At 42.1% G+C, this 144,179-nt stretch overlaps 1 protein-coding gene and 2 long non-coding RNA genes across 5 annotated transcripts; all 3 read right to left on the minus strand.

Annotated features, from left to right (window-relative positions):
- Nucleotides 1-6,589: 6,589 nt before the first annotated feature.
- Nucleotides 6,590-27,136, minus strand: NAPG (NSF attachment protein gamma). Of its 3 annotated transcripts, XR_003999094.1 has the most exons (13): nucleotides 26,897-27,136; nucleotides 25,200-25,267; nucleotides 23,057-23,141; nucleotides 22,108-22,125; nucleotides 20,765-20,795; nucleotides 17,462-17,571; nucleotides 17,248-17,314; nucleotides 16,687-16,757; nucleotides 13,738-13,816; nucleotides 12,132-12,211; nucleotides 10,948-11,077; nucleotides 9,463-9,813; nucleotides 6,590-8,485 (listed from the first exon to the last, which is right to left on the minus strand). XR_003999094.1 is itself a non-coding variant. In XM_030552744.1 (12 exons), the coding sequence occupies exons 1-12, from the start codon at nucleotides 26,950-26,952 to the stop codon at nucleotides 9,664-9,666; spliced, it is 945 nt and encodes a 314-aa protein (XP_030408604.1). In that variant the 5' UTR covers nucleotides 26,953-27,136; the 3' UTR covers nucleotides 6,590-9,663. The 3 variants fall into 3 exon arrangements, 2 of the variants coding, with proteins under 2 accessions (XP_030408604.1, XP_030408605.1); XM_030552744.1 differs by having other exon boundaries at nucleotides 6,590-9,813; XM_030552745.1 differs by lacking the exon at nucleotides 26,897-27,136 and adding an exon at nucleotides 26,873-26,885 and having other exon boundaries at nucleotides 6,590-9,813.
- Nucleotides 27,137-29,580: 2,444 nt separating this feature from the next.
- On the minus strand, nucleotides 29,581-38,491 carry LOC115646663. Its single transcript, XR_003999096.1, has 3 exons — nucleotides 38,455-38,491; nucleotides 38,108-38,297; nucleotides 29,581-29,678 (listed from the first exon to the last, which is right to left on the minus strand). It is a non-coding gene; the product is annotated as an uncharacterized LOC115646663 (long non-coding RNA).
- Nucleotides 38,492-38,590: 99 nt separating this feature from the next.
- On the minus strand, nucleotides 38,591-105,251 carry LOC115646662. Its single transcript, XR_003999095.1, has 3 exons — nucleotides 105,002-105,251; nucleotides 53,325-53,409; nucleotides 38,591-38,728 (listed from the first exon to the last, which is right to left on the minus strand). It is a non-coding gene; the product is annotated as an uncharacterized LOC115646662 (long non-coding RNA).
- Between the last annotated feature and the right edge of the window lie 38,928 nt (nucleotides 105,252-144,179).

Consider the following 144,179-nt stretch of genomic DNA (forward strand, 5'->3'; position numbering starts at 1 on the left):
TTTCAACTATTTGTGAACAAATGGAAAAAATACAAAATGTACAGACTGACCCAGGTCTTTTCCAGAGACAATTGTATAGTGCCATAATTAACCCCCACCACGGTTGCTTAGCTGCATGATACTGAATTCAAAGTACCCTTGAAGACTTTTAAAGGCACCTTTGCTTCTGTAGTCAAGTACACTGGGCAGGAAATGTTTTTGTAGCCGACTCTAGTTAAAATTTGCCATGTATTTTTCTTATTTGCTTTATCTCATTCTTAAATCAGACACGGTAGAATCCATATAGTTAGTTAAGAGATCATGCAATATAAATAAAGTCAGAAACAAAAATCAACTGACATGATTAATATATAATCTTTTTTAATTTGAAAATTAAAGTAGTAAAACAGGAATTTTATGCATGTCAGGAGGATGAAAATCAGCACCATTTGCTAGCGGGGAAAAAGGTTAAGAGCAAAATGCTGAATCTTCTAAAAAGGTGAAACTTGCATCTGGTTTGTGTGTGAAGTTTATAGGGATAACCAGCTGCTGAGTGAATAAATCACTGTTGAATGTTTTAATAAAGGTCCAATGAAAGCTGATTTACTAAATAAAACTACAAATAAGAAGGAACCTAAATAGCAGTGTCCACTGCCATTCACACTGAAGTCAGAATGCCTAGTGAGTCCCTTGTTCATAGAAAAAAGCTTCAAAGTCATTTTGACACTAAGAAAAAAGAAATTCAACCCAAATGCCCATTTGTTCCAATCAAAGCAGCACACATGGTTCTTTAAGCTCATCTCTAGATTTGAAGCTCTGATCTTACATTAGTAAGCCACGCTGGAATGAGAACAGGGCACTTTTCTTCATACAGCTTTGAATATTCTCACTTGCAGTGCTTGCTTAGCACATTAAGATTACTATGTATATCTGTTAGATTTTACCTTAAAAATTTGTTTTTGCCTGTTCTGCCTTGTCAGATATTTACAGGAGGACAATACATATTCAGGGATTTAAAAGAGAGTTAGGCTGACTAAATTAGAAATGGTTACTTACCAAAGTAAGTTTTGATCTTTGGATGTGTTGCCTCCACAGAGCCACACTAAAATGGTGTACCCTGTGCAACAAGAACAACATACAGCAACAAGAAACTATTTCATAGCAATTAGCCTACAGAGGAGTGTGTGTATGAATACCAGAGCCTCCCACACAATTGCCCTCAGTTCCTTTTTAACCATGGACACATCCTTTAAACTAGGGGTCTCAAACATGCGGCCCGCGAGGTTACTTTCTGTGGCCCGTGAGGTCCTCGCAGCCTCCCACGTCCTCACCCTCCTCCAGCGTTTACCTAGGGTGCCTCCCTCCCTGCTGCCGCGCAGCTCCAGGAAGTGGACAGAACCTGAGGGAGGAGGGGCGCAGGTGTTTGTTGATGTTGCTTCAGGCACTGCCTCCAGCAGCTCCCATTGGCTGTGGTTCCCTGTTCCTGGCCAATGGGAGATGCTGAGGGCGGTGCCTGAAGCAACAGCAACACACACAACCCATGTCCATGCTCTCCCATGTTCCAGCCGCTCTCCAGAGTGGCGCAGGGGCAGGGCAGGTAGGTAGGGAGCCTGCCCTGCTGCCGGTGCGCGCCAGGCCAGAGCCCGCCCCAGGAACCCCTCCTGAAGTCAACTCCCCTGCCACATCCCTCCTGCATCCCAACCCAGTGCCCTGAGCCCCCTGCCACACTCTGACCCCCTACTGCACCTCACACACCTCCAACCGATGGCCCTGAGTCCCCTGTTGCACCCCTCCTGCACCCCCCTGGGGATGGAGTTGGGGTGGGGATTTCGGGGAAGGGGTTAGAATGGGGGCAGGGAAGGGGTGGGAAGAGGCAGGGCAGGGGCAGAGCTTCATGGAAGGGGTGGAGTGGGAGCGGGGCCAAAGGCAGTCAGGGGGAGGTGTCAGTAATGCAGCCCTGGAGCCAATGTAGTAATACTCAAGTGGCCCTCGTGGTCATTTGAGTTTGAGACGCCTGCTTTAAAACTTCCAAAACAGAAGGAAGCGTATGATTGCATTCCCTCAGTGAAGGCATCTTTAACTATTCAGGTTGGTCCTCCCACGCCATCAACATTCTCAGTTCCATTAGGACTAAGGCACATCCAACTAGCCCTTGCAACAGAAGTCCATCTAGGACACCAGTTTATTCTTTCCACCGCTCCAGGCAGGTGAGCTCTGTTTCTGGGCTGGTCCACACTGGGGGGGGGGGAAAATCGATCTTAGATACGCAACTTCAGCTATGTGAATAACGTAGCTGAAGTCAAATATCTAAGATCGGATTACTCACCCGTCCACACCGCGCGGGATCAATGTTCGCAGCTCTCTGTGTCGATTCCGGAACTCCGTTGGGGTTGATGGAGTTCCGGAATCGATATAAGCGCGCTCGGGATCGATATATCGCGTCTAGATTAAACGCGTTATCGATCCCCGAGCAATCGATTTTTACCCGCCAATACGGCGGGTAGTCTGGACATGGCCTGTCTAGATCAGTAGGCAACCTGTGGCACATGTGCCAAAGGTGGCATGCAAGCTGATTTTAATTTAATTTTAAATTAAGCTTTTTAAATATTTTGAAAAGCTTCTTTATATTCATCAATAGTTTAGTTATATATTATAGACATAGAAAGAGACCTTCTAAAAAAGTGTTAAAATGTGTGACTGGCATGCAAAATCTTAAATTAAAGTGAATAAACGGAGATTCAGCACACCACTTCTGAAAGGTTGCCAACCCCTGATCTAGATACTTACACAGTCTTCATTACCAGAGTTGAGGTTATCAGCAGCAGAGGACTGGTTTGAAAAAAATGAAGTGGAACTATTACCTCTCATCAACAGTAAGAACACAGCCTATCTGCAATGCAAGAAGCCAGCAGAGAGCACCAAAGTGAGACTTCGGCCTGCAAAAACCAAGATACAGTGAGGAAGCAGATGCTGTGCAAATCATTATTGGATCAAGCTCTGTGAAGAGATACAGACAGCCTCAGACACAGGAAACCTCAAAGTCATCTATGACAGCCTGAAGAAAGTTCCAAGTCTCACTGTCAACAAGGTTACCCCTCAAGTCACACAGCAGTGAAATCATTACAGATAAAAGCAAGCAGTTGTCTCGTTGGGTTGAACACTATTCAGAGCTATACGCACAAGAAAGAATCACCACCAGCGAATGTTTGGACCAATTAACTCTACAGATCATGCCAGAGCTAGGTGTGGAGCCCACTGTAGAAGAGATAAGCAAGACCATTGATTTGCTATCAAATAGCAAGGCTCCTGGAAACGAACGCATCCTAGCGGAAATCCTCAAGTGTGGAAAAAGACAGCCTGTTACCATATCTTCATCAGCTGCGACTCAAAATGCTGGAAAGAGGGTGAGGTACCACAAGAGATGCATGAAGCAAAAATCACTTTTTGCAAAAATAAAAAGGTAAAAAAAAAAAAGGGGCAACTGCAACAACTACAGGGGTATCTCGCTACTAAGCATAGCAGGAAAAACTTTCACAAAAAAGTCATCTTAGTGTGCTTACAACAGCTGGTGAATCATGTCTACCCTGAATCAGTGTGGATTCAGAGCTGGAAGATCAACTATACACATTTTCTCTGTGTCCACTCCAAGAAAAGTGCAAAGAGCAAAACCGACCATTGTACATCGCCTTTGTGGACCTAACCAAAGCATTCGACACAGTCAGCAGAGCAGGTCTATTTGCTATACTAGAAAAGATAACAGGGTTGGGGGACATGCTAAGTCTTATACGTTCATTCCACAACAACATGGAAGCAACTGTCCAGGTTGATGGGTCCACTTCAGACAGCTTTGAGATGAAATGTGGAGAGAAGCAAAGATGTGTTCTTGCCCCTACACTCTTTGGAATCTTCTCATTACTCTTGAACTGCATGTTTAAAGATATGAAAGATGGAGTGTATCTACACACAAGAACAGATGGGAAACTCTACAATCTGTCCTGACTTAAGTCAAAAGACCAAAGTCAAAAAGGTGCTAATCAGGGAACTTCTATTTGCTGATGATGCTGCCCTGATAGCCCACAATGAAGATTACTACAAGAACTCATGGACTGCCTTTCAAGTACCTGTCAGGCATTTGCTCTCACCATCAGCATCAAGAAAACAGTTGTATTAGGACAGGGGGTTCCACAAGATCCTTCAATTACCTTAAATGCAAACCAGCTAGAAGTAGTCCAAAAGTTCACCTATTTAGGTTCTACAATGACCACCAACTTCGCACTGGATGAAAAACTAAATATTCACATTGGAAAGGCTGCCACCACTTTTAGAAGACTAACTAAAAGAGCAAGAAACATCAAGACCAAAATGCTAGTGTACCAAGCTTGCGTCCTCAGCACTCTTATGTAGGGTGGGGAAACATGGACAACCTATACGCATCAGGAGAAAAGGTTGAACAGTTTCCACCTACATTGTTTATGCCACATCATCTTGCCATTTGGTGTTGAGTAAGTCACCAACGCAAAGGGCAAATTTACCAACTGTGACAGCCTTGCTCAAGCAAAGATGACTACGCTGGCTGGGCCATCTGAGTGGGTTGGAAGATGGATGCATACCCAAGGACATGTTATACAGGGAGCTAACAACAGGACATCTCAAGCTTCGCTATAAAGACACACGCAAGTGAGATATGAAGGAATTTGGAACTGACCCTGACTAATGGAAAATCTTGGCAAGTGATCATAACAAGCAGCACCATTGTCTCCATCAGGGTATCAAAGTCCATGACAGGAGTTGACTCCAACAGCTTCAAAAGAAAAGGAAGCAAGCAGCACCTAACCAAGATACATACATTTGCAATAACTGCCAAAGATCATGCAAGTCTCAGATTGACCTACTCAGTCACGACTATCTACATCATAGGCTGCAATTCCCACCATCTCTCACAGATGAAAGGATTCCAACATTACCATCATTGAGCAGGTTAGCAGCAGCAGAGACTACATCAGAGCCTATGCTTCCTCACCAACACTCCCAGAGCCATAAGCCCTTGTGATCAATGTTTGTATAATGAAAAACACCAACACAGATTCTGTGGTACCCTTCTCTTCAGGCAGAGAAACAAATTACTCACAATTACCCTACATGGCTTCATAGAAAGTTGACCATTATCCATCCTTGCTAGGATGTGCAGATGGGTCAGAGCCTTATGCAGTGGTATCAAAGGCTGCTGACAGATCTGAAAGAACTAAGGGTGAATTCCTTGCCCCACTGAAGTTGAGCAAATTTCCATGACTTCAGTGGGGATAGAATTTCATTCAGAAGATTTTGTCCACTGCATGATGCACCAGTGCAGTTTTTACCCCATGGCCATGCCTATAACCCAGTGGGTCTCAAACTTTTTTCCTGGCAACCCCTTTCACATTGCAAGCTTTTGAGTGTGAACTCCCTAATAAATTAAACACTTTTTAATAGATTTAACACCATTATAAATACTGGAGGCAAGTGGGGTTTGGGGTGGAGGTTGACAGCTCGCAACCCCACATGTACCTCACGACCTGCTAAGGGGTTCTGACCCCCCATTTGAGAATCCCTGCTATAACCTAAGTGACCAGGATTAAGGATGCCTGAAGACTTCAAAAATGGCTAGAGTTGCTAAGCCACTACCTTTTCAATAATCTTTCAAAATTAAATAAAAGCAGGAGGCTAAAAAACAGGTCTCTAATTAAGACCGTCAGCATCAAAAGTTGGTTTTCTGAGCAGAGGCCTCCACAGCTTCTAAGACAGTGAGCCATCTAGTTGAGACAGTGAGAGAGATACATCTCCCTACTTCAACCTATAAATCACAATGGCCTTGGAATCTATGAGTCAGTGTGGAAAGGATAGCTTAATTTATGGGAGCAGATGGAAACACAAGGATAAAATGTAGAGAGAGAAGGGGACTAAAAACACAGCCTTGAGGGGCTCTTGAGAAAGGGAAGCAAGATATGAAGGACAGCCACCAGAAGGGACAGCAGGCAGAGAGGCAGGAATTAAAATGAAATATCTTCATTATTTAATGCAGGGCTGTACCTGGAAGATAAAAGCAAATTTGTAATTGCTGTCCTGATGTAAAAAGATAGCAAAGGTGGCATCGGCCAGATGAGTCTAAAAAAATTAGCTACACTCAATCACGTGAAGAATAACTTGATTTGGTTTTACTAATACAGAAAAAGATACCTTTTTAAAATGAATTCTCCTCCTAGCTAAAACAGTGTATTTTTTCCTATAGCACTATTTTAAAAACTAACTATAAAAAAAAAATCCTCTTCACATTTTTAGAACACAAATGAAATGTAATTTTTAGGATCACAGAACTGTCTATGTCCATTACAGATCTGGCAAATGAAGTCAACAGAATACTATTTTTAAACTCTATTCGGGGATTCAGCTATTCTAAATTATTTGTGTACAGTATGTAAGGTATTGTAATTTTTCTACCATCTTTCATACAGCATTATGACAGTTGCTGCAGTTGTGTACTATTTAGAAGAAACGGATTCTTGCGATTATCCAACAAAGGAATTCATGCTGAAATTGGAAGTCCAGCTGATCATCACAAGAGGAAATGTTAGCATAAGTTTGTAATTTCAAGTTTTATTTTTATATTGGTGAAACACAGAACCTCTTCCGAAAGAGGCAGCATCTGCAGAGCTGTTACAAATACGCTTCATACTCTAATACACTTCACAGGTTTGGACAAGGTATGGAGAAAGCACAATTTCACATTGTATGAATATTTCACACAGGATCTGGGTATACAAATTCAGTCATATTAAAGGTAATTTATAGATCTGACTTCATATACAGTGAATAATATTTCAGCATATTCATGCAAACTTACTTTTATTTTGAACTAGTTGGCATCATTTTGGTTTTTTGTTTTTTTTTTTAACTTCAAAACAGTATATTTTCACTTTAACTTATTATTTAAGTGATAAAATACAAAAAAGTACCAACTGTTTTGGGAAGCAGAAACAAATATTAAATATATGATATAGACATCTGTTTACAATGACACATTTACTAAAGGCAGTAACATTCCTATTACACTTTCATTACCTAAAATAGGGAGGAACACATGGTAAAAATTAGACTTTATCTAGTTTTCAACCATAGACATCTTTTCATATTTCAGTCTTGAAAGCAACACTGCAATCAAATATTAAAATTTTTTATTCTCTTTGATGCAAACAAGTCTTTCATTTTAATGAGCTTTGCTTGCATAGTACAAACAATTTTTGCCCTTAACATTCCTTAATCAGTACACGAGTTTTAGTCAGAAAATCGCTACCAACATGGGAAGAATTGTCTAGCTAAAACCTCACCATAATACTTTGAAAAATTAGTGGTTAGTGTCTAAAATTGGTTTTGGACAACACAAAAAACAGATGTTACATAAGTGCTTTGCTTCAGAAGAGAACGCATAGACTTGTAGCCTTGTCTTACACAACGTTAGTGTTTTATCACTGGGATAGTTTAAACAAAAACTGCAGTACTGTGTGTCTTACTAACATATAGAAGCACACTAAATTTTCTTCACTTCTGCATGTCACACTCCCTTTCCTCAGATGTCCCAGATTACGTGTAACAGGTAGCCTTAAATTCCCAGTGTAGTCAGTAAAGTTCTCCTCACACAAAAAGTACATCAATGATATCCTACAAGAGCCCCTCTTCTAGAGCATAGTGTATGCCCACGAGCAGTGAAGGAGACAGAAGTTATTGACTTCATTAGAGTAAGCTACTCCAAGATGTACATTTATTAGTGCTGTTCAAAGGACAAGTTGCACATCTTCAAAGCCCTCTCACCAGTCTTGACAGAAAAGCAAAAAAACACTCACACTTGCCAAATTTTATCTTTGATTTTTTATAGAAGTCAAGGTGTGCGAGCAAACTTCCAATATCCATGTCCCTGGTATAAAGTGACAACACACACACACAGGGAAAGTTCAACACTAAAAAGGGTATTTTCAAACAACTTCACATTTCAGATCCAAGCTTCAGTCCATTACTACACAATTTTGACAGAACCAGTTTTTAAAAACATCTATCCTAGCAAAACATAGACTAACTTTGATTGATAGACGCTCCCATTGATGGGAGCATCTATCAACATTGTATGTTATACTAGCTTTGCCTGACCAATGTGGTACATATTCAAAATTTGCACACTTTCACAATGTTCCTAAATCAGATATCAAAACTCAAAAAGCTTTTTCACACTTGTACATTTAACAGAACTGTTCCAAGAATTCTCAAAATTTCTGAAATCATTTGATGGCTTAACATGGTGACAGCCACAGTATTAGCATTTATACCTTGCTTCTGGTCTAACGTTCACTGCAATTTAGGAGTCATGGTGCACTGTGCACATCATGAATCCCTCCCATCAGATTCTGGATGACCTCATCCTATAGTAGGCCTTCATGGGTTCTTCTGTGGAAATTTCTGCAGAACTGAAGTCTACGGTCACCTGTTGGGCATGGAATAGTAAAACTGGTGTAGTCAAATTTAGTTTGATCCTAAAGTGTACATTAGATTTTTGTGATGATTTACACTTAAGTTCTTCAAATAACTTTGATGTGTTATTAATGGGAACTTTGGGCCAAAGCTACAAAATGCAAGACAAACCACCTACTGGCTACATTATGGTTTAAATAATTGTAGAAGAGTACTGCTGATTCCAAATTCAAATCAAACAACTCAAATTTTTGAAGAACAGTGTTGATATTTCCAAAGTGTTACCTTTCACTTAGATTTTTACTGATTTCTTTTTCTGCAGAGGCTTTATATTCGGCAAACAGCACATCTATCTGTAGTCTTTTTTTTTTTTTTTTAAATTGATTATGGTTGGCTCCTTTCTCCTTTGTAATATGTACATTACAAACAGCATCTCACTCTGCATGCAAATGTAACACCAAAGATCTATTGAGAATATTGTTTCTTTAGATGAAAGGCACCTATGGGAAAATAATGGGATTATCTGAAGAAACTTGCAAGGTGGCTTCATATCCGTTGTCTTAGTATTTTCCACACCCTTTTACGCTCCTGGATAATGCTTATAAAAATAAGGCATTTAAAACAAATCCCTCTACACGTTAAAAATGTTTTCAGAATAAATGGAATGGTCCACACCCAAGAAGCTTAAACTTGTGCAAATATCTGATCTGGTAAAGAGTTCGTCTTTATTCAGATATTCAATGTGCTAAAAACTACACCAAGCTGAATAACCTTTAAAACTGCCAAAGTGGACAGAAATCACAAACAAGTTATAGGGAACCAGAAGAACCACTCAAAATATTCTAGAATCCAATGATTTGAAACTAGTTGTTTCAATACATCTTCCCAATCTGATTTAGTTTCTTTTTACCCATGTGCTTTTAGAAAAAAGAGACAATATTACTCATATATTTCAATCAGAGGAAGGCAGTGCACTCAGGATGTTCTTACCGTGTATGGAATGGAATCCAGAAACGCTTCAAGAAGCGGTGGGTTATCATGCTTTTTTGTAATAGCACCCAAAAGCTGTCAAGTCTATATTAGCATTTCAATATCATGATTGCAATGAAGCGCTGGTAATTCTGATACCTGTGAATATGCTCAACATCCATAAACAGCAAGTCTGATATTTAACATTGAACATGTTTACAACTAGCATAGTCCACCAGAATATTCATCATCTTCCTCCTCAGCGTGAGAGCCAACAGCAGCTGGTTCTCCTGCTTTGTCCTGTGCAGTAACTGGTGATTTCTTCTTAGTTCCCCCTCCTGGGACCGCCAAACTAAGAGCAAGCTTGGCATACTGACAACAAACAACAAAATGATGACAGGTTTAGTGTCCACATTGTCATAGGGCCAAATCCTACTTGCCTTTCTCTAGAAAGAATCACACTGAATTAAATGGGACTACACTCTTAAGTAAAGTGAGTAGGAGTTGCCTCAGTCTATTGACTACACTCAAAATGCAACAATTATTTTGTAACATTCTATTCCAAGAGCATAAAAAGGAACCTAACGCATGTACTATTCTCTCTGTGCTAAAGTGCAAACATGTACTATGATTTCTACTCCTTTATAGGATAATCATTGCCATGTTGCACAGTACAGAAGTACTAGAAGTTTAAAATAAGCAAGTCTCGTCAATGCAGTTTTTTTAAATGTGCAGCACTGCATTTTGTAACTATTAACCACCACATAAGTGGTCTTTTACAGATGCTTTTTCAATTAAGATGGCATCATATTTTCAGATTTTAAAAAGTTATATTAGATGAAAATTAATATTGTTAGAAAACTTACACTAGGATGATCAGAAGTTTCTATTACTGCCTTTGTCTTAAGTCTTTTCTACAATTTGCAAATATGCAGGTATTTTTAAAAAAAATAGTAAGTATTTTCTTGAAAGGAAAAAAGACATCTTTCTTTAAAATAGCAAATGGCCATGGTAACTCAGTGTAAAATTACAGGACCACTCGAGAACTGAGCAGTGCTTGCAACTCCTCTTGATATCAATAAAAGCTGAAGGTGCTTAGTATCTCTCAGGGCCAGTCCATGGATTTCTAGCTAAAATGGACTTGCATGAATAGTACCGCATTTCTGAGCTGAAGCAATTGACAGCAGAGTTTTCAGCCCATGTTGGGGACAGAAGGGAACTGAACTCAGATGCTATTCAACAGCATTCCAGCCAATTTTTCAGACAGACTTACGAATGCCATAAGAAGCTGCTCATTCATCTGACCCTTCCAGATAAGAGAGAAGATCAGAGGAATGTGGAAATTTACAAGTGGTGAGCAGTAAAGTGGAAAACACAAGAAGCTGGAGGGTGGGAGAGCAAATCCAGGACAAACATACAATAACTCCAGTTTTTTTCTGCCAAAACAGTTCTCTCTTTCTTACCAGGAAAAAGGTTTTGGAAAATCCATATGAAATGTTAACTTACATCATTGTCCATGTACTTGAAGAGTGGTGAGTTACAGACATTAGAAACTTGATCCTGGTCCTGGTCATCATATCCTTCTAGAAGCTGTTCTAGTGCTGCACAATCTTCACTTCCACTGAATCCTGGTATACTGAAGGAAACAAAGTTCGTTTAAAACATTTAACTTGTCCACTCACAGCACTCAACTCTTTGTCTATGTTTACATATCAACGATTAAGAGCAGAGGGACAGGCAGCTGTGTTTATATAATTTTATGGTATTGCTTAAATAAGTATTAAAACCCAGGCTGAATACAAATGTCTAATGGCATGAAAATGTATTTCTGACTGTATGATCATCTAACCATGTAAATTATTAACAGATCTCATCTATTTTTTTAAAAAAAACATTTAGTTGTCTGCATGGTCCCAAATGACAGAAGTGCCTTAAACCTCATGAGTGTCTGTTTACTAGTCATATTTTTTCTTTTACACTGCATGTATAGAATCATAAGCGTTTGAGATTAGGCAAGGTAAAGATGTAGGTTAAAATGATCCATTTTTAATCATCTTCGGATATTGTGCATTTTGTATTTTAAGACTACAATGTAAAAAGTGGCAAGAAAATAACAAAATAAGATCAGTAAATTCAATTGGTGACAATCAAAAAGTCCTTTATCCATACTGAACAGTTACAAGAGCTAATTCACCTCTGTTCAGTGTATGAAAGAAACAGATACTAAAATGAGGCAGTAATTAAAATGAATAATTAATTATTTTTTTTAAGTGCAACAGCAACAACCCTGTATTGTTTATTCAGCTTTTATTAAAGCTGAGCAGATAATCTGGGAAGAAGGAACAGAAAAGGGAAGAGTAGTGAACTGAACAAAATTCTTCTTAGAGCAATTGGAAAAGCAATAAAATAAACAATGAAAGTATTTATAAGTTTATGCATGTCTTGCTATTAAACCAATAGTATATCAATAACTACAACTGACCATTTGAAAACAACAACACTGTTTTTCAAATGGCAGTCTTTCAAAAAACACTGCATTGTTGTCCATAAACCAAACCAACAGAGTACAGGCTTCAAACTTGTGGAAATATAGAATTGCCACATGGCTCTTTCATAAATATTGATATGAATTAATTTTCAACATAACCAAAATTTAAGTTTGAAAACAATGAGGCAAATATACGCCTTACCTGTAACTTTCCCTAACACATCTTTCTGCAGCAACATAGTCATGTCTATGAAGATGAACTAAGACTTGAGCAATAGTTTTCTAAAATAAAAGAAATGACTGATCATAATAGAAGTAAAGTCTCTTATATTTGGTTACTAACGAGTGAATTCAATACCAAAAGTCCTGTAGATTGCTCAGGATAGGTGTAAAAGAACACTAGAACCAATGAGGCAGCCAATTGGTCTACACTGTTACCTGCTCCACATTCCCAAATGAAAAAAAGTGATGGGCTCTGAAAATATTGATCTACACCAGCTGTGGATCTATCATAAGAACAACATAAGAACAGCCTTACCGGGTCAGACCAAAGGTCCATTTAGCACAGTATCCTGTCTACCAACATTGGCCAATGCCAGGTGCTCCAGAGGGAGTGAACCTAACAAGCAATGATCAAGTGATCTCTGTCCTGCCACCCATCTCCATCCTCTGACAAACAGAGGCTAGGGACACCATTCCTTACCTTCCTGGCTAATAGCCATTTATGGACTTAACTACCATGAATTTATCCAGTTCCCTTTTAAACGCTGTTATAGTCCTAGCCTTCACAACCTCCTCAGGTAAGGAGTTCCACAAGTTGATTTTATATACCTCTATCATATCCCCCTTTAGTCTCCTCTTTTCCAAGCTGAAGAGTCCTAGCCTCTTTAATCTTTCCTCACATGGGACCCTCTTCAAACCCTTAATCATTTTAATTGCCCTTTTCTGAACCTTTTCTAGTGTCAGTATATCTTTTTTAAGATGAGACCACATCTATACGCAGTATTCGAGATTTGGGCATACCATCAATTTATAAAGAGGGCAATAATATATTCTCAGTCTTATTCTCTATCCCCTTTTTAATGATTCCCAACATCCTGTTTGCTTTTTTGACCGCCTCTGCACATTGCGTGGACATCTTCACAGAACTATCTACGATGATGCCAAGATCTTTTTCCTGACTCGTAGCTAAATTAGCCCCATTTTTTTTTTTAAAAGTGGTGTAGAGACAAAGATCAAAGTGGACCAATTCTGTTGTAATCTCATATTATCTGAACATAGAATAATTTTGTCTTTCAGTTCTAAATTTGTAAACCTATCAAGAATTTTGAAACCACAAACCAATGTTTTGCTTATTTTAAGCATCTTGTCATAAAATCCTATCATTTGTCCAAACAGTTAATACATTCATTCAAAATATCTAGCCCTATTTCCTGTCATCAACACTAATTTATAAAAATAAATTAACATGTCTCCCATCCCATGTAGCCCAAAGATTTAACTGTATTTGCAGGTTCACTTATACGGATATTTTATCTTTTAGCATTTTCAATACAATTATCAGAAAGCTCTTACAACCATTCTGATTATCTGTGACAGCTATCTTCAGCATTTTCAAAACTGTTAAGGGGTGGGTGAAAGGAGGGGAAAGCCATCCAGGAGGTGCTCATCCAGTAAGAAGTTTATCCTGGACTGCAAGGCATACAGTGCCATTCAGTTAGAGGTGCTGCAGACCCACAGGCCAATCAATTTCCCTTTGCACATTTCTATTTTATAAAAAGGAAAGAAACATTCACTCAGGTCTTTACCTTATAACATGTTGGATAATTTTCAATTTCTTTATAAATACTTTTTTCCTTCTGAATAGACAACGCAGCCTCATCTAATCTAGAAAAGAGAACACACACAGAAGGAAGTGTAAGAAACCAGTGATTAGAGCCTTCTGATGTGCGTATTTTAATGTTTGTAGGTGGTAAAAAAGGCACCGGAGCTGTAAAGATATTTCAGTAGTCCGCATGAAGTTTATTAAAAAGGAGTTCATATTTGCATCTTCTAAACAATTTTTTTCCCACACTGAAAAAAGCCACCATTTTTGTTTAAATCCACTGGCATTAAGAATCAAGGTAATCTAAACACTAAACCATCATCAAGTCTTAAAGTTTTCATTTGGTCTTCAATCTTGAGGGCATCACTGTAACATTGCAAAGGTTAAAAAAATACACCTTTCAAAAATCCTGTTATTTTTGAGTAACTAGGTAGAATACTAGAGTGAAATCCAGAAATCAGTGCTTCAGTGTGAAAGCAATAAATGTCACATGCCAGAAAAGTTTAGTTTTATGTTAATCAGAGCATCCATAAATTTATGTGCTATACTTTTCTAGCATTTCTGTCCCTGTCATTGCCAGGTCCCAGACCGATGTGAAAACAAAAGTGTAATCTTTCAGGTAAACCCAATACATTCAAGGAAGTCACAATCCAGTCCACATTACTTTTTTAAATAAAAACACCTCATGGTGATGAATTGTGGGTACCCAAAACCACGTAAAAGAAGTGGACAGGACTCATTCCTGTAAAGAGCTGAGCTCTGGTCTAATCTGGCGTTGAACATCCTGGTGGGATCCAGCAAGAATTTAAACACTCTATAGGTGTAAATCCAAATAATGCAAAATAGAAAGGAAATGGATTATTTACTTGCAAATATCTTGGTAATCAGTTATGTTGAGCAAGGATCATTTCAGGCAGTAAAAGTGCACACAGAGCTAATATTTCCAACCAAGCAGTCGTACATGCACAAACTGTTGAAATATAGCAACTATTTTACAAGTCACAACACAACACTACAGCTGTTGAACAGGAAGTGAACACTGTATCCAACTGTATCCAACTAAAACTTCAGAGTAAATTTAGGTAGAAAGTACATCAAGGCTAATGATCCAAAAGTTCACACTGGATATTTGAGGACAGATGTGGTGAGGATCTTCATGAAACATCTCATCCAAAAGGTGACACCTTTAACAGCACAGTATCAGCATCAAGCTCGAGTACTAGTTTGGCACTGGAAGGGACAAATGTCAGCTACTGAAACATCAATTTATCTGAGAAGGTTTGGCACTACCCTGTTTCTTATTTAACAAAAAACCTCCCCACATACCTACAGTATAGATTTTAAACCACACAGACATGCTTATCATAATCTACATATAAAATTAATGAAACTCAAACTTTAGTGGGACTGTCCAAGTTCTCCATTCTTTTTATACCTGAGGAATATACTTGCAATGTGAACACAAATGTTTTTAATAAAAAAAAAAAAAAAAAAAAAAAAAAAGACGACAAGAGGGGGTCTTTTCAGATAAACAGTAGGTGATTTCAGGTTGCAGAAAACAACAATCATCCTGCCTAATATCCTGGAGAGGCATTTTTAAAGTTTTGCATACATTTAAAATTTATCAAAGTACTTGCCAGTGTTTTGTAACATGGATGTAAAAACGATGCGATTTAAGAGAACTTTGGAACTCCACCTTCATGGTCTACTATTTTAAATTTTTAAACATAAAAGAATTGTTCAGACTTGGAAAAGGCATGTAATCAAGAAGCACAGAATTTAAAATTTCATTAGCCACTCAGAGGTTCATATTACATTTGTCAGCTATAAATCACTAACTTCATACTCTAATCAAGCTATTTTGGATGCAATTTACTATAACTGAATGTATTGAGGACTTCACATGGCAGCTAAGTGATTCAACATATTTCACTGAAACTCACAAAACAATCAAAAAATACTGATATTTTAGACTACTCTTCTGACATCCACAGAAGTACAGTAGGACCTCCCTGATCTGCTCACACAAATTATGTCTAAGTCTGCTGTTGTGATTGATAATGAAAACAAAAAATATGCTTCATAACTGATTTCCACTTTAATTATATTCAAGTTACATGATGTTGCAAACCCCAAGTGACATCAGATATAACGTGGCCTCTATAAATCAGTATGACAATCAAGCTAGCCTCAAAAAACATTAATGTACACATCTCACCTGACAGTCCTTCCACCCCTGTAATATAATGGTTTTCCTTGTTTCTTTTTAGATTACCATTGTTGCTCACAATTACAGCACACACTCAAGACTTGACAAAATTTAACCAGGAACACAGACTCAAAGACAGCCTTATAGTGAGCTATACGTTGTTATGTATGTTTATGCTAAATCATGGTAAAATTTGGTACTACTTACTAACCAATAGCATTAGAAAAACAGGTGAACCTGAGGATTGAAAGTCAAATTCTTCACCCTTGATTCAGAATCAGACACCTGTATATGGGTTGCTTTGGTTGGGTAAGTCACTTAATTCCCCTATTTTAGATTCCCTCATGTGTAAATTGGGTAGAATATTAAGTGCTTACTACCCAGTGTTATGGAGAATAATTCACATTGATAAAGAATTGTAGAGATGAAGCACACCAGGTTCTCATTAATTCATAAATCTTCTTCACTGAATTATTAGGAGGAACACTAAAAATTTTATAGCACCAAAAAACCAAAACAAGAAAAATCACAGGTGAGTTTTTCAGCACTCAGGTATAGCCAGCAGAAAAACTGGATCTTAGTCTTGACAGGTATGAACATAATCTTCTGTTTCCAGATAGTGACTTTTGAAGAGGCAATACGTAGATTCAGTGAAACTCAGCAGTAAAGATTACAATTACATTTAGAGGAAAACTTAGGTTTTCAGAAAATAAAGAGTTATACCTGCGTCCTCTGACTAAAAGTCTTGAGGCTTTCCCTAGTAATTCTACAGCCTGTCGTAAACGTTCTTCATTCTAAAGGAGCAGAACAAAACCAAAAGGTTTTACACGTTTGTGGCTTAATTCTACGCAACTTCTCTCTTTTATTTATTTGTTTTTTTAATAAATGAAATATAAACATAAGGCATGAGCTCAGGTCAATGTGGGGTTCTCCCATGGCCTTAATACTTTTACTCAGCAGAGCTCCCTCCCTCTGGACTGCCCAAGAAGTGGGAGGAAGCTGGATAGGAGATTAAAATCAGATCCTATACGGTGGGGGGTGGAGTACTGGTAGGGACTCTGACACTGCACCTTTACATTAAATATCCCAATAGGATCTGCGTGACTTCCTGTGCAACATTATCACAGCAGTGGATGAATAGAGAACAAGATAGAGCTCAAAACTCTACCTCACCTTACAGCTATCTGTGTGCAGAGTTATTTTAGACTGACTGACCTTCAACACTTCCTCCTTCTACTCAATCTTTATTTCCTTTATTGTTCAAATTAAAATGGTAGTACTTACTTCGAACACTGATGCTGTCTGCTGATAGAGCTGTACAGCCTTTTCAGGGTTCATACTTTCTATTAGCCTGAAATAAATACAAGCCAGCATTATTATTCTTCAGCTCAAATAGTAAAGTTTTCTCCTAGTACAGGATTCAAACAAAACAACAGTCTGTAAAAAAACGACATCAATGTTTTGTGATTTGTCCTAGCTACCAATATTGCAGGCTTACTTTCCAGCCCGTTCCAGTGCAATAGCTGCTGTGTCAGGTGTTCCATTCTCCAGGTACATCATACTGGCCTTCTCAATCAGCTGAACTGCTTCAGGAAGTTTTTGCATCTCCTGTAAGAAAAAGTTGGAACAGTGTCAGGAACTATAATAATATATAAAAGACCAAATGAAAATACACCTCTATCTTGTTATAATGCTGTCCTCGGGAGCCGAAAAAAATCTTACTGCATTATAGGCGAAACCGTGTTATATCAATGTGCTCTGACCTGCTGGAGTGAGCAGCCCCACCTCCCCAGAGCACTGCTTTACCACATTATATTTGAATTAATGTTATATCGGGTCGCATTATATATCCGGGTAGAAGTGTATTCTGTATTGCATAGCGTTACATTTGTAGCGTTCAGCTCCCAGCAAAGTAAGCTGCAACATCCACAGTACAAACAAGCATACAGAGGACGCAGGTATAACTCCCAGAAAAAAATCACAAGGCATCAGGCCCAGACAGCACCCCAATGGAGGCTTTTAAAGCTGGTAGAACAATGCTCCAGCACAAACTCTGCCAACTTCTCAACAAAACCTGGACCTGCGAAGAAAGTCCACCTGACATTAAGAACACCAACATTTTTACAATATTCCAGAAAGGGGACAAATCTTTGTGCAGGAATTACAGAGGTACTGCCCTCCTCTCCATCTCCCCGAATCACAGTGTGTCTTCAGGCCATCCAGAGGCACAACTGACATTATCTTCATGGCATAACAGATTCAGGAAAAGTACAGAGAACACCACCAGGAACTGTTCATGGCGTTCATCGATCTAACCAAGGCCTTTGATTCTATCAATCATGAAGCCCTATGGAAGGTGCTGTGTAGGTTTGGCTGTCCACAGAAATTCATTTCCATCATCATGATGGGATGACTGTCACCATTCTGTGCAATGGCTCAGAGACCGAACCACTCATCATTTGCACTGGTGTCAAACAGGGCTGTGTCACTGCTCCAAATACTCTTCTCCATTTACCTTGCCATGATACTGATTCTCATTCATGACCGCCTTCCTGATCAAATCAGGATTGAGTATCATATGGGTGGTGGTCAACTCAATCTCCAGCGTCTCCAAACAAAATCTAAAATCATGAGATTTGGCATCACTGACCTTCACTATGCAGATGACTGCATCTTTCTCGCAAACAGAGACCGACCTGCAAAGTATCCTAAATCTTTTTGCAGATGCCTATCACAGCCTGAGTCTGTCTCTCTCTCTCTCTCGCTCTCTCTCAACATCGGGAAAACCAAGGTACTCTACCAGCCCTTACCTGCACAAACTATTCTTTGTATTCCACAAATCGCCATCAGCGGAGTGCCCCTGGAAAATGTGGACCATTTTCTATACCTAGGCAGCCACCTCTGTGAAACAGCCAGCATTGACACAAACTGAATACAGGATCTGCTGTGCCAGCACATCCTTTGGAAGACTACTCAAACGAATCTTCAGTTATAGGAATCTGCAAACAGGCACCAAGATCTTGGTTTGCAAGGCAGCTGTCATCCCCACCCTTCTCTATGGATGCGAGACCTGGGTACCCTATAGATGACATCTCAAGTGGCTGGAGTGCTACCTCTGGAGGATTCTCAGAATCAGCTAACATCAGCATTTTTTCTGCAGCCAACGTAAGCAGTATAGAAGCACAGGTCATAAAACACCAACTCCGTTGTGCTGGCCACTGTGTACGTATGCCTGACGCTCGCCTTCCGAAGGTAGTACTCTTCTCTCAGTTAAGTCAGGGAAGAAAGGCTCACAGAGGACAGAAAAAGCACTTCAAAGACATACTGAAAGTACACCTTAAAAAGGGAGGCATCAATCCAGCAAACTGGAAGGTCTCGGCGCGGAACAGAACACAGTGGCACCACATTATGCACCAAGCCAGAGCTCGCTTTGAGAAAAGATGCGCTCATGAGACAGAGAAGTGACAAAGGAGGAAAGAAAGGGCAAAAACAGTCCAGCCAAGAACTATGTCTTTTCCAAGGTTACACCTGTCACTTCTGTGGGAAAATCTGCAGGGCATGAATTGGGTTCCTCACTTAAAAACCCAATGAATCCCCTTAGCAAGTATCCTCGCATCAAGGGATAGGCGAAGAAGTTAACAATGCCTTAGTATGTTTACTGCAAGGTAATTCTACCTTATGGCAATTCCCAAATGGCATGAAGTAAAATATTATGTACCATGTAGGCTGTCCCATACCAAAACTAGCAAAAGCTAATGAGTTTGCCTATGTAAAGAAGATTCTTTTATTGATGTATGTTCTTTATTGCATCTGCCTTGGAATGAGTACGGCAGATACTTTGATGGATGGAGTATGAACCTGTCTTGTTACACCATAGCTTCCAAGCACTTCTGGATCCGGTGCTGAAATGTTATTTTGCAGCTTCTTATGGGAATAATCAATTAATCCAAATTTACACCTATGCCTCCTACAGGAAAAACTAACAAACATTTACAAGAACTCTTTCATTTCTGATATTTTTGGCTTGTTGTACACAGTGCAGAAAGTCTGTGGAGCTGGAGCACAGCTATAAAATAGGTACCAACTCCTCCCTCCCCCTCAACCTAGCAGAGCTACCTCTGCAGAAGTCAAGATGCCACAATGAGAGAGAACATGTGACTGGTTGCTCTTTGCGACACCATCAACCCTGCCAACGACTAGGAATTCAGAAGTTAACAATGACCTTGTCATCATTAGTCATTTTTCTATCATAAAAATTTCATGGAAGAATAACTCTAGAGGCAGGCAGAGCCAATACAGAAGTACAGGATCTACACACGGATAGCCCTCTGATTCTGTGGAGCATTGGAAGGAGACAGAGTAGAGTAGTGTAGAATAATCAGGGGACACAGGTGAACTTCCCCTCCCCTCTCATAAGAGCAGAAGGAAGAAATCTCAAATTCAAATCTAATTTCCTGCCCCTTTGATGGTGTCTCCCCAGTAAGTGACAACAGGACACATTTACCTGAACTCAAAAAAAATAAGCTGATACTATGAAGTACATTTCTCTTTTCTTAATATATACATACATACTAAACTCAACCTCCCCACTCCTGATTTTGATTTACCAAGTTTCAACCACCAAAGAATGTTGCATCATTTAAAATTCTTGGAGGGGAAAAATAAATGTCAACACTGGAAGTGCTAGCACCACTTTAATGCTAATGCTTCAAGCTGAAAATTGCATATATAGTTGCAAATACAACTGTCCACGGGAGACTTCTTATTGTTACAGAAGAAGCACAAAGTGACCAGTAAATACCTTTAACATCATGCCTGCTTGTTCATAGGCTCTGCAAAGAGAAAAGAAATTACGTTTATTCACAGTGTTATTTCACTGAGTTGAAGTGACGTCTCATTATGTAGCAAGAGTTACTATTCATCAGCTAATGGTGACTCATAATGACGCATACATTTCAAACATTTTACATGGTTTTTATTTAAAAAGACAGTTTCTCACTTGTGTGCTAGTGATAGATATTGCAACCTTGTGCTGTATCTTTGGGGACCACTTCATTACATTCCTGAATAGTTTACATATGATTGTATTCAACTCCATGGAGGAGCAGCTATGGTAACACTTCAGGAACTAAAACAGTGGATAATGATTAAGGACAGTCACTAACACCGTAAGCAACTCTAAAGACATGCCACCCCCAGTGGTAGTCTGCACAAACTGATTCAAACTGGGTTTTCCAGACACTGAGCAACAAAGAAAGGACTTTGATATAAATAGCTGTGTTTGTATCAAGACCTTCTTTTGATCTAGCAAAGAGACACTTTTATCCAATGGGGCTCCAATCCTGCTGAAGGGTTGGAAGAATGATGGCCTACCAGAGCCTGGAGTGGACCACAAGTTGGGGATAAAGGTGCAGTAATCTTGAGACCGTGACAGTGTTGTCTTCTATGGATAAAGTGCTTTTGACCATATTTGGAGCACTGAAAAAGCATCGTGTTTCCCAGCCCAGACCAAAGATACCTTCCTGCTTCTGTAACATGTACTGTGTGTGGCAAATTTTGTATCAGTGCTTCAAACTAATCACACAATCTTTTCATTATTTGCCATGAGTTGGAGGAATGGGAGGGTAGGAAATGTCTGACTGTGTTTCCACTACACAGACTAGACCACAGTGGCATGAAAAATTTTTAAAACACACACTACTAATAGAATTAAGAACAGCTAATATTATAGGGCACCCTTCTGGTAATTAGAGACACAGAAGAAATGTCAAGTGTGTGAAGAGAAATAAATTATTTATTATCTTAATCATACATGCAGTAAGCAAAACCTCAAAATGAAATAAGCAGATCCTGAGTAATAGCCTATTGATGATCAATCAAGAGATATTGGAACTAATCCTGAGAAGTGCTAAAAAGTCATAATTTCCATTTACTTCAGTGGGATTTGCACAGTCTCAAAAGCTTTTCAGCATGCAGTCACTAATAAGTCTGATCACAAACCAGTGAAAATAATGGAAACTTCGCCATTTATTTAAATGAAAGCAGACTTAGCCCCAAATGTATGCATCTTTTAAATAGTCCCATCTTTAGATACACATAGTATATTGGGAAATGCATCAAATTAACTGAGGAATTTAAACTTACTTGGCAGCATGGAAGAGACTGGAAGTAACAGAGCCAAAGTTAAGGATACAAGTCATAAAAATCTGACAGGTAATTATGTATCAAACATAATTTATTGGAGGATTAAGCAAACCAAACTTTTATCTAAATATAGTTCCAAAAATAAATTTATACAGAGGCAAAACTAATCTGATAAGTATGCATGCTAGTTTTTTTGTTTGTTTGTTTTGTTTTAAATAAACGTAAGGGCAAAATAAAATTCAATATATATCCAACTATGAAAGAGCTGACGAAACTAGATTACATATATTTAATTAAAGAGCTTTGGTTACTACATTGTGTTAGATAGTGTAATGTTAGCTAACCTTTTAGCAACATGTTTAATGTGCACCACCCATTTCTAGGCACCGCATGGCAAAAACCATACAAATTATTAACTAAAAAAAATTAGCACACATATTCCCTAAGGGAGATTTCTTCAACTGAAAAGCTATGTTACAAACTAAAAAGAGGAGATCCCATCTAAGTCATCCCACACCCCAGAAACAAAACCCCCCCTCAAAAACTAAAAATATCAAGGAAATCTAAGGACTAAATCCAGTAACACTAGAATCTGTTAATATGATTGTTAATCTAATAAATAATAAAAACATAATAATAATGTGCTGAATGGTACCTGGGCATCCCAATCATAGACCAGGGCCCCACTGTGCTAGTGACTGGCCAAACAAAATAAGATGGTTCCTGCTTCGTGGGGTTTCTTATTTTTCATTTACCAGATTGTTTTCTTGGGAGCTTGAATTCTTTCTTTAAAATGAATTTTGGAAATTAGCTAAGAAGCCTCTTAATATTTAGTCTGTCTGTCTGTCTCTTACATCTTTCCACACCACCCCCTCCCTTAGTCCAGTTCTGATTGCTAAATAGTTATTCAATTCCTTGAATACTGAACTAACCATCAGTGAAAAGATACGCTCTATTATTTGCATGTGCTTCAGCTTCCCTCAAATAAGCGTCCTTTGCCTGGTCAAACTGTTTGGCATTCTTAAAAGCAACACCTACAAAGAAGAATTAAAAAAAAAAAAAAAGTGTTTATGTTTTGCCATTTTCCTTCTTTCATCTATTGTTCAAGACACACAAGGCCAGATTTTTAAAAAGTATTGAGCCACCTAAAAATGCAGCTGGGCATGTAGTGGGATTTTCAAATGGAAGGTGGCTGCCTAGACCCCTTTGAAAATCCCCCACTAGGCGTCTATCTGCATCTTTTGGCCTCTATATCTTTAAAAATCTGCCCCATAATGAAAGTATTTAATTACATTCTTTATCAATTTATTATACTTTATATCAAGGCTCATAAGAATCATTCTTAAATTATTAGTACTTTCTCCCTCTATACAATGCAGACAACTGGATTTTCACTATAGTCAGCCCCTCTTCTCAGCTGAATACCTGCACTTCAGCATCCTTTCCATTCACTAACCAGAAATGATGCCAAATAAGTTTATTTTAAGGTTCTAAAACATTAGAAGTGCTGCCTCATTGCAGTTTCCCTCCTAAATCAAGATCTCCATCAACAATGAAGTGCACCTGAAATAAATACCAGCCTTCATAATTAGTTCTGGGCACATTACATTATAAAGAAACCTAACTAACTAGCTAATGTGTTCTCATTTAATCAGGATTTTAAAAATCAGAGCAGACTCAGCTCAACTCTACTACTGGGGAGCACATGCACGCACCCACACACATTCTCCCCCCCCCCCCCAGTTGCTATTGATGACTTACGAAAACAAAACCAATAATTTAATATCTAAGTGAGTGACTGGGAATATGATGTGTACTAGGCCAGAAAGGTATGCTGCAGATGCTATTAGTGGAAGAAACAGATTCTGGAAGGAGGATAGCGTGATTAGACAAAAATTAATCTAATAGAATTGGGCTGCTACATTTTATATTAGTGTGACACTTTCTGGAATACATGCAAATAAGGAGCAGAAATCCTCAAGACTTAAGCTGTCAAAAACATTCAGTAGAATTTCTGCTCAGAATCTTACTAAAAAAGAGTCTCAATACTGAGAGATTTAAATTCAACAAAATAAAACTCAAGACAGAACACTGAGATAGCTGTCAAAAATAAATCTGAAGCAGCAAAGTTTATTTGAAGATGGTGTTATAAGACCACTGACAAGAGTTCCCAGGGCGCTCAAGGGAAGGGAGGTAGGAGCAGGGGGAAAGAGCAAGAGGGAAGGTAGGAGGGACAGGGGAGAAGGAGAAATGGTGCAAAAAGAGATTTAATTTTACAAAGTTTAGTGGTATCCAAGACAGCAATCAGGCAAAACCAGGATGGCATTGCAATAGGAAGGCCAAGACAGATCTAAATATCACCTGCATACCAATGGAAAGTTACACCATATAAACACAACTGGATTCTAAGAGCACCATCTGTGTCCAAGGGTTCCAAAAGATTTTTAAGAAATGGAGCAGGGTATGTCAGAGAGCCAACAGCAAAGCATTAACCTTGAGGAATCTGATAGCTTTCTCCCTTCATCCTCATCAACCTAAACTGAGCAGGAAGGGAGAGGATATTTGCATCTGTACAGCATTAAGAATTTCCCTTCCTCACTCAAAGTCCAACTCTTTTGCCACTCCTGGCATGGAGCTCCCACTGAAGACAACAGGGATTCCCATGCAGAGTGGACATGAGCATGCACGCGCGCACACACTCATACGCAGACTATTTACAAACAAAAGAAAAAAAAGTCTAGCTATGCCTCACAATAAAAGTTTTTCAATTTTATTCAAAAGTCTGTTTAACTCTGTGTTCAACCATATTTTGCAAGTAACATAGTTAAAATTGTAATTTGCACTGAGATGCAGTTTACGTGTTATTAGTTCTAATAATTTCAAATAAATATTTAAAATACATAAGCACAATTTGAAATGTATTTCATAGTAAATTAGAAAGATTTGGTTCTTTATTTTATTCCCCGCCCTCATAACTATCTACAGATTTACAGACAATGTTTTCAAATGTCAACATCTAAAATATTATTTAAGATTAAATTACTGGATTATTTAAACCTATAAAATGCATTCCCTTTTATAGTCATACGTACCTGCCTTTCCATATTCAGTAGCTGCACTATCATAGTCTGGTTTCCACTTTAAGAATCCAGTTTTCAGGCTGAAATGCAAATCAAAAGTCCATCAATAATGAATAAATGGTTGAAACAAGAACCTCTTCTTAAAACAACAGAAACAAATCTATATATGTTGAGAGCAGGAAGAAGTGGCAACGTGGGAGGAAGAGGAGGCAGGCCTGCAAGGGGCCACTGCCTCCCATCCCCTTTGAAACTTCACCAGAAGCCATCTTCACCCATCCATGTGAAATACAGAGAAATGGAAGAGAACTGCCAGATACTATGGGTTGGTAAGTAAGGAACAACAATTTGGGCCCCACTGCTCCATCCGGATCAGACCAGGAACAAATGTTTAGACAATTTTGGACATTCTGTAATTTCTCCCTCTCTTTTCAGGATAAGCCTCAAATTATTTCTGCTGAGTGGGGAGTTTGGAAGCAAAGCACTTTTATTTAGCAATAGTGGAAAAAATTGTTTCGGATGGAGGTTTTGGAATTGAAAGTTAACTATCACGTGTTGTACTTCCCATGGCGTATATTGTCTGTCTATAGCAGTGGTTTTCAACCCTTTTTCATTTGCAGACCCCTACAAAGTTTTGAATGGAGGTGAGAAGCTCTTTGGAAATCTTAGACACAGTCTGCAGACCCCCAGAGACCACAAGTTGAAAACCACTGTTTTACAGTGTTTGTCTGTCTCTCTTGGCTACTTAAATCACAACCTCTTTGGAACAATGATTACATCTAATGTATTTATACTGTTCTCAATACAACAGTTTGCTTGGTAGCCTTCTGGTGCCATCATCCTATATATAAATAAACAGCAAAAGTAGCTATATGTAAATGATTTGCTTTCAAAATAAGTTTGTCCTGAGCACTGAAACTGCTTGAACAAACGCCAAGCACAAGTTTCCTACCTCATCTCTTTTCAGTTTTTATTTCTAACGCATTTCTCCTTCATCTTAGTTCTCCCATTCACCTGCCTCAGCTTCCCTTTTCTCTCCATCAGCCTTCCAGTGTCTGTTTCAAACTCTTGGGGAGTGGAAGAGGCTTCCCGTAGGTGTGAGCAGCCATTCTAGCTGAGGGGCCTGTCACTGCCCCCATCTAGAGTTAGGGGAACTCTGAAAGCTCAGGGCCCCGCTATCCACGCAAGATATTTCTGTGACCACACTCTCCACTGTTAATGGGGCTGTTCTCACAGCGCCCCGTGTTACAGGTGGGGAGCTAAGACACAGACAAGCAACTTGCCCACGGTCACACTCGGGCCCTGCTCCTCCACCACAAACTCCATGAACCCCTGGCTAGTGCCCCTCCCCCCAGCTGCCATGCTCCCGGAAGCAGGCGCGGCCTCTCTCCCTCCTCACGTTGGAACCCCACAGTCCCCCTAACCGCCCCTCCCCCCGCGGCTCCCGACCCGCGCACGGCACGCTGGGAGTTGTAGTTCTCCCCGCGAACGCGCAGGGAGGCTGGGGCCGATGACAGCCCGGAGCCACGGGGAAACCGGAGGAAGCGGCTGCTCCGCGAACGCCCGGGGCCTGGAACAGGGCCCGTCCCCCTCCTCGGCCCTCTCCCAGCAGCGAGCGGCGCAGCCACTCTCCAGCCCGGACACAGCCCGGCCCGCGGCCCCCTGGGCAGGGACAGCCCCGGCCGGACCTCGGCCTCCGGCGCCGCGCTCACTATTTCTCCGCCTTGGCGACGTGCTCTAGCGCCTCGTTGATCTTCTGCGCCGCCATCTCGCTGGGCCTGTCTGTACCTGACAGGAACGGCCGCCGCTGCGCTCCGCCTGCGTCAGGAAGGGAAGACCAGCTACGGAAAGCCGTAAGGGCTTATCAGGATACTCAGGGGGCGGGACCTGATGCTGCACGCCAGCGCGCCTGCGCGGGTAGACGACGGAGTCGATCGGGTTCTAAAATAAAGGGGCGGGGCTACTGGTTTTTTGAGGCGGTGGACTCACGGCAGCGGCCCAGGGAGAGGAGAGCGGGAGATTGAGCTGCGCGCGCAGCCGCGGCACACTGGGATTAGGGCGCGCGGCCCACGTGGTGCAGCAGGGGCTTTGCGAGAATGTGTCGAGAGCCTGTCGTCGACCCCAGGGCAGAGTAAGGGGACTCTTAGCCCGGATGCTGCTGGCAGGGCCTGCGGCAGCAGTGTCAGGGACAGGGGCAGTGCTGCGGCTCTCTGGTCTGTCCAGCTGTCCCCTTGGCTCTTATGGCCTCATCCCCCTTTGGCTGCCTTTCCCGCGGCTGTCTTCGCCCAGGCAGGGCCCCCACAGCTGCTGGGTGAGTGGTGCTCCCTTTGTCCAACCCCTCTCAAGGCCCCTTTCTACCAGGGGGCCTCCCAGGGTGCACCTGGCCACACAGCAGGATAACCTCTGACCACTCCAAGGAACAGCTGATGCTGGAAAAGCCAGCTGCAGGGAATCCAAGAGGAGCCTTGACTCGTGCCAGCTCTGCCTAGCCTCTCATATTCCCTTTCAAGGCAGGCAGGGGAGCTCAGCTGCCAGGGTGGTACCTGCCCCTTCCTCAGAAGTCTGGTGTAGCAGGGAAGGACACAAAGCTAATGTCAACCTACGTTGGTCCTTGTTATTTATAAAACATAACTTTTTCCCCTCATTATTGTGTTTAATTTCCACAGGGCTTTTGTCTGGAAAACAAGACCGAAAAAACCAATCAATCCCCAAAACAATGTAATTGGGAGTCAATGGCCATGTCTCTCTCACAAGCAAACTCCCTCGCTATGTCCCTGCTGTACTGGGGTGACATCAGCAAGCCACGTCTTGCCTGACCATGCCCTCCTCAGCTCTAAAAATCTAAAATCAGTTAGCAGATATATAACAAGGCTACCTGCTGTCCAGCCAGGCCCCAGTAAAGTATTTGCTTCTTGACCTTGCTCCACAGATACTCAACCCCCTTCATTCTCTCCCTCTCCCCTCTTTCCCTTAAGTCAGACAGGTGCCAGAGTAAAGGAAATAGAATGGACAGAGCCATGATTAAAAGCCCAGGAAGATGGTTACTCTCCAGACCTGCATCTGGATCATTGCTGTCTCTGGAGCCTAAAGGAAAACAAGAGAGAAAAACTATATAGCAACAAAACAAAGAGTAGATCAGGATTCTAAATATCCCATCACATGATAATGCTCAATTAATACCCAGAAGTATTATAAGAGTCAGAATCCACTGACTATAGTGATGGTTGTTATATTAAAGCTTATAAGCTAGTGGGTCATCCTGCACACAACATCCTCAAAGGTTATGACTTCCTTACAAGCATTAACTGGTAGCATCTAGGAGTATAGTGGGTTCTGGGTGCCAAGATTCCTATAGCAGAGAATGATCCAAGAAATATCTTCTCCCTAACTATGGCAGTCAGGACACAATTTGGTCCTAAAAGAATGACCTATCCTAGTTACTGTGCCTTTCAACAAATGTTTGTGTTTGTAAGGAAGTGAATGGAAATGTGAGATCACAGAGCTGCTGTTTTGTAGGCATAAAATAACCTGAAATATTTGCGAAGTACCCAGCCCCACTTTTAATTTTCCAACACTGTTCTGTTCTCTGGTTATAAAAAGCTGATCAATTCCAAATGAAATTACTTATGTGCACTATCTGGTGATGCATTACTAGAATGACCAGGCTAAAGATTTCCAAGTGTAACCCTTCTGCCCATCCGAGTTAGTAGCAACAAGGGCCAGGTTCAGTATCTAGGGGTTCCGTTTCAATAACGCAATGCAAAACCAGCTTGACCTGGGACAATTACATACCACCCCACCCCACCCCCGGTGCCTCTAAATGGCAACACTTTCCCTCTTGCAAGCATGGAGTCTGAGTGTAGCAAAATCCTTTTAATAAAGGAGGGAAACAACGCAGCATTATGTTGGGGAAACACCACAAACAGGATTCATGACACAAACCATGAGCAAAAGACCCACCCTCAAGTAAGTTTGGCAGTTCCTTTTTCCCTCAGGATCTTAAGTCCAGCAGCTCAAAAGATCACCCCAAAAAGTCTCTTGAGCCCAGCAACCCAAAAGTCTCTGTCCTTGGTCACTGCAGCCCCAGAGTTCAAAAGTTTATCTGCAGAGTTTCCCCCTCCCCCAGCCTGGGTGGAAATGAGGGGAGCGGCATGCAGGGTGTTAAGGGGCACCTTACATGGTCTGACGCTGACTGCCCTGCCTCTCCATGGGGTTCTGCTTCAGCCTTTACCATGAGTTACTCTAGCTGTCCCACAAACTGCTCTGCCGCACTTCACACGCCATCCCATGGGCTGCTCCAGCCATCCTGCAAACTGCTCTGTTCCACTCCACTCGCCATCCTGTGGGCTGCTCCAACTGCTCTGCCAGCCACTTAGCAATATATCTTCAGGCTTCCCCACTAGTTAACACAGCACTCAGTGATCTCAGTTCTATAGTGATTTCAGCTTGTAACAGGGGAGCCCCAGTGGCCCAAAATGAATTCAGCATGGCAGCCTATAATTAGAATCAAAATTAGCTTTGCTATTTAACTATGGAGAGAGAAAGAAGTGCAATTAGTGTTTCAGACCCTCAAGGGAGTACAGACACACCACCATGTACAAGCACCTATCCCTGGCCCCTCTCAATTCACTGGGTTTTGGAATCCATGTCCCTTGTCTAGTGACTGCTACTTAAGTGATGGTGAGTCCCTATGTCATAAAACAGTTCCACTGGCCTTGATCCACATAGTCACAGTAACAACACTTTATTCTCCTGCCCCAATAACAGAGAAACTAGGGATCCCACAGCAGCCAAAGTGACCATTTGAGCAGCTGTGGGCTCATGCTAGGCAGGGTGGGTGTGCCTATGCAAACAAGACCAGCCCCTAAAGTTCTTTTCCACAACTCACCACCAGATGTCAGGGTAGAGCTCATCCTGACTCTGCTTACACAAGGATAGTATTTAATGAAACAGAATATTCCTGGATAACTTTTATTGAAGAGACCCAGAAGTTATAAGATGGAGCTGTTGCTCTTCAGTGGATTTTACATCTGGGAATGTTCATGTCACAATCTCTGATGGTGAGCTGTATGTTATTAACTTGTTTAAAAATGGCCAGGTTCTCTGAAAAAATGCGCATTTTCTTTAATAAGATAGGAAATAAACTATAGTCTCACACATTCCATTTCACTTAATGTAGATACAATTAGACCTTCTGTTAGATCTTGTTAGTTGTAGAACATTATTGCTAATAGACCAGTAAAACTTGTTCCCTGCCTAACTCCTTACAGTGGCGTTTCAGGTTGTGAAACATTCTTTTGTCTTAGAGAGCATACCTCTTTTTAAATGGCCTCTGCCTGGTGCACCGGAACAGAGGGACCAGGGGGCCTATAGCTCCCCAACTTTTTACTGACAATAAGGGCAAGCGATGGGGGGGAAGGGGAGAGAAGAGTGATCAGGGGGTGGGGTCTTGATAGGAAGAGGCAGTGCGGGAGCAAAGCTTTGGGGGTAGGGGTAGTGCAAGAGTGAGCCTCAGGGGAAAGGAGTGGAGCCACAGTTCAGGTGCTGTGGGCCCTCCTTCCCCCTGCTTTTAGGAAGCGTCTGCCGCTCCTGCCTCTGACTCCTTTTCTTCCCTGTGCTTCCATTGTGGAGTTTCTAGGTACCATCACCCATTGCTCCCTGAGCAGAGAATTGTTCAAAGTCATTGGCCCTGCTGGTAGCAAATCAATTCTCCATTGGGGTAGAACCATTTGCTCTTGCTTCCCAGGCATAGTTTCTCCATTAGGTGTCAAGTTCCTGCTACAACAATGCTTAAAGTCACACTAAAAGTTAAATTGGAAATGGAGTTTGAAATATAACATGGCATTCACAAAACCAAAATAGAATTCATAAATTGACACAGACATAATCCTCAAACTGTCAGAGGGTCCTCAAAATGAATAGTCTTTGAAATGGATCCTGGAACAGATGCAGGAAAAAGAAAGTTTTTGCCAAATTAGGAATACAGATTATCTGTTCCTACAGGTTGGCAAACTGGACAATGAATGGTTCTTCCAGATGCCAATGTCTGCTCCATAGCCTTGAGGAAACAAGTCTAAGTTTCCTCTCCAAAGGCCTATATAAACACCACCGAAATCAATCAGAGTATTTATATGCTTTCGATCATGTATCTCATCAACTACAGTCTGGCACTGCCCCATGCAGATTGTCAGAGGAATGAACGTGGATTCTGTTTTTAGCTTTAAATTTGTAAGCATTGGTTCCATTAGTGTTCTTCAGCATAATTGGTTCAACAAGGCTCTGTATAGTTGTTTTCTCCTCTTAGCTATTTGCTTCTGAGCCAAGAAGGTCCTGGATAAAAACCGTCTTCTGACCCCATACTTTTGGATGATGAAAAAAGTGTTTACTATTTCTGCTTTATAGTATCTGTGCCTTTGTCAACAACTTTGTTGTGCTTATTTCACTTGTTAACTGTTCAAATTGCTTAAGTGTACCTCAGCTGCAATCCACTGAAATGGAACATTTAACTCCTGAGCATAATGCATATTCAAAACTCATTTATTTTTAGTCAGGCATGTTAACATAACATCAGAGTTCCACTTTGTGGCTTTTTGTATTCAGTGAGTGACAAACAGGCCTATTTCTCTCTGCACACTGTGCACTTCAGAAACTGCAATGGATTTAAAATGCTTAACATGTCCAGTGACTTAATGCACTTAACATGTCCAGTGACTTAACTGTTGCATACATAAACCATCATTACTGCATAGTTGCAGGATGTGTGCACAACAGCTCAAATTATGCATGTTACAATGGTCACAAACAGTGTGGCAGCTGTCTTTGGAATCTGCTGTATTTCTACAGCTTTCAGGAAAAAAAAACATTTATTTTGGAATGGTTGTCCCTGTGGATATGCTTTTGTAGGCATTGCAAGGCAAGTCTGCAATTCTTGAACTAAATTCAGTATCAATGCAGTGGACAGCAAGGTTGACTCAAGACTGGGCTGCATTGTTCTAAGTCCCAACATCAGAGACAAAGGAAATAGATCTTGCAGATTTCATCAGCATTAAAGCTTGTTGACCCACACTCTCATATGTACTGTCAGATAATAAAGTATGGGAAAGGATTTGATAACATGGTTCCACAATTAATGAAGCTTTCCTCCTCTACAATAGTATATGTCTGCATATCAAATATAAGCATCTAACTGAAGGTAATGACGGTGTTTCAGGACTCATACAAAATACATTTTTTCCAGTCACCTTTCGGCAGGACACTCCTCCATAATCCACTGAAATGATTTTAGTATTTAATATTTTCTTAAATCTCAGAAAACTGTGTTTCCTTCATATGAAAGAATAGCTGCTATAAAGACATTAATATTTTAACTACACTTGAGTTCGGCCCATCTCTAACTTAATATATTGTTAGATTAAAAATCTTTGTTAATAGTCTGGAGGAAAATTTTAAAACATCCAGGCAGATAGGATACATTAGGTTTTCTGTGCCACTTTCCTACCAAGGCATATCCTCTTAGCTCTCAGAAAAGAATTCACAGGGGGTGGTTTTGTAATTAAAGCACTGCTTGGGACACAGGAGATCTGGATTCAATTCCCAGTCTTGTTACAGACTTTCCATATGAGTCTGAATTGCTTTGTGCCTCAGTTCCCGATCTGTACATTTGGGAATAAAATTTCCTTTGTCTGTCTTGCCTATTTAGATTGTAAACTCTTCAGGGCTGAGACTGTCTTTTATATTGTGTTTCTTCAGTGCTCAGCACAACGGGGCTCCAATCTCAGCTGGGGCCTCAAGGCATTGCCACAATACAAAAATAAAATAATAAATAATAATAATAATAGTTGCTCAAATGAGCTAGTTTGCCACTCTCCACTGACAGGGCTGAGGACAACTGAATAGGGGATAACCTCTTCAAGTCCAAACCAGAACCTAGATGCAGAGGTGAAAGTAAGCCGGTACAGTCCGATACGGTGTACCGGCAAGAGCCAGTACGCCGTGCTGGACCGCATCGACTTCCACGGCGGGGATTGAAAGGGCTCTGGGCTGCCTGCAGCTGTGGGCAGCCCAGAGCCCTTTAAATCCCAGCCACGGCTCTGGTGGCTGGGCTGGGGCCAGGATTTAAAGGGCTCAGAGCTCCCCGTGGTTGCAGTCAGCCCAGAGCCCTTTAAATCTTGGCTGCAGCTCCGGCGGCTGGGCTGGGGCGGGGATTTAAAAGGCTCAGAGCTCCCCGCCACTGCAGGCAGCCCAGAGCCCTTTAAATCCAGGCCTCAGCTGGGATTTAAAGGGCTCAGAGCTCCCTGACGCTGCGGGCAGCCCAGAGCCCTTTGAATCCCGGCTGTGGCTCCGGCGGCCGGGCTGGACCCGGAATTTAAAAGGCTCAGAGCTCCCTGCAGCTGCGGGCAGCCCAGAGCCCTTTGAATCCTGGCCATGGCTCCGGCGGCTGGTCTGAGGCCGGGATATAAAGGGCTCAGAGCTGCCTGCGGCTGCGGGCAGCCCTGGGCCCTTTAAATCCCGGCCACAGCTGAGATTTAAAGGTCTCTGAGCTCCCTGCTGCTGCTGGCAGCCCAGAGCCCTTTAAATCCCGGCCGCAGCTCTGGCGGCTGGGCTGGGGCCAGGATTTAAAGGGGTCTGGGCTTCCAGTGGCAGGAGCTCTGGGCCCTTTAAATCCCTGCCCCAGCCCCGCAAAGCTCGGGGTTCCCCCTGGCGGCCAGAGCCCCAGGCCCTTTAATTTGCCGCTGAGCCATGGGGGGCTCCCAGCCACCTCTGCAGCTGAGAGGTCCTGGTTGATTTAAAGGCTCTGGGTCTCCCAGCCACAGCTGGTTCCCCGGGGCCTTTAAATCTTGAGAGGTCACGCCTTTTCTGGATGAGGCCACGCCCCCCTCAGGACTCCGGCAGTACCGGTAAGTCCTGTAAGTTACTTTCACTGCTGCCTAGATGGGGAGTAGTGCTTCTGCCGTGTCACCAAGTGTGGCACAGAACAGTGCTGCTGTTACAAAAGGTTTGTAACTAAAGGATGAAACACCTTGGCATCAGATCAAACAAGGCGAAAAAGAAAAACAGGATTTCTATTGGCAAGCCAATTTCTTACCGAATCAACAGACATAGAGCTAATTTCCATGGTCTTTTGCCGGTTTTCTTATTGGGGAACTATTTTAAATGGAAGATTAAGTGACCTAGCTCAGGAGTGCCTGGTTGGTCCATAAAATTTAATGAGTTTGCACCAGCTGCCAATATGAACGTTTAAAGTGTGTGGATACCAAGTACTTACAGCTTGGCCTCTTAGTTTGTGTCTTGTGGACGTATTCTTGATCACAAAGGACATTTTTGTCTACCAAGATGCTGGAATTTATTAACAACATTCAAGAATTTGAAGGCTGTGATCTCAGGAATTTAGCCTCTCTGACACAATAGTGATAAACTACCAATATATCATACGCAGCTCATTAGACCTGATGACCAGCAGTTAAAACAGAATAGCCTGCTTGAATCCTTCAGAATAATAAGTAGTGTCATCTCTGTGAATACCTTTTGAACTACAGATAAAACTTTCGCAAATATGCTACATTTCCTTTCCTATAGTATCTACTTAACCAATTTTTTTGTTTTGCTTTAGTGGAAGTTTTATATTTTACATGCGCCTCATAAAACTAATATTTATAGTGATTGATATTCAAATAATCCTCCTTTCCTCTCTGTTTGTCTTATTTTGATGAAATAAGTTGCTTGGCTTTACTACTGTACAGTTTAATATATGGGACACATGATTAATGACAAGTCTGCATGGAAAGAAGGGGATGAGGGTGTCTCAGTCATGGAAAATGTTAAATAGTGTGTGAGAGTAATCCGGCAGATCAACTCAGCTGCTTTTGGGACATCCCCACCCCAAATAAGTAGTTACACTTGGTAATCTCTGCACTGCGGCACTTAATTTAAGTACATGTCACAACTGATCACAGTGATCAGAAGAACAGGCACTGTGTTAAACACATTAATGTCATTCCACTTAATTTCATGCTCTGATCTGAAAGCGCTGATAGCAAAATATCAGACCGGATGGACTGAAGTTGCTTTTTCAAAATCATATTCACTTTCTTTGCTGCAGGCATCGGAAAGGATATTGTTGATTTGGGATTAGACCACTCATTTCACCAACTTAAAATGTTGTGTATTATAAGAATAAACAGCCTCTTGATTCCCCTAAATTATTTATTTTAACGTTCAAAGCATTAACAATCATTTCCCCACCCAAAAGTAACAACAATGACAATCACTACACTTACAGGTCTAAATTTCCTAAATACATGGGCATCCTTCCCATTAATGTTAACAGAAGTACATAGGGAGGAGGAAAGACAACACAGAGCATTCTTTTGGGTGAAGTCTACCACAGCAGTGGCAGGGCTCCGGTGGCACTTTAAAGGGCCCATGGCTCCCCGCAGTGGCAGAAACACTGGGCCTTTTAAATCCCCACCCGAGCTCTGCCACCCCAGGGTAGTGGTGGCAGAGCTCCACAGCAGCCGGAGCCCCGAGCCCTTTAATTCACCTCTGAGCCCCAGGGCTCCCAGCCGCCTCTGCAGCTGGTAGTTCTGGGGTGATTTAAAGGCCCTGGGTGCTCCCAGCCACAGCCAGAGCCCCAGGGCCTTTAAATCTTGAAAGACCACGCCTCTTCTGGCTGAGGCCACGCCCCTGCTCAGGACTCTGGAGTACCTATAAGTCCTTTAAGTTACTTTCAGCCATAACGGCACCACCTCAGTGGGCCCAACGTTTAGCAGGCAAACTCTTCTGTATTGTACCTCTTCGTGTTTAAGATGGTTCATTAGGATCTTTAGTGCATGGCTTCATGTTTAGGCTCTATGCCATGTGATAGGAAGTAGTCATTACATTTTGCATGAAAGCAGGCAGCTTTGCTTTGTGTTCCAACTACAAGTATTGTCTTTATTTCCACACTAGAATTTATATGTGTTTCTATTTCATGATTACTTGGGTTAGTGAAGATGTGATGAGACCTGGATTTTTTAGTGACATCATTGTGTTCTAGTGGTTAATGTTCCCAGTGCATCACATCCTCAGAGTTAAACTAGCCACTGATATTGAATAGCCATTCCAGTACTGATTTATGTATATTCTTATGCCACTCTGATTGTCTTGGTGTCTGGGCAATGCCATATCTGAATTGTCACAAAACCCCCATATTGTCAAAGCAGCATGCAGTGTTATAGCCATATAGTTCCCAACGAAGTCAGTGGAGACTTGTGTGGTTGAAATCCCCACTCATAATAAAAACATTTCCTTATATATTAGTCATATGACTTAGAAAGTCATTATGCTGTTTATCATGGGTATGATTTTCAAAAACGCCTACATGATTTAGAAGCACAACTGGCATTCAATGGAACTTGTGTTCCTAAGTCACACAGGCACGTTTGGAATTCCCACTCTAGGGTTTAGGAAAGAAAATATATTGCATGGGAATGTCAGTACAGAAAGCACATAGGACCCAGTTTATAATTGCCCTAGACTACCTTTGTGCCTGCTAAGCACACAGTGTAAGTAATTTCACGAGGAGAAGATTCCTGATTCCAGAGGCTCCTTTAGTTTAGCAGACAAAGGCATAATGGTTCTTACCAGTGGCTAGAAGTTGAAGCTAGACAAATTCAGACTGGAAATAAGTCATACACATTTTTTTACAATGAAGGTAATTAACCACTTGGACAACTAACCTAGGTTATAGTTACAGCTGTGCCCCCACCGCCAGACTAGCGGCCAGCTGTTGGCCCCCAGGATCCCCCTAGAGCAGTCAGCCCAGGCCCCAGGAGCAGCTAAGATTTAGTCAGGGGTATTTATAGTAAAAGTCATAGATAGGTCATGGGCCATGAATCTTTGTTTATTGTCCATGACCTGTCCATGACTTTTATTGAAAATACCCATGACTAAATCTTAGCCTTACTTATAGTGGATTCTCCATCACTTGAGTCTAGATATCTTTCTGAAAGATATGCTAAGCTCATTCAGAAGTTATGGGCTTGATGCCAAAATTACCTGGTGAAAATCTGTGACCTGTGTTACAGAAGAAGAGGAGGTCAGATATAATGGTCACTTCTGGATTTAAAAATCTATGAATCTACATTATGGGTCAATAAAAGGGCTTTCTAATTTCATTAAAGGTGTTGTAATGAACTTGAGCAAACACAAGAGGGCTCAATTTGAATGTATATTTGGAAGAATCCAGGGTAGTACTAAACAAAAACAATATGCTCTGTTAGCATTACATAAGCCTAACTTAAATTGTACTGCAACTGAGAGTTGTGAGATCTTCTTAGCTGCCTGTTTGCTATTAAACTTTCCATACAAAATCACTGCTCTGGCTATTATTGTTTTGTGTTTAAAAAAAGTCAGGGTTAGAAGTTAGAAGCTTTGGAATAAAACATGCAAGATCTGGCTCAACCAGGCCAGTAAAAAAAGCGCACAAAAATGTAAAGTTCCTGTTTTTACCATTCATGTTTGATTCTGCCATCCTTTATTAAATAGTTTTTCCCAGATTTTAGCTGCCACAATTATGGCAGCTGGCTTATGCTCTCTCCTTCTCTATGCATCCAAATTTTTCCCTGTTTTACTAAAGTAGGGAAGAACCCAGGGGAAAGGGATATTTCAAAATGGTTTGGGTTGTACCTTTTCAGGCACAAGTAGGGTTTAATGGATGTGCATTATCCCAGGCTTGCAATCTCAGACTGTAAACTTTACAGAACAGGGGACCATGCCTTCCCTTATTTTTGCATAGTTCCAAGTAAAACAGGGCCTGATCTGATTGGCGCCTTTGGAACTACTACACTGTACATAATAAATAGTAATTGCCATACAAATGTTCCAGCCCAGGCAAAACCTTTACCGTGATGATGATAATGAAAAACAAATCATGTTTTACTCACCCATCAAAGAAATAACCTAACTGGGGGAGCAGAATTTTACAAGTCTTCTTGAGCTTTAGCATATGCGTCTGTGCTTTATTTTCCAGATGCAGAAGATCTGGGAAGTCTTCCATAGCTGTCCACCCTCTTATGACTTTCTGCTGAGTGGAGATCTCATCCTACATTTTCAGCCACAAGAAATGAACGGTGTCTTCATGCAGAAGAGAGAGACAAGGTGAATAAGGAAGACAATCTTTTTGCAACTAGGGGCTGGTCTACACTACGGGGGAAAATCAATCTCAAATACGCAACTTCAGCTACGTGACTAACGTAGCTGAAGTCGAAGTATCTAAGATCGAATTACTCACCATCCTCACGGCACGGGATCGATGTACGCAGCTCCCCATGTCGACTCCGCAACTCCGTTGGGGTTGGTGGAGTTCCGGAATCAATATAAGCGTGTTCGGGGATCGATATATCGTTTCTAGATGAGACGCGATATATCGATCCCGAGCAATCGATTGCTACCCGCCAATACGGCGGGTAGTGAAGACGTAGCCTATGTCTAGAACGCACTGACTTGGAAACAGCTGGGTGCTTCCATGTAATGAAGGTATAGTGTTCAAAAAAAAACAAAACAACCTGCAGTCAGAAGCAAAGAGTTATTTTTAGCATGAATAATTATAGACAGGTTCTTGAACATATATTGGAAAAGAAAATTATCCCAATACAATACAAACATTAAAACCAAACTAAAATCTTCCCTTGATCATTTCCAACAGACAACTCCATCTGTTAAGTATCACCAAGGTTCTAGTATAATTTTGTTTGGCCTTAAATTTAAGACCACCTCTAGCAGGCAACTGTATTATACTGGTGGCTTTAGACAGATGTCACTATAAATGGTTTTCTTCAGAAATATTCTTTTGTCAAGAAATATAAAGCTACCTTTAAATAGCAAGTAATGTTTTCATTTACAGGCCCTTTAGGAGGGAAATCTTATAACAAGGGGATCTCCGGATTGCAGTTTATTATTATTAGTGCAGATTATTATTTCACAGTCTATTATTTCCTTTTGAAAAAATCAGCTGGGTAGAAATTATTAATGATAATTAATGATCTTAGCTCTTTTCTTTTTTTCTTCTTGAACAACTTCTGTTAGTGAAAAAGCAAGGTCAATGTATTACCGAAGGAAGAGCTAATATTTTCATTCAGGTCAATACTGCAAGGTAAAGAGCAAGAAAAGATTAATTTGTTATGCTTTTTACATGCTGTGCTTGGCAAGTGGGTTATCTTTTATTTATAGTAATTGGTGCTGTTGAAAAAATCCCAGCTGCATGCACAAAGGCAGAGAAAGGCAGGCTGCAGGCATTGGTCGAGATGGGCCTACGCCCCAGACTTTGAATCTGAGCTAAGATCAGAATTTCTGCCACGTTTGATGCTGTTTGGATGTGGGCTTTTGGTTCAACTGATTACAGAGGCACGAACAGCAAAGTTTTGATCCAGATTTGGATGTAAACTTTCCCAAATTTCAAAAATGTTTGGATAAAGGATTTTGGTTCATTTAATTCTGACCTTTAGTGGGAGCTCTAAATTCATATCAGTACTGGGGAAAATGTTGACTTGAGACCAGATTTTGCTCCCCGATGTTTATGTATAATTGCCATTGCCCACATTGGGTATTGCAAGGGACCCTCCCTAGGATCCCAATATTTTTTTCGGATGTGTGTCCCAGAAATATAAAAAGAATTACGTCTATGTGTAGTACAACTATAGATTTTCTATAAATCCATGTTACAAATGTAGGGTGTATATAAAACAGCCAGATGTACAATCACTGAATCTATTTTGAGGAACCACAAAGAACTTAACATTTTGTTCCATACAGCATGTCAGCCTCAGCACATCAAAAAGAGACAAATGATGCTAGAACTGAAAACAGCATGGGGAGGATTTCTTTCTGACATTTTACTACTTAATACTTGCTGTGCACCTGCAAAGGGGAAAGATTAAGGGAAGTACAATCTCTGTGACATAACAGAGGTGGGAAATCTGTGTGGCTTAAGGAGCTGGTGAGTGTGGTAGATATGTGTTTGAAAGATTTTTAGCCCACATCTTGGGTCTGAAATTCCTTATCAGTGCTGAGTTTTGCTTAGTTAGGCTAACAGGTAGGGATGGAGTTTGAGGCAGATAGATTGAGTAACTGTTTATCCAGCTATTGGGATGAATGTTGCAGCTGAGCAATGGAAGAAGTGGTAAATAAGGTCCAGCAGCATGAGAAGCTCCAGATGGAAGTAACATTCTTGAGCAGAAGGTAGTACAGTGATGGCCTTGGACAGAATCCTGTGGTAGAAAGAATATCTTAGGGGAGGAGGACAGAATATATGGTTGCATATGGCATTGCACATGAGGCCTTTCTTCCCCATGCTTGGATAGTTCCAGATGCCTCCTGCACAATGGCTGAGAGCTCTCATTTGGTGCAATGCACACACTGACACAGGCAACTTGGAAACCAAATTTCGGTCTGAAAATTTTGTACCTACTATAGTCACCAATGGTCCCTTGTAATACGGAACTGAAAGAAGTTAGCAAAACAATTATTTCTCTATTTTTCCAATTTGTTTACTTTATGAAACTGACAGCACAATCAACTGTTTCCCTGTATAGTCAGTTAGTTTCGCTTTGCTAAAAATATTCCTATAAACTTCAATAGGCCCTCACTGCTTTTTAAAGAGATTAAGAAAAAAACCTAGCAACGCTGAACAAACTATTTAAAGAGAGCTGTATTAGAAAATAGACCTTTTAAAAAATGTGTCCCTTTAAAGCACAATCTCAACCATATTTTCTTAAATTACAAAAAAAAATCCCTTTTAGTTTGAAACCTTGTTTGCTAAGTTCAGGCTAAAGATTTTTAGAATCAGAAGAGTGAAGCCTTCAGAATTGGTTATGTATGAAAGATGATACACCTTAGCTACAGAGTGGCACTGCTACAGTACCTAGTCATTTAACATTGTATTAGCATAGTAGGTATTAGATGATGTTCTATGTGCCATAGTCTTGCTCAGCACTGTAAACAGGCATCATCCTTCCCTGATATGTTTACAAGCTGCAAAATGAGTTCCTTCATATGCAACTGTATTTTATCTGGCTGTGAACAGTTTGAAAAAAAGTCCTGTATACATTCTGTTCTCTGGATGTGAAATTGACCCTTATGCCAACACATGGCCCATGGGCCACTTAAATCCCACTTAAGACTTCAAGGGCTATACACCACTTAAGTCCCATTTAAATCCTCAAGGGCTTAAGTGGATTTAAGTGACATGTAAACCTTGTGCTGGCCTTCTGCACGGGGTTGAATTTCAAACTCTCTGAATAGCATTGAATTGCATGGAGGCTTCATGCAGGAGTTGTGACTTGGTCAGGCTTCCTACATATGCATCTGCACATACACATAGGCATAACATACAAACCATACCCTTCAGCATTTTGGAGAGGCCCAATCACAGCTGGCTCCCAAGTGGTTTTCAGCAAAGCCAAACTGGGCAGTTTGGGGCACTTCTGTCATGCACAGTTGCAACAGCACAGATCTGTGTGTATTGGTTTTCTGGAGCACGCAAAGTATGCCAGAATATGGCCCTATATGTTGTATATGATGGAGAAAGTTCTGTACTGGCTTCTGCTCTGTGCAAACCTATTGAAGTCAATATCGTTGTGTAAGGTATAAATGAATGTGGTATTTGGCCCTAGGTTTTTACCACATTTTTGTACAATACAATTTTAATTTTAAAACAAAGGATAATAAAATAAAAATTCTCTTGAATAGGGCTTAGCATTATTAAAAAAACTGCTCCAAAATACAAGGAAAACAAAATTGATCCTACATGCAGGAAAATCCCAGGGTAATCTTTAATCTCAGATGTTTAAAGTCACTGAATCAGTATTTGTAAAGCACCTAGGATTATTTGGTTGATATGTGCTATGTAAATATTAGTACAGTGGAATCCTGATTACCCAACTACTCATCTATCTCAGTCTCTTTTTCTTTGGAATGCTCCTTGTGTCTTCCCATTCTGCTGAATGTCTGTCTATTAATTCTTGGTTATCCAAACACAGTTGTCTTGGCCTAAGTGATTTAACTAATCAGGTTACTAATCTATTATTAATTGATATTTTGAATAACAAGGTTGCCATATTATCACATAACTGATCTCTATTATGCTCACTGGTCCTCTGCCAGGAATTCGCTTAGTAGCTGACATTTTACATAGCAACAGCAATACTTCTGGCACGCTGTGTTACGTGGGAAGTCTCCAAGCACTGGAAATTGTGTGCATATCTCCTAGCTGGATAGCATACTGTTCCTGCTGAGGAACAATGTGAAGGCTACTTCACTCATCTTCTGCCTTGTGGGTGTAGAGAGGAAAGTAGGTGGGTCTAAGGTGAAGGGGGCATGATGAACACTATGGTCTTCTGGAGAGGAGGATGCTGTGTTGCTGCTGCAAATGTTGGCCTGAGTAACTGACTTTTGTTCCTCCTTGGAGTAAATAACTTGTCAGCTGACCAACCTTCTTTACTTTCAGGCACTTTCTACAGTCTCAGCTTCCCAAGTTTTGCACCTCCCATTACCTTTTCGATGCTACTCTTCATACATAACCCTTCCTGCTCAACCTCTCTTCTACCTCATCAGCTGCAAACCATCCACTCCGCTGCAGATTGACGCTCCTTTAGCAGCATCAGTAACAAAGCCTGCTCTCCCCAGCCAGCCTTACAATACCCCTATTTCTACTCAAATGTCCAATCCCCTATCCCATCTTCAGTTCCCACACAACTACTTTCGCTTCCTTCATGTCAGCATTAGATTCCTAGGCCCAGATCCTCCAAGGTATTTCAGCGCCTAACTCCAATTTCAATGGGTCCTTAACTCCCAGTCTGATTTGTCCACCTTTAGCATCTACCTCTGTCCTCCTCCTCAACCACAAGATATGGATGGACATAGAGCTCTCCTCCTGCTCTATTCACATATTCTGAGTAGGAAGGGGAGCACAAGAAGTTTCCACGTCTCCTGGGCCACACTCAGTTCTGTTCTTTTGGCCTTGACCAGTTCCAGTCTTTCAGCCGACAAAGGGTTTACCATTCTAAATTTGATAGACTAATGCAGAATAAAATGGAAAATGTAGAACATTTTTCACAGAATGACACTAATAGAATCTTGAAGTCTTACAAAAAATGCCATGGAAAGCTTCAGGAAAAGAAAAATTGCCCTGTGGCCATTAAAAGTTTTAATGGCACAAAATGAAAAGTATGTCCACCTGGTAAGTGTAATGGAAAAAAGAGATAATATCAAAGCATGACAGTGTACTTTATATGTGCTTCTCTGACCAGAAACATGTGTCTGGAAGGACAAGGACAAAATTGATTGTTATAAATAATGACTTTGAATTGAGTGCAAGGAAATGAATCCAGCCTTTATTTCATCTCTGACTCCTTAATAAAGTGTTAAGGAGAAGTCAATTAAATTGACCAGTGCAAAAAGGTAAATCTTGAAGAGTCATTAAGGTAATTAAAAATTCCATTAAGAACCAGGTTATGCTATGCTTACTCATACTGAGTAGTGCCTCTGTGAACATTTTCTTTGATTTCCATTGAACTGTTTGTAGAGTAATCATTATGAAAAGACGTGACAGAATTGGGCCCTAGTTGTTTGTCACAAATTCTGTCCCTCTTTTAAGATATGTCTACAGTAAAGCTGGAATGTGTAAATTCTAGCTCAAAGAGACATACCAGTGCTAGCTCTGACTGAGCTAACATGCTAAAAATAGAGTGCAGCCATTGTGGCGCAAGCAGTGGGAGGGGCTAGCCACGCTGAGGACATACCCATCCAAGACACAACCCTGGTTGGACTATTTAGTTCTACGGTACTTTTATGCCTAGTCAAGTCCATCCACATTTAAGAGAATCCTTGTGTGCTTATACACATATATATTCACATACATAATGCAAGATTTGGTTGTTATGGGAAAGAGACTCTCTCTTTTATTCACCATAGAATTCACTCAGTATCTTATCTCAGATCAGCAAGATTGAGCAAAGGATTTAATCCCGTGCTGCTCTGTGACAAGAGTCTTTTAATCTCCCAGTGATTCCAGGTCAGACTGATAATGACCAAAAACCATTGCCACCTGATAGTTATTCAGTGGCCCATCCTGGTGGCTTCAGTACTGTTCACATTGCACAAGTTTTCCTGTCACAAAAATGATCATGTCCAGAGCTGGCATCATTGCTGACAGTCACAGTACAGAGGCCAAGGAATGAATGGGCATGGAGACGAGCTATCCTCTTGTCTCTGGCAATGATGTCTTCTGGTCTGTGTTAATGAGTGGGATGGGATGGAAGAAGCATGCATTGCTTGTCTTGTACCTTCTCTCTCCAGTATCTAGAGTCTTATCTGTTTATGAATTAACGTGACTTCATCACTGTGGTGTCTAAGACCCTCACAGTCATTAATTAATTTGTCCTCAAAATACTCCTGTTAGATAGGGAAGTGTTGTTATCCAAACTTTACTGATGGGAAACAGAGAGATTCCTGTGGCTTGCCCCAAATCAGACTGGAAGTCAGTGGCAAAGTTAGAGATTGAATCAAATTTCCCAAAACTCAGTCTAGTGTCTTAACGACCAACCATCATCCCTCAAATCTGCAACCTGTCACAAGCACTATATGCACAGGGAAAAGATGTGTAATGTGCTACCAAATTTAAACTTTAGTATTGTATTAGAAACTCAGGGCCAGATTCTTAGCTGTACCAAGTTTACACTTAGAACAACAAAGGAGAGCAGGAGCCTTTCTGCTCCTCTATCAGTGGGGAGGGGAGGGGGTGCAGAGCAGCCCTTAGGCTGGCTACAGGAGCCCCACAGGTACTGCTACACTGGTAAGGGATCACTTTCTGCCCCGACATACACCTTATATAGAGGTAGGGAATGTCACGGAGTCCCTGGGCATTGCTCTGGAACTGCTCCCCACAAAGTCAGTGAGGACTTTGGGGAGCCTCCTCTCCCTTGGAGCAGACTGTCTTCAGGGCAAGAAGCTCACACAGCTTCACCTTCCTGGGGCTGACCTTGGAGTACTCAGCATATGCCCCTCCGCGCACTTCCCACAGCAAGTCCACCCAGGCGGGGTCCTAGGGAAGTCACAGGGTCCTGCACCCCCACTTCGCAGTCAGACATGACTCTTAGCAGCCAGTTAAACAGAGGTTTATTAGATGACAGGAACATGGTCTAAAACAGAGCTTGTAGGTACAGAGAACAGGACCCCTCAGCCGGGTCCATTCTGGGGCCCAGCGAGCTAGACAACCCCGTCTGCCCTCACTTCCCATCCCCAGCCAGCTCCAAACTACAACCCCTCCAGCCCCTCCTTTCTGGCCTTTGTCTCTTTCTCGGGCCAGGAGGTCACCTGATCTCTTTGTTCACCGTTAGCTATTCCCTTGCGGGGGGGAAGGCCCCAGCCATTTGTTGCCAGGATACAGAGGGTTGGCCATTTATGCACACTGGAGACTTAAAAAATGCATAGGGGAAACTGAGGCACCCACACAGTATTCAGAGGAAACATTAAGCACAGTCCCACTTCATCACAGGGAATGGGTGGCATAGAGGTGGCTGTCAAGGGAATCCTTTAAGGCAACTTTTTGCCTACTTCTTGTTATTAACACAGCACAAAGCAAACTGAGATAGGTCCAAGAATTTGGCCCCAAATAGTGGGGAGGGATAAGTCAGTGGTTTGAGCATTGGCCTGCTAAACCCAGCATTGTAAATTCAATCCTTGAGGGGGCCATTTAGGGATTTGGGGCAAAAATATGGCTGGGGATTAGACCTGCTTTGAGCAGGGGGTTAAACTAGATGACCTCCTGAGGTTCCTTCCAACCCTGATATTCTATGTAAAATATTATACAGCAGATTATAATTATTATCAGGCTCATTTGAGTTCTATCCTTTATGGTATGATAAGTGACAGAGCTATAAAAATGATGTCAGAATCTGTGAAGTGACTGAGGAAATACATTCCTACAGGCTACAGTATTGACCTCTGTAAAGTGTGTATGATTCATCATATTACCCTCTGGAGCCCGAGAAGCTTACAAAGGATGTAATCCCTAGTAATGTTACACAAGAACAAAGGCTGCATAGGGTAACACCAACATACAGTAATGGGAGTTTAGACTGAAGAGTCCAACAAGTATCTGTATTATAGTGAACCACACAAAATACTGCACTGGGAACATATCCTTTTTTTTTCATTAGTGCTACTTTATAGTATGTTTGTTCAGGAGTTATTTTATCACAGGGCTGATTAAATGTTCCTTATTGTATATAAGAAATGTCATCACCATTGACATATTTACCTTAAGAACGGAGGATAATCCGGATTAATTTTGTTCCTATCGCTCTCAGAGCTAATATCCATTGAAGGGAGAGGAACTTGACAGTCTCAGGGTACGTCTACACTACGGGATAATTCCGATTTTACATAAACCGGTTTTATAAAACAGATTGTGTAAAGTCGAGTGCACGCAGCCACACTAAGCACATTAATTCGGCGGTGTGTGTCCATGGTCCGAGGCTAGCGTCGATTTCTGGAGCGTTGCACTGTGGGTAGCTATTCCGTAGCTATCCCATAGTTCCCACAGTCTCTCCTGCCCCTTAGAATTCTGAGTTGAGAGCCCAGTGGCTGATGGGGCAAAAATCATTGTCGCGGGTGGTTCTGGGTAAATGTCGTCAGTCATTCCTTCCTCTGGGAAAGCAACGGCAGACAATTGTTTCGCACCCTTTTTCCCTGGATTGCCCTGGCAGATGCCATAGCACGGCAACCATGGAACCCGTTCAGCTTTTTTTTTTTACAGTCACCATATGTGTACTGGATGCCACAGACAGAGGTGATACTCCAGCGCTACACAGCAGCATTCATTTGCTTTTGCATGATAGCAGAGATGGTTACCAGTCATTCTGTACCATCTGCAGCCAGTGTAATTTGGTAATGAGATGACAGTTATCTGTCCTTCTGTGCTGTCTGCTGCTATCATGGGTGCCCCTGTCTGAGATCGGCTGGGGGCGCAAAAGCAAAACTGGGAATGACTCCCTGAATCAATCCCTCCTTTATGGTTTCTAAAAATAGAGTCAGTCCTGCCTAGAATATGGGGCAAGTGTACGAGAGAACCAGTGTATCAGAGAGCACAGCCACTCTGTGTCAGATCCCGCAGAAATGATGAGCTACATGCAATTCACGGGAGGTGCCCCTGCAACAACCCCACCCATTGCTTCCCTCCTCCCCCAACCTTCCTGGGCTACCATGGCAGTGTCCCCCCCATTTGTGTCATGAAGTTATAAAGAATGCAGGAATAACAAACAGTGACTTGTTAGTGAGATAAAATGAGGGGGAGGCAGCCTCCCGGTGCTATGACAGTCCAGACAGGACATTAAGCGGTGTGGGGGAGAGGAGCCCAGCATGCCGCTGCTATGATAGTCCAGGCAGTACAGAATCTTTTCTTTACACAGGAAAGGGAGGGGGCTGATGGAGCTCAGCCCCCAGTTGCTATGATGAGGACGGTTACCAGCCGTTCTGTCCCATCTACTGGGAATGACCAGGAATCATTCCTATTTTTACCCAGGTGCCCCTGAGGCCAGCCAGGGGTATTCAGCAGTTATGAAGCACGGGCTGATGGTGATGACGGATAGCAGTCATATTGTACCGTCTGCCACCAGGGAGGGGAGAAGAGCGGATACTGCTCTTCACTGCTGCAGCATCGCGTCTACCACCAGCATTCAGTAGACATAGGGTGACATATAAAAAAGTCAATAAACGATTTCTTTCCCTTTTCTTTCACATGGGGGGGGAGGGAGTAAATTGACGAGCTATACCCTGAACCACGCTGTGTTTGAACCTACAGGCATTGGGAGCTCAGCCAAGAATGCAAATACTTTTCGGAGACTGCTGGGGACTGTGGGATAGCTGGAGTCCTCAGTACCCCCTCCCTCCCTCCATGAGCATCCATTTGAGTCTCTGGCTTCCCGTTATGCTTGTGACGCAGCACTGTGTAGGCTGTAGATTTTTTTTTCAAACGCTTTGGCATTTCGTCTTCTGTAATGGAGCTCTGATAGAACAGATTTGTTTCCCCATACAGCGATCAGATCCAGTATCTCCCGTATGGTCCATGCTGGAGCTCTTTTTGGATTTGGGACTGCATTGCCACCCGTACGGATCAGAGCTCCACGCTGGGCAAACAGGAAATGAAAATCAAAATTTCGCGGGGCTTTTCCTGTTTACCTGGCCACTGCATCTGAGTTGAGACTGCTGTCCAAAGCGGTCACAGTGGTGCACTGTGGGATACCGCCCAGAGGCCAATACCGTCAATTTGCAGCCACACTAACCCTAATCCAATATGGCAATACTGATTTTAGTGCTACTTCTCTCGTCGGGAAGGAGTACAGAAATCGTTTTAAAGAGCCCTTTATATCAATATAAAGGGCCTTGTAGTGTGGACGGGTACAGCGTTAAATTGGTTTAACGCTGCTAAAATCGGTTTAAATGCGTAGTGTAGACCAGGCCTCCCACTGCCAACCCGCTTTCTCATTTCACACCTCTTGCTCTCAAAGATCTGAGGGGAAATATCAATGGCTTCTATACCACAGTGACTGATCTCCTTTGATGTACATTGGTCATGTACAAAATAGTCCAAGAAAACAAAAAGACAATGAGTGTTCTCCCTTTCTCTCCACCTTCCCCCGCCCCAGGTGTCTAAACCTGTTAAAGGCAAAACAACATTGTATTAAATAAAAGCCTCCTTTGCAGAGCTAATCCTTAACAGGTAAGTTTTAACAGGCCTCCTGTATTTTATTAACATTGCAGAGTCATTTTGATGAACATGATATGTATTTAATGAACCTGTCTGTCCTTTGAAAGGGTCATTGTTGGGTATATTTTCTTTGTTGGGTCACTAGAAATTTCTTTCCAGACATTCCTTCCCCAGATAGTCATTTTAAAAAGTGGCATTGTTTAATTTCAGAAAATCAGGACATTTTTCTAACACCACAGTTGTAGGATTGCCTTCAAATATCTCTTGCGTCAAGTGGCCAGAGTGAAAGAATGAAGGGAAATGGAATGAATGGAATTACTGTCTGTATCAGATTAACAACTGACTGAGGAGAAATGGACTAAGTGGCATGAACTGATACAAAATAAATCATTGATGTAGCAGAGTTTTTTATAGGGGCCCATGGGAGATGATTCCCATTGACTTCTTCTTTGACACTTGCAGCCATAACATTTATAATAAGAATAGCATTTACTTCATCAACTGTGCTATATCCCCTTATCTTATATATTTATGTCATCCTGTCTTCTCATACTTAAAGTAAGAAAATCCCTTGCACTGTCAAAAGTTCTGTATTTCTTTAATAAAAAGTTAGTAACTTTAAAGTTTTATTGCATGGTTCAGTGTGTGATTCAAAGACATTTTTTAAGACCCTTGAGCCTTCACCAGTTATTTTATGTGCCTGTTAACAGCTTGCAGTCAGATTACCTTCGTCTGTGTTCTCATCTGATCTTTCCAGAAAGGTTAAGTTGGACCAGGTCACTGCTTGGATAGGGGACCGTACAAGGAAAAACAAGGAAGGTTTTAATGATTTAGTAGATGGCAATCTTCCCTGGGAATCATTGTTCTCTCAGTGTATGTCTACACAGGGATAAAAAACCCGCAGCTGGCCAGGGTCAGCTGACTCAGGCTTGTTGGGCTTGGGCTCTCGGGCTGAAAAATTGTTGTGCAGACATTTGGGCTTGGGCTGGAGCCCGAATGCTGGGAACCTGCAAGGGTGGAGGGTCCCAGAGCTCAAGCTCCAGCCTTAGACCGAACAGCTACATAGCAAATTTTTAGCCCCACGAGCCCAAGTCAGCTGACCTGGGCCAGCCATGGCTGTGCTACAGATCTTTCATCCCTGTGTAGATGTACCCTCAGGGTAGTATTGGTGCAGTGTGCTGCAAGGGGGATATCAATTTTCAGATAAAACATAAATCCAAAGCCTTAACTAGAGCTGAAGAAACCTTTTGGTTAAGTATAATTCCCCCCCCCCATTTTACATATGGGGAAACTGAGGCACAGAGCAGTTGAATAATTTAAACTTTCTGGGGTAGAGACTTTCTTTTGGTTATCTGTACAGTGCTTAACACAATGAGGCTGTGGCCTTTTGGTGCTACTTCAACACAAATTGGGATAATTTACCCCAAGATAATGGTAGAACTAGGAATAGAACTCAGATTACTTGAATTCCAGTCCCATGAAGACTCCAGTGGATTATGCAGCATCTCTTTTGCCTAGCTGAAACTGGTTTGTATTTTCCCTGGGGAAGGGAGAGGTTAGCAAAGCCTGGCTGAAGAGGCTGACCAGCAGCAGTAAGATGCTGATATCTTGCTCATTGGCCAGGCTGCCTGCAGATCGAGTCACTTTAATAATGTTTTTTTTCTTCACATTATTGTCTTTTTCAATACAGCATCATAAACCTTGACTGTTCTCCTTTGGACTGGTTCCTAATGCATGTTCCTTGTTTAGGAAAATCAAGTGCATTTGGAGGTAAAGTTAGCATTTTCCTAATATTTCCCTAGCTTTGTTGTTGTTAGAGCTCTGATGTGGGAAGACCTATTGGCCACAGGCATAAGCCCCCTCTTTACACACAGCTGGCAAATGAAAACAATATCAGAACATCTCCATGACACATAAGGCTTTTATATAGTGATGTTTTATATTTTACTGCAGTTTCCTTTGGAAATGCTTAAAACAACTCCATCTGTTTCCTTTTAGTGGGATTTTGTGTTCTTCAAGTCAAAAGGAGAGGACAAAACTTATTAATTTTGCATAATAATTACACTGTCCTACATAAATATCTGTTGGAGTGATTTTTTTTTTCCATGGGAGATGGTGATACATAGTCTGTGCAACATAAGAAGCGTTACTGTGACAGGGAGCATAGCTGTGACCCAACAAAATAGTCTCAGGATTGGCTGGTGGTTAATCCTGTGCATCGCTGTTGTGCACGACAGAGGCTAATGTTCTAAGTCAATAAGATTCTCCAGGAGCTACCTACATTTTGTTGACCTCTGTGAATTCCAATCTTGATTTACCTTGGCCAAAAAATTGTATTTCATCTGCAAAGTCTTCTTTTTAACAAAAAATTAAGTAGCATACGTGGAGCCTCATCCAACAGTCCCTCCCACCCCTTCCGAAAATTGGATTTTTAACTTGATATGACTCCTTGCTGGGGCCAGACAGGTGTCGTGTCTGCAAGGTATGCATTTTCAACAAATACACTGAGTAACACATCATAGTCTAGATAGGGTTTGCCTCTGGATGCATACAAGATACACAATATGCAAGCCCTGGGGTAAAGCAAACACCATGTTTTCCTTCATCTATACCAGAAGACAGTATAACCTCATTACCCTTCTGGGAAGGCCTGGAGGCTTTGTGCCTGATTCTCATTTATACCAAATCCCCTTTTATACTACTTTGCCAGTGTAAAGAGGCCTAAAAGAAGTTATACATTGTATTTATTTGCACGGTCAGGTCCCTTTATACCAAGAATCAGACCCTTGTTTTGTTGCTGTTTGGGTAGGAGGGGGTTTGCTGTTTTTATTTGCTCCCTCTTGGAATTTTTTGAATGTTTGTTATAATTTGTTTTTGGCCAGGGTGCCTATACATTAAAATGTATTATTATTAACAACAATATAAGGGGAAGCTCTCATATTTAAAGGACACTGTGTTCTATATTTTCCAACCTGTAAATAGCTTCCATCCATTTGTGTTAGCTAAATAGAGTTTGGCTAGTTTGTTATGCAAGAGGATTGCTTCAAAACAGTTGTGCCTGCTCTTTGTGTTGCTAATTACCTGCTCAGGGTGAAGCTACTCTGCTGCCCTCTGCCGCTGAAGTCACTGCACTTACATATGGGGAATGGGTCCTTGGTACCACTCTCCAGAAGCCAGATTATTGCTCTCAATTACACAGATATGAACACTGAACAGAATGTGACACCCCCTCCCCCACAAATCCTCACATAGAAAGAAAATGAAACTGAGTTTTATTCCACAGAAGGAATTACGTAACAACATAAGACTTGCCATACTGGGTCAGACCAAAGGTCCATCTAGCACAGTATCCTGTCTTCTGGCAGTGACCAATGCCAGGTGGTCCACAGGGAATAAAAAGAACAGTTAATCACCAAGCAATTCATCCTTTGTCACCTATTTCCAGCTTCCGGCAAGCAGAGGCTAGGGACACCATCCCTGCCCATCCTGGCTAATAGTCACTGATGGACCTGTGTTCCATGAACTTATCTAGTTCTTTTTTAAACCCTGTTATAGTCTTGGCCTTCACAAAATACTCTGGCAAGGAGTTCCACAGGTTGACTGTGTGTTGTGTGAAGAAATACTTCATTTTGTTTGTTTTAAACCTGCTGCCTATTAATTTCATTTGATGAGCCCTAGGTCTTGTTTTATAAGAGAAAGTAAATAACGCTTCCTTATTTATTTTCTCCATACCAGTCATGATTTTATAGACCTCTAGCATTTTCCCCCTTAGTCAGCTCTTTTCCAAGCTGCTGATTAAAAGATTAAATACATACCACCCATTGTTCTTTAGTCTAGAGTCTTGATTGTGCAGTTCTTTACATGAATGTGCAACAATATTCAGTCCCCTGAAATATTGGAATCAGTAGGAAGGATGGCTCAAACACAATTGTAGAGTGGGACTGTGTGTACAGAGTGCCATATATGTCTTCCTTCTGTAATTGGGACTAACACAGCACCATCACTCGTGAAAAGAAAGCACATTTGTGCTTGAAACATTGCAGCAAGGATGTAAAAAAGACATTGGGTGTGTGAAAGGATTTTCCAGGTAACAATGCCAAGGTGGTTTGCCAGGGAAATGTCACCTTTGACTGAGCAAATTGTCACTGACCTTTTGTGACAAGATCACATGGTTTTGTTTGTTTGTGAACAAGTGTTTGTTTAATAGTTGTCTTATTGTCACCTTATCAGATTCTCCCTTTTTTTGGGCTGTACTACTCCCCAGTATCTCTTCCATCCTGACATAATAATGGACAAGCATCCCCTATTTCTCTCCAAACAGTTTGTGTTGATAAATTCCAGTTCAATGTAAAATTACTAAAAGAAGTGAGAGCTGCAATCTTTTTTGTGTAACTTACGTGAAAACTGAACATAAAAGGGTTGTATGTCATCAATTAAAATAGGCCTCTTGGCATTTGATTTCCTTCTGGCACTAATACAAGTCTGTAAAAGTAAAAAGCTAGATTCAGTTCATTATATGGGGTGGGGAGAAAGACTGGTACATTATATCTGATAACAGAGGGCAACCCCCCCCCAAAAAAAAAAAACTTAAAATGGCACATTTGTTTCTTATTTAGCAGTTAACAAAAATCTTTCATTTTATGTCTTCCATTAAGGGATGTATTTGTTCAGATCTGCACATATGAGGGCACTTCCTTTGTATTTCCTTTTTAGGAGTATCAAACCCTTAAATATTTCTCCTTTCTTTCCTGGCCTTTCTTCTGCCCTCCCCTTCATTCTGCTCATGCTTTTCTGCTAAACACTAGATAGGTTGTAATGTTGCAATAGGCAAATCAGTCAGTGTTGTCCATTTGTTTCTACAAACTGTAACACAACCTGGAAGATTTTACCTCTGAATAACAGCTTCAAAGGGTGATCCTTTTGTTTATAAACCCAGACAAGAATTCTTTACACAGTTTCAGGGTTCAAGTGCAATGGTGAAAATACTGTTCAAGCCCTGTGGTTTGTTTGTTTAGTTTAAAGGCACATTGTCAAGCAGTTTATGCTCCAAAACTGACTTTAGGACTGCTATAATCTGTTTCCTGATTATATCCAAATCTCCCACTGTGGCACAAAGACATTTTTTTAAAACTTCACACAATACTGAAGAGCAATACTTTTGCTCGGATCATGCTGCAGTATATAAACTAATAATTCCTGGAGATTAGGAAGACTTCCCCTCCCCCACCATAGTATTGCATAAATTGGGAAGATGCTTTGTGGTGAGTTTCCCATTTTTCTGGAGCACCTGTTATAGGCCATTGCTAGAGGCAAGATATGAGACTAAGTGGACTGATCCTGGTAGTTGCTATATTCTAGAGAAGAGAGATCATTTTCTTCCCAGAGCTGTGCTGTCATCATTAACACTAATGATATGTAAATAAGGAATATATGAAACAAAGCTAGGTTGGCTCATGTTCCACTATTCCATAGTGGCTATAAGGGAGAAAAGTTATAGGCAATGGCATGTTCAAGAATTACAAACAATTAAGGGTAAAAACTGATCCCTACATGTCCATAGTGTGTTACTCTGTACAGCACTTTGTTACTTGTAAAAGGTATTATATAAATCAACAAATCCTTCTAATAGGCATATCCAGCTATTTGGTACTATGTTAATATTCCCACACGCACAGTTAAAGTTTCATCTTCGTTTTCGTTGCACCAGATTTAGCTATGCTTGCTCAGGTTGGACCCAATCCTTGCCTGTATCCAGCGCAGCTTAGAAGTGGAAATGGCAGCAGCAAAGATTGCTTTAAGCCTCCTTTGTATCTTCCTGCCTTAGAGGTGACCCAATGTTGGTCCAGTACCCAGCATAAATTACAGCAGACAGCTGCCAAAAGTCCTGATCCCAAGGGCAGATGGGATCAGGGATACTTTGGCCATGGACCTGACTCAGGGATAGATGATGGTGTGTGGTTTAGAGCCAATACAATGTGTCTAGGAAAATCTAGCTTACAGGAGGAATACTCCATGGTATGGGGTTGCTTTGTGCTATTGGTGTGGCACAAGCAACTGTAGCAGGGCTAACAATCTGACCGGGGAGTGGAGCCATGCTCCATGAGCAGCCCCATTAGAAAGTAACACTCAACATCAATGGGTATGGACGAAGCTGTTAGGAAGCAAGCAAGCCAGGGAAAAAAATCATCCCTCAAGCATTCCCCACAAAAACAAAACAGAATCAAAATTCTCTTTTTTTAGAATATGATCCCAAAAGTACATTTCCTCAGGCAGGTGTTTGGAAGTTTGTAATTCTAAACGTTGCCTTTCCAAATCATGTAAAAACTTTTATAATATGAAATAGGTACAGATTCTGATCTCAGTTAGGGCTTGATCTTGCTCCCATTCAAGTCAATGGAAAAACTCATTAACTGTAATGGCACAGGGTCAAGCTCCTAAATCAGCATCAATCCATTGAAAATTATGGCGTTACTCTTGATTTACAATGGTGCAACTGAAATAGAAATGTGGACCATAAATACCAGCATATGTCATTAACTAGCCTGATAGTTTCATGCTGGCCTCAACTCTATTCCTTGTATCATAACCTAGGGCTAGTTGTGTACTGACTCTGGATAGTCTGGGGGACTGGGAATGGACTACTGAGCCTTTCACCTCTAGATTATCCCTCATTGGTTCCCCTTCTTCCCATTGCATCAAACATAGATTTCTTATCCTGATTTTGAAAGGAAGACCTCTGCTGAATAGCCCCACCCTGCCTTACCTGCCTAATATCTTATTATAAAGACAATTCCTGCCTTTACTCCATCAATTATGCCAACCTCCGTTGCTTGCAATGATTTTCAGGCCTTTTCCCATACTGTCCCTTATGACTGGGAAGAGCTGACACACAAAATCCATAAAGCTGTCACCTCATCCTCCTTCAAGACCTTGCTCAAAACTCATTTCTTCCCTAATGTACCCATAAGTTTAAACTGTTTTCAGTTTAAACTGATTTTTACCAAAAACGTCCTGGGTTTTACAAAAAGCATTATCCATTTTTTACTCTACTTTTGTATCATTCAAATATATAAAAATAACTTGTTTTGTTAGGAAAATACAATACATAGCATGAGATATATGTATTACAATTATACATTAATCTGTGTGCATCTGAAAAGCTGCCTGTTGAAGTAAGGCTATGTATTGGTCTAGAAGATACACCAATAGACCAACAGGCACTCATACAAGCTCTGAAGTTTGTATGCATCTGAATGTACTGATGAATCTCATGCCCACCATGTACACATTTCAAACTGTGAGCAGATAATGGTTTAAAGATCTGACACACTAAAATGGGAAGAAAATGAAAACCCATATCAGAATACATTTCAGAACACAAAGAAGTACAGTATTTGAAAGTTTTAAAAAACAAAAACAGGAGAAAAGGATGAAGTTGAGTGTATGCGCTGCAAATGGTGTGTCCCAGTTATTGAATGTAAATAGTTACATGCTAATAGTTCTAAGTCTACAACAACAAACTGTTTATTCAAATGAAGGGTTTTATTTGGGGATTAGAGAGATATTGTTTTCTTAAACTCAGAGGTGGCATTGCATTTTGAGTTGTGTTTTAGTTCTGCTGCGAACTACATTGAGGAACAGAATTCAAAGCATTAATCTATTCAGTACTTTTTCCCCCTGTCTTTCCATCCACCAAAATAAACCCCAGTATTTACCCAGAAAAATTATTAATAGTTTTTTGCACTGATTTTCACCTGTTTTTCTTGTTGTGGTCATAAACGATGATAAATTCCCTGGAAAAATTACATAAAATACAACTGAAAACGACTGCAACCTGATTATGGCTAAGCATGTGGAGAGCTATGATTACTATTAGTGGCCAGTGAAGAATTGTGCGCATCCTCTTAAGTGTAATTATTGCCCTCTTTTGCCCATCCCATCCTGCTTGTTTGATTCTATCACCTCTCAGATCTTCTCTCTTAGATTGTGAGCTCTTTACGAGAGGCACTGTTATTTGTTATATGTTTGTGTAGCACTTATTACAATAAGGCTTAACTTAGCAGAAGTGTTTAGGTACTACTGCAATGTAAGTGTTACATTACATCCAAAATGGTATATGAAAAAAGTTAAGGTTGCAAAGTCAAGCAGTCAAAAGGAAGAAATGCCAGAATGAAAGTTGCTCATGAAACCTTAAACCTGAATGGTTAATGTTTGGCAAAGGTATAAGCAATTGAAAACAGGGCTTATAATGGGAAGGCAACCTCAAGAATGAGCTATGGTGCCAGATCCAGCTATAATAATAATATTCAATTATTAATGTTATAATCTAATGGCTATTTGGTGCCCTTCTTAAAAGTAGATGGTGCTCTCAGTTCATTTCCCAAATGTCTGTGCCACAAGTGGCACACTTACTTGTGGGTTCAGCAAAAGTCAAAATCTGAATGAGAAAGGGGAATGAATTACATTCACACCTCATAGCGGTGTCCTGTCTAGGTCCAGTTGAGCCACAGTGGTTTAGTAGTTTGGGGAAATTGCTGCTTACACTGCATGTCTGTGGGCGACAACAATTTTAGTCTCTTGGTGTGTGTCAATCCACCACATTGCATGAGTATTAAAATCACAAAACAAGTCAACTACAGTTATTAGCTCTATTATTTTACAGTGTCAGCACACCTTGCAGAGAAGTGAATGATTGGAAAAAAGGAAACCATCGGTAGGAGGAAACGTAAAAAATTAGATCATCGATAAAGGAAAGAAGAGATGGAATTACTGTAGTGTAGAAAGAATTGAAAAAATAGGGACCAACAATAGCAGTATGCTTAAGAGGTTAGCTTTCTGGAAGAGAATTTATTATCGTGATTTGATTTGAAAAGAAAGTGCTGTTGGCTCTATCTCTTAAGTAATGCAGAATTAGGAACAGAAATATAATTTTCTTAAAATTGCACATTTGGTTATATTTAACACAGATAATTTAAACTATGAATTCTGAAAGGTTCATTCAAGTTAAGGGACCTCTTACTACAATGAAGGCAGCAGGTTCGGGTCTCTATTTTGTAAGAGTTTATTGACTTCCAGTAAAACCTGCAGATAAGTTTTTACATTATATGTATTTTTATGACAGCTGGATATGAAGAAAGAAGGGTGGGAACTCCAGATTATGAAGAAATGAAGAGGAGTCTCCTTGCTGGGGATGTGCCAGAGATAGAAGAGGCAGCACTATATAAGGCAATCAAAGTACTGAAAGTGGGAGGTTATGAACAGATAGGCTGGGTAATGTGTGTGTTTCTGTAGTCTAACCTTCCTCCTTATAAATCTTGTCTTTTGTAGCTTTGATCACTTTGCACAATAGTTCTCTGGTTCCTAAAATCATCTTCTTTGGTGTGATTCCAGAACAAGACTTACTGTACACGCTACAGCCTCTTTCGCCCACTCCCTGGTGATGGCTATCTCTGTTAATAGTCTCTAAGACTATCTGACAAAATGTGGGCCAAACCCTGAAGTCTTTGCTCCATTTTAAGTCAGTTCTTACTCAGACAAATCTCCTCTGGGACCAAATACCAGTCTCAGTGCAGAGTACAGTGAGTTCTAGGCCTGCTGGGCTTCACAACCAAGCAGCTTCTCCATCACCAGTGACTGTAGAACTCCCCCATGCCTACCCACTTCCATGATGTACACTGCAAGACTCCATCCCCTGGCCATCTGTGGCAGTGGGCCTAAAAGGTATGTTGTCCGGGGAGGTGCTGACTCTCCCACGATCCCACTGGAAGGTGTGATCTCCGCAGCTGACTTAGAGCCAGAAGGATACTGAAGCAATTGGGAAACCCTCTTCCCCCAAGACTCTGAAGCCTGCTCACAGTTCTGATATGAGCTGCCAGCCAGTAGCCATGAGCACGTCCGGGTTGAAGACACTTCCTGCCAGGACAATTGTCGGGGAAGGAGGTATTTTTCCTCCACCCCGCACCTCCCAGCAATTCCTCACAATCCAAAATGACTGGTAGGGTCAGACTGAGCCCATCTCTCCAGATCCCTCAGTTTCCCCAACTTGCAGATCCATGGGATTTATTCAGCCAAATGGGCAGGACCTCCAGCCAGTTGAAGGGTCAGGAAGCACAGATGCACAAGTTCCCCAGCCCTACGCTTCATGGATGTGTACGGTTGAGTAGCTGAAGTGTTGATCCATCCCCTAATGCCATCCATCCTCAGGCCCAATCGAGCTGGCACAGAACCGCCATGCACAGGAGTGAGGGGAGGAGGACTTCAGTATTTTGCCTTAGTAGTTCTCTCACACTTTCCTTTCCTTTGCCATTCTTTTTGAAGCTATATTCAATTTTCTGTGGTTGACAGGATATTTGTCCCCATGCATTTGTTTATATTTAGTTGCTAAAATAGATGATTCCACCTGGAGTTAAAAGTGTTTCCAATGTTTTTTGAAGATAAAATCAATAGCCTGCTTTCTTAGAACTATGTTATGACTTTGAGGGGATGAAATATATATATACTTGGAGTTTATATAGCTGGAGAAAGAGCACTTGCTTTCCTATGGTCACATTGAGTTATTTACTCTTACCTGGCAAGCTTCTGCTTACTAAAAGCTATACCAGTGTACAATAAAGTCAAGTTAATATCCTGCTTTAGGCTATTGATAAGTCAAATACCTTGGTAAGATTGAAAAGAAGATTAGACACCTAGGAGAATAAGAATACCATCTGCATTTATGCTGACCAGGATACAAATAAGTTGTGGGGGGGCATCAATCTTCATGCTTCAGGGCATAAACTGATCACTACCTGAGGTCAGGAAAACATTTCCTTTGCCATGTTAAAATATAGCACAACTGGCTGGGTGCATCATGGATTTGGGTTTCTGACTCTGGAGCATCTATGATAGGCCACTGCCAAGTTGCAGAATACGGGTACTTGCTTAGTGGTGGGTTCAGGCAGTATTGCCATTCCACATTTTTATTTTATAGGAGAGCAGTTTTCCTGTCTCCACAACAGACTTCCCATATGACCTTGGGCAAGTCATTTAATTTATCTGGGCCAGATTTTAAAAGGTATTTAGGCACCTAGTGGGATCTTAAAAAGCCCTTGGGTCCCTAGCACCCATTAAAATCAATGGGAATCAGGAGCCTAGGTGCTTTTGAAAATCTGGCCTCCCGTGCCTCAGTTCCCCCTCTGTCAAATGGGGTAATATTCCTTCCTTACTTCACTAGTGATGCGAGGAAAAATACATTAAAGAATACGGGTCTAGATGGAGGGTCAGTTGATTCTAGTGTACAAAATCATGTGTGCCTTGGCTTATGTCTTACTGATGTAACATTGCTTTTGTTCTTGATCAGGTTTTAACACATGCCTAGCTATCTCTAATGGCACCAACCTTGTTAGGTCACATACCCATGAGGTGCTGAGAGCCTTCAGTTCTATTGACTTCATTGGGATGGAGGGTGTTCCGAACCTTGGAAGATCAGGCTCTTAGTGACCCTGCTTGGCTTAATCCTTGTTGTTTTGCTTGAGTAAGGACTTCAGGATTAGACCCAAAGAATTGGTGTGGGGGAGAGAAGTTCTATAAGCACAGAGTCAAAATAAATTTGAAATCAATAAACAGCTGAGTGCTTCTGAGAAGAAAAAATTGAAAGGCTACTCTAGAAAAAAATGCCAAAGAAGGAGAATGCACCAAGCGCATTCAGAGAGGTTGAGGCTCTCAATGTAGCTCTCTTGTATGTGTTACCAGTTCACAGCTCAAAAGAACAGAGAAGAGGACAAAAGGAGCTCATGCAACAGTGAGCTATACTTCAAAGCAAATTAATTACATACAATGAAAAAGAGAATAAAGAAGGAATGGATAAAACTGCTCTCCTATAAAATAAAAATGTGGAATGGCAACACTGCCTGAACCCACCACTAAGCAAGTACTAACCCAGCAATCTGATAGTGTAAACAATGTACAGGGGAAGCAACCCCAAATTGTGTCACAACAAGTCTCCTTATTATCTGCTACAGACCTACAGAAAACCTTACTTAGGGTTCAACTGGGCCTTGTAAGCACAGGCCGTAAAACAGGGTGACCAGATAGCAAGCATTAAAAATCAGGACCGGGGTTCTTATTCTTAGTCTATGCACAATGTGCCTCAGGCAGCATGTGACTAGGATTCATCACCGAATTTGGTCCGCTGGGTGGATCATTAGCTTCCTTGGCCTGGGCCGGGTAATGACGGAGAGTGTGACATGACCACTGATCCATGCCCCCAAGGAGGGTGGGGGGCGTTAATAGTTGCCTATATAAGACAAAGCACCTAATGTCATGATGTCTGGTCACCCTACATAGATAGGTGTACTTGAGGAAGCATCGGGGGCATTCAGTTCCTGTCTCCACAACAGACTTCCCATATGACCTTGGGCAAGTCATTTAATTTATCTGGGCCAGATTTTAAAAGGTATTTAGGCACCTAGTGGGATCTTAAAAAGCCCTTGGGTCCCTAGCACCCATTAAAATCAATGGGAATCAGGAGCCTAGGTGCTTTTGAAAATCTGGCCTCCCGTGCCTCAGTTCCCCCTCTGTCAAATGGGGTAATATTCCTTCCTTACTTCACTAGTGATGCGAGGAAAAATACATTAAAGATTTTGAGACATTCAGATACTACAGTAGTGGGAGATGAGGGGATACAAGTATCTAAAATAGAGTCTGCCACAGCAAGTCTTCACTTATACCCTGCAGGGAAAGACTTGATCTGTTGTGCCTTATCTACTGTTGGACTTATGGTATGTTAACACTTCCAGCTGATATCATTGTATTTTACTCCACCGAGTTTTAGGGTGGGAATTTCAAAGCTGACTAAGGGATTTGGAGGCCATGTTCCCATTATAATTCATGGGAATTGGACATCCAAATCCATTAGTCTAACTGGTGAGCAGTATACATGATGAAGAGTTACAGTGTCAGTTTCAGTGTAACCTGCACCACAGACTCACGAGGCATGGTAACGCATAACCCCATTGCTATCCCAAAACTGCGAGAGTTAAGTCATCTGCACGTGTCCGATTTTAGTTATCCACACTGAGAGCCAGATGTGCACATTCTAACACAGCACACGAGGACCTAGCAATACTAATTATGAATTTCAAGTCATGCTGCACCCTGGCATGTGTACGTTCCTGCACCCTGTGATGAGAATATGCCTTTTAATTCAATAGTACATAGTTCAATTGAAAACTGTGAATGTGAGGCTTTGGGGCACATGGTTAGCAAGCTTAGCAAAGTGTGATCCCATAAAGGTCAGAAAAGATGTGCAAGTACTCAGGCTAATCACATGCATGTACAGATCACTATCAATCAGCCCTCAATCATCCACTGAATTTTATTTTGTGCTGCTCCACTTTATTTTTAGAAACCTCTCCCTGCTTTAGCTAATACACAGAGTGTGCATTCAGTTTGAAATGGCCTTTATACTCTTGCTTATTAGTACAAAGTCAAAAGTAGAGCCTTAGAATAGATTTGTTGCCACTAAATGATAGCATGCTGAAAACTTATCAGAGTGACTTGTCTGGGGAAAATAGAGACTATGCCATTTTGGTTTGAAAAACTGAGTACTCCTGATATCTTTGGACCAGTACTCAGTCACGCCCTTCAGAGTGAAAAAGGGTGTGCAGGAGGAAAAGATATTCCAGAATGACTCCACTCCAGGAAAGCGTAAACTGGAACCCCTAATTCCCACAATAGTATCAACATTTGCAATGGTCTAGAAGTGTTTCTCAATAACTGGTCCATGGACTGGCAGCGCTCCCTGAGATCTCCCTGACACAGTTTAGGAAGGCAGCAAGCCAGTCCCTGGTATCAAAAAGGTTGAGGAAACACTGGCTATCCCCTTTTGGAGTAAAACCCAAGGAAGAAGCTTTGGAGGAGGAAATTTTACGCCCTGTCTATATGTACAGCAGCGCTGCAGTGTGTGTAGTGAAGACGCTCTGTGCCAATGGGAGAGAGCTCTCCCATCAGCATAAGAAACCCACCTCTGCAAACAGCATGTCAACAGGAGAAGCGCTGTGCACATGAATGTTTATGTCGATGTAACTTATGTCACACAGCGAGGGTGGAATATTCACACCCCTGAGTGACATAAGTTTCATCTACATAGGCTGTAGTGTAGCCATAGCCCTAATGATGAAACATCCTCAGACAGTTCCTTCCTTATTGTTCCATTTGTGCTGGGTTTTCCCTTCATGGAATAGACCACAAAGCCTGTCCCCAAACCCCATCTGTGCAGAGGTTCTGGAGAACAACAATTCTGTTTCACAAGAGATGTTCAGAATTTCAAAATTCCTCCAAAAGAGAATGCAAAAAAAAACACCACACACACACACAAAAAACCAACAACCCCGTTTTATAGAATTGAAATATTTTGATAAAGTAGATATAAAATTCTGCTAGATGGGCTGAAGAGGATCCAGGAGCCTGAAAGCACCATCACCCAAGCTCCAAGGCTCCTGGCTTAGCCAGGGCTTTCAGGGCTTCCAGGATCTCAGCTCCCTGTCAGCCTACCAGGTGGGTTGCCAAAGCACTGGGATCCCAGAAACCTGGGCTCCCCAGAAGCTCTCCAGGGAGCTGTCATAGAGCCAGGGAGGGGAGCTGGCAGGAAACCAGGCAGGTTTGCAACAAAAATCTGCCTGGCAGTAGAGTTTTGTTGGAGCCCTGCCTGGGTTCCATCGGACCTTTGTTGAATAGAATTATCTCTGCAAAACAATTAGATTTAGAAGAATCTGCATTCTCTGACAATAAACCTTTCTGTTGGAGAATTTCCAACCAGTTCTACCCTGTACCTTTAGTCCACCTCTGGCCTGCAGCATCGCATCCAGCTTATTAGCAGCATGATTCCCTTGGAGCAATGCTACCAGGGATTTTCACTGGCTACAACATCTTCTGCAGAAGAGATAATGCATCTTGGGATGTATTATCTTTATTGGAAACATCCAGTACCCAACCTACTCTCCCCAATGCAATGTGTATGTTCTCTGGCCTGCCCACCATTCCCCAAACAACCTCCCCAGAGCAGACCCCCAAACCTCACAACACCCTCTTGTGGGATCCAGAAAAGGGGCGGAGGAAAACAGTGCTGTGAAGATGGGTGATCTCTGACCCCCACCCCTTCTATGTGGAATCAGGAAGATCAGAGCATAAAGGTTCTGAAAAATCTATGGAGGATGATTCATGGTGTGTGCGCTTTCACCATGGAGGCATTTGCTGTTTAATTAGATAATTGTGAGTGAAGCCCTGCAGACTTTACCTCGAGGAAAGCTCTCATTGACTTCTGTGGGAGTTTTGCTCAAGAAAGGAGTCCAGGATTATGCAAAAGATTCTATTAAAAGGGAAACTTCCTGAGGGTCTTCTGTCTCCCAAAGATTCAGTAACCCAGCAGGCCATGGCAGCATCCGATGAATAACGTTTTCCTCCTAATTTGTTAACATGTAAAAGCTATTAAACCAAACTTATGGCAATGTAACATTTGTTCCTTTTTGTTTCTGTTTTTTTTTATTTTAAATGATAGCAGTGTCACAACATTGAAACAATGAGGGCCTAGAGTCAAGTGCTGAAGGCTTTTCTCACTTCTTATTCAGGCAATGCTCCCATTGACACCAACAGACTCAGTAAGAACAGAGAAAGGACTTCAGGGGTTAGTCCTAATAGAATAAGGAGTCCAGTGGGACCTTAAAGACTAACAGATTTATTTGGGCATAAGCTTTCCTTGGTAAAAAACCCATTTCTTCAGATGCATGGAGTGAAAATTAAGATACAGGCATAAATATATATTGGCACATGAAGAGAAGGGAGTTACCTTACAAGTGGAGAATCAATGTTGAAGGCCAATTCAGTCAGGGTGGATGTGGTCCACTCCCAATAATTGATGAGGAGATGTCAATACCAAGAGAGAGAAAATGGCTTTTGTAGTGAGCCAGCCACTCCCCGTCCCTGTTCAAGCCCAAATTGATGGTGTTAAGTTGCAAATGAATTGTAGCTCTGCAGTTTCTCTTTGAAGTCTGTTTTTGAAGTTTTTTTGTTGAAGAATGGCTGCTTTTAAATCTGTTACTGAGTGAACAGGGAGATTGAAGTGTTCTCCTATTGGCTTCAATCTCCCTAAACATTGGTATTGACACCTCCTCATCAATTATTGGGAGTGGACCACATCCACCCTGACTAAAATGGCCTTCAACATTGGTTCTCCACTTGTAAGGTAACTCCCTTCTCTTCATGTGCCAATATATATTTATGCCTATATAATATATAATTTTCACTCCAAGCATCTGAAGAAGTGGGTTTTTCATCCACGAAAGTTTATGCCCAAATAAATCTGTTAGTCTTTAAGGTGCCACCAGACTCCTCATTGTTTTTGTGGATACAGACTAACACGGCTATCCCTCTGATCCTAAAAGAATCTAAACCAGGATTGCTTCAAAAAGGTTTGCGATAAATGCATGTGTTATAGCTCAGGGTTACTGATTAAAATCCTACCCAGAGCATTAGAGACCACAAGTTGTTACCATCTGATGGCTATTCAGTTGTCTGTGCAATGAGTTTGGTGAACTCAGTCCAGTTGCCAGTGGACATCTGTCTACATCACAAGTATGATTGGCACCATTGCTGGTATTCTTAGCACAAAGGCCAAGGGATTAATGGAAGTAGGATCTGAGCCTACTCTCATTGGAGTCAATGGCAAAATTCCCATTAAGATCAACTGTGGCTTTGTCACCAGTCCTGAGTAAGGTCCAGCTTGTGTGCTGCCCAGAAGCAGACCAGGAACTCAGAGAATCACAATCTGATTCCACCTTGCTCCTATATTTGGTACAGAGTCCTTCCCCTACCACACTGACTCAGCTGTGCTCACCAATGCATTAGGTGGGGAGCTGAGCCTACTCCCTTACTCCATGGTCAGCCACTCTCAATCCACATATGCTGGAGGCTGTGCTACCTCCTCTACTGCTACACAACATATGGACAGCAAATTCTGGGGAGAAAGTGGGCCTCTTGATCACAGTGGTGCAGAATTGGGCCTATAAACACTATCGTCTCATCCCTAATAGTGATGCATCAAAGTGGCTACAGAGTTTCTCTCAAGGGAAGAGGTGAGGCACTTTGGCATGGGGGTGGCAGGATAACGGGGAAAGCCTGCACTACTGCTGTCCATTCTGTGTTTTGTGGATAAAGAGAATTTCAAGTCCGGATCCTCGAAGGATTTAGGTACCTAACTCCTATTGATCTGGGTATCAGTCCCTTCAGGCAGTCATTCTAGCATTCTTCATGGACATTAAATTAAGGCAAAACAATGAGAGAGAGAGATTTTGCACAATGCTGAGGTCTCATTTTGTAACAATCCTTGGGAAAACATACAAATTTTGGGCCCAGTCCTGTCCTCAGAAGTGCACTTGTGGCTCTCATTGGCTTTGCTGGGAGTCCTGCACATGTATGATGGGTCTGGATTAAGCTCACTGGGCACCTGCTACTTAAAGAATCACAATCATAAAGAAAGCCACTAATATCAATGTCCTCTCTTCTATCTTCATACAACAAGTGGTGTTAATCTGAAGATTTGCATTCATTAGAGGACTAAAATCATGAGGTAACTTGTTTCCAGCAGCACATTGGAATAAAATGTAATGCTAGAGAAAAGTGGTGAAAATGAACTATTGGAACAAAACACACCTCCCATCAAACAATCTTGACTGAAATTCTTCTTATCTTTTAGTATGAAAAAGTATGTCCCAGTTAACAAGCTTTCGGGCTAAATTCTGCCTTTGGTAACATCATGTAAATCTAGAGTACATCCACTGAGTCACTGGAATCCGGAGTCACTTCACTGAGACATTTGAGTCATGATAGGGTAAAACTGGTGTTAGGAAGATCAGGCCTGGTCTACATTGGGGGGTGAGGGAATTGATCTAAGAGACGCAACTTCAGCTACAAGAATAGCATAGCTGAAGTCGACGAATCATAAATCGACTTAGATTGATTTACTTAGTGTCCTCGCAGTGCAGGATCGACGGCCACTGCTCCCCCATCGACTCCGCTTCCGCCTCTTGCCCTGGTGGAGTTCCGGAGTCGACGGGGAGTGTGTTCGGGGATTGATTTATTGCATCTAGATGAGACGTGATACATCGATCCCTGATAGATCGATCACAACCCACTGATCCAATGGGTAGTGTAGACATATCAGAGTCAGACTCACTCACCAGTGTGATACTGGCGTAACTACACTGGCTCACTGAAGTTGTGTCAGATTTCATTGGCATTACTTCAGATTCACTTGTGTAATTGAGGTCAGAATCAGGCGTATTATTATAGTAACTCCTTGGGATGGACAGACATCAGGCATTATTGGTGTGATCTCTTTTCATATTTCATGCAAGGAACGCAAAAATGAATAATTAAAAAAATCCCACACTATTAGCTAGTGTGTCTGAGAGAATCCTGCAGTTGTGCCTTATCTTTTCATAACTGCAAGTCAGCACATTTAAAATTTAATTATTTAGAGAAGGAGGAGGGGAAGGATGCCTTTTGAAGAAAGTCCCACAAGTTTCCAAACACTTCAAGATTTCATCCTGGCAATCAGCCAGATGCCAAACAAAATGCTGGTTTCCAGCAGGGATCTGACAGGTGACCTTTCTAAAGTTTACATGCTAAAGTGAGAGCTGATGTTCTGCTGCTTATTTTTCTGCCTTTTAAGTTATTCCTTTATTGGAACCATACTGAAGATTTCTTTCCATGTAACGAAAGATAAGATCTCCCCCGAATGTTTTGGGATTTTGGATGTGCTTTTCTTTTATCCATATTCATGTGGTGGATCATAATTCACACTTTCAGATGAAGAGATGTTGGGTGGGAGCGAAAGACATATATATATATACACACACATACAGAGAGACTAAAGGTAAGCAATATAAAGCAGCAATAATAACACAGAGCTGGACTGAACACACACACAGGCCAGGAAACAATCCAAGGTTCCCCACAAGGAGTTTTCTCACCATTCTTCTGCTGAGAGGAGAATCCGTCCTTGCAGAGGAAAGCAAAGGTCTGGCCCACAAACCCTGTGGATTCCCCCCCCAGTGTGGCTCCATCGAAATTATATTACCTGGGATTTCCCAACCAGTATCTTTCTCTGGGATCTTCATTTAAGGGGGCAGGGAGCATTCACCATAGAGGGGACTCCCAGAGGAAGCAAATACAGGTTCTGGCTGTATTGAACTACCTTTATCTCTACTGGATACAGGTTTCCCCCCTCACTTCCCTTGCCCCCTTCACGTGTAGATTACCAGACCCACAGACAGCCCTCTGCAAGGTCTAGGAGAAGAGGAGGGCAAAGCTGGAAATTCCTCTGCGGATGCAACTGACCCCCACTTTCCATGCATAGACTCAAAGGGCATGTTCTGCCCATAAGGTACAGAAACAAAAGTTTCCTAGCAGGGCTGGTTAGTCCTCATTTATGCCCAGGTACAAGTCTGCCAACAGTGTCTATAGCTGAAAGACCCTGTGACATATTCCATCTTAAATTTACAAAGATAATTTTTACTGTTTTTCTTTCTTTAATTAAAAGCTTTTCTTGTTTAAGAACCTGATTGTTTTTAATCTGGTGAGACCCCAGGGGACTGGGTCTGGATCCACCAGGGAATTGGTTGGGGAGAAAGGAGGGAAAGGGGGAGAGACTCAAACCCACTACCTATAGCTGAGGACAAAAGAACTTTACTCAGGTTGACAGATTCTGATCTCACTCGACACCAGTATTGTAAACTGGACTAACTTCACTGATGGCGATGTAGTTGCTCAGGAGGCGATATGCGCAGGGTAATGAGATCAGTGTCTGGATCAAGGTAGTCAGGCACATAGGGTCAAGTTCTGAGGCCAGCTTCTCCCAAAGTCAAGAAAAGTTACTGTGTCTTCCTGCAGGAAATTAGAGTCCCTGCTCTGATTTGCAGCCCATTTGACCACAGTAGAGCTAACAGGATGGCAAGGGATGTGGAAGTCAGGGCCAGATTTGCCCTGTTGATTTTCATAGCTCTGCTGGGAGATTTTGGCAATTAGGCACCTCTTGAAAATCTTCCTCATTGTCAACAAGAGGGACATACAATAGTTTAAAATCCTGTCTTTTTATTCCATTCTGCTCTACATCTATTCTGCTCTACATCTATTCTCTATAGGTTCTTATGGCACACTTGAGCCTCTTCCAGCAGTGCATCAAGCCACACAACTAACATTGTCACATGCTGTTTGTCCAATCATCCTCTTCCCAGGATGGGAATGTCTTGTTTGGTAGGGATTTGTTTTGTTTTACAAATATACCTGTAGGTATGTATTTACGTTAGACAAGGCACATTTCTTTGACCTTGCCTTGCACTTGGAGTGGAAGGTGGTGAGGTCTGAAGTCACCCCTCGTTCCGAGGGGAGTTCATTCCACAGTCTTGGACCGGCCTGGTAGAAAGTTGTGTTTCCTGTCCAGATGAGCTTCACCCTTTTTGCAGAGGGTTCTGTTGTTTCAGAGGAGCAAAGTTTTTGGCCACAGTCTACATCCCTAGTTTTCTCTGCTGACATTGGGAGCCAACAGCATATTATAAATTAAGGCTCTTGCTCTGATATGAAGGTAAAATATTCCTTCTAAGAAATCTGGGCTACACATTTTTCTTGTGGATATTGTCCTTACTCTCTTTAGGAAACTCTTGAAGTAGGCTAGAATTATTTAGAGCAGCAGATATAAAGAGAAAGAATCTGACAGCCAGTCAGAAGACTTTGCAAATTAGGGCACTTTTACAGTGCCAGGGTGGTGTAAAGGGACCTTAGCATGAATGAGAATCAGGCCCAGTGTCTTTTCATGTAGTTAAGTCAATGTGGAAAATGAAGTTAGTAAATATGCTGGGACACACATTTACTGTATTGCTATATGTTCTGTATGTAGAGCCACATTTAAGACACAAACCCCAGTCCTCTCCTTAAAAGAGGCTCAAGATTCTCTGCATCTCTTGTGAGGGTCATGGGTGTAGGTATCTTCCTGAAATTGTATCTGTTTACCTGCTTCCCCCCTCCCTGCATCAGCAGCACTAAGTTTTGTGGAAATGTCTTTATCCTCCTATAGTATCCACCCCCATACCCCCATCTTTTGTGATCTGACCCTGCCTTTTTCCCGTAAAGGGTAAGCTGGGGTTGGGAAAAGTGCAGCTGGACATGTGTTTAGCATCGCTAAAAGACCTCCCCAGGACTATAGAGTGCAAGTACACTTTAACTTCCCATTGTCAGACGAAGCATGATCTGCTTCCACTGATGTCAGTGACAAAATCACCACTGACTTCAGTCATGCAGATCAGGCCCATAGTAAAATAAGCAGAGAGTTACACCTCTACTCCTATATAATGCGACCCGATATAACAAGGATTCGGATATAACGCGGTAACGCAGCACTCTAGGGGGGCGGGGCTGCATGCTCTGGCAGATCAAAGCAAGTTCGATATAACGCGGTTTCACCTATAATACCTATAAGATTTTTTGGCTCCCAAGGACAGCGTTATATTGGGGTAGAGGTGTATTTACAATTGTTAGCAGCATTTTCTATTGCTGACAGCAGATGGAGAAATGCTCAAATTCTAATGTGAAAGGAGCCAATGAGGTCTCTCTGAATCTCCTCCTACCCTTCTCCCATAAAAAAAATTTTTAGAAAAGAAATGTAATGAAAACAACTCAACAAAACAGCCAATTTCTTTTGAATTATCTTCTATTCAATATCACTTTGAAATTATCCAGCAAGTAAACCACAACCCTCCACTGGGTCTTTTGCTCTTGCATCACAACAGCAGACATTGTTCAGCTCAGATAAAGAAATTGAAGGCAATGTATGCAGAGAAAAGCAAGCAATAAAACAGTATCAATTGCAAGTGCCAAGCATGTGATTGTGCATGCATAAAGGTAATTACAGGATGAAAACATCAGTCAGAGCTCTGATCTTTGCCAATTGTTGTTTATTTCTGCAGGGCAAAATGATTATTACAAAAGTAACAATAATAATTTTAATATTTGTTTTGCATATCAGCACCAGACCTGAACACCCCACTTGAGATGTTTGAAATCTAAATTCAGAGCCAAATGTTGCATCCTGGGCTTATTTCTAATTCTGAAAAAGTCTGATCCAGAGCCCAAAGAAGGCAATGGGAAGATTCCATATAATTCAGGTCATTCTTCTAGTGCCCCAAATGTTTTGGACTTTTGTAATCTACTACTTCAGTTTCACTGAACACTCTCACAAGCAGACATAGTGAATGTAAGGGATAGGGTCTGAAGGTAGCTGGAGAGCCACATAAGTGCAAATAAACTTAAAAAGGAGGCATGTGTGTATTGTTCTTCAACAGTCATGGCAATATAAGAGAAGACCCACTGTCTCACTAGTTTTTAGGTAAAAACTGTCTGGTCAACATTTATGGCAATGGCTATTAAATATCTTGGTTTTCCACCTTCCAGAGTTAGCAGGGAGTGTGATCTGGTCACTGCCATGTGGATTGGTCCTCTCCAACAGGTCTAAGATAAAAAGGGTGAAGTGCTACTACAGAAGCAGCTGTTCCCTTCCGATGTTGGGAGGGGGGAATCTGTGTGCAGAAGGCTCACAAATCCTTTGGAATATCATAGAATCAGAATTGTACGAGTTCACAGGACCTCAAGAGGACATCTAGTCAGTCTCCTGCACTCACGGTAGGACTAAATATCATCTAGACCATCCCTGACAGGTGTTTTTTCTAATCTGCTCTTAAAAATCTCCAATGATGAACATTCTACAGTCTCCCTAGGAAATTTTTCCAGTGCTTAACCACCCGGACAGTTAGGGAGTTTTTCCTAATGTCCAACCTAAACTGCCCTTGCTGCAATTTAAGCCCATTGCTTCTTGTCCTATCCTCAGAGGTTAAGGAGAATAAAAGACTTTCATGTACTTGAAAACTGTTATGTCCCCTCTCAGTCTTCTCTTCTCCTGACTAAACAAACCCAATTTTTTTCAATCTTCTCTCATAGGTCATGTTTTCTAGACCTTTAATCATTTTTGTTGCTCTTCTCTCGACTTTCACCAATTTGTCCACGTGTTTCCTGAAATATGGCACGCAGAACTGGACACAATACTCCAGCTGAGGCCTAATCAGCACGGAGTAGAATGGAAGAATTACTTCTTGTGTCTTGCTTACAACACTCCTGCTAATACATCCCAGAATGATGTTTGCTTTTTTGCATCAGTATTACTCTGATGACTCATATTTAGCTTGTGATCCACTATGACCCTCAGATCCCTTTCTGCAATACTCTTTTCTAGGCAGTTATTTCCCATTTTGTATGTGTGAACTGATTATTCTTTCTTTGCATTTGTCCATATTGAATTTAATCCTATTTTTTTCAGACCATTTCTCCAGTTTGTCCAGATCATTTTGAATTTTAATCCTATTCTCCCAAGCACTTCAACCCCTCCCAGCTTGGTATCTTCCGCAAACTTTATAAGTGTACTCTGTATGCCATTATCTAAATCATTGATGAAGATATTGAACTGGACCCGGAACGGATCCCTGCAGGACCCCACTCCATGTGCCCTTCCAGCTTGACCATGAATCACTGATAACTACTCTCTGGGAATGATTTTCCAACCAGTTATGCATCCACTTTATAGGAGCTCCATCTAGCTTGCATTTCCCTAGGTTGCTTATGAGAAGGTCATGCTAGACCTTATAAAAACCTTACAAAAACAGAGGTGCTGAAACTAGTGGTGCAGGGGGTGCTGCTGCACTTCCTGGCTTGAAGTGGTTTCCATCATATACAGAGTTTACAGTTTGGTTCAATAACTCTCAGCACCCCCACTATGAAAGTTGTTCTAGCACCTCTATACTAAAGTCAAGATATACTACATGTACCACTTCCCCCTCATCCTTGTTACCTGTCAAAGAAAGCTATTAGGTTGGTTTGAAATGATTTGTTTTTGACAAATCCATGCTGATCTTATCACCTTATTATCTTCTATGTTTGCAAATTGATTGCTTAATTATTTACTCCATTATCTTTCTGGGTCCTCAAGTTAAGCTGACTGGTGTGTAATTTCCTGGGTTGTTCTTATTTCCCTTTTTATTGATGGGCACTGTATTTGCTCTTTTCTAGTCCTCTGGAATCTCTCCTGTATTCCATGACTTTTCAGAGATAATCACTAATGGCTCAGATGCCTCCTCAATCAGCTCCTTGAGTATTCTAGGATGTATTTCATCAGGTCTTGGTGACTTGAATATATAATATGTGTCAATGATATCACTAAGCATATGTACAAAAATACATCAACAAAATACCCAGTTGCACATTGACCTAACTCCAGCTAAAGCATTCAGCCAAGAACCTCATTAAAGAAATTTATCAAATCCTTAGCTCTGCAAGAACTTCAGTCTTCTCTGACCACCACTAAAGGAAAAGCCTGTGCAAATAGACAGGCTGTCATTTATCACACATTCAGTACTTTTTTTCAAATCTATTGCTCTCTATACCTTGTGCCCGTGTTCAGAAAAATAAAACAAGTAGAAACCTGATTGATTTTACTATTTTCAGTAGCTCTGGCTCTCAGGAATCAGACCTCAAAGAAAAAAAATCAGAGTTGGGGATTAGTGTTATTACAGCAGCCTAAAATTCAAAGGGAGAGCAGGTTTAGGGGAATCAGATTAGGACTATGCACTCTGAAGTTTGTATCTGTACAGAAGTTATTTGGAAGATCAGGTCTATGAAATTAAACAGTTTACCCAGCCTATCAAGGGAAGGTTCACAAGCCAATGAAAGCTCAAGCCAGGCTCGCGCTGAATGCCTGGCTTAGGCTCCACTCTGCGTCGATGTGTCAGGCTCAGCCAAGGAAAGCCAAGCCAGTGAGAATACTCTGGCGTTACTTCCTGGCGGTCACAGTGACCTCATATATCAATTATGTATTTTCTTTTTCATACTCTATGTATTTAGTCAGCTTCATTGGCCTCACTTATATCTTTGGCTTGCTTTGCTATGGCTTGGCTGCTCCCTCAAACTGTCTGGCCTGCTCAGGTCTAGTATCACTCAGTTTGAAAAATGGCTTTATTTTCCTAATTGGACAATTATAGATTGGAACCCATTGATGAAGGTTTGTTGTTACCATTTCTTCCTGTGTATAAGCCTTATTTATGTATCGAGCCATTCAGCTGGCTTGCTTCTTTTTTAAAGCTGAACACACAGCAGGAGCTAATGTAGGACTGTGCTTGGGACTGAGCAGGAAGAGGTTGACTAATAGCATCATGACACCTAATTTAATCCCTCCTCAAACCTTCAATTACCAACACAGGACAGCAACAGGGCATATTTTCTTATGGGTTCATGCCAGATTTTACTCCACCCTTTCATTAGGGGTTACTAGTTTCCTCTTCTGTATGGTAGTTGAGCCACTTCTCCTCAAATAGCTCACACTCTGCTGCCTTGCCTCCACCTGAGAACACAAGCAACCGTGTTCATCTGAAATAATGGGCCTGGCTGCCCCAGGGATTAAATAGTGAAAAGGAACATGTACAGTGGATACACCATCCCCTCCATAGCCAACTGATCACACCTCCCCTTCAGAAAGCCCAACTGCTCAACATCATACATCTAGGATTAGCAGTTCCTTCTCAACCTGGGTCTCCCCGACTAGTGCCTCTGCACTATTGTCTTATGAGATGCTTACACTGAGGCAGCCTCCAGACGCCCTGATCAGAATTGGGACCCTGGCATGCCAGGCATTGTACAATCACAGAGGCAGACCACATGCCTGCCCTAACAAGCCTGCAAGGTCCTGTCCCTTATTTCCAACTTTCCCTCTTCCCTTCCCTTCTCCAAATTTCCCCTTTCTCTACACTTTCTCCTTCTTCTCATGTGTCTGTATGTATCCTTTCCCAAGCCAAACTTCCAAATCTGATTCTTTTACTCCACTTCTTTTCACCTCCTCTGTATTTCACTTCCCATCTCCTAACAAGAGTCCTAACCTTTAATCATCCTTGGACAATGTGGAAGAAAGAGAAGGTATCTTTGGAAATTCTCAAACTCTGTAGGTGGTGAGGATGAGATCCTTGGCATATGACTTTATAACCTACTGATAAAAGTAGCTGTTCATGCTCAACATCAAGTCTAGATGAAAAGCTAATGTACATAGGGTGACCAGATGTCAAGATTTTATAGAGACAGTCCTGATATTTGGGACTTTTTTTTATATGGGCTCCTATTACTCCCCCCACAGCCCCCGTCCCGATTTTTCACACTTGCTGTCTGGTCACCCCAAATGTACAGCACTTGTCAGGTAAGGAAACGAATCTGCTTTTGGATCAAATCACATAATACAGTGGAAAATGCTTCAAAGAGTCAAATATTTGCTAAGATTTCTGCTGCCATGTGATCCCAGCCTTAGCCTGAGGAAACTTTCTCCAGCTAAAAAGCAGGAGCTGCAAAGACATGAACTCTTCCACCCTAGAAAATAAATGTTTGTTTCATTGTCAGGACTCTTTCAATGAAAAAAAAACGAGGGGGAGGCAGCCTCCAGCTGCTATGATAGTCCAGGCACGACATTAAATGGTGGCGGGGAGAGGAGCCCAGCATCCCACTGCTATAATAGTCCAGGCAGTACAGAATCTTTTCTTTAGACATGAAAGGGAGGGTGCTGATGGAACTCAGCCCCCAGTTGCTATGATGAGGATGGTTACCAGCTGTTCTGTACAATCTACCGGGAATGACCGGGAGTCATTCCTATTTTTACCCAGGCGCCTCCGGCCGACCTCACCTGAGGCCAGCCAGGAGCACTCAAGGGCTGATAATGACAATGGATATCAGTCATATTGTACCATCTGCCACTGGGGAGGGGAGGGGAGAGGATGCTGCTATTCATTGCCGCAACACAGTGTCTACCAGCAGCATGCAGTAGACATAGGGTGACATATAAAAAAGTCAATAAATGATTTTTTTCCCTTTTCTTTCACGTGGTGAAGGGGGGGGTAAATTGATGACATATACCCTGAAACACCCCGGGCAATGTATTTGACCCTATAGGCACTGGGAGCTCAGCCAAGAATGCAAATGCTTTTCAGAGACTGTGGGGACTGTGGGATAGCTGGAGTCCTCAGTACCCCCTCCCTCCCTCCATGAGCGTCCATTTGATTCTTTGGCTTTCTGTTACGCTTGTCACACAGCACTGTGCTGTGGCCTCTGTCTATCATAGCCTGGAGATTTTTTCAAATGCTTTCTCATTTCGTCTTCTGTAACGGAGCTGTGATAGAACAGATTTGTCTCTCCATACAGCGATCAGATCCAGTATCTCCCATACAGCCCATGCTGGAGCTCTTTTTGGATTTGGAACTGCATCGCCACCCATGCTGATCAGAGTTCCATGCTGGGAAACAGGAAATGAAATTCAGAAGTTCACAGGGCTTTTCCTGTTTACCTAGCCAGTGCATCCAAGTTCGGACTGCTGTCCAGAGCGGTCACAGTGGTGCACTGTGGGATATTGCCTGGAGGCCAATACCTTCAATTTGTGGCCACACTAACCCTAATCTGATATGGTAATACCGATTTCAGTGCTATTCCTCTCGTCGGGGAGGAGTACAGAAACTGGTTTAAAGAGCCCTTTATATCGATATAAAGGGCCTCGTTGTGTGGACAAGTACAGCGTTAAATCAGTTTAACGCTGCTAAAATCGGTTTAAATGTGCAGTGTAGACCAGGCCAGAGAGACCTTTTCCAGACCTGAAGAAGAGCTCTGTGTAGCTTGAAAGCTCGTCTCTCTCGCCAACAGAAGTTGTTCTATTAAAATATATTACCTCACCCACCTTGTTTCCATAACTGAGAGACAAATTTTGCCCAACATATGTGTTTCAACCCCAAATGAGTATATTCTTCTAAACTACCTGCAGCTTACTAGATTAGCACATAAAGGGTTCCCAGATAGGCTTTGAATTTATTACTACTCCCAGATATTTAACTGCAGCTGGTTTTCTGCCAGGGTGAGATGACAGTGCAGCACCCAGGGCCGGCTCCAGGCCCCAGCGCGCCAAGCGCGAGCTTGGGGTGGCATCCAGTGGGGGGTGCTCTGCCGGTTGCCAGGAGGGCGGCAGGCGGCTCCCATGGACCTCCCGCAGGCGTGCCTGCGGAGGGTCCGCTGGTCCCGCGGCTCCGGTGGACCTCCCACAGACAAACCTGCAGGAGGTCCACCGGAGCCGCGGGACCAGCGAGTGGCAGAGTGCCCCCTGCGGCGTGCCGCCGTGCTTGGGGTGGTGAAATGGCTAGAGCCGGCCCTGGCAGCAGCACATTGTGAAAGCTATCTCTTTAATGCCATAGGGCAGGTTTGTTTTGCAATGAAAGCTCAGATGTGGTGGAAGACATATTAAAACACAAAATCTTGGCAAATGCTATGGGCCAGATCGTGAGAGGCCCATGCTTGGTCAGGCAGGAAACCTCTCCTCTTCCCTACAGAACTGGGCAAAGGCCTTCCACAATAGCAGACTCAGTATTCCTGTGGCACTGGGTGTGCAGGGGCTGCTCATTCCTGCTCTCCCCAAGGAACAGTACACCAAGAAGGGGGAGGGAAGAGGGGAGGCCTAAGTCACAGACTCTCCAGGCCTGTCGTAGGTCACTGTGCACCAGTGGCCGATGAACCAGCTTTGGGGAAGGCTACCAACCTGACATTAATCCTGCAACACTGCATTTCAATTAATCAGTGGGAAAATCAGTGCGGTGGCATGGGTGTAGGTTTATTTATTATTTGTATTACTGTAGTGCTTAGAGGCCACTCCAAGCTTGGGGCCCTGTTGTACAAAGCATTGTACAGACATGTAGTAGGAGATAGTCCCCGGCCCAAAGAGCTTAGAGTCTGAATAGTTAAGGGCCAGTGGGAAAACAGAGGTGAAGTGACTCTCCCAGGGTCAAACAGCAAGCCAGTAGCAATGCCAGGAATAGACTCATAGATTCCAAGGACAGAAGGGGCCACTGTGATCAGCTAGCCTGACCTCCTGTATAACACAGGCCCGAGAACGTCCCCCTAAATAATTCCTTGAGCAGTTCTTCTAGAAAAAACATCCAATCTTGATCTGAAAATTGTCCATGATAAAAGATCCTTTGGTGAATTGTTTCAATGGTTAATTACTCTCACGGTAAAAATGTATGCCTTCTTTCCATTCTGAATTTGTGTACCTTCAACCTCCAGCAACTGGACTGTTATACCTTTCTCTGCTAGACTGAAAAGCCAATCATTAAATATTTTTTCCTATGTACTTCTAGACTGTAATCAAGTCATTCCTTACCCTTCTCTAAATAAATCTGTCAAGCCTTTCACCATAGGCATGTTTTCTAGTCATTTAATCTTTCTCTGAACCCTCTCCCATTTTTCAATGTGCTTCTTGAATTTGGACACCAGGACTGGACACAGTATTCCAGCAGTGGTCACACCAGTGCCAAATAAAGAGATAAAATAACCTCTCTACTCTTACTCAAGAGTCACCTGTTTATGCATCTGTCATAACCTATTCCCAGATTTGGACCTTAGCGTCCAAAATATGGGGGTTAGCATGAAAACCTCCAAGCTTAGTTACCAGCTTGGACCTGGTAAAGCTGCCACCACCCAAAAAATTAGAGTGTTTTGGGACACTCTGGTCCCCTCAAAAACCTTCCCTGGAGACCCCAAGACCCAAATCCCTTGAGTCTCACAACAAAGGGAAATAAATCTTTTCCCTTCCCCCCTCCAGGTGTTCCTGGAGAGATACACAGAAGCAAGCTCCGTGAATCTAAACAGAGGGATTCCACCCTCTCTATTTCCAGTCCTGGAAACAGAAGTACTTCCCTCTGCACCCAGAGGGTATGCAAAGTCAGGCTAGTAAATCTAACACACACAGATTTCCCCCTGAATCCTTCCTCCCACCAATTCCCTGGTGAGCACAGACTCAATTCCCTGGAGTTCCCCACTAAAGAAAAACTTCAACAGGTCTTAAAAAGAAAGCTTTACGTAAAAAGAAAAAAAATACATAAAAATGGTCTCTCTGTATTAAGGTGACAAATACAGGGTCAATTGCTTAAAAGAAATATGAATAAACAGCCTTATTCAAAAAGAATACAATTCAAAGCACTCCAGCAACTACACACATGTAAATACAAAAAAACAAACCTATCTTTTTGTACTTACAACTGGGAAACAGGAGATTAGAAAGGCAGGAAACAGAAATCCTCTCATAGCCGAGAGAGAGACAGATTCAAGACCAGAACAAAGGACTCACACACAAACTTCCCTCCACCCAGATTTGAAAAAGTCTTGTTTCCTGATTGGTCCTCTGGTCAGGTGTTTCAGGTTACTTCTTTCCAGGTGAAAGAGACATTAATCCTTAGCTATCTGTTTATGACAAGAATCGCATTGGCCATTTTGGCCACAGCCTCGCACTGGGCGCTCATATTCAGCTGATTGTCCACTGCTTCCCTGGACAGAATCTTGTATCCTGTAAGTATGGCCTATATTCTTTGTTTCTAGATGTACACATTTACGTTAAGCTATATTAAAACACACAGTTTGCTTGTGCCCAGTTTACCAAGTGACCTAGGTATCCTGTATCCCAGTCCAGATCCCTAACCACTGGATCACATTGCCTTGAAATAAGAATTTGGCCAGACCTATCTATAATTTCCTTTCCCTCTCTTCTTCCCCATTCCATCATTGTTGGGTTCTTGGGAGGCCACGGGCCTACCCAGGGTGCTCTGCAAGAACGAGGCCCACACACATTGTGAGTTATTGGCTTTAATGAAGGTAATGTGACACACTCTCAACGGGGACTCCTGGCATTGCTGTCACGGAGGTGGGGAACCCAGCACACCGCAGCTCGGCCTGGTACAGAGTCCAAGGGACTGGGACTGGGACCATACAACTATATATACAGAATACAAACACAGCTCAGACATAAGCAAATAGGGGCTTTCCACAGGCTGTGTCCGCCCCTTGGCCGAGGGCCATGCAAACTGGTCCTAACCAGTTAAAAGCGGGTTATAACTGGCGTACCGTGTCCTACAGTGACTGGCCGCCGAGAAAGCGGAACTACCCTTAGCTAGGCCGTAACACAGTCTTCCGTGGTTCCCTACATTCATCCTGATAGGTATTTGGGGGAGGAGACAGAAATGCAAACAACAAAACCAATGAAAAAATTAAAGGTGTTTTCATTTGGTGGTTTATTCCTTTAAGAGTTGTAATTATAACTGAGAGGTACATACTATGGTGTGGGACATAGAGGATTGATTTTGATAAATAGTTTGTTATTTTATCAATTTTTATAAACTGGCTTCACCAAACCGTCAGGCCTAGTGCTGTACTGGTCCTAAACTGTGTCAAAAATCAGAATGGACACAAACAAATCTCTGTTTGAAACCAACCAAGTGTATGTCATCTCATACCGTACAGCAGTGTTGGAAGACAATTGCATAATAATGAAATAGCTGACTGAGAATGGACACATTACTCTCCAACCACAGGATACATTTGTTGCTTTGTATGCAGAATTTCTGCCCAGAAAAAGAATGATCGAGCCAATTGACACTCCAATCAAGGCTTGACAACTGGAAAAACAGATCCATGGTCAAGACCACCAGCATTTCTCTGATCATTGCTATGCTGTTGATGAATACTGTAGTGGGAGGAAGAAGACTGTCCAAATCAGTTCCAAGTTTATATAAAACATAAGGGTCTTGCACACCTATGCCCAGTAATATTATGGACATGGAACATTTATTCAACAGCTCACACGCTTCTCAATATGCACCCAACAAAACACCTTAATATGTATATTTTGAGAAACAAGCCCTATAAAAATAGCAGGCAAAGAGATCTGCAGGAAGACTTGGCATGAGAAGGACACAGGGCATCTAGCTGAAATTGTTAATGGTGGCACATTCACATCATATGAACAATTCAGAAAAAATACCAAATTTGCTCTGAATGCTGGAAAAGTCTGCAACTTTGACTACAAAAAAGAGAATAATTAGGGAACCTGCATATCCCATAATAAAACAACCTACAAAAACAATCTTATCATATGCAGGATAACTTCACTGAAGCTAATGGAGTTTCTTTAACACTGAAGTTGTCCCCAAATCTTTCTAGTGTTAAACTCTTTAATAACATGGGCTACAAAAATTAATTCACAGGAGTTGAACATCAGTTAAAAATGCAAAGTAGAGAAATGGCAAAACCTTACAGCACACAGATTCAAGGTCACTATCACCCTGGGTGCCATGCTAAAACTTCTACACTTTAAAAATCAGAATAAAACTCCCAAGAATGGCTGCAAAGTCTTCTGTGGGCTGCTGATCACCGCTGGCAATAAGCAAGAAAAAAAGGAATATAGATATAATCTATGGGACACTTCTTGGTGTAAGGCAATGGAAAATCAGACGTATGTGAGCGGGTTTGCAAAAGACTGGCAAGAAATTTCTCAAAAACATGAACCCATTCTGGAGAAGAATGTACAAATGACCCCCGGCCTGCGTCTATTCAGTGGCTACTCAGAGATCCCTAAACACATGCAGACTTTGGCAAAATGGGTAGTGATGACAGCAATAGCTAATGCTAACCATCTAATCCATGGACACTCAAAAGATGGAGACATACTTACCTATGGAGAATGGTTAAACTCAGTGATGGGAATTGCATCAGTGGGAAAATCCGTGTACTGGCTATAATATACATTAGAAAATATGAAGCATTTTGACTATATAAATCCAAGAGAGGTGGACACAACATAAGATTACATGAATTTCTTTACCCACAACCTCTGTTTAGGTATGTGTATGTATGTGTTTGGCCAGGGGAGGGGGACGGACAGACTATGTAGCATAAGGTAGCAACAAAATGGTATTCTGCTAATGGATATCACTGAAATTAAAGTGCTGGTTCATTAGTACTTCTGTCAACATAACATGGGCCTTGAAACCACAAATCTCCCTCAAAAGTTTTCAAAGCAGGGCTTTATAGAACAGATTATTTAAACTAACAGGATATAGCTGGTGTCATAAAGCCTTTCCACTGGGTAAGTCTTGTATGTATGTGGCATACTATGGGTGAATGCATATTGACTTACTTGTATTGTTACTGTATGCCTCTTGTTACTATGCTGCTGATGTAAGAGACCTATGACCTTAGCTAGTCTAAAAGAAACATTCTAAAAGAAACTGTTGGCTCACTTGATGGCTGCCCTGTTCTGTTCATCCCCTTGGAAGCATCTGGCATGGGCCAGAAAACAGGATACTGGGCTAGATGGACCATTGTTCTGACCCAGTATGGCCATTCTTATGTTTTTATACTAAGACATTATCTGTAGGCACTGAACTAGTTGTGTAGCTTTGCTGTTAGATAAGTAGACTAGGTGGCTTAGATGAGATCCAGGTAACTTTATATATTGCTGCAGGGTTTAGCCTAAAAAATTTGTATTTATTATTCATTTGAAACAAAGAATATTTGAGCCAGGAAAATATTCTGTAAAATAGATCTAATTTATTGTGTCATTCCATAACTGATTGGCAGCTTAGGAGAAGTGAGTAAAGTAACTCAGTCGATTTCCATGTGGATAGGTATCCATATCATACAAACTAACATCAGTAGCGGAGTTGACGTTAAATTTAAAATCTTGTTGGGTGTGGCATCAGAAAAGCCAAATACAGTTCCTGCCAGGAGACAAAAGTACCCACTCATGTTTAGCATGGTCCTTCTAGGACAGGGTTGAGGAACAGATATCAGCCTGTAGGACTAAGATTTGTTACTACCTCTACAAATACCCTGCCTGATTTATGGATGAATGAAGGGCTTACCATGCGGTGACAATAATCTGGTACTTTTCAAAAGCATTAAATACACTTTTTTAAAAAAGTTGAAGTCTGATGTAAATGATGAATCATTAAAAAAATTTTCAAAGCAAGGTAAAAATGAACAGTAATTTTTTTTGGTGGGAAGCGATCATTTTGTTCTGTTTGTGCATACCTCATCGGAATGTTCTTTTAATAAGCACTCCATCGGTCACTGGCCATCAAGATTGGATTTTGTTCCAAAGGCATGGGGCTAAATCAGTGGTTGTCAAACTTTTGTACTGGTGACACCTTTCACACAGCAAGCCTCTAAGTGCGACCCCCCCGCTTATAAATCAAAAACACTTCTTTGTATATTTAACACCATTATAAATGCTGGAGGCAAAGTATGGTTTGAGATGGAGGCTGACAGCTTGTGACCCCCCCCATGTATTAAGCGCACGATCCCCTGAGGGGTCCTGACCCCCAGTTTGAGAACCCCTGCGCTAAATGCTATCACTGATAGAATGGGAAGAGTGGTCATAATGTTCATTCTTACTGCAGTAATCCATTAATACATACGTGCAGCATTGAGTGGAATCAGCCTCTTCTGGAATTTTGGCAGTTTAGCCAGACCTTAGAGCAATTTATCTTCTTTGACAATAAAGAGAAGAAAAATCTTTCTTCTGCTCCAGAAAGCCAAATGTAAGCATTGTATGAAGCAACATCATGAAAATTTGTTCCTGTGTGCTATTTCTGTCTTTCCTGATAAATACTTATTAGTATAATTGTGAATGGATTATTCACTGGTGGGTAGCAATGTTATTCTGGAAACAGAGAAATAATGCCAAAAAGGAGGTTTTCTTCTTTGTAGCTTACTTAGAATCTGTGCTCAAATTACATTTCAAAGCTGGTGAAATAACAATGAACAGCATGCCTGAAGTTTACAACCTTAAACTTTCATCCTGCCATAAACCATATTCCTGTCATTTCAGAAAAAGCATATTGGGTCTGATTTTACCAACAACTAATGATCACCATAATGAGTCTGTGCATTTGGGGCTGATCCACAGCCCCCTGAACAATTGCCCACCAGCCTCAATAGAAAGATTCCCCATCAATTTCAACAGGTTTTCATGCAAATCCACTAATTGCACATGCAGAATTCATTCTTCTATGTGTATAACTGCAAGTAACTGCACCTGCATTTGCATAGCTAATGGTATGAAAAATTGAACCCATTGTGTACTACAGTCTCATGGTCATTGTGGTTGAGGTGATATATTCATTCTAAACCCCTATGATTTCCGTTAAAATCATCTCCTTCTATCTAAGCATTTAGTCAGTGTCCAGATGTGATTTTTAAAGTTTTGTAAAATTTCATCTGGACATTTTTTAAATCATCCAAATGTGAAAAGGGATGATTGACATGTCTCACGTGACTATTCGGTGGTCATATAACTCAAAAATAGTTCCGCTTTATAGCCTTAAATGTTCCTAAATCTATCTAGGTTCTTATATAGCCCTCATAAATGAGGAATGCATGATTTGCTGAGTTACAATATGTTGGTTAAGAAATAAGTAGTTATTAACTAATGAAAACAGAAAACTGCTCATGTACGTAGTACGTCATTTTCTTTATCGAGTTAGGGAAAGCTCTCATGTAGCACCTTGAAATCATGTAGCACCTTGAAATAAGCTTGCTGAGCTTATTTCAAGATGTTCACTCTGTGGGTTTTTTGTATGTTTTGTTTAGTTTTGCTTTGATTAACCAAGGAAAATAGATGGGAAAAAACCAACCCTCCATGTTAATGTGATATTCTGGTTGAGCTTTTAATTGTACAAAAGTAAAGAAATGCAAAGCCCTGATCCTGCAATTGACTCCAGTTAGCAGACCCCTGCATCCTCATCTGTTTGCCTGTGTGCAGTGATTGAGCCTATGCTTGTAGAGAGGACAAAGTGTCTTGTGGTCAAGGCAATGGACTGAGACTCAGGAGATCTAGGTTCAGCTCCCTGAGGAGTAACTCAGTCTCAATTCCCCTTCTCAGGGCCAGCTGTAACATTTCCTTTCTCCCACCCTTCATCAAGAGTGTAAGCTCTTCAAGCCAGGGCCTATCTCTTCCTATGTATATACAATGGCTAGCACAAGGAGGCCTTGAGTCTGTTTGGGGCCACTTGTCACTACTGTAATATAAATAAGAAACGAGACTAATGATTATAATAATAATGTTCTCATATCAGTCAAAGCTGTGTATAAAAGAAATTTTATCATCATACAGAGTAATTGAAAAAATCTGCATATGTGGATGAGGACGTGTGGGGGTTAAAATATCCATCATAAATGCTACACTACATTTTCTTCCCATTTAATTGCAAGATAATGCAACCCTTCTGCCAGATGTTGTCAGCAACAAGGGCTAGATTCAAAAGCCTAAGAGTTTTTCTTAAACTTTACTTTAACTCCTCCAGCTCAAATCCCCACCCAGAAAGCTGGGTAAAACTAAACACCTTCTCTGGGTATCTTCAACAGGCAATTCTTCCCCCACTCACAAGCACTGACTCTGTATATAAAATAAGAGAAACTTCACAGGGGACAAGACAACACCGCATCATCTTGGGAAAGTGCAGTGACGACACACTTAAAAGAATGATAAATAAAACCTTCATCCCTACAGCATATTTGGCAGTCGTCCCTTAACTCAGTTCCCCACCCACTGGTAGGAATGTCCAATGAGCAAATGTCCCTTTAATATGTCATTCCCCCTACTCGTCTTCTCTGCTATACCCCACTCATGTTTGGTGTCAGTGGATAGCATAGTCCCAGGCACTGTGAAGGCACCCTGGCAGGCCTGTCACCAGCCCCAAAGGGAAGAGTTGGCTGATCTGGTCCTCAGGCTCCACCACCCAACCCAATTACAGTGATTTCCAATTTATTGTTGCTTACCAGAGTTCACTCAGTACTGTTGCTGCCCTCTGTTGCTTCAGCAAAGTGCCACCTCTTTGGTGTCTCTGACTGTGAAGCTGCATCATCTCTCGTGGCTTGTGTGTCAACTCTTTGCACAGTGTGCAGTGAAGAAGGATCCCTAGCCTATAAGACCCTTGAACAGAGTCCTTTTCAGGAGACCTTTTTCCTTCCCTCTCCTTGCAGTTCCATCCCATTACCCAACCAAACTGGAGTTTGTGTACAGTTCTGGGGACTCCCCAAAGTGTCATTTGGAGGATTTCTGTGTAGAAAGCTTATGCAAATGAAGCTGTCACTGAAGCTGTACTTCCCCTGTTTGCCAGTACAGGGTTGCAGAGAGCTCCTTCCTTATGGAGCTTCTGTTTTTCTGGAGTTCTGGGTAAACAGCAGGGAAACCAAACAACCCTAAGGTGTCTCCTCCCCCTGTTCACTAAAGATTGTAGTGGAGAGCTCCTTTCCCTATGGAGCATCTCTCTGTTTTCCCCCTGTTCACCAACAGGTGGTAGTAGGGAGTGCCCTGCCCTTGATAGCTTCAGGCTACAGGGTTTACAATAACGTGAAGCAAAGATGATGCAGACTCCAAATAAAAGCAGTGAAACTTCCTGTCAGTGCAGTAGCAAAATGTAGATAAACCTGCTTTTCTGCAAACTACTGTGAAGTCGTCTTTGCAACAGTCACCCCTGTAGCCAGTTCAGAAGATTATGTTTCCTTACTGTGATCTACAAGCTTAAAATATTAATTCACTTTCCCTCTGCTTAATATCTCATGTAAAATTAGTAGGAAAGAAAAAAAGAGAATGATGTGCTAGTTAACCACCCAGCCCTTCTCAGCGGGAGGATGTAAAAGTTGAAGGCAGAGATAATATTACCTCCCTTGGGCATTAGATGCTTGGTGGTTTGGAGCACATGCCTTTGATAATCAGCATCAGTATCTCTTTCATGTCACTGAACAGAAAATAGGGCCTCTTCAAAGAGACTAATTCAGAAAAGAAATTGTTGAACAGGCTGACTGGGCTGAGCAATCCTGGAAATTAAGAACCCTGAAGGGCCAGGATTAGTGGGGGAGGTCAGCACTTTTAGGCAGGGCAATGGAATAAATTAATAGGCCTCTGTGCTGCATCTGAAGCTCTGGTGGTTGTCACAGAATAACCATGTGTGTCTCCCTTTCTCTCACTCCATATGCTTCCGTGATTATTAGAGTTTTGCCGCCTTGTCAGACCATAGCATGTATTAGTTGGTGGCTAGGAGTTTACTGGTCTAAGCTTTTTAACTGCTCAGAGCTTCAGTTACACACCCTCACTGATTTTTTTTTAATTCTGACTTCTTCTTAATGTTAATCCACTAGTAGATACTTGTCCTTTATCTGAGACGCCAGGGAGTCCAAAAAATACATATGAAAGAATGGGGCTTTGTTCTTTTGCCAGCAGGAATCGAGCCTGGTGTCTTTCAGACAGGGAATTACTTTATAATGGTTGAGGTTTATTTGCTTTAACCCTCCAGAGGCAAGTAACCAGCTGATCTTTAAGTTCGTACATTTCTGACATAGTATTATCTGAGAGAGAAATTAAAATGAAATCAACCTTTCCAAACCTCTTTAGAAAACCATCTATCATTTAGAGCTCGTGGTTTCAAAGGAGCCTAAGGAAATCAGGCTCTCAGAAGCAGGATGCTTGATTCTCTCAGGCATCTTTGATAATCCCAGCCTTTCTGGATATGGGTGGCAGTTTTGTCAAAAATTTCTATGGGGTGAGCAGGAAGAAGAAGTGTTCCGGAAGAAGAATAACTATGAAACCTCCCCAGTTGATCCCTAATGAAAGAAAAAACACAAGATCTATTTGCTTAGATGATTTAGAGTCTGGTTGTTAAGCTCTGTGTACACTGGGTTCAGACTGTTTGCTTCAGAACCATTCATATGTATGGTTCTTACTAGCAAGGTGCTAGTTTCTGTCCCCTGTAAATATGTAGGAAATACATGTTATAACTATTCCGCTCAGACTTTGTAAAACAATTCATTCCAGTCTATGTTGGCCAAGCACACCTTTTTAGCTCTTGGCTAGCAAGAACAGTGCTGAAGCACAGTTCTGACTGACACAGTTTGAGTTCTAGTGTAGACACCTTCTGAAAGAGCCACTCTTTGCCTACAGATGTCTGTGCATATGCTGAATGAATTGATCTTAGGCAATTCAAGGACCTCTTGAGCAGACAAAGAAAAGTGCAAACCCTTGAAAGTAAACCTTAGAAAGCATTTCATACTCCACTAAGGTTCCCGACTGTTTACTCTTTCTCTCTTCTGAATTCTTTTGCACATTCTGTGTCCACTCTTCCAATCATAAATTATTTTGATTTATGCCAGGAGCACCTTCTTACTTTTAACCACTCTCTTTGGTTTCCAAGATTCCAAAAAACAATTCTCAAACTTTGTTCCAAAGAGGCTCTTAAAACCAGGAGGAAACATGTTTTAAAATAACAATAAATTAAGTTCTCCATAGGCTCACAAACCTGGTGAGGCTGCTGAAGAAGTGGGGAGCATATCACGGCTGGCAGGTTCTTTACAATGCTGTACTATATGCATAAAAGACTAAATCTCAGTGTGCTATACGCATAAGAGACTAAATCTCAGTTCCTATGCTCAGTGCAGGGGAGCCCCAGAGCAATTAGGAGAGACTAAATCCCCATCACAAGCCCTACAGCAGCATCAGTGCCACACCATTGCTTTAGTGCAACGCCACTGGGGAGGGAATTGGCTGGTGGATCTGCGTGGCTTAGCTGCACTGGCACTGGGGTTGCCGCAAGGCAGAGTTTTGAGGTGTACATATGTGGTGAGACCTCTGCATGGGCTTCCCTCCCCTTGTTGCCTTGCTGCAGAGTGAGTGGCATGATTTCCCTCCTCAATGTATAGTTTGTGGAATAAATACCCAATGTTTACAATAATAAATATCTGTTTAGCACAGAAATATATTGGACGTCTGCAGTGTCCTTTCACCTGAAGATCTCAAAGGGCTTTACAAACAAATAAGCCTCACAGCCTCCGTATGAAGTAGATAAGTACTATATCGATTTCACAGATGGGGAAACTGAGGCCTGGTGAGGCTAAGTGACTTGCCAAGACCACACAGATGGTTGGTGGCAACACAAAGAGCAGAGCTATCCTCACTTCCAGTCCACGCTGTACCCATTAGAATTACTTGCCACCATAAAGCTCAAGCGATTTCCCAGTGAAATCTGGACACTTCTTTTTTAATCCTGTCTAACATAACTGTGGAATTCTTCATTATCCATATATGTATTTAATCCTTGTTTTACTCCCACTAAGCCTTAATGAACTATTATGGTAGTGGGCTCCATAGGTCTATTACTGTGGACTACTAGAGTGTTTATTTTAATGAGGGCAAAGCAGCATGTACAGCAAATTCATCTAAAGTTCAAGAAAACACCCAATGTATGCGTAAGGGATGCCATGCACCCCTGTGCAGAGGGCCAACACAAGGCCTGTGCTCTAATGTTAGCCCCGGTCTCAGAGAGTATGTGTGATGTAAGCGGTGAAGAGGCCTTGCGCTAGGTTTCTACAAGGATGAATTTAATCCAAAATGAATGACTACTCATTTCTTTCGTATGTTACATGAAAGACATCCTGTTTAGGGGCCAGAAGAGCTATTAGGGGCCTGAAGTCTGATGGGCCACTTGGCTTTCTTTTATCCTCTGCTCTGAAAGGAGACACTAGGGGGACAGCACTGTTCTTTTTTTTTCTTCACACCAGATCTCTTTAACTCAGTAGTGATGTCAAATCATAAATGTTCCAGAGCTCTATATGTTAATCTGCTGGCACAGTAACTTGAGTTCTTGCAATACTTACTGGAATGCTGTTACAAAGAGGTGGGTATCACAGTCAAACTAGAAACACACAGGTACTCCAGCTAGTATTTTAATATTATCTGTCTCCTTGGTACAGCTTTAGATGGATCAGAAAGGCTTTTAAATAAAAAGTTAGTTAATACATTTAATAGTTGCCCACCCCTTTGTGATACACTTGTTACAACAAACAACCCCCATATTGTGATGGAAGCTGCTTACAATGCCAGGTCTGAGTAACCAGGCAGACAGCACGTACGTTTCTATTAGTTCTAGTTTACATGTGTTGTCATGCTTCTTTGACTGTCATTTGTCATTTTGCCTTGCACAAGAACAGCAAACATTGTTCTCCCTTTAGTCTTCCCACCAATTTCTCCCTGAGGGAGAATAAAAGAAAAATGCATTGAGTAACTAGCATTTCTGAGCACAGGGCTTTGTGCTGGTGAACTGGCCTGGAGTCCTTTGTCTTTAGGTCAAAAGCCCAGTACTTTTGTGCAGTGGTTTAAGAAGCCATTTTAGCAGTGGTAATACTGTGCTTTATATACAGTGCTTTGGAGTCATGATCCACTTGTGGAACACAGCCAGTTTTGGGAATTGCTGCGGGTAGTACTTAACTGTCCATGGAGCCTTGATGCTACTGACATATTCATGAACCAAAACGTTATCAGAAATTATCTGTTTCCAGCTATCATTGACCTTAAAAAAATTGTATAAAAATATCTTCTCAAATAAAATTGGCTGCTTGACATTACACTCAGATTCCTCACACAGTTATGGGGATTCACAAGCAGGAGATGTCAAAAGTCACTAGTATTATAGATATACAGTAAATCAGAGCATCAAATGCAATAGACAAGCTCCTTAGTTGTTTTCATATGGAGATTGACTTCAGTGGACTTATACCAATTTACACCACTAAGGACTTGGTCCACAAAATCAGGCACTCTCTGTGTTATGGTTTCCAATATGTAAGAAAAATGGTTTTAAAAACAGATTCTGCTAACACAGGTGACACACAATCTTATAAATAGTTTTTGGATCCCTTTAATAAAGTTATGCCTCATCCACACCAGCCTGCTCAATCATGTCATCAGGAACTGATTTTATAAGCTGTACTTCAAAATGGAGTAACTGTGGTATAGATGGGACATAAATATAAACTTAGGTCAAAGTGTGAACTCAGCCAGGATCTGATAGGGAATGTTAGTCTAGCAGCCCATTGTTCTCCCAACAGGGCAAATACTGACCCTTTCTCAATCTGGTTCCATTTTACAGGGGGCAACACCTGGGAACCCAGTGTAACCTCAGATCTTCTGAGGCTCCCTTCATGCTGTTGGATGGCCAGCTGGGATTTGTGGACAGGATGGGAAGGGAGCAGGACTCGGGACAGTGGAGCTGCAGATCCACCAGCCATTTGGCCCTCTGTAAGCAGTATTCAAGTAGTGTAGACTCTACTCCAGCTTTGACCTGAAGTAGTGTCTGCAGAGCACAGAGCTCTGCAATCTGAAGAGGAAGACTCCTTCCCGTCACCCCTTGGAAGGACTCCCCAGTGCTGCTGAGGCTGTGTGCTGGGGGGCAGGATTTTAACCAATGAGAGGCTGTGTTTGTTTGTCTTTATTGTGGATTAAGGAGCCTAACTCCAGAGGTGGAGGAACTGAGTCTAAGCTAGATTCGCAGCCCTGCCTCACGCTCTTTGCACTGCTCAGCCAACACAAAGAGAACCGAAACCTCCAGTCATTAATCCCCTGCTGAGGATGCCCCCAACATGTATAGAGCTGGTTCCTTTGCTGCCATCTTCACAGACTTCAGTGCAAGGGGTGTATTGGGGTGGGAGAGGGGGGGTGGAAGGAGTTGGTGGAATAGTTCCCAGCTGGTGAATGGACTCTAGGGGGCACCATAGCCAGCTGGCATGGTTTACAGTCATGGAAGCTAGGTCCAGCTGAGAAACTGGACCTGTGTATTAAAAGACCAGGACAGGTCTGAAATTTTACTGAGGGAATTTCCTTCAAGTGAGTCAATGTAAATCACTTAATCTACTGGTAAAAGTTCACCTAACGGGGCAATGTTCACAGTTATCAAGAAAGAGAATCTGCAGTCTTCCCCAGTTGATGGGTTTGTTGTACGGTAAATGTTGCTCTGCACCCACATGGCTACAGAACGCTAGTGTTCAACAGGTTAAAAATCACAGCGCCTACTACTGCCTGTCATTGCAGCATGATCCACGCATCCACCATCACTGCCAAACCACAGCACTATTAGACGTCTGCACAAGGCAATGTACAGAGTGACTGAATCTATGGCTCAGTGTAAGCAAATCATGCTCTCTTCTTCTGAGACAGCCTGAATGTACAATGCCTGTTAAACAGTGAAATCCTAGTACTTTTCTTTTTGGGAGCAGGGACTTCCCCTGTCCTCCTCCTCCACCCCCACTAACTCCTCTGCCAAAGTATGCATACACATGCACAAACATTGATGAAATAGTTCAAGTCCTACAAAGGACTAGAGCCATCCAGCCTAGCCCTCAAGGGCGAATTGACCCCGAAAAAGAATGCTAAGGGGTTCCAAGATAAATCTGTCAGTGCAGCTTGTGAGGAGGATTTGGTGCCACAGTCTCTGTTCATCCTTACATATTATTGCCTCTTAGAGCAGGATGATTATCAGCACTGGGAGTGGTGGACCTTTGTCATGCACCAGGAATGTTAACATTATCCAGATTTAAATGGCTCTGTCTGAAGAGTGGCTTGCGTCCTGAAATTCATTTTTCATGTGTACATCGTGAGCTCTCAATAAAAACTTTTTAAAGCCTTCTTTATTGTCTCCTGTTCCCCTACAGGGCAGTCTGTTGGCATTTTCCATCACAGTTGTTGCATGTGGATTAGGCCTTGAAGTTTATGGTACCAGCCCTACAAAATGAAAGGGACTAAAAAAAAACAACAAAAAAACCACCAAAGAGAAGATTCATGTCTACTGCAAAAAAGGCAAAAATGTTCCAAGTAGCAACATAAAAAGAAGTGGGGACTTTTGATGGTTTTTTTTTTTCCACTCCCTGCTGAATTATAGGGCATAGCACAGGATTTTTAACACACCTTTTTCTAACTTTATTTAGTTCAGTGATTCATGTGTCCTGAGCAAGATTAACCCGGGTGGGGCGGGGGAAAGGAGATGTGTATTTTTTTTCTCTAGTTGTTCCCTGAACTGTCCTTATTCTAAATTGTACTGAACCATTTTAAAAGTGCTGGAGAGCAGCCTTCACTGAACTCCAACCATGCTGCTTGTCCCAACACCACTCAGTGTGGGTCACCTTACAGGAAGGCAGCCATTATTACTTATCAGTTTGAGGTAGAGCCTTTCACAGCTACCAGTGAGGGTCCCAATCCTGCACTATGATGTAGGTGGGCAGAACCATGCACATTTCACAGCAGGACTGGGGCCTACGTGCATATTGGACACCGTGTTCTCTTTTGGCATATAAACCCAAAGAAGAGAACACTTACCTGGAATATTCTGCAGCTATTCTCTCCCACTATTGCAGTGCATCATGCCCTGGGAAAAACAGGGACATAGGAAAAGACAGAAGCCATTTTGTAGATTTCCAGGCTGGCACAGATATCACCAGCTTCTCTCCACTTCTCCAGCACACTTGCACTGGCAGTAAGGTGGACTCAGTGTCAATACTATGCTTGGGACCTGCCTCCTGGCAAGCGCATGCACTTGGCCCTTCAACAGTGCTCAAAAAGCACTGAGCATTACTTACTGCTATGCAAAGCAGAGTTATTATCTTCTCCCTTGTTTCTGACAGACTGGTCGAAAAAGACCACTGAACTCCCTGCTCCCAAGCTCGCATCCCTGATTGCCTGGAGAGTGCCACTCTTGTAGAATTAACCACAGGGGCTGATGATAGCTACGTGGTGGGGCTGAATATGCTGCACAGCCACCTTTCCTAACTGTGCCCCACAGCCCACTTTCTACTCCTCTCACTCTGGGGACTAGAGAGAGACACATGCAGGCAGGAGCTACATAACAGTTTCAGCAACTATACAACTACACAACAGCTTCAAGACAGGAAGAGAAAAAAACCCATGTCCAGTTAAAGCAATAAAGAGAATTTAAATGGACAGGATGTGATCAATAGCCGAATTTGGAATTTGGCAAGGACACCAGAGTCAATATCCCATATCATGCAAAAAGAGCCATGGACTCTTCAAAGACTGGAAGTGGCCAATGCCTGGATTTTACGTCCCATCGAGGAGACTGATCCAGGGCACATTAAACCAAGTATTGTTCAAATTAGAAACAGAAAGCCTAATTCTAATCTCACACCATTTTAAACCAGTATATCTTCTCTGAGACCCAATACTTTTCAAAACAGGTTTAAAACTGGAACACTCTGATGCTTTGCAGGGGGCTGCATTCTGCAGAACATGATATGGAGGGCTGGTCTGCAGTTCAGCTAAGCAACGGTGATAAAAATGAGACCAAGTACCCATGTGCCACATGATAAAATGATTGCGAAACAAAGATCTTTGCTCTTGTTCCTCAGGTTCAGATTCTGCCACCTTTAGTCACATTAAGTAGCAGTACCTTTGAAATCAATGAGACTTCTTCCAGAGTTAGGACTAATACCCACAGAAAGATGTCAGACTCTTTCACTCAGCTGGGTGGTCATATACAGCATTTTTGTTAAACTGTTTTTTGGCAGCTGTCTTAAAGCACCAAGTTCATGCATCTTCCCCTCCTGTGAGACTTTTCTTCAGAACAGACATTTAAACAATATTGCCTGAAATTCACCCCCGTGCAAAGAAACAGCCCCAGATCTCTTCTCCTCTTAAGTCCCACTTAAGTCCTATTATGAGGACCTAAGTGGAATTTAGGTGGTACCTTAGCCAGAGGGGTGATTTTTACCCTTACAAACATTATGTGCACATCTTTTTTCCATTCTGATGATAACAGAAAGGCCTGGTTCAGGAGAGAAGCAGCAGTTAGCATAACAGAAGAGAAATGACACAGCCCCAGCAAGACAACTTCCAACACTGGCCGCCTCCTAAGAAAATTTAATTTTTCATTCAAATATTTAATGGTTACTGAATGTGAATGGTAGCTGGCCCACAAAATGTGTTTGCACCCTGGTGAACATCAACAACAGAATGTAGCAGGTCATTTATATATCCTGGAAAACCCATTCTTCGCATGAAACAAAAATGTTTGTTTTGTTAATTACAGTATACCCTGGTTATTAAAAGGGAAATTAATTCCCTGTACATTATTCTGTTAATCCTCACACCTATGAAACCAGCCCCAGCAGTAGTAAACTCAAAAATAACCTTTAAACTGGGAAAATGCAACTAGAAATTCAATTCAACATTGTCCAGAGAGAGAGAGAGAGAGAGTAGTCAGGGGAGAAAGGCCACACCTCAATGTGCCAAATGGTCTTTATCTACCCCTTGGAGATGTCTGCTGTACTTTCAAGAAGGCTCACAATCAAATTCACTGCTACACCCCTCAGTACCTGATTATGCAACGTGAGGGTGGTTGGGCTTATTACTGGCTTGTTCCTGTATGCCTTAGAACACTATGCCACTCCCTTTATCTTAACAGGAAACCCTACTGAGAGGCACACAATTTAATGAGGAAAGCACCCTGCCTTCCCTTTCCATAATCCTGGTCATGGTCCTGAAGGCTGGAAATGGAAGTCAGCAAATAACAGTACTGTAAGTTTTATCTATGTTGCTTTTTCCATTGGACTGAAGTGAAGAATCTAAATGATTAGATACTAGTCTGGTCTCATAATTATGTAACCTCTCATCCTGGAGGACTTTTTCCACACCCAGAGGTCACCTATCCTCTTAAATATCACTAACTAAATCAAAGCTGATAACTACCAAATATGCATTAAAAATCCTTCCTCAGACTTTAAGAACAATCACGGCAAATTATTGAATAAACCAATTATATGTTCTTCCATTTCACTCTGCGGGTTAGGTTTATCACTGAGCACCCAAGGTGTAATGCTTTTTTAAAAAAAGCTTTCCATTGCTAGTGCATTCTCCTCCTATATATAAATGTAATCATTTTCCTTTGCCCCAAACGTTAGCATAGAAAAATTATTATTTATTCATCTTTAGCACCTGGAATGTATTTAGATGATTTCTAAGCAGACCAGAAGGACCAAAGAAGTTTTTAAAGGTGTTGCTAGTTTTTAGGGCTTTATCTGCCCTAAATGGGAAACCTGCACCACTGGGCTAAGGCCACTATGAATGGAAAACATCTCTTTTAGCAACACACATTTTTAGTTATGAAAATGTACATATTCAAATTCTAGTCTTAAGTTTAACTTCACTGAAATATTGTTAACTGATAGAAAAAGAGCCAGTTTTAAGTTCCAAAACCTAATGGAGATTGTTCCACAACCTGTGCCTGACCCAAAGGTAGAGTAGTTACTCAATGAGCAGGTTGGACTTTTAACATTGTAATATGTAATCATACTAGTGCCCTTCTCCCTACTGACAAAGCCCTTAATCAGAGAGTAGTGATCTTAAAGAATCCCACGTGGCGTATGCAGAGGGGCAAGGTTTTTATTTTACGGGTCTGTCATTCACTTCCAATCGCAGAGCACCTAGCTCCAGACACCTATAGGCTGATGATCTGAAGTCCTTGAAAACACACTGTGGGCTTATGTGTAAAGGCCTAGGCTGTTTCATAGACAGATGTCTATAGCTAACCTTTATAAACTTCTTAAACCAGACTGACTGGTGGAATGAGAATATTGCATGCTAATAAGGTATCTCTGTGTATGTTACTTGTGAGGTGACCTGATCGTCAGAGCTTCAAAGAGGAACAGGCAGTTTCAGGTGAAGGGAGGGAGGGATTGTCCCCTGTGAACTGCAAAACTCCCAAGGGACATGGGATTGTCTTTTATTGACACTGGAGGGTTTCCTTTTCTCCGGGTCCTTGCTCCATGGTTACTTCAACAACGCAATATGTATTTGTAAAGTATGTAGATAATGCCCAGCTTTATCCCATCACTGCAGCTGAATTCACTGCCTTATTCTCGCTCCAGCCTCACTGTGGTCCTGCTGGTACACTGAATATTCTGGATTTTGTTTGCAGTGGATCCAGTTCAGTCCAATAGATCTCAAAGGAATGGTAGATGCTGTTTGAAACCCTGATTCAGCAAGATACTTAAGCACATGCCTACCATGTGTGGGACTACTCACATGTTTAAAGTGAGACACATACTTAACTAGCTTGCTGAAGCAAGTCCTTAAAGCAATATAAAAAAATAATGGTAGTCTGCAAAAGTCAGAACTGAATTATTATGTTTTAGAAACCTAGACAGGGATGTGCTTTTTTTGTCTTCTTTTTTTGGCTTTTTTTTTTGTTAAAGAGGGTCTGTTATGCCTAAATCAGGACATCTGGTCAACTTTATTTTAACAGGCCAAAGACCCTTTTCTCTGTTATGTCTTTAATCTTTTTCCATACAAAAAAAAATATTTCTCGTTCTTATCGTACATTGGCATATCATAAAGGTGTCTTTATCACCTCTTCCTTCTGATTAAAAGGCTGTGAGTAATGCCAGCCAATATCAATAGTGATGCCCTAAAACTAACATTAATATCATACCACAATCTTACAGGGAATGTATCAGTAACCACATCTGAGTAATCCACATAGATTGTTACAGAATTTTCAAGACAAGTAATGAAGAGCAAATCTCCTCAACTATATAACATATACAGAGTCTCATTTGTCTAACAGGCTGAATGATCTTTTTTAAACATTGATCACACTGTTAAATTGTGTAGACTTTAGGTATGCAAGCAGTTTTGGAGGATAAACAAGAAAACTGGCCCATAAACTTATCCCAAACAAGAATCAAATAAGAATAATTTCTGAAGTACAGTAAACTTTTCAAATGTTTGAGTCCCTTATCACTTGCTGGTTTTGGCTCTAAGATACTGAAGTCATAGTAATACTTAGCACTTATATAGTACTTCACATCTTCAAAACCCTGGTCAGACATTAGCAATTGATATTTGTACAGGACTTTGAAGTTCCAAGTTCTCCATATGTTCTAAGACTTGGAAATTATTGGCATCATTGTCAGGTAGTTAATAATACCCATCAGCTATGGTCATCTCATTTTTCAGATGAGGACACAGAAAGTGTTAAGTGAGTCACCCATGACTACACAGTAAGTTAGTGGCAGAGCTAGGAGCATTTGATACCTAGCGCTGGTCTCATTCCTCAAAATTATGCTGCTGGGATAACATTAGAAAATCTGTTCACACATTATTTGCAATTTGACCCAAAGCTGTAAGTACACAAAATCTCACAAGAAGAGGTTCAAATATATTTGAATAAATTCCTGAACTAAATCAAAATGCTGCACCCCTGATTTGCCCTTCGTTAATAACCATAAGGCATGAGTACAGGTTCCAGCATTCAACCTGATTTAGGACATGGCATATTTGGCATTCAGGGATTGGCATGGGTGGGAGACAGCCTACTGCCAGGACTTGCTGGGTCCTTCCTTTGCTGGTAGGTCCTGTTTTTTTCTCCCCACCCCTACCCAGTGTCCAAAGGTGGGAGATTCAGGACAGATGTAACACGAGAAGCTACTTTTAGCTCTTGTTTTAATTGACTAGATCTCAGTTGGCTATCGCCCTTTACAAATCTCCATCTATGACCTGAATAGGAATTTTGTCTAAATTAACACCTCCACATTGTAAGGCAAACGGAAAGGTGCTCCTAACATGAGTAAGGGTGGTAGAATCTGACCACATAGACTTTAAGGTCAGAAGGGACCATTATGATCATCTAATCTGACCTCCTGCACAACGCAGGCCACAGAGTCTCACTCACCCACATCATTCATAAAACTCTTCATTTAGAAATTGCCTTATGCCCTAAAGCATGAGGTCTTGTATCCATTCTTAAATTTGGAAGCTTTTGCTTTGTTTTCTAATCCTATATAATTAGACTCGGCACAATGCAATTTTTTTATATATACTTTTGATGGATAATATCAATGTTTATTTTTAAGCTTTTTACATGCAAGTAGTGACTTTCTAGGGACCAGTCACATAAGTAAGCATTACTTCTGTGAGTAATGGGGATCTGCAGGATGAAACCCCCAGTTTTAACACTACTTTTTGTTTAATTTTAATGACTAAAATCAATGTTATATTATTATTGGAAATGTGAAATCACAAGCAACTGTCATCAAGAAATAGCTAATCTGAAAGCACTGTTTAAAGAGTCATAACTTCCTGACTTCTGATATCAAGATCAGCTGCTGGGAAAAAGGCAGGAATTAAATCATATTAATGGTACGGATATTCTGAATGTGTGAGCTGTTGGTTTAAACCTTTGCACTATGTTATTCAAGAAGTAGTTTTCCCAGATTAAGATGTTGAACTTGACCTAGAAATTCAATTTCACACTTTCTTATTATACAAAGAGATAATATACAAACACTGAAAGGAAATTAGCATGTTTTTAATTTACAAGGATAACAGCCTTAGAAATGTAGCTCAACTAATAATTAAATAAATTGTGAACAATCTTAGATTTTTCTAGAGTGATCCAGGAAACCAAGATAACAAAAATCAATTAAAAAATATTAGCTTGATTGCCAACAAGTTTAGGCTTGAAATTAGAGCAAGGTTTCTAACCAGCAGAGGAGTGACGTTCTGGAACAGCCTTCCAAGAGGAGCAGTGGAGGCAAAGAACATAACTGATTTCAAGACTGGGCTTGATATATTTATGGAGGGGATGGTATGATGAGACTGCCTACAATGGCATGTGGCCTATCTGTGACAGTGAGTAACAAATAACTCCAACAGCTGGAGATGGGACACTAGAGGGGAAGGGCTCTGAGTTACTACAGAGAATTCTTTCCCAGGTGTCTGGCTGGTGACATGCTCAGGTTCTAACTGATCGCTGTATTTGGGAATTTCCCCCAGGTCAGATTGGCAGAGATCCTGAGTGTTTTTCACCGTCCTCTGCAGCATGGGGCATGGGTCACTTACTGGTTTAAACAAAACTAAATTGTGGATGCTCTGTAACCTGAGATCTTTAAATCTTGATTTGAGGACTTCAGTAACTCAGCCAGAGATCCATTAAAGGAGTGGGTGGGTGAGGTTCTGTGGCCTACAATATTCAGGACGTCAGACTAGATGATCACAATAGTCCCTTCTGGCCTAAAAGTCTATGGGTATGTCTACACAGCAGTTAAACAGCCAGGGCTGGCCTGGGTCAGATGACTTGGGCTCAGATTTCAGGTCTGTAAAATTGCTGTGTAGTCATTCAGGCTTGACCTGGAGCCCGAGCTCTGGGATCTCTGTGAGGAGGGAGGGTTCCAGGGCCTGGACTCCAGCCCGAGCCCAAACGTCTGCACAGCAATTGTTAGCCCCACAGCCCAAGCCCCGTGAGTCAGAGTCAACTGATTCAGGCCAGTCATGGCAGTTCCACACATCTTTTATTCCAGCGTAGAGGTCCAGTGTAGAGTCTAAGAACTGTTCAGATTTTTAAAGTGTCCTGACAAGATATTAAATGATCTGCTTCCTATCATACACTTTGCTAGAGTACACTGAACAGAGGTTCAAAATACATACTCTACACCTTTAAAATTAAAACTGTCCAGACCTGGAATTTAATCAATTAGTGGAGAGGTTGGAAAAACTTGACTGACCTGGAATCATCTCAGTGGATATATTTTTAAACATTTCTGAACTTTTATTGGTTTTATTTAAAGTTGGAATTCATTATTGGGCAGAATTAATTAGTAAATCATTTTGACACACAAATGTATTTCCAGTTCTCTGCTTAAAACCTGTTACTGATGGTAAGACCTGAACATCTGGTCATGTTATGCTATAGAAATAATGGTAAAATAAAATACAGACATTCCACTGGGCACTAGGTATTAGAAAATAGTCCTATTAACATTTGCCTTTTCTTTAAAAAGTTTGTTTTAATTATAGTTTAGATTTTGACTTAATCAAATGGTATATTCTGCTCCTGCAGATGTTTTGTTGTTCTTCTTCTTTGAAGGAGCTCTCCTAAAGAATCTTCAGAGGTCAAAATCATAGGCCAAGATTTACAGAGGTGAGTAGTGATGTTCAATTCCTCAATTTTTTGTCACCCAACTTAAGGCATCTTAAATGGGACTGATTTTTACAAAGGGCTAAAATGGAAAGTTGGTCAGGTAGAGTGTGAGACAGTCAAGGGGAAACTAAATTACTATCCACCACCCCTTATAGACATCAATAGTTCCTGCCTCAGATACATTGGAAAACCTATTGCAAGATACGATTACATATCAACAGCAGAAATTAGTACACAGCAGAATAAATGCTGAAGTTTCTCTGTTTCCAGACACATGACCCTTAATCCATAACAGCCTGGGCTGGATGTGAACCAAGGAGTGAAGGGAATCCAACATCCTGTTGTGCTTCATATGTCATTGCACTCAGGCCATCTAAACTGGGGATAAACATAGAGCTTCGGCTATATTCCTGACATACCCCTTTTTCGTGAGGAAAGTGAAGATGTGAAAACCAGGCTTAAGGTGCTGCAAAGATGAGGATCGTTGGGTTTTCCAATATTCTCAGTGTTTCCACTCTAGACATATAGAAACCATTTAGCACCATTTGGACTGAATCAGTTTGTCAGTCAAGGGAGAGTTCTGTGGATCTGGCAGGTCAGAGCTCTACTGAGGTAATCTGTCTGCCAGTCCACTAAGAGACTGCCAGTTCAAGTCTCATTAGATTCACTACTGCTCCTGGACACCAAAATAGCAGCAATGCCCAAACACTTTTTCCCCATCCCTTCCTTTCAGATACAGATCTAGCTATTTATTTATGGATCTCAGACCTGTATCCTCCAAGCCTTCTTGGCGAAAGGCCCTCAGCGATGAAAATCCCTACTGCCAGAAATCAGGCTCTGCTTGAATCCAGCAAACTTGAAGACACAATTCAATACTCACCTCTTTGAGCAAGCCCTCCTCTCAGAAACAATAACTGGAAAATGGCCCTGAACTACCTTCTCTGAACAGACAACCACCAATTATTAACACTTAAGGGCCAGATTCTGCTACTCTTACTCACGTTAAGTACTCTCTTACTAGAAGAGTAGTCTCACTGAATTCAAAGATACTGCTCCATGTGAGTAAAAGTAACAGAATCTTGTCCTCAGAGCATGGCATAATACTATGGAAGAAACAGAGTATATTACATTTTAGGAGAGAAATGACACTTTCACTTAAGTTTACTGTATATAGTTTCTAGACAGGAAGAAGAATGGCAGACTAGAAATGAGAAATCATAACCAATGAATAGAGCAGAAGTCTCCCAAAAATTACATGTATTCCCCTCCTCCCCCACCCAGCCATAACAATTCCACATGATGGATTTCTGGCTCATCCAACTCCTTTTCTGAATCCACCACAGGTTTGGCATCTGTACAGTGGGCTTTACTTAGCTATGAATGCTGTTTGTTCAGCGATCAGGAATTGCATATGATGGCAAGATAAGTGTCTTTCCTTCTACATTACTTTTGTATGAATTGTTTGAAGTTCTCTGATCCCTCATGCTATTTTTCTACAACACAGGAACATATGTGCTTGAAATACTTCTATAGACAATCTTTCCTAAACAATTGAGAGCCCCTTCCTCTCCTCGAACTTCTAGTGTACGTCACCACACAGCTGGAAAAATCAGTGACTGCATTGAACACTAATTCATTAGTAGTTGCTGTTTCTTCAATGAAGGGAGAATTGAGTCCATGCCGCCAAAATCACATATCCAAACACCTAAATTGAAAGTGTGTGATCTAGTGGTTAGAAAATGTGAGTGGGAGTTAGGAGTCCTGAGCCTATTCTTTGATTCTCCCACTCCCAGTGGCTGTGCGATCTTGGGTAAGTCACTTCACTTTTCTATGCCTCAGTTTCCCCATCTGCAAAATGTGGATACTATTCTAGTTACCCACCCTCTCTGGGGCAATGAGAGAATTAAGTAATGTTTGTAAAGTTCTTTGAAATTCCCAGATGAAAAGTGCTCTGTAAGGGCAAAGTAGTATTATTTCAGATGCTCCCTTGCAAAAGATAATTGCCGAAGAAGGATTTGAAAATCTTTTTAGATTAACTGTAATACTTTTCTTATGCAGAATGACTAGCAAAATAATTTCAAGTGGAACCCAATTTTTTCACTTCTCTTGATTGTGCTAACACTTGGGACCACAGGAAAATGTCACATGTTGGCTTTGTTAAACTTGAAGTGACTTTCTCTCCTGGGGACAAGAGGTCTGTGGTTATTTGCAACATCTGATGTATCAAATACCATTTACAGAGCCATTATTGTTACCTTTTGAAGAAATGATTGTAAACTGGGAATAGCTTCTGCTTTCATCATCCCATTTGCTGTGGGAAGTTTAGTGGAACTAGTTTATAGTGAAAATGTGTCTTCCAGAGAAAATGTCCAATGTCCGAAAAATTCTGAGACTCAAAGTGATAGCTTTCAGCTGTTGCTCAGTGAGTAGCCGATGTTCCTTCTCTTCAGGAAAGCTGATACTCCCTCTTCAGTGGAATTTAAATGCACAAAGTCGGAAGGGAAAGTACATGTATAACAGACCTAATGAAACTGAAAACAGTTTCTGTGATTCTCTCTGCATGAGATGTTCAACATCTTGTTAGCTGCCCACAACTACCGCAAGTGGGTGGTGCCTGAACACGCCAGCGTTAATACATAGAGGAATATGTCATAGGAAAGTTCAGTACAAGGACTTGATTATATATATAATATGGACTTGCCCCAATACTATGGTTCAAATGGAAGGTAAACCAAGAAGGATCAATCAATCTTTAATGCAAAGCAGGAGGAGGATGTTCAGAGCAAATTTTGCCATTCTTCCTGGAAAACATCCATGAGTTGTGGTTAGAAACAAACGATTTTTTCCAGGCTTCACTAGTATTCTCTAAAACCACATCAGATGGAAAACCCAGAACCACAGAAATATTGGGATCAACCTTGAACTGGAATATGCTGTAACTTTATGAACTAATGAAAATAGCTCTTCAGTGCTATATGGGAAATTTTGCCAGATGTAACATGTGTAAGCACCTGAGGAGGTGGAGGTTGGTATGCCATTCCCCATATTTGTCAGGAGAATGGTGGGTTCCAACCTGAACGCCTTTTGCTGTAAAACAGAATAGGTGTTTTCTTCTATTCTGACCTTTTGACTCTTCTAGCTGGCTGGCAATTCCATCCCATTCCTACAGTTTAATAAAGCAGTGCAAAGAAAGGCCAAATTCTATTCCCACTATGCACCCTGTTGAGATTCAGTACAGTCCCTGGGCATGGATGCAAGAAGCAGCATCCTACTGCTAGTGAACCCACGGAGGACCTGGTCAGAATCGGGACCTATGCCAGGAAAATTTGTAACCATTCCCACATATAACCTCCCCCCACCCACTCTTCTGCTGCTGCTGCTACTGCTATGGCTAGAAGTGCCCTTTCCAAAGAGTATATTTTCTCCAGCCCACCATTCTATTTAAACATCTTGCACTATATCGGCAATCCAGCTGTGAGGTTCCTTCTAACACAGCAATAAATCAGTGAGCAATCTAGACAAAAATCTCACACTATAAAAGGGTTAATTTCTGGTATCTTCACATTTGAATACAACCAGAAAGTGACTTCTCAAATAGGCCTTCTAGTTTGCAGTAGAAATAGGAAGATTATGAGGCAGATAAAGCAGCAATATTTTTAATCTTCGGTTTGCATTGCCTAAATGGAGTATGTAGCTCATAAGCAGGGGACAGGCACATTTTGCATAAACCTATAGGCGTATTTTTAAAGAAATGTCTCCCCACTGCCCTGGATTTTTGTAGGACATGCTGCAGCACTTTTTCACTTCTCTTTGGGCTTTGAGGTACTTTGTTTAACCACAATCAGCTTAGAGGATAGAGACCCTCTGGCTCACCCAAGATAAACACGATTCTGACCCTGCTTTCCTCTTGCACCAAGGGTAGTAGCCTCCTAATAAATTAGCAATCCCCATCCCCAAGCTGGCTGAGCTGCATTGGCTGGCATGCTGGAAAGAGGGGCATGGAGCTACAGCTCTACTTGCTCCATAGTTATCTCCACTGACTCCTTGCCCTTCTGCTGAAGGTGGGGAGTAGCTTCCCTGCAGCACTCTCTTCCCCCTAATCATTCAGACCCAAGCCCCAGGAAGGCTGCACAGATGTGTGTATGGTGGGAGGAGGGTGTCTTACTGCCCCTATGCCCCTGTTCATTTGTACAGCCTGGGCCAGATTGTGGCCCTTATGCATTACCAATTTTTACAGCTTTTGTAACACCACATTGAAATTTAGGGCCCAATCCTGCTTTCCTCACACTCATACAGCTCTCATCGGTTGCCATTAGTGAGGGCCCAAGTCTGCCCCCCTTACTCACCCTAAGCAGTATTCTACTCTTCAGCTAGCACCAGGGCAGTCTCACGGCTCTCAGGCAGACTCATCTCAGGGTCAGGAAGTACTCAACAGGAGCCAGCAGAGCAGGATCAGGCCCTCAGAGCTTGGCATGCACAAAGGAATTCAGGACGAGGCTCTAAACAAGACTGGATACTTTTTGAAAGAATTTTTAAGACTGTGTTGAAGGAACTTTTTGCTGCCAAGTAAATTGGCTGCAGAGAGCTCGTGGGTGTTAGAACTCCACTGGCAACGGTTTCAGACAGATTGTCTTATCTGCCCACTTACAGCTGAAGTTGTAGCTATAAAGCCTGAAGATACCAATGAGAGAAAAAGACGCACTAGGCACTGGTTTAGGCGGAGGAGGAGGAGTGCTATGGAAACTATTGAAGCAATGGTGGGCCAGATTCTGATCTCAGTTAGAAGAGCATAAATCTAGAGTAGCTCCTCTGAAGTAAATGGTGTTACATAAGATATACGCTGGTGTAACAGAGCAGAGTTGGACCCAGTATAACTTTTCACTCTATGGGCTAGATTCCCAAAGGTACGTAAGTGCCTAAGTCCAGGTTTAAGCATTGAAGTCACAGTTTTAGGCTCCACTGTGATTCACAAAACTCTCATTAACCCTGTAGGCACCAGAATTCACTGGGTACCTAGACTCCTGCCTCTGAGCATGGGCACTACTGCCTCCCTCTAGCTCTCTGGGTGCCTATCTCCCACTTGAGCCCCAGAGGGATTCTAAACAGGGGAAGACAGGCATCCACACACAAACCTTGCATGCGGGAACTGATCCTATAGATGAGCTCAGAGGTCACCTTTTGGATTGGGTCCCTCTCAAAATCCGGTGGTGGTGGCAACAGTACTGATGCCTTCTATCTTATAACTTTTTGCCCAGTGGTGGGAGCACTTACCTGCGATATGGGAGACCAAGGTTTAATTCCCCCTGCACCTACCTCAGGAGGTGAAAGGATTTGAACTGAGGTCCCCCAACTGTCAGAAGTGTGCTTTAGCCACTGGGCTACGGATAAGGCTGCGAGTCTTTCACAGAGGTTGCGGAAGTCACAGATTCTGTGACTTTCGCAGCGGCTGGTGCAGCTGACTTAAGGCCACCCAGGCAGCTGGCTCCAGTCACTGCCTGATCAAGGGCTGGTGCAGCTGGTCCTGGGGACTGCCCAAGCAGTAGTACTGGGGGCAGCCTTGGGGAATGTCCGAGCAGTGGTCCTGGGGATTGCCCAATCAGCAGAGGCCCCAGGGGTGCCCAGAAGCCATCCTGAGTGGTCCCTGGGAGCACAGACCAGGGGATAGTCAACCCCAGCACTGAAACAGGCCCCCACCCCCAGTGGGGCCCCAGAAGTAGAGATTTAGTCAATTATATATTTGGTAAAAGTCCTGGACAGGTCAGAGGGCTGTGAATTTTTATTTATTACCCATGACCTGTCCAGGACTTTTACCAAAAATACCCGTGACTAAATCATAGCCTTAGCCATGAGTTGTTCTGTGTTGGGCTCCCTCAATATTTCCAGTTGAAGTTGTTCCACACTGGATTAAATAATCAAATGGTCATTGGACTGGATCTCTCACCTCCCAGGTGGGTGTCCTCGCCACCAGACCACAGCAGCGTTCTCACACTTTCTTGGTCTCTCTGGCCCACCACTATCACTTCCTCCGCCCACTGTTTTGTGAGGAGTTAGGCACCTGCCTAAGTCATTCTCCTGAGAAACACTTTTAGCACCTGGCTGCAGGAGATGGATTCCTTGCTGCAGATCACTGGCAGAGACAGGCCTCCCTACAGGCCAGACTATGTCGCCTATCTCTGTAAGAGGGACTGGGTGAAGGAAACACCCCTATCATCAGCATCTTCCATTGGCTAGCTTAGCTGGCTCCCCACTGAGCATGCTGGCTTTTGTGAATCACATTCTAAGGCACCTGGTCTCATTCATTGCATAGGGAAGCCTGAGTGCCTAACTTAGGCTTTGTGAATTGTAGTGTTGTTCTCTTGATTTTCTAGGCACCTGATAGGCATCCTGACACAATACCCAAGTCCCTTTGTGAATCTAGCCTCCATAACCTAATGTCCTGCCTCTGCAAGGAGGGACACATGAACATGTAGGTCCTTAATTAGTGAAAAGAAAAGAGAAATAATCAGTCACAAGAATTTAAGTTTGGAAGGTTAGATGCCCCCATTTTTTCATGCAAAATTCCAGCCAAATAAGTTAAATAACGCAGTCTGCAGGGAACCGTTTTTAGAATCAGTGCTCTGAGTACTGTACTTTAAATAAAATGCACAGACACTTTTAGGAGAATTGAGCTCCAGCAGTTTGACATATTACTGCCTTTGCATAGAAGTAAAAAAGATTATTTTAATGAGATACTATAATGACCTCCAGAAGTCTGTTTATTTTGATTCCAGCGCCTCAGTTCAGCTGGCTCTACCTCCATTCTGTGCAGCTAAAAGCACACAATTGTGAAGTATTACACATACACACAGCACTGCAGTGTTACAACAACTCAGGTTCTTAATCATCTGCTGACACAAATTTTTATTTGTCCTCCACAACTGATAAATGCAAGTAAAGTTTGCATTTCATTTATTCATACATAACAGATGGCTTACTGACTCCTGTCGGTAGCACACTGGATCACATTTGTTTGTTTGTTTGTTTTTCTAAATATGATGAAAGATAATTCTGTAATACCCAAGAAAAGACAGATTCTGACACCCTTACTTATGTCAAGAGATACATAACTCCCTGAGGAGTTCCATTACCAATGTAGACACTTGAAGAGTAAACTACCACTCTATGTGAAGGAAGGAATCAGGATCTGGCCCTAAATGACTTAATGAAAAATGAAATCAAAATTGAACAATTTTATGCCAGACAAAAAAAATCCCCAGTAATCAACAAACAGTTTGAGACGGTAGAATACAGCACCAATAACAGATAGAAAGGAACAGCAGCAGATGGTTTCATTCCAGAATCTTTAACGGAACAGTCGAGTTTGTAGCTTTTCATGCTGTGGTTGTCTTCCAAAACTATGAAGAAATTCCCAAAGCCCTTATGTTACAGTACTAACTAAAGCTAAATATGGCATGTCTGATTCTTATTATGGTGGTTGGCACTATAAGCTCTAGTTTTAAAAAACTAGGAAGGGAAGGAATAAGGAAAAAGATGAAAATACAATAAAGGTTGGCACATTTTTTAAATTATGATTTCACCGTATCATTTTCTAACAAAAGGAAATAGGATGAGGTGAACTCCTCACAACCTGAAAAGTATTTTGCCCTCTTGTATGGAATCCAGTGAGCCAGAATGGGAACCCCTCACTCACTGATTGCAACGGACCACTCAAGTGACTAAGTTAAATCAATGGAAGTTAGGAGCCTAAATACATTTGTGATCCGGGCTTATCTGCTTACTACTCTGAGAAAAGGGTTCATAATCTCACCCATCATAGACATTGTACACCTATAGTTTTCTATGCTATGTGCTAGCTTGTGGAGGCTGTGGTCACATTAGTGAGCACTTACACAAGGAGTCTCATACACAACAAAGGGATTACTTGTGTAAGTAAGTGCTAACCAACATGAGAAACTCCTCTACAGTCTGGCCATAGGTGACAGTATGTTAATTGCTCACAATGTCATTGTCAAGGTTCCTTCCCCACTCTGAACTTTAGGGTACAGATGTGGGGACCTGCATGGACACTTCTAAGCTTAATTACCAGCTTAGATCTGGTATCACTGCCACCATCCCCCAAGCACTACTTTTTTCCCTGGTTTGATTCTACCTCTAATTGCATAAGACAGGTTACAGAGAAATAAACATAAACCTATTTATTCCTTTTTAAAACTTACTATTCTGATAAGAGGCTGGTTCCTTGATTTTTTTTCACTCCGACTGAAACTGAAACTCTAAACAAAGGAAAAACTTCCCTCCTTCCTTTTGAAACATCTCGTTCCCCCATTGGTTCCTCTGGTCAGGTGTTAGCTGGGCTAGGTGAACTTTTTAACCCTTTACAGGTAAAAGAGGCATTAACCCTTAACCATCTGTTTATGACACGCCCCCCAAATCTCAGACAGTGTGGAACCACACTGGCGGTGATTTCTTCCTAGAACTTTAGAATAAACAGATTAATAAAACGCATCAACCTTTACAGATACTACGAATTATGTAAAACTACATGATTTTTCACATTTTAAGGACAATTTAACCAGTTAACTCTGGGAAACTTTCACAGGAGAGTGCATCAGCTACTTTGTTAGAAGCTCCTGAAATGTGTTGAATTTCAAAATCAAAATCTTGGAGAGCTAAACTCCATTGAAGAAGTTTTTTGTTGTTTCCCTAGGCGGTATGAAGCCACTTTAGCGTGCATGGTCAGTTTGTAGCTGGAAACACCATCCCCAAACGTATGGGAGTAGCTTTTCCAGGGCATACACTATGGCGTAGCATTCTTTTTCACTGATTGACCAGTGGCTTTCCCTCTCAGACAGTTTCTTGCTGAGAAACACGACAGGATGGAATTCTTGATCCTGTCCTTCCTGCATTAAAACTGCTCCTACACCATACTCAGATGCATCTGTGGTTACTAGGAATGGTTTGTCAAAATCTGGGGCCCTTAGCACAGGGTCAGACATGAGTGTCGCCTTAACTTGGTTAAAGGCCTTCTGACATTCATCAGTCCACTTAACTGCATTTGGCTGTGTCTTTCTGGTCAGGTCTGTTAGTGGGGCAGTGATTTGGCTGTAGTGTGGTACAAATCACCTGTAATATCCAGCCAAGCCTAAGAAGGATTGGACCTGTTTCTTTGACTTTGGGACAGGCCACTTTTGGATAGCATCCACCTTGGCCTGTAGAGGATTTATCGTTCCTTGACCCACCTGGTGTCCAAAGTAAGTCACTCTGTTTTGGCCTATTTGACACTTTTTAGCCTCAACAGTTAGTCCTGCCTGCCTGATGCGCTCAAAGACTTTTTCCAGGTGCTCCAGGTGTTCTGCCCATGGTCCCTGTGGAAGCAAGGTAGGTGATGGAGTTGTTTTCGTTGATTGTGAACCGCTCTATGCTGGTGCACTATGTGATATTTCAGGCTCTGGCTGAGCTCTTGGGTAGGGTTGTCTGCTGTTTCTGCCAGTTCAGGCCTGCTGGTGCCCTCTGGTGTTGACGTTGTAGATGGGTTTGCAAGCGCTAGAGTCAGTGCTGGCAACGGTTCTGGTGCTGGTTGCTTTGCCATTCCGGTTCTTGGACTGGATTCACTATGGCTGTAGCATTCATGGATAGAAGATCCGATTCCACCACCTCTGTCTGGGTCTCTGGTAACACAGACAGGGCCCTGGTGGACAGCTCAGGAACAGGGATGGGTGTGGAAGCTTGCTTGGCCTGGCTGCGTGTGATCATTCCCACCCTCTTGGCCAGCTTCACATGGCTGGCCAAGTCTTCCCCCAGTAGCATGGGGATGGGATAATTGTCATAGACTGCAAAAGTCCACGTTCCTGACCAGCCCTTGTACTGGACAGGCAACTCAGCTGACAAGGTTCAGAGGGTTAAAGTGGATCACAGATTGAATATGAGCCAACAATGTGATGCACTTGCAAAAAAAGGCTAATAGCATTCTGGGGTCTATTAATAGAAGTGTCGTATATAAGATATGGGAGGTAATTGTCCCATGCTACTCCGCAGCTGAGACCTCACCAGTGGAAAGCTGTGTCCACTATTGAGCAGAACACCTTAAGAAATATGTGAACAAACTGGAGAGACTCCAGAGGAGAGCAACTAAAATGATAAAAGTTTTGGAAAACCTGACCTATGAGGAAAGGTTAACACAACTGGGCATGTGTATCCTTGAAAAAAGAAGATTGAGGGGCATGAGCGGTAAGTTGCATAGGCAGGGGGAGGCATTGCCTCCTCAAACAGCCAGGCTTAACCCCACCCCTTGCCCTGATGCTCCCTGTGTGCAGGTGCGGCTCCAGTCTTCTCAGCTCTGAATCCAGCCTCTCGGTGCGCTGGGGCTGGGGCCGCACACCACCTGCCTTCCCACACTCCAGAGTTGGGGATGCTGGGGCCGTGTGCCACTTGCCCTCCAGGCTGGGGTCGTTGGGCCGCCCACCCTTCTGCTCTCTGGGACAGGGGCCACACCCCTTCCCGCCCCTAGGCTGGGGCCACGTGCTGCCCACCCTCCTGGCGCTCCTTTGTCTGGGGGACTAGCTACAGGACTGGGCCGGTGGCTGCGGTGGGGTGGGGGTGCTTGGCTCTGGCAGGGCCTTGGACAGAAAGGACAGGGCTGGGGGCTAGCCTCCTCCTCCCACCACCCATGCTGAGGGGGAACCTGATACAGTCTTCAAATATGTGAAAGGCTGTTATAAAGAGTAAGGTGATCAATTGTTTTTCATTTCCACTGAAAGTGGGACAAGAATTAATAGGATTAATCTTCTGCAAGGGAAATTTAGCTTACATATTAAGAAAAATTTTCTAACTATAAGGGTTAAGCTCTAGAATAAGTTACACCAAGGGAGGCTGTGGAATCCCCGTCATTGGAGGTTTTTAAGAATGGGTTAGACAAACCTCTCTCAGAGCTGCTCTAGGTATACTTGGTTCTGCCTCAGTGCAAAGTGATGGACTAGGTGACCTCTGAAGGTCCCTTTCAGTTCTACATTTCTATTCCATGAGCTAGTTTTATGGTCCTAAATGCACATTTTTCACAGTCAAATCCATGTTAACTCAAGGGCAGTGCCTGAGCTCATGGTCTTATCCTGACATACGCTCTTGATATGACTGCTCACTGTTCAGATTATTTTAGAGTCCAAGTAGTTAGCAGCAGGATTAGTAGTTTGGTTGTGTCTAGTCATTAGCGAGGCCTCATTGTGCAAAGCTCTGTACAAACATACAATAAAAGCTAGATGGCAAGCACTTTGAGACAGGAGCTAACTAGAAGCTAGATGCAGCAGGCTGAGGAATGCAATGGCGTGTGGGAGAGAACAGGGATGTGAACATCACATTTAGCTAAGCGTACAACTTGGAGCCTTCAAAGTGTTTTTTCAATAAAATAAATGGGCAAGAGCTATTAATGTGGTTTACCATGAGCATGACAGCACAGGTGGATCTCAGGGATTAGAAGGAAGAGGAGGAGGACAGATTAGTGGCTGTGGACTTGAGGAGGGCATTCCTTGTGTAAGAGGCCGCATGGAAGAAGGTGCAAAAGGGCCTGTAGGAGAAATGGGTCTCTTTGGTTGGCTGAGCAAAGCGGGGTGGGGGGACGGTCATGACATGGTGATAGAGATGGGATAAGCAAGGAGGAGCTAAACTGGGAAGAGTCTTGAAGGTAAAGACCAAAAGTTTTTGTCTGATGCAGTAGAGAACGGGAAGGCAGAGCTGGGACTTCAAGAAGTAGTGGCATAATCAAGGGGATGAGCGAGGCAGAGGATTTTGGCTGTAATGCAAACTGTCTTTGCATGGGCACCCAGCTCCCATTTAGTTCAATTTAAGTTGCCTGTCCCAGGGGAGGCACGGCCCAGGAAAGCTAAATTCCCATTGAGATTAATGAGAAAAGTTTAATCTTTCTATAGAGTAAATGAAATTCAGAGGAAAGGGGTGGCAGGAGACAAAGGCAGGGTCTCTCCAAAAGATCATCATTCTGCTGTTTCAGAATTCATGGCCAGATGCGCAGCTGGTGTAAATAGGCATAACACTGCTGAAGTCAGGCTAAGGTCCTGGTCCTGAGTTTTGAAATCTGCTATACATACTCTAATAAGGGGTTTTGCTCTGCTGTAGCCATGGATAGATTCAGTTACCTAACGATTCTTGTCCACCTAAACTGCTGCAGGTCTGATTTTGCAGTCCTGTCTCTGGAAAATCTCCCATTGACTTCAGTGGGAGTTTTGACAGAATAGAACTACAGGACCCAGCCGCAGGATTCTAAGCATGTAGTAATTGCTGTTGTATAACAAGCTTGAACTTTACTAGTATTTCATTCCTCTTTGCCTTTAGCGATGACAGCCAGAGCCAGTTTGCTCCTCTTCTTCATGTTCAGTGCAGAACTTACATGTAAAAACATAACTGCTAAGAAAACAGATTACCATTCCCCCTATTGCTCTCAATGCTCTTCACCACCTGTAAAGTAGTTTGCTGAATCAAATCCCCAGAGATTTTCCCTAGCGTGGCCAGCTACTCTCTATGTTGCACCTCTGTGTGGGCAAAATCCCCTAACTTGATGTCATCTTAAGTGCTGAATGAACAGAGTCAGCTTTGTTTTGTTCACTGCAGGTTGAGTACCCCTTTGCTGTACCCCTACCTTGTTGGCATTTGATATCCTTCATATTTCCGAGTTTATTAATTAGTGCTGTGATACATTGCAACAGCTGGGTCAACTGTTATTCCCTGCGCTTCCTCTGTGGCTGTCTTTGCCAATTTCTCCTTCGCTGTAGATTTTTGGCTACTGTTCAGCTCGAATGCTTTTCATGCTGGTATCCCTTTCTGCCAGAGAGCTTATTGGCAGAATTTCTGTCTGTTTCCAGGCAAAGTAAATGTGCAAGAAATCTGTAACGATTGATGTCCCCTGGTTTATAAATGATCTTCTAGGATGGCATTAATAACAACATCTCAGGGAAAACTTTTCAAAGGCATCTAATTCACTTAAGAGCCAAAGTCCTCATTTTAAAAGTGACTTAGGCAGTTAGGCGCTTAAGTCCCAATGACCTTTACTGAAATTTAGGCCCAGAGCCTCAAAAGTATTTAGGTACCTAACTCTCATTCAAATCAGTGGGAGTTAGGCACCTAAATACCTTTGAGGATCTGAGCCTTAGTGCCTAAGTCACTTTTGAAATTAGAATTTAAGCACATTTGTAAGTTTTACCCAGTAAAAGAAAAAATTTTCACAGGGGCATCAGAGTTCATTTAACGAATTAGGTTTGTTACCAGAAAATAATCTGTTCCCTTTTACAATGTTTTCTCATTGTTTTTCTTTCCTTGCAAAAAAGCAAGTCAGGTTCAATCAGTGTATCATTTTCCAAAGGTCTTTAATTCTTCTGCTGCTGGGGCTTAACTTTCTAGTTCCCCAGGTATGTGTGGCTGGCCGTCTCAAATCATATGTTTAGGGCCAAATTCTGCCTCCTTTACACCTATGTAAGTCATAGGGAGCCACAGCTGTGTAACAGAGGACAGAAAAAAAGTCCTAAAACTTTTGCCCATTTCCACACCAAGAGCAGAACTGTACTAACTACAACAGTGTTTAAACATTTTTGCTGCTAGCATGGTTTTAGCATGGTTTCAAGGAGCAGCTATTTGATTCACTGAGTATGGCGAGTGTAGTATAATTACATTTAACACCTTCATGGGAGGAACTATACAAAAGCCTACCACTCAGTTACACCTGGGCAGCTCCATACAATGGGATTGCACAGGTGTAAGTGAGGGTAGAACATGGCCAATAGTAAATTAAGTCTAATTTGCATAAAGAGTTGCATGCATGAAGATCTTGTTATGAACTTGGGTGTAAGCTTTGCTTTAACTCTTTCATTCTGGAGTTCAATTTTTATTAATGTCTTATGTGCGATTCTTCATATCTTTCTGCTGCACCCAGGACCAAGAGGGAACCTTCCTGTATTTAAAATTTAAGTTTAAGAATTAATATAATAATAAGTAAATTCCGTGGCTCTCATAAAATATTTTGCAGCCTGATGCATAAAATATGCACTTTCTACTGCACTACTTCTGTAACGAATTCAAATCCAGTTAAGGTAATATCATACTATTATTGTCTTCCTAGAAATGTGATTATATATCACTTTTCTAAAGCAAAGGATACCTGATAAAGAATATTTCATATGAAAAAGAATATTTCAATTATACAAAAGGTATGATTTTTAAATAAGCAAGTTGCGGAAAGTTTTAGCCATTCCAAAGGTGGCGTTAAACAGGACACAGTAAATTCAAACTGGGTACCTCCTCCTAGGTTTCTTATTTATAAAACCGTATATGGGTATTTTGAATTGATGGGAAGGGGAAACAAGTTAGCCCTAACTATGTCTTGTTAACTTGACCATTTAAACTACTACCTCATGCTTATGTGGCTGGTTTTATAGGTATTACATCTTTATATGGCTCAACAGTTCTTTCTCTAAACTTTTCCACATGTGAAATGTTTTGGATCAGATATCATAATAACTATGGTCTCTTTGAAACACTCTCAATAAACCCTATATTGGGGCTTTCTCTGCAGACCCTGTAATTTTTAAATGGTACTAAGGGTTTGTGGGTATCTGATCACAAACAGCAAAGTCTACTCAAGATGCAAAATTTCAAAGTCTTGTATTTAAGCTAATATAAACCAATGAAAGTTTGTAGGTGGTCTCTGCAGCATCTATACTGAAATCAACATCTAAAATGCTGCCCAAAAGTACCAGCAAAATTACTGTGTGTATTTTTAATAGTTAAACAGGTGTAGGAATTAGGAATCTGATTCTGTACTTATTGCAAGGTGTAATTCTTACTACTGTAACTCCACTCACTTCCATGGGACTACTCACTGCAGTAACCACTGTGTGTTGTGGTAAGAGGCCTGCAGAAACAGGCCCTCGGTGAGAAATTCTGCTCTTGGATGCATATACCAGAGGCTCTCTATCTTCAATGGGAACCTGTGCCGCAAATCTGGAAAGCCTCTCTATTCAAGAAAGCACTTTAGCATATGAAATCAATAGGACTTGAGCACATGCTTAAACATGCTCTTGAAGCCTTTCCCAAACTAGGGCACCACTGTGCACATCCTAGGGTAGAATTGAGCCCAGAGTGAAGATTTTGATGATGTGGACTATGGAGAGCTTAAATTTTGCCCTCCCTCTGATGCACTTATACATTTACATACTTTCACTCTCACATATGCATCAGTGAAATGGTCTCATTTCCTCCCATTTTATTTATATGTATATAAATATAAAATTATCACTTTCCATAAAAACATTACCAAAACCAGACACATTTTTTAATTGCATAGCGTGTCCCAATTAAGACAATGTCCAGAATAACTTCATCCCCTTTCAATATTTTACAGATCATGCTTTGCGATACCTACCACCATTTCTACAAACCAAACAGCAGCCAAAACAATGAGACACTTCGGTATCCATCAATGTCCACCCAACTCAGAGAGAAAACTTCTCCCATAATATCAGTGTAAGGCATGTCATGGTGGCCAAAGAGCAAGTGTTTTATCTGTAGGTCATGCTGATATGACTCAGACTGATAGATTTTAAGGTCAGAAAGGATAGTGATCATCTAGTCTGATATCCTGCACATTGCAGGCCACAGAACCTCACCCACCCACTGCTGTAATAGACCCCTAACCTCTGGCTGAGTTACTCCAGTTCTCAAATCATGATTTAAGGTCTTCAGGTTACAGAGAGGAAGGCAAAAACACTCCCCCCTACCACCCCGAGTCTCTGCCTATCTGACCATGGGTAACATTTCTTCCTGACCCCAAATACGGCAATCAGTTAGACCCTGAGAATGTGGGCAAGACCCACCAGGCAGATACCTGGGAAAGAATTCTCTGTGACCTTGAGTAGCTCATCCTGATAGTAGGTGCCGTGTCCTTCTGAAGAGTCAATGCTTTGCTGTCAGACTTGACCAGAGAGATTCTCTCTCATTCCCAATAATTGCTTCTGTACAAAACCAATACAGGAAAGTAGTGCATTTTACTTGTCAATATGGTGATGTAGCAGATGGAAACAAGGTGAAGCATATTCAGGTAACCAGACAGTTTGTTGCAGACCAGTGTTCCCACAACTACATATTGGGAACCTCTATATTAGAGACTCAGCAGTAGTGGGACCTAACTGGATTCAACGCTGCCCTTATCACAAAATAGAAGTCTAAATTAATCTCTCATTGTATTTCCCAGTACTGCTGTATTTAGTTCCTAATAGGCTTCATCTGTATTCTGTACCCCTACTAATCTGCTACCCAGGTTAGATGTACTTTTCTCTTGAGTTTCTAGGAGCCAATGACTAATTCTTATCTCCTCTTGATACTCTCAGGACTGTTACTGGAACTGCCTCTAAAGTTGGTGCGTCATTGCTAATATCATTTATCTTCTTTTCTTAGTTGTGGAGATGGCCACTGGGGACCCATAAACCATGCTCTTTGTGTCTGTCTCCAGCACAGTATCTCTTGTCTGGGCAGCCTTTGTTGTCAATGTTGATGTCAAGTGAATAATTCCATACTAATACCAGAGACTGTGTAATGATTGCCAGCACAGCCTGGCACAAAAAAAACCCCCATATCCCTCCCAATACTATCAGAAGCAGCTTTAGGCAACAGTTCAAAACATCAGCCACCAACCTTTCCTCCTCAGATACTGCACAGGAAAACTATCACTTTCAGTTGTAGGTTAAGAGATATGATTTGTTCTTAGTTCAGGAAAGTCCAGAGCATTTAAGTGTTAGGGAATATTTTTTCTCAGCTGGGCCAGACCTCAATGGCCTCATAAAGACACTCGGTCAGGAATCAGGCAAAACTCTCACTGATGTCAGTGTGAACGCTGAATAAAAACTGATATCAGGATCATGAAAGCATCTCTCATGTGGGTGAGCATTTACTCACATGAGTATTCATCTAAACTGAGTAAATATTTGGCATCACGAGGGAGGCTTGCAGAGTCTAATTTTGAAGAACAACTTCAGGATTTGATTTGTTGTAATTTTGCTAAAATCAAATATCACTCCACTTAACTCTCTGATCAAAGACAGGAATATAGGTGCCCCATTCTCTGGGCCCCCTAAGAGCTGGAATCAGACCTAGATAATACCAAGTTAAAGCATCCAGTCTTATTGACTAAGCGAAACTCAACATTGCTGTGCAGCTAAATGACTCTTGCATTTAAAATTGCAATTAGAGCCCAGTCATGCAAGATGATTGCAATACTGTAGTTGGTCAAATACCAGAAAAAACAGTCCTCAAATAATATATTCAGTAAATACTATCATTATATATGATAATATTAATAAAACCCTGAGTTCTTATAGAGTGCTTAGAGCATTTGATCAGCGTAAAGAGCTGTCTGAATACTGCAAAACATAGTTTGTCACTTAAAGTGTTTTATGTAAATAAACAAAATTTTCTGAATAATATATTTGACCAGTTGTACTTGTAAAGTGCTCACTGCAGCTGTATGCCATGGGTCCATGGCCACCTGGGTGAAAGAAAAGAGGTTGTTGCTTTATTAATGGCTCCCTGGGCAACTGGTAGCAGAGAGGTAGGAAGAGAAAAGTTTACCCAGACAGATTGGGTAGAAGCAGGAAGCAGCTGGACTCGGTGCGGGGGGACTGCCCTTCCAGCTGACCAGAAGAGGGTGGTGGTAATTATACACAGTGCAGCCCCAAAGAATTTCTTTTACCTGGACTGGGCTGCTGGAACCTGCGAGGGCAGGGCTGGGGGGTTAGGTTATACTGTCACAGTTTAGTACAACCATCTTGTGGAAGATGTCCAGTGCAGATTCTCGTTTTGGAAGGGATTTAGTTATTGGATAAAATGGATTGGAAAAGGATTTAAAGGAAAGCGTCCCTTAAGCGAGTGCTCAGCTAATGCCCATGTTTACTGTATTTCTCATATTTAAAATCTGTATTCTGAGGAATCTTTGGACAAAGCCAAGTGCTGCCCAAATGAAGTTGGCAGCTTAAATGCAGTTTTCAAAACAAGAGTTACTGGTTAGCATGCTGCAGTGAGTTTGCCCAGTGTTTACCATCTGTTTCCTGGAAGGTAAAGTGCAATCAGATGAATCGGCATTCATGAAAAAAAAATCAATCACTGGCTTTAAAGTTTTTTTAGGGAGGGAGTATGTGGGGGGATTTCTTTATTCTTATTTTGTAATGTGATTTGATGTGACAGCTGGTGGTACCCAGTTGAAAAACAGCTGGGAATGGTCATGTAATGTTTTCTGGACTGTACAACACAAGCCAGTAAACTTTGTCCATCAGCCATCAGTCACCTTCATCATAATTAGTTTCATATGCACTGTCCAATTACACAGAGGAGTCAACAGTCCGACATTCTGAAATAAAACTTTCCTACATCCCCAGCGGAACTGGATTTGTCCTGTTTCTTGTTGCTGTATTTTATTGCTTTCCAGAGCTACAGCAATCTTTAATGACACTCGAGAAGCTATTTTCAGAACAAAAATGTTAGCATTTCGTGTCCGCTGACAGATCAGCAACAGAAGTTTATGTTTGTGTCAAATCTAAAGCCAAATTCTTCTCATTTTGCTCAAGGATTTGTCCTGAATTTAATTAATACCCTTGTCTTCTGTCCCTATGTAGGGCTCTTGATGTATCTGAGCTCTGACTAAGGCCACTAGAACAGACAAACAAAGCCAATTATGCAGCATCCCATATTCAGCCTACTGGTAAACCAGTCTGAATCAGTGGCTAGCAGTCTGAGAAGAAGGTTTGGAATGGCTGGATTCCTTGGAATCACAGTTGCAGATGCAAGATGGGTCAGTTCTTCCCTTCATTCTTCTAAGGTAGTTCTGTGCTGGTGTTAATCTGCATATGTTTGAGTCCCATCTCCTCCTCTGCCACAGCAGCCAATGTGGAATCCATGCACAATGTAGTCCTCTCATGTCACTCTCTCAGAGCTGTGAAACACACTTAGAGGATTTCAGGGCAGCCAAACTCTAGCTGAGCACTGGTGGAGCCACACTGTCAGGCTGCTCAGGAGAGGGGGGCCCTTAGAGCCAGTGCACAGGCACAGAATCTTCACACTGATGGACCTGTACTGTCAGCAGATTTCCTTAAGATCCATTCAGATCTCAGAAAATTAGAGGACCAAGACCCCAACCTCTTCTGCATCCCACATTCCCAGTGAAAGAACTCAAAGAAAGCCCTATTTCCTTTCACAGGGTTCCTTCCTCTGGGATTTTATGCAGGAGGGGGAAACCTGCCCCACATGTTGCATCCCACCCAGTGGGGTTTTGTGGTATAGCACTGGAAACAAGCAGATGTTATCAATGAACAATATCTAGTGATTTCTGCTAAATTTGGGGAACATGTTCCCCATTTGATCTAGTACCTAGATGTCTTTGTATACCTCAGTCATGCCCCATGTCATGCAATGTGGGTGAAAGCCACATGAAAGCTTTAAATGATTACCTTGAGAAAAACACTTTGGAAAGGCTTTGTTTTGTCTGTTTTGGTGTACTTGATTAATTCGTTTGTTCCACATATAGTTTTTCCAGCCCCTAGCTGCTGACCACCATCATATTAACCAAATTGATTCCTCAGTTTGTGGAGGCAGAAAGCAACTGTTCACTTTGGTTCCAAGTGGATGACCTTGGAAGAGGCAAAAGCACAATAACAATGCATTTAAAAACAAAGACAAAGAGCCACAGCTTCAGACCTACTGTATATACAACTTCAGTTATCTGTTCTACAAACATGATACGGGTACAAGAAATCTACATTGGCTAAAGCTTTGCTTCATAAAGGGGGGATAAATCCTCAGCTGCTGTAAATCAGAGATATGCAGATTTACACCAGCTAAGAATCTGCCCTGCTTAGCATTCCTGCTTCTGCTGATAAGTCTTAAGAATGGGTTCAGTTAAAAATATGGGATATGTACTGAGCAGATACCAAGGTTAGGAAAACAAATTTAAAAAAAGCTTTTTATTTGTTGTGATGGTTTACTAGATCTTGAGGTACCATTCTATCCCATGTTAGCCAACATAAATGTGTCTGTCCCCAGAGAAATCCAAGACTCATCAATGAAGCAGTAAGACATGACAGACATTTCTGGTGGTTAACTGTCTTATAGTGAGGCACAAGGCTAAAGGCTGAGAGACTTCAGCTACCCAAGTACTTTAGAGAAATGCACTGCCTGGAGTGTTTCATAACTGTTATGGAATAGACATTATAAACAAAACAAAGTAAAGGAAAAGGTCAGGCCCATGAATTTACATGGGATTACTGTTACTGGTATGACATCATTGCCACTCATTAAACTCCATTTGTACTCATAGCTCTAAGACCATTCCACAGTCTTAATAACGCAGTATGAAATATGGCAAGACAGCTGTGCCACCGAGTTTGTCACTGAACTAAAGAACTGGGACTCATATTAGAACTTCTGTTTCCGCAGAAGCTGCACTTTTTACTGCTCCAAAGCAGGCTGAATGTCAGGAGGGAATTTTTTCTGTTCTTTAAAGAAAAATCTTTACCAATAAACAAATCTCTGTTTATCAAATAAAACTAAACAAAAAAGGAAAACTCCTTGTTAGAGTTTTATGCTGTAAACCCTTCTGCCATTTCCTCACACCACTCCTTCTCTTTCTCATTCTAGCCTGGTTGGCTGCCAGTAATTGATGAAGTCGTGAGTCTGGGTGAAGAGAATGTTAATGAATCACAAGAAAACAACTGAAAGGGGGCTGGGGGGAAAAGTGGATGACTGTTGTGGGGGTTGAGAAGATATACCCATGTTTTTTAAAGCACATTTCCCCCACATCTGTTTTGCTGTTTCCATTTGAACACCTGAGAGGCAGCAATTAAAACAAAATGACTGCACGTTTTATAGAAGTTCATCGATTACTTAAAAAGCTTTTCTCCCCACCAATGTGACCTGGTTCTTTTATCTTGGTGAGTATTTCCCCCTTTGTTCCTCCAACTGAGATCAATGACAATTTATTGTCAAGGTCTTAATTTCTACCAACCCATAACAAATGGGACGTAGCAATAAACAACATGCAATTCTGAAGCCTCGGGGTAGGCTCTGCAAAAACATATCAGATGTCTCCAAATGCCATATGAAGTAACCAGTCTTGTACTTTAAATTTGCTGTTGTGCTAGGGTTGTCTTGATGGAACTGGGATAGTAAAAATCAGGCTGCTAAAATTAGCCTGGAAATTTCTCATCTGGGAAAAATTAAAGCCCCAAATATGGTCATTCTGAGGCCTCTGTTTTAATAAGCATTGTCTTTAAAATGTGGAATATTATTCAAAAAAGGAAAAAAATCTGAGGCATCACAAGTCTGATTGTACCTCAAAATATGTGAAAAGTAGGGCAACAGGATTTTCTGCCACATTATTTGCAAGCAATCAGCATTGATCAATCAATGTGGGTTGCTTACTTAGAGCCTGAAAGATGGTTTCAATTCCCTATAAGGTGCCACAGGACTCTTTGCTGCTTTTTACAGATCCAGACTAACATGGCTACCCCACTGATACTTGACTTCAATTCCCAAGTGACTTTGATGGCGGATGGGGCCAGATTCTGCTCATATTGAAGCAGAATTACTATCTAGCAAAAATATCAGCCAAGCTGGTGATTTACTGGTTTAAAGCCACCAGAGGAGGAACTAAAAAAAAATAAAATCATAGTTAAAAAGAAAAAGGAGTGATTATTTTTCCTCTTTTTATTGCATGTCAAGTAAACAATGCAGAGTCAAATAGTAACCGTCAAATGCCAGAACCACAGCAAGGATTTCTGATAAAACAGAATGTGACATTTTAATCTTTTGACTAAACAGACAATAAAAGTTTGCTACTACCAGATTGACAGGAAATATAGAAAAACAGAATGCACAGCTTAATCAGAAACTTCTTTTTACAGGACCTGACATTCATGATGAATAGAGAAGCACAATAGAACTAGAATTGCTACAGAGATCTTGATAAAATACAAAGTTGCCTTTTTTTAAAATAGATCAGTATGTCCCAGTTAGGCATACTTACGATATAAGAACACGACATATCCTCAGTGATACCTAGCACTTCCTTTATAAAGAGTTTTTCATTTGTAGATCTCAAAGCACTTTACAAAAGGTAAGTTTACTCCATTTTACAGATAGAGAAACTGAGGCAAAGAGCAGCTAAGTCTTGTTCAAGGTCACACAACAGGTCAGTCACCAAGCCAAGTATGGTGGTAAGGTGTCCTGATTTCTAATCCAGTGCCCAACTAGTCTACTGCTGATCTTATATTACCATACAACTGCAAAAAAAAAAAATTTGCCTAGTTGCAAAGCAATCAAAATAAACAAAAACAGCAAGGGCTGGAGCCATTTGCAATATAACAAATATGTTGGAGATTTCAGTGACAAAGTCTATTTTCTGTCAATAGTTATGTTTTCAATATTTGACTGTAATTAACAGCATAACTTACATTGATTTGACTTCTGTTGGAAAATACAGCTTGTAGGCAAAAATCAGCTTATGTGTTGCTGGTATATATATTTTAAAGGGATTGGCTTCAGGAGTAGAGACCATAAAAGCCTGGGAAGTTATTTTCCTTATCTTTCACAACTGCTTGAAATGCCAGTTTTCTTGACAATGCATTGAAAGGAAACAAGTCCTGTAAAGTGAAACTGAAAATTAAGGGCTCAGTCCTGGAAATACTGAGGCTTACTACTATGAATAGTTCTTTTGGCTTCTAAGAGACTCTCACGGCAGTGATTCCTATGCCTGAACTCTGCTAGAGAAAGTACTCCGACTTCACCAACAGAGAACAATTCTTTTTGGCTTGACCATCTACATGTACAGTGCACAAATCACAACATACACTCTCACATGGCAAGTCACATTCTGAATCTCAACCGGCTCCCCTTGAAGTCAATGGAAGTTTTGCCAATGACTTCAAGTGGAACAGGAATCAGATCCTCCATTTTTTTTTGTGTGGTTTGGAGACTAGAAGGTACCAATGAACTAAACAAGAAACCATCATCACCACCAACAAAACTAACCCAGCAACCACTCTTCCCTCAAACAAATAATCAACCCTAAATGAAAAATCAATACAAGCAGTACCCCGCTCCTCACAGAAATACCAGCCTTCATACTCCTCCCCAAATGCCTGAGGGAATAGACAGACTTTGCACCACACCCAGTAGGTCAGCAGATATGGCCCCACGATACAAACACAGGCCTGAAGTTCAACGTCAGTTCTTCTCAATCTCAGACAGGTGTGGGCAGGCCTTGTCAATATGTCTGGGTTCTGGGTCCTGGACCAGGGTGTGCAGTCAACAGGTGGCAGGCTGGGGCATTGTCAGGGCTTGAGTGGTGGGGGCACATTCATGGTGGCACTCAATAAGATGGTCGTCATTTCTTTGATACTTAGGTCAATCAAGTTGTCAAGACAGGATGGTGGCTTGACTTGCACCAGGTCATCCTTTATATCATTCAGCCCAATCTGAAACTGATGATGCTGTGTGCCCTCATGTCACTTGGTGTCCACAGAAAGGCAACAGAATTCTGCAGCATATTACGCAGCTGCTCAATGCCCTTCTTGTGGTATTTGCTGCACAGCTTCATCAGTGTGGGGCTGCACTGGGGGAGGGTCACCAAAGATAACCGGCATGGCCTGAGTGAACTGCTCCTACAGTCCCAGGAGGGAGCTAGATTGTTCCAAAAAGGAGGAAGGCCAAGGGCAAGGCCTCCTCTGTGAGCAAACTAATGATGAGCCCTACTTAAGCGTGCTCTGTTAGGAACAACTGGGAGAGAGTGAGAAGAGGTGCTCACCAGCATTGGTTTAGGAAACCTCGAATCAGACCACAGTCACCACTAAACTTGTCTGGGAGCAGGACCATCAGCACTCAGGAATAAGAGCTGGGGTTGCTGGTGATGCTGCCTTGGCTTGTAGGGCTGCATCCTGCACCTGCAAGTTCTGTATGGACCCTCCTCCCCCACCCCACCCCCAACAACTCTGACAGGGGGAAAATGGCCTGAGTAGGGTCCATGCTAGTGATGTGGACCCCAGTCTTTGTATTTGACTGGTCAATCTATAGCTGATCAGGCCTAATGGCAGAAGTGAGAGTTCAGCCTACCAGTTAGAACTGGGTCCAGGGTTGGCAGAGTCCAGGAAACAAGCAGAGGGTCAGTACCAGAGGGACAGAAGCCAAATGCCAGATCCCAGGGGTAAACCAGAGTCATAAGCCAGAGGAAGAGTGAGGGATCAGTCCCAGAGAGACAAGTCAAATGCTACAACCAGAGGGTGAACCAGAGTTATAAGCCAGAGATCGAAGCTAGAAGTTTGAAGGTGGAGGGGAGCAGGGGCTGGAGCAGAAACCGGGACAAGGGCTGGACCAAGGCTGGAACAAAGTAGGAGCAAGGACTGGAAAAAGGGAAAGTGCAGCTGCAGGTATGGCAAGTGTTGAGCAGTCGTTGATCTGCCGTGGGCACTGGGCTTATAAGCAGGGCTGCTAAGCCAGCAGCCAACCTGGGGCTGTGTCCACTGTCAGTTCCAAGGCAGTGCTGCTGGGCTCATTGGTTGCCTTGCAGTACAGTTAGTCAGGGAGCAGGCCAGCAGCAAATCCTAGCTGGTCTAGTCCCTGACAGGGTGACCCACTGAAGTTTTGCTTAGGGCAGCAGATTGTCTTGACCATCATCTGAGTATCACATAAGGGAGAGACACAGACTGTCAAACTGGCAGGTCCCAGATCACTTATGACCAATGCATTTTGGAAGGCAAAGGCAGCCAATGGCTTGATTCAAAGGATATTGGTGTCAATTGAAAACTCCCATTGACTATAATGGACTTTGGATCAGGCCCCCTGAACAAATCATGAATCTCTGGTGTCATGTGCTCCCAGAAGGATAGCATGTAGCCCATCACATTTTGCACTAAATGGTCTATCTTCAGCTAACCAGTGGACTGTAGTAACCTAGTCTTAAGGTGACAAAAGGATGGATTACAGTAGCCAGATCTGCATTGAAAGAAATTGTTGCAACATCCTAGCCAAAAGTAGAAGATGACAAACTGCTGCTGGTCACTGCTTCTATATGACTGTCTAAGAGTAGGTAAGGATCCAATGGTATCTCCAGATTGCAAACTCTAATAACAAATGGTACAGAGACACCCTCAATCAAAGGGGCTGATCTTCCTGTTGCTTTCACAACATATCACTATTACCCCCGTCTTATCCAGACTGAGCCAGTGGAAGGTAGGTAGCCCTCATGCATTTCTCTACACATACTCACACCCCAAATGGATTCATGCTTTCAACATTCAGAATCAAATATGCACAACTACATGTCTGGCATTCAGACATAGTTAAAATTTAAATAAATTCAGATTTAAAGATCCATTTATAAACTAATAGTGAAAGATGAAAATATCCCCAAGCTCTCTGCTAGTGCTTGCATTGCAAGAAAGAATCTGGAATGAAGCCTCCTGAAAAGTGCAATCAAACCAAATCACCACACAAGTGAGGAACAACTCATTACCGGGTCACCTCTAATGTTGAATCTGAGCTGTTGCACAGGACACCGTGCTTTTGGGGGCTTCTCGTCTGAAAATAACATCCACTCCCTTCCCTCCAAGTCATGCCCACACCCGCTGCTACTGTAGGCTCAGCACTGTGACCTAATCACCACTTTGAAAGTGAAATTTTAATCCCATCCCTCCCCGGTCCCTTCCAATGGTAGCAAGCTCATGACCCAATTCACCTTCACAACTGTCCAAACCTTTTTCCTTCTTGAAAGCTGACAACACACTATCCATATCTGAGCTGGAGATTTTTATCCTCAAATTTGCTCTGACAAGCACCTCAAACCATGTCAAGCTGTCAAACCTTTTTGCTGCAAATGTGCTAATCAGCTTCCCATGTATCCTACTACGCACTAGCCCTTTTAAAACCTAAGTCCAACTATGCTCACTAATGAGTATCAAGGGGGAAATTATTCTAATAAAGAAATCAGATGGATTGTAGGATTTACAATTGGGTTGCACCAAGGAACCATCCTCTCCTCATTCAGCTCCCTCTTTAAAATTCACTTCTTCTGCCTAGCCTGGCAACAATATTCCATCACTATTACTGACAATCTAGGATACCTGGATAAACATTTACAAAAAAGTGATTTTTTTAAAAAGTTACTAACATGAAATCGATAAACCAAACAGCTTTTAACTCACCTCTCCAGGAAATACTTCACTCCCAAAGGATGGCATCCTCCTCTTTTTGTACACTATTGTTCTCCCTAGGCCGCCCTTACTGTCCACCATCTGCTATATAGTTTTAGCGGGGGGTGGGGAGGTGTAGCAAACCGCAGACTCACCGGTGGGGTACCTTCTGATGGTCATCTTAGGAATTAGCTCTTGTCCAGCCCAGAGCGCCCTCTGCAGGCCAGTCTCTTGCCTGCCTTAGGGCTCCTGTGTCCCTCCCAGACCCTGGTGCTCCTTACCCCAGGTTACTGCCCACTGCAGAGACCCCACTTGCTGGATCTCTCCTCCCAGGGGAACCCCAACCCTCTCACCCACCTTGCCTCAGTGGCTACTGCCAGTCATCATCTAGCCCCTTCTCATTGGGGCAAACTGCAGTCTGTAAAGGCCACTCATCATTGGCAAGGGAGTCAGACCAGCTGCCTCTGCCTAACCTCGGGCTGCCCCTCTGCAACCCTTGTACCAGCTTTGGCCTTTAGCAAGGCCCGCAGCCTGGGGATTTGCCAGGCTGGAGCTCCCCAGCTCCTCTTGCCTTTCCCCAGCCCTGCTCTACTCTGCTCCCAGTACCCTGAGCTCCAAGGCAGCCAGGTCCTTCTCTCTCCAGAGAGAGAGTCCCTGCCTGCTCCCCAGGAGCCCTTCTTATACTGGCTGAGCCGGGCCCTGATTGGCTGCCTCAGGCCCACTCTTATTGGCTCTCAGCCCCAGCCCTCTCGAAGGGCTGGCTTTTAATCCTTTCAGAGCCGAAGAGGGGTGAATTCCCTGCTACAGGGGTTGGCCAACTTTAAGGGGTGAATCCTACAAACATGAATGCACGTGAGTAACTTTATCTACACAAATAGTCTTGCTAATGTCACTACACTAAGTTTCTCCACCTATGTCAGTATTTGGAGGATCAGGTCATTAGACTGTAAATCCCTTGAGGTAGATACATTGGGCTTTATTCTGGTCATGCTGGTGGCAGTCAGGACTCCATTTAAGTTAGTGAATTAATACCCATGCAAAACTGATGCAAGATCACAATTGAGCCTCTCCATGTACATCTGTGGCGATATATAAAACAAAATAAGAGAAACATTCAATATGAACAATTTTGTAAAATTTCATAAAATTGTTATTTTCATGTCTTTGACAAGAGGTTTACTGTGCCATGCCACCGAAATAATACTGCTAAGCTCCTCATGGCAAGTGCATTAAACTGAACATATCAAATCTCAATTAACCAGCTTCCTTTTAACCCAAAGAGAAGGCCCATCTTGCAGTGTAAGCAAAAAATGTGGCAAGGATTGAGATTTTACATGCAGAGAAAAACTTTGGAATCAAAGCTATTTGGCTACTACACATAGCAGATTGAAACTGCATCTCATTTTAGACCTTTCCCAGGCTCTCTAGAACCCACTTCTTTTAGTACTAATTGTATTTTGAAACAACAGTTTATGGTGGAGATGCCCAACACACATTACCAATTACTAACATATGTCCTGTTCTTGGCCAAACACAAGGAAATTTTGAGATGACATTCTGTGAATAATCAATGCCATCATTAATAAGACAATCCCTACATCTTCTGGTTTTTGTTTATAATACATTTTCCAAAAACAAGAGAATGTTCTTATGATAGTGCTAAATGGAACACATTAAGCTGAATGATGGTTAAGAACATAAAGACAGGATTGTCAATGTGAGACTGAATCTTGGATCTTAACACAAACAGCTGCTTGTGGAAAAAAAAGTCATCTATAGTACAGTCTAGCACAATAGGCCTTAAGGCACTGCTCTAATACAAAGAATAAATAATACTAGGATTGATTGGAAAAACAAATAAGATATTTTGTTGAGATCTGAAAATCAATCATAAAATACTCAGTAAAAAGAGGTGGTCAGACTAAACTCCAAAAGGATGAGGAAAATGGGAGGGAGGGGAAAGATTTAGTCAGCTAACTTTTAACTGAACACATGTCTGATGAGAACGTCATCATTTATAGCAGAGTCTTCTGAAGTGTGGGGCAGTGGTAGCTGGGGAATTGCAAACGGACTTAACTCAACTCTTCTGAGTCTCGCTTTTCTCTCTCTCTCTTTCTGTATGTGTCTATGTGCACACACGTATATAAGTAAAAACATGAATGTGAAAACATGACCCAAGTATAACCAATGCAGAGATGTCTGCCTGAATTTGCAGAGAACCCGGAACAACAGCCCGGAATGTCCTCATTTATTTCAACTGGTGCTCATTCATATGACAGAGTAGATATTTCAAATATCACATTGTTTATTTTTTAGCTGTTCATCAAAGCAAGTAAGAAAGAGAGGAAATATCATAGTCTGAAACCAACTGCCCCTACCCCATTTACTCCCACTATGTGGTATTAAAGCTCTCCTCTACTCTGAGTGACTGCTCATTTGGGATTTCTTTTTCCTGAATGGGAGCTCAACGTTTAGGAAATGGTAATTTCAGAGATAAAGCCCAAAAAGCAAGTACCAAAGGTGAAGCTGAGGATACTCCCAGCTCTTAATCAAATGTTATTCCTATTATAAAAGGAAAACTTATGGGGGAAAAGCGCCTTTTGTTTGTTTTGAATTTTCAGACACAGTATGCAGTAATGTCATCAGTTAAACAAAAGTACACCATCCCCTTAACAATCATCTGTAGCCTGTAGCCTTGTATGGCAATTCCCTGTCATGAAGGAAAGGTGCCTCCCCCAGCCACACATTGCATTTGGCGTTTTTGCAAAGCAACTGGCAATGAATTGCTCACTCCCTCGTTCCATGTCCTTCAAGCTTCCTTGAGGATACTTCTTTTTAAGTTAACTCTACTGACCCTTATCTGAGATAAGAACCAATTATATTCTAATAGGAATTGTACCAATAAGAGAAGGGTAAATAGGTAGAAGCAATGACCCAAGATAGATGCAGAAGAGAACCTTGGTAGCAGAGAAATAATTTGAAAAATCATGCTTCATAACTACTAGGAAATAGACATATCAAAACATATTTGGTTAGTTTAGGGCATCTTTTCTGAAAGCAATTAAGTACAATTTTTAACTATCTCTAATTTAGCTCTGGTGATTTGGAATATTGTTCCTTCAGTAGCGATTTCAGAATGAGTAGTTCCTATTAAGATGCTGGTCCTGTGATTCACAGGCTCAGTAGAATGCATCCATGCACAGTGTGTTGCAACATTGGAGCTTTCAGGGAAGGGATGCTATAGTTTGTGTTTAGTACAGCATTAGCCTATTGTTGATGCATAATAAATAAATAATGATTCTTTACAGTTCCTGGACAATTAGCCCTTCAAAATATCCGCTCTTTTTTGAGATGCAAAAGAAAAAAAGTGATCCAGGTAACTACAGGCCTGTCAGTTTGGCATCTGTAGAATGCAAGGTCTTGGGAAAAAATTGAAGGAGAAAGTAGTTAAGGACATTGAGGTCAATGATAATTGGGACAAAATCCAACATGGTTTTACAAAAACATGGTGCCAAACCAACCTGATCTCCTTCTTTGAGAAGATAACAGATTTTTGAGACAAAGGAAACTCAGTGGATCTAATTTACCTCAATTTCAGTAAGGCATTTGATATGGTTCCACATGGGGAATTATTATTAGTTAAATTGGAAAAGACGGGGGTCAATATGAAAATTGAAAGGTGGATAAGGAACTGGTTAAAGGGGAGACTACAACGGGTCATACTGAAAGGTGAACTGTCAAGCTGGAGGGAGGTTACTAATGGAGTTCCTCAGGGATCAGTTTTGGAACCAATCTTATTTAATGTTTTTATTACTGACCTTGGCACAAAACATGGGAGTGTGCTAATAAAGTTTGTGGATGACACAAAGCTGGGAGGTATTGCCAATACAGAGAAGGACAGGGATATCATACAGGAAGATCTGGATGACCTTATAAACTGGAGTAAGAGTAATAGGATGAAATTTAATAGTGAAAAGTGCAAGGTCATGCATTTAGGGATTAATAACAAGAAGTTTTGTTATAAGCTGAGGACTCATCAGTTGGAAGTAACAGAGGAGAGAAGGACCTCAGAGTATTGGTTGATCACAGGATGACTATGAGCTGCCAATGTGATATGGCCGTGAAAAAAGCTAATGCAGTCTTGGGATGCATCAGGCAAGGTATTTCAAGTAGAGATAAGGAGGCGTTAGTACCGTTATACAAGGCACTGATGAGACCTCATCTGGAATACTGTGTGCAGTTCTGGTCTCTCATGTTTAAGAAGGATGAATTCAAACTGGAACAGGTACAGAGAAGGGCTATTAGGATGATCTGACAAATGGAAAGCCTGTCTTATGAAAGGAGACTCAAAGAGCTTGGCTTATTTAGCCTAACCAAAAGAAGGCTGAGGGGAGATATGATAGCTCTCTATAAATATATCAGAGGGATAAATACCAGGGTGGGAGAGGAATTATTTAAGCTCAGTACCAATGTGGACACAAGAACAAATGGATATAAACTGGCCACCAGGAAGTTTAGACTTGAAATTAGATGAAGGTTTCTAACCATCAGAGGAGTGAAGTTCTGGAACAGCTTTCCAAGGGGAGTAGTGGGGGCTTGTCATAAACAGATAAGTAAGAGTTAATAGAACAGAAGTACTTCATATCTCTTTTGCCTGGAAAGGGTTAACAAGTCCAGTGAGCCTGGCTGTCACCTGACCAGAGGACCAATCAGGGGACAGGATACTGTCAAATCTTGAGGGAGGGAAGATTTTGTGTGTGCTGTTAGTTTTTGGTTGTTGTTCACTCTGGGGCTCAGAGGGACCAGACGTGCAACCAGGTTTCTCCCCAATCTCCCTGATACAGGTTCTTATAGATTCAAAATAGTGAGTACTAGATAGATAAAGCTAGTTAGGCTTATGCTTGTTTTCTTTATTTGCAAATGTGTATTTGACTGGGAGGAGTTCAAATTGGTATTTTGCTGAAAAGATTTTAATTTATACTTGAATACCTAGGCTGGGAGGGTATTCTCAGTGTCTATAACTGAAAGACCCTGTACCTATTCCATTTTACATTTACAAAGATGATTTTTATTGTTTTTTTTCTTTCTTTAATTAAAAGCATTTCTTGTTTAAGAACCTGATTGTTTTTTTATTCTGGTGAGACCCCAGGGACAGGGTCTGGATTCACCAGGGAACTGGTGGGGAGAAAGGAGGGAAGGGGGAGAAAGAAGTTAATTTCTCTCTGTGTTAGGATTACTTTCTCTCTCAGGAAGAGTCGGAAGGGGGAGAAAGAAGGAGGGGGGAAGGTGAATTTTCCTCTCTGTTTAAAGATTCAAGGAGTTTGAATCACAGTGATCTTCCAGGGTAACCCAGGGAGGAGAAGCCTGGGAGAACGGTGGAGGAAAGGGTTTACTTTCCTTGTGTTAAGATCCAGAGGGACTGGGTCTTGGGGGTCCCTGGGCAAGGTTTTGGGGGGACCAGAGTGTACCAGGCACTGGAATTCCTGGTTGGTGGCTGCGCTACAAGTACTAAGCTGGTAATTGAGCTTAGAGGAATTCATGCTGGTACCCCATCTTTTGCACGCTAAGGTTCAGAGTGGGGAATTATACTATGACAGGGCTAAAGACATATCTGGCTTCAGGACTGAGCTTGATAAGTTTATGGAGGGGATGGTATGATGGGATAGCCTAATTTTGGCAATTAATTGATCTTTGACTATTAGCGGTAGATATGCCCAATAGCCTGTGATAGGATGTTAGATGGGGTGGGATCTGAGTTACTACAGAGAATTCTTTCCTGGGTGTCTGGCTGGTGAGTCTTGCCCACATGCTTAGCGTTTAGCTGATCACCATATTTGGGGTTGGGAAGGAATTTTCCTCCAGGGCAGATTAGCAGAGGCCCTGCAGGTTTTACACCTTCCTCAGCAGTGGGGGGGACGGGTTACTTGCTGGAGGATTCTCTGCACCTTGAAATCTTTAAACCATGATTTGAGAACTTCAATAGCTCAAACATAGGTTAGGGGTTTGTTACAGGAGTGGGTGGGTGAGATTCTGTGGCCTGCGTTGTGCAGGAGGTCAGACTAGACAATTATAACGGTCCATTCTGACCTTAAAGTCTTTGACTATGTGATGACTCTATGATGTTTGATGAATGTTTACATTCCACACTGTCTATATGACATTCATGTCCCCATATTTTCAGTCAAGTTTTATACCCTGTTCATGAACTGTGAGGCCTTGGCTACACTCACACTTTACAGCGCTGCAACTGGGGTGTGAAAAAACACCCCCCCGAGCGCTGCAAGATACAGCGCTGTAAAGCGTCAGTGTAATCAGGGCAGCAGCGCTGGGAGCGCGTCTCCCAGCGCTGCACGCTACACCCGTAAGGGATGTGGTTTACATGCAGCGCTGGGAGAGCTCTCTCCCAGCGCTGCCACTCTGACTACACTCACATGTCTACATCTAAAATTTTGCAGTGCTGGTTGTTACAGCTGTATTAGTACAGCTGTATAGGGCCAGCGCTGCAGAGTGGCCACACTTACAGCAACCAGCGCTGCAAGTGGTGTTAGATGTGGCCACACTGCAGCGCTGTTGGGCGGCTTCAAGGGGGGTTCCGGGAACGCGAGAGCAAACCGGGGAAGGAGACCAGCTTCGCCGCGGTTTGCTCTCGCGTTCCCGGAGCCACCCTGCAAACCGCAGGGAAGGAGACCTGCTTGCTCGGGGTTCCGGGAACGAGAGAGCAAACCGGGAAAGGAGACCAGCTTCGCCGCGGTTTGCTCTCTCGTTCCCCGAACCGCCGAGCAAGCGGTTCTCCTTACCTGCTTGCTCGGGGTTCCGGGAACAAGAGAGCAAACCGGGAAAGGAGACCAGCTTCGCCGCGGTTTGCTCTCTCGTTCCCGGAGCCACCCTGCAAACCGCAGGGAAGGAGAACCGCTTGCTCGGCGGTTCGGGGAACGAGAGAGCAAACCGGGAAAGGAGACCAGCTTCGCCGCGGTTTGCTCTCGCGTTCCCGGAGCCACCCTGCAAACCGCAGGGAAGGAGACCTGCTTGCTCGGGGTTCCGGGAACGAGAGAGCAAACCGCGGCGAAGCTGGTCTCCTTTCCCGGTTTGCTCTCTCGTTCCCCGAACCGCCGAGCAAGCGGTTCTCCTTACCTGCTTGCTCGGGGTTCCGGGAACGAGAGAGCAAACCGGGAAAGGAGACCAGCTTTGCCGCGGTTTGCTCTCTCATTCCCGGAGCCACCCTGCAAACCGCAGGGAAGGAGAACCGCTTGCTCGGCGGTTCGGGGAACGAGAGAGCAAACCGGGAAAGGAGACCAGCTTCGCCGCGGTTTGCTCTCTCGTTCCCGGAACCCCGAGCAAGCAGGTCTCCTTCCCTGCGGTTTGCAGGGTGGCTCCGGGAACGCGAGAGCAAACCGCGGCGAAGCTGGTCTCCTTTCCCGGTTTGCTCTCTCGTTCCCGGAACCCCGAGCAAGCAGGTCTCCTTCCCTGCGGTTTGCAGGGTGGCTCCGGGAACGCGAGAGCAAACCGCGGCAAAGCTGGTCTCCTTTCCCGGTTTGCTCTCTCGTTCCCCGAACCGCCGAGCAAGTGGTTCTCCTTACCTGCTTGCTCGGGGTTCCGGGAACGAGAGAGCAAACCGGGAAAGGAGATCAGCTTGATTACCAGAGGCTTCCTCCTTCCACGGAGGTCAAGAAAAGCGCTGGTAACTGTCTACATTGGATTACCAGCGCTGGATCACCAGCGCTGGATCCTCTACACCCGAGACAAAACGGGAGTACGGCCAGCGCTGCAAACAGGGAGTTGCAGCGCTGGTGATGCCCTGCAGATGTGTACACCTTCAAAGTTGCAGCGCTGTAACTCCCTCACCAGCGCTGCAACTTTCTGATGTAGACAAGCCCTCACACTTCAAAGCGCTGCCACAGCAGCGCTTCCGCAGCGCTGCCGGGGCAGCGCTTTGAAATTCCAAATATAGCCATGTGAATCTACAGTCTAAAAGAGCCTGGGGCTGATAAGAGATGAAGAGTCACTTATCCTAATGCCCCTAAATAACATTCTAATGGATTTCAAACCTACAGTGTATTTAGCTCTTGTTTGCTATATTACTGCTTAAATTCCTGTAAAAGGGAAAAGTTTATTCCATAAAATGAAAAAGATAAAGTTCAAAAAATGAACACCACTTCTGTTCATTTAAATAAAAGCAAATGGCCACACACTCCCCCTTTTAATATCTCTCGGAACAGCATTAACTGGTGTTTTATAATAATTTAGGGCCTGCAGACCTTTCTCACATGGGCAGTGCCAACAAAGTGAGCGGGACTGTATGTGCGAGTGAGGGCTGCAGAATAAGCCCATACTTCATTTATCAGGGGATTAGACAAAGCACATTTAATACATACAATGTTCAAATAGTCTTTTGCCCATAAAAATGCTTGCTTTCCTTTTTCTCTCATTTTCTCAAAATACTTTCTCTCATTTCTCAACTGATCAATAACAGATATCATCCTAGATATCCCTGTCTAGGATTTATTGTCCACAGCTCTTTGTTTTCAGTCATTTCCCTTTTACTTTCCACTTCCTCTCCTTTGTCTTGCTTTTGTTATTTACGGTCCCTTTCTCTGGGAGCACAGTGTTCCCACAACTTAATGAGCTACAGTTCTTAGTGGCACAGCCCTTGACATCAGATCAAATTCTGTTCATCTCACCATATGAATGTTGGACTAGCAGTAGCTGCAACAGCCACTGAAGAAAACTGGTACCATATATGTTACTTACACACTCTCTTACACCATGGTATCAAATGAAGGTATTTCATTCTATTACACAGAATATAAGTATGCTGCAACTATGCCTTCTGTATTAATGGGACTATCCTTCAGCATTAGTTCCTTTTACTTCTGTTCTCTAATTCATTAGTTGTTTACTGCAGGCTATTAACGGCCTAAAGATTGGCTTTAATCTTCAGCCAGAAGTTTTAAATAGCAGCAGCAGGTAATTACTCACTTTGAAATTTCTCCTCTTTTCTTCTTATCCTGTGAGGTGAAATTTAGGGCTTCAAAGTAAATTATCTTTATCAAAGCATCAAAATTAGTAGTGCAAATGTCAAGAAGTTAATTTGCTTACTTTAAACACAAAAGATGGCAAATACTTTTTCTCTTCTTTTTTAAACTTTTGACTCCAGTTGCAGCCTTTGAAAGTTTTTGACACCATTGCTACGAGATAGTTCAACAGTTTATTTTTCAGAATTGTGTGTGTGAATTGAGTGGTACTGGAAGCTTCTTGGGCTTCTGTACCACCGAATGTGTGAGCCAATCCAAGATTGGTACTCTCTTCTGTAGGACACAAACACAAATCTGCACCTAGAAACTCACTGAAAAGCAGGCCCTCTATTTTCAATAACTATTTAGAGTTTACTCATGCCATGCTAAGGAGCATTTTTTATCTTTGGAGTGTCAAACTGATGGACTGTAAAGTGTTTCTCTGAGCATAATGGTCAGTTTTCTTTCAACTATGCCACAGGACATACTTTTAAATGTATTCTACAACATTTTATTGTAATGTTTTCAGCTTCTAAACACATTGTCAAACAATTTCTCAGTAACACTTCATTATAAATGGATATCAGGATTCAAATTAAATTTATTTAGTGAGACCAACCCTTGTTACCAATTTTCTCCATTCCTCTCCCTTTGGCGGACACTTTTATGTTTGTTTGGATGAATAACCTCTAACAAGGCTGCTGTTGAGACCGTTTCTGGATTTGGCCAGCACTTTTGTTCTTCTCCCATCTGATCTCCGCTAGTAATTATCCAAAGTATGCAAGTACTTGGGGCAGGTCTATACTACCACTTAGTCAATCTAACTTATATTGCTCAGAGGTATAAAAGACACACACACCCCCAAGTGATGCAAGTGACAGCAACCTAAGTACTGTCCACACTGGTACTATGTCAGCGGGAGACACTCTCCTGAGGACTACTACAACTCTTCACCAGACTCACTACAGTGGTGCAGCTGCACTGATGTAGCACTTCTAGTGTAGACCTGCCTTTGGGCACAAATCTTGTTCATCTGACTCACAAAAGTAATGTTATCCCATAGAGTTCAGTTGAACGACTCATGTGAATAAGGCAGTCAGTCTCCAGATCTAACTAATGTTATTGTTACAACTTCCCTAGGCGGTATTAAATGTTAGCATTATCGTCCCCATTTACAGATGAAGAGACTGTGATATAGAAGCTAAGAGTCAAATTTGCAGCCTGGCTTTAATCAGGTCTCCATTTTCAGAGGTGCAAATAATTCCAAAAGAAGTTTTGCACACACAGTTTAGGCCCACTTACAAATCTAAGTCCCTGATTCCACATCAAAATAACCTAAACTCATGGAGGATGGGTGTGGTCCCAGGGGACTGGAAAAGGGCAACCATAGTAGTAGCTTTAAAAAGAGGAGCAAAAAGGATCCAGTGAATTGTAGACTGGTCATCCTAACTTCAATACCTGACAAGATATTGAAATACCTTATTAAACAATCAGGTTTGTAAGCACCTAGAGGATAGAAGAGTTAAGGAATAGCCAGGATGGATTTGTCAAGACCAAACCATGCCAAACTGACCTAGTTTCCTTCTTTGACAGCGTTACTGGCCTAGTGGATTATGTGAAGAGGAGGGAGGAGTGGGGAAGCAGTAGACATGATATATCTTGATTTTAATAAGGCTTTTGACACAGTCCCACCTAACATTCTCATAAGCAAACTAGGGAAATGCCAACAATAAACGTGGTGCACACCTACTTGAAAGGCCGAACTCAAAGAGTAGTTATTAATGGCTGTCAAACTGGGAGAGAGTATCTAGTGGGGTCCCATGGGGTCAGTCCTTGGTCCAGTCCTATTTAATTCTGTCATTAATGACTTGGATAATGGAGTGGAAGCTACACTTAATATGCTTATAAAAATTGCTGATGACACTAAGCTGGGAGGAGTTGCAAACATTAGAATTCAAATGGAGAATTGGTCTCAATTCAACAAGATGAAATTCAATAAATGTAAGTGCAAAGTACTTCACTGGAGAAGGAAAAATCAAATGCACAGCTTCAAAATGTGGAATGACTGGTGAGGCAGCACTACTGCTGAAAAGAATCTGAGGGTTATAGTGGATCACAAACTGAATACGAGACCACAGTGTGGTGCAGTTGCAAAAATGTCACTCTCATTCTGGGATATATTAGCAGGAATGTTGCATGTAAGACATAGGAGGTACTTGTTCCACTCAGCTCAACACTGATGAGGCATCAGTTGGAGTACTATGTCAGATTCTGGATGCCACACTTTAGAAAAGACATAGACAAACTGGAGAGAGTCCAGAGGAGAGCAACAGAAATGAGAAAAAGTTTAAAAAAACATGACCTATGGGGGAAGGTCAAAAAATGAGCATGGTTAGTCTTGAGAAAGGAAGACTGAGTGCGGACCTGATGGCAGCCTTCAGATATGTTAAGGGCTGTTATAAAGAGGATAGTGGTCAATTGTTCTCCATTTCCATTGAAGTCGGACAAGCAGTAATCTGCTTAATCTGCAGCAAGGGGGATTTAGGTTAGATATTAGGAAAAACTTTCTAACTATAGAAGTAGTTAAACTCTAGAATAGGCTTCCAAGGGAGGTTGTGGAATCCCCATCACTGGAGATTTTAAGAATAGGTTGGACAAACTCCTGCCAGGGATTGTATAGGTATTCTTGGTCCTGCCTCAGCACCAGAGGCTGAATTTGATGACTTCTCCGGGTCCCACACACTACATTTCTATGAGTCTGTGATAAACTGAACCCATGGAAATGAATGTCTGAAAAACCAGCCCTCCATGACTTCCCTAGGCCCAGAGCAAGTAGACAGAGTCAGAGTCAAGAATTCCTGATTCCCTGTGCCTGTGCTTAATCACTAGATCAAGTTGCCTCTCAGTGTTAGTTGGTGGGAAACAGACATAAAGGCTAAGACCCATTTGAGCAAGCCATCTCTATTAAGCAATGCAGTTAATCATATGATTAACCTTAAATGCATTCTTACATCCCATTGATTTCAATGGATGTTAAGCAGATGCTTAAAGTTCCAGAGAGGTAGCCGTGTTAGTCTGGATCTGTACAAGCAGCAAAGAATCCTGTGGCACCTTATAGACTAACAGACGTTTTGGAGCATGAGCTTTCGTGGGTGAATACCCACTTCGTCGGATGCATGTAGGGAAATTTCCAGGGGCAGGTATATATATGCAGGCAAGCTAGAGATAATGAGGTAGTTCAATCAGGGAGGATGAGGCCCTGTTCTAGCAGTTGAGGTGTGAAAACCAAGGGAGGAGAAACTGGTTTTGTAATTGGCAAGCCATTCACAGTCTTTGTTTAATCCTGAACTGATGGTGTCAAATTTGCAGATGAACTGAAGCTCAGCAATTTCTCTTTGAAATCTGGTCCTGAAGTTTTTTTGCTGCAGGATGGCCACCTTAAGTTCTGCTATAGTGTGGCCAGGGAGGTTGAAGTGTTCTCCTATAGGTTTTTGTATATTGCCATTCCTAATATCTGATTTGTGTCCGTTTATCCTTTTCCGTAGCGACTGTCCAGTTTGGCCGATGTACATAGCAGAGGGGCATTGCTGGCATATGATGGCGTAGATTACATTGGTGGACATGCAGGTGAATGAACCGGTGATGCTGTGGCTGATCTGGTTAGGTCCTGCGATGGTGTCGCTGGTGTAGATATATGGGCAGAGTTGGCATCGAGGTTTGTTGCATGGATTGGTTTCTGAGCTAGAGTTACTATGGTGCGGTGTGCAGTTACTGATGAGAATATGTTTCAGGTTGGCAGGTTACCTATGGGTGAAGACTGGCCTGCCACCCAAGGCCTGTGAAAGTGTGGGATCATTGTCCAGGATGGGTTGTAGATCCCTGATGATGTGTTGGAGAGGTTTTAGTTGGGGGCTGTATGTGATGGCCAGTGGAGTCCTGTTGGTTTCTTTCTTGGGTTTGTCTTGCAGTAGGAGGCTTCTGGGTACATGTCTGGCTCTGTTGATCTGTTTCCTTATTTCCTCGTGCGGGTATTGTAGTTTTGAGAATGCTTGGTGGAAATTTTGTAGGTGTTGGTCTCCGTCTGAGGGGTTAGAGCAGATGCGGTTGTACCTCAGTGCTTGGCTGTAGACAATGGATCGTGTGATGTGCCCAGGATGGAAGCTGGAGGCATGAAGGTAGGCATAGCGGTCGGTAGGTTTTTGGTATAGGGTGGTGGTAATGTGACCATCACTTATTTGCACCGTGGTGTCTAGGAAGTGGACCTCCCGTGTAGATTGGTCCAGGCTGAGGTTGATGGTAGGGTGGAAGCTGTTGAAATTGTGGTGGAATTTTTCTAGAGTCTCCTTCCCATGGGTCCAGATGATGAAGATGTCATCAATGTAGCATAGGTAGAGAAGGGGCATGAGTGGATGAGAGCTGAGGAAGCGTTGTTCCAGGTCGGCCATAAAAATATTGGCATATTGTGGGGCCATGCGGGTGCCCATAGCGGTGCCACTGATCTGGAGATATGTATTGTCATCAAATTTGAAATAGTTGTGTGTGAGGATAAAGGCACAGAGCTCAACAGCCAGTTGTGCTGTGCCATCATCGGGGACACTGTTCCTGACAGCTTGTATTCCATCTGTGTGTGGGATGTTTGTGTAGAGAGCCTCTACATCCATGGTGGCTAGGACGGTGTTTTCTGGAAGGTCACCAATGCATTGTAGTTTCCTCAGGAAATCAGTGGTGTCACGGAGATAGCTGGGAGTGCTGGTGGCATAGGGTCTGAGTAGAGAGTCCACATATCCAGACAGTCCTTCAGTGAGAGTGCCAATGCCCAAGATGATGGGGCGTCCAGGATTTTCTGGCAAAAAAACTTCAGGACCAGACTTCAAAGAAAGAGAAACTGCTGAGCTTCAGTTCATCTGCAAATTTGACACCATCAGCTCAGGATTAAACAAAGACTGTGAATGACTTGCCAATTACAAAACCAGTTTCTCCTCCCTTGGTTTTCATACCTCAACTGCTAGAACAGGGCCTTATCCTCCCTGATTGAACTACCTCATTATCTCTAGCTTGCCTGCATATATATACCTGCCCCTGGAAATTTCCACTACATGCATCTGACGAAGTGGGTATTCACCCACGAAAGCTCATGCTCCAAAACGTCTGTTAGTCTATAAGGTGCCACAGGATTCTTTGCTGCTTTTACATGCTTAAAGTTGAGCACATGCTTCAATACTTTCTAGAAAAGGGGATATACTTAACCGTATTCATAACTGAATCAGGGTTTGAGAACGCAGTAGTGTCAATGTTAATCTTTAACCTGGGTTTCACACACAAAGGTGACAACAACCAAATTATCACCTTTGCAAACATGCTTTACTGTATAAAGGAATCCAAAGCTCCATAAACAAAGAATTAACAACAAAGAGTTAAATGATTAAAATAAAACAGATGACAGTTAAGAAAGTACCTAGTTGTTGAGAAGATCTAAGCCTCAGAAGCGAACAGCAGTTGCTAAAAGCTTTATCTTTGCAAGCAATCATCAAAATAAGGTTATACATTTTATATACTACAAAGACACTGCCTTCTACTCTCCACCCCATCTATGATTTCTTTAGATTAAAGAAATCTGTTGGCTTGAGTTCTTAAACCCAGATGAAAGCTTTGATTTCTTAATTAAATTTTATGGCTATCTGCATTTGATATTTCAGCCAAATTGTATCAACTGCTGCAGCAACAACAGAGTCACATCAAAGGGGAGCTCCACCTTCATGACCTGTAATTACAGAATGTATTGCTCAATGATACTCACTGTAAGATGCACCTGCAAGACAGCCCCTACTACACTACCTAGGCCTAAAACAAAGGCACTGCTCTGAACTGGGATGAATCAGTCTATTTCAAACTGATCTTTACTTTCAAACAAAAGAGCTATGTTTGGTCAAGGCCCGTCATGGAATAGTGCTTGTATTAAGGCTGATATGAGATTCTGAAAATGAAAGCATGCTGTACTATTACACTGGCTTCAATATGAAGGATGGGACCAAAGATCAAAGCAAAAATTGGGAGAGAGAAAGAAAACTAGTAGAAATGGGAGAATGAAGGGGAGTAGGAGAAAAGGTGGAACAAAAGAGGGACAGGAAGGGAAAAGGAAAAAGGAAATTAATGGAGAAATTATTTTACTAGTGAGAAGAAAAAAATGTTAATTAAATGGCAAAAGGGCACTCAAAAAATGGGGATAAAAGAGCCAGACATAAAGGAAAGAAGTATTTGGAGGGAAGGAAGAGAAAGAAGAGACATATACATAAGTCAGTGTCAACTGAAAATTTGCTGTCAAATATTTCTCCTCTTAAATAGTTACACAAGTAATGTGAATACACAAATTCATGCCAATAAAACTTTTGGCCTATACAGTCATCTATTCCATCTATTTGTGTATTTTGGAACAAGCCGAAACTTAATGTGACAAAAACTCACTATCTAGGCCTCACTAAATTTGGAAGCCTCCTTGGGAACTCCAAAACTAATGTCCAGTGCTCATGTCTAGGGGATTGGCTACACTTGCAAGTTAGAGCGCATTAAATCAGCCCCAGGCTCCCTGTCTCCTGAGGTGTCCACACTGGCAAGAGAGTGCCTGGACTCTGCAGCTGGAGCACTCCTGGTAATCCACCTCAACAAGAAGCATAGAGCTTGCTGCGCCCTGGTTGAAATGCCCGATTGTCTGTGTAGACCACGTGTTGCATTACTGTGCTGTGATTGGCCTATGGAAACGTCCCATAATCTCCTAAAGTCAAGTGATCACTCTGGTTATTATTTTGAACTCGGCTGCAGGCATGTGGATATCCCCTTTCAAAGCTCCGTTTCTAACAGCCAGCATACTTATCTGCTCTGGGACACAAAGTAAACCATTACTGTGGAATGCTCCTGCCAAGGCAGGCATTTGTGTGTGTGTGTGTGTGTGTGTGTGTGTGTGTGTGTGTGTGTGTGGCTGACACACTCTCTGCCTCCCAAAACACACTATCTCTCCCCCCACATACACACAACACACTCCCTGTCACACTCCATCCCCCCCCCCATTTGAAAAGCACACTGCAGCCACTTGCACACTGGGACAGCTACCACAATGCACTGCTCTCTATGGCATTGCAAGAGTTGCTAATGTGGCCACGCCACTGTGCTTGCAGCTGACAGTGTAAACACATGGCAATGCTTTCCCTGCTGTGGCCTCTAAAGGCTGGTTTAACTCCCAGCGCTCTACATCTGCAAGTGTAGCCAAGCCCTAGGAAAAAAAATACAAAGAGGAAGAATAAAATAGAGTGGAAGAAATCACAGGCTAGATATTAGAGCTGGTCAGAAATTTTTCACCAGAATGCCCTTTTTGCAAAATAAAAAATTTCCATGGGAAAATTTCAATTTTATTGAAGAAAATTTAATTTCCTTAAGGAAAATCAAAATGACAGCTCCCTTGCTAGATCTACTGGAGATCAACAGTGACAACTTCAAGATTCTTGGGGTGAAATCCTGGCCTTATAGAAATTCAACGGGAGTTTTGCCATTGACTTTAACAGGGCCAGGATTTCACCCCACATTGCTCCATGGCATCAGAAATTCTGATTCCATTTTCTAAATCACGCTAAATAACTTAGTTGAGAAGAAAGGGTATAATAGAGATTCTATAGACAGGTGAACTGAAAGGAATCTGCTATGGTGAGTGTGAACCTGGGTTTTCAGGTCTGAAGCTCTGCCAGAGCATCCCTGATAACATTTGTGCTTCTATACTTGAATCTATATTCAACCTAGTTCTATAGTGCTATCTCATGCTGGCATATGGACCAAATTTCATGGTCTATAACTGGGCCAAATTCCCACTGAAACCAAATGGGTTTTTCCTCAATTAAGGCAGAAGTTGGATCATAGACTTCAGTTGCATAGATATAAATGAGGACAGAGTTTGGCTCAGCATTTTTAATCTTCTTCATTATTATAGGTATTACAGTAGAACGTGGAAGCTTCAACCAAGATCATGGTCCCATTGTATTAGATCCTATACATACACAGAGTGAGAAACAGTCTCTCTCCTAAAGAGCTTACAATCTAAATAGACAAAAGCTGGGAAGGAAAACAGACACAGAAAAGGAAAGCTACACTCCCAAGGTCACATAGAAGATCAGTGCTAGGCTGGGAATAGCACTAGGGTCTCCTAACTCCCACTCCAGTTCTTTATCCACTAGACCATGCTGCCTTGCTCAGGCATTTTTACTGCTGCCAAACCTCACGATTTAATCTTGAGTAACAGGACTGTAGTC

This window comes from Gopherus evgoodei, chromosome 2, assembly GCF_007399415.2.
Source record: "Gopherus evgoodei ecotype Sinaloan lineage chromosome 2, rGopEvg1_v1.p, whole genome shotgun sequence".
NCBI classification, from domain to species: Eukaryota; Metazoa; Chordata; order Testudines; family Testudinidae; genus Gopherus; species Gopherus evgoodei.

Coding starts and splice junctions, on each gene's coding strand:
- NAPG (XM_030552744.1), bottom strand. CDS start 26,952: ATGGCGGCGCAGAAGATCAACGAGGCGCTAGAGCACGTCGCCAAGGCG. Junction 17,315..17,461: donor GCACTGGAACGGGCTGGAAA/GTAAGCCTGCAA, acceptor TATTTATTTCAG/GCTAATAGAAAGTATGAACC. Junction 11,078..12,131: donor TGTGTTAGGGAAAGTTACAG/GTAAGGCGTATA, acceptor TGTTTCCTTCAG/TATACCAGGATTCAGTGGAA.